A 118,688-nucleotide genomic window follows, 5' to 3' on the forward strand; every position below is an offset into this window, starting at 1 on the left:
ATCTCATAATTCAAATTTCTCAAACATACCAGTATTATACCACCCATTTTAAAGATAAGATTCTTCTTAAGGTATCTCTCTCCTGGTCCTCGTGTCCATCCCATGAAGTTATGTAGGACACAGGTAGCCTTCACACACAACACTGAATTCCCTCAACGAGGCAGTCCCAGGTGGCACTGGTCACACTCGCAACAATGTATCCAACCATGCAGTGCCCTACACGGTAACTGTTAGGCAATCATTTTGAAAGAATCTCCAGTTGCAAGGTACCTGTAGGAAATATGGAAGATAATGTCTTATTAGACTTTTGCATCACCAGGTCATTGTGGATTATTAAAGTATAATATATCTTATAACAAATCATGAGAACATTGGATAGATAGATGCATGTGACAACAGCAGGATCACATCAAGGATAGCATCACAAATGCATACAAATGCCAGTTGAAGCTTGATGAGTTGATAATTTGAATCAGCTGTGCAGTGCTAAGGCAAAAACTAAAATGTGCACCCTTTAAGACCCCAGGACTAAGAACCACTGCACTTCATTGAGACCTTTTCATCTGCAGACAGGCTTTCACAGCTCTTTGTATCTGAGGATAGAAAACATCAAAAAACAGGCTTAATTATACTCATATTAGACAGCACTGAATATTATGTTATATTATCTATGTCCTCACATCTTTCTAGGGACTGGAACTACACAAATGTACATGCCCTATCCAGAATAGCCTGCAATCTCCCTTCTTTGACAGCTGGTGCTGCTATCCTTTCTCTTCCATGGCTGTTAGCTAGCTACATACAAATGCATTTGGAATTTGTTTTCAATTTACAATGATAAATGCATCAAGATAGCTAGCAAATATGAAGTTAGGTGGCTGGGGATATTTAAATCACTTAGCTAGCTATACAGTATGTGAAGTTGGCTAGCTAGCTATGTTAGCAGCTCATTTGAGTTAGCTACAGTGCAGGCTAACTAGCTAATAATACATTGTTTTTTTGTACATTTTCAAAATATATTTACTTACTTGAAAAAGGTTCTCCAATCCAGGGGACAATCCAGAGGTGGTCTGCCAATCACTGGGATGACAACCCAACTTGGGATGTGGGGGGGGGTTGTGGAGAGAGTGAACCAGGATGTGGGTAGGTTTCTGCGGTCCTATTGCCAGGACTGGCCGTGGGAGTGGGCGGAGTTCGTGCCCTGGGCCGAGATGGCACAGAACTCGCTCCGCCACTCCTCCACTAACATCTCTCCCTTACAGTGCATACTGGGGTACCAGCCGGATCTGGCGCCTTGGCATCAGGGTCAGACCGGGTTCCTGCGGTGGACGACTGGTTCAGGCGCGAGGAGGAGACATGGGAAACCGTCCGTGTTCACCTTCAGCAGGCCGTGACGCGTAACCCCTCATTCCATGTGTCTCTCCTCAGGCCGGTGGTGGCTGGCCCGCTCCAGGAGTCTGAGGTGCGGGATGTTCCTCCGCCCCCTCTGGATATCGGGGGGGCCCCGGCGTACTCCGTTCGCTCCATACTGGATTCGAGGCGCCGGGCGAGGGGCCTTCAGTATCTCGGAGTGGAGGGGGGGTACGGTCCGGATGAGAGGTGCTGGGTTCCGGTCGAGGACGTGTTGGACCCATCTATGCTGCAGGAGTTCCAGGAGTTCGTCCGGATCACCCTGCGCCTCGCCCTCCGGGTTGTCCCCGAGGCCGGTGTCGACACGCCGCTGGAGCCGTGAATCGGGGGGGGGTTACTGTCACGACTTCCGCTGAAGTTGGTCCCTCTCCTTGTTCGGGCGGCGTTCGGCGGTCGAAGTCGCTGACCTTCTAGCCATCGCTGATCCTCTTTTCATTTTCCTTTGGTTTTGTCTTGTCTTCCATCACACCTGGTTCCAATCCCATTCATTACATGTTGTGTATTTAACTCACTGTTCCCCCTCATTGTCCTTGTCGGTGATTGTTTGTTTTGTAAGCTATGTGCAAGATATGTTCTGGTGTGCGACGGGTTTTGTACCCACTTGTATTATTTTGTATATTTTGGTTTTCAGAGTTTTTGAGCACTTATTAAACTGCTCCTTTTTATACCAAGTTCGATCTCCTGCGCCTGACTTCCCTGCCACCAGCACGCACCCTTACAGTCCTAATTGACTTGCCAAAACTATAGTTTGTTAACAAGAAGTTTGGAGTGGTTGAAAAACAAGTTTTAATGACTCCAACCTAAGTGTATGTAAACTTCTGACTTCAACTGTATATACTGTATATACAAAAATATATATGGGGGATTGGAAATTATGCAGACAATTACATTGATGAAATCTACAATCTATAGTCACTATTAAGCTGATCTATCCCCTAATTAATAATAATAATAATAATAATAATAAAGGTTATCCCAGCCATGTGGACGATTGGAGACAGGGCAACAAAGTTTGTTTGTCACCAGAGTGGTTTAGAGCGTTTGACTACTTACCTGTGTATAAATTAATTAAACAGAGAATGGATTAAACTATTTACCCATATAATAACCAGACCTTCATACAAACTTGCTATGCTGAATTCTTGATGCACAATGGAACGTGTTGCTATATGCTGTGGAGCCTCTGGATGCATGCAGAGGCCAAATCAGAGGCCAAATTTTGTAACAATGCCGAGCTCCGTAGTTCCGCATTGACATTATTCGTTGATGGTTGGTTGGGGCAGTACGTCCTGTATAAACACAATCTCACTTCCTTGACAACTTCCTTCACAATAACTCGGCTCTGCCCCACTGAGCGCAAGAACTATGAAAGCCCTAACGTCTGCGGAGACTGCATCGCAGTAAATACCGTACGGTCACTTCAGATTGACCATGCATAGCCTTTTACTCAAGGCATAACAACATGTGCATCATTCAGAGTCACACAGTGACAGAGTGGGTGCCATAGGATCTGCGACATTAACCACAACAGACAAGGCGCATTTATATTCCTTTTAAATCACATTCTAATCCTACAGATGTCTTTAACAAAGTGGACAAAAGCAAGGCACAGCCAGAAGAGGACTGGCCACCCCTCATAGCCTGGTTCATCTCTAGGTTTCTTCCTAGGTTTTTGGCCTTTCTAGGGAGTTTTTCCTAGGGAGTTTTTCCTAGCCACCGTGCTTCTTTCACATGCATTGCTTGCTGTTTGGGGTTTTAGGCTGGGTTTCTGTACAGCACTTTGAGATTTCAGCTGATACACGAAGGGCTATATAAATAAATTTGATTTGATTTGATTTGATTTGAATGTACTATTTGACAGGGACAGTATGGTAATACGTCGTTGATTTTGGTGGGGGTAATAACTCGCCGTTTTTTTAATTGCAAAACTGTCTTTTTGTCTTGGATATTCACATGAATATTCTGTTCATTTCCCGTCTGTTGACAGAAGTAGAATCCAGTTACAAAGTATATACTGATAATCAAATGACCGTTGAGTGTTGATACAGTGGCAGGAGTAGATCCACCGCGCGCTGTCTTACCGCTTAGTAATAGGTCAGCAGAAGTCAAACGTCATCCAATGGCAACTTCACTTCAAAGCAGGTGGGATACAATAATCATTTTCTGTGCTACAACATTACAGATTGTCGTTTTATTTGCACTCGATAATAGAATGCAGAATTATTTATTCATTGGGATTTAGTACCATTTGTTCAGTAGCCTATCTGATGTAGGCCTATGTAATGTTTTTGAAGAAGGCAAGTAACTAGTTTTGCCACAAGGAGGGGCCACTGGCTTCAGGGAAAATATTATCGGTAGGCTACTGTTTATACATTCTTCATGACCGTTACTTCAGCTGTTTGGACTTAACTTGGCCATAAAAACAGCTGAGCAATGGCTCTATTACCAGGGGCCAGACAGACATACAGGCATCTAGCCCCAAATGTGATTCTTATTATGTCACACAGTAAGGAGTCACATTAGGGGCAAGCAGACACTTAGGCCACTGCCAAGTGACAAAGCTGTCTGCCCAACTGAATGAAGATCAAACTTCTGTTTAAACTATTGATGTTCTCCGGGTTTCATGGTTTGGGGAATAACATTTCGTAAAAAATATATGAAAATGTGTTGTTTTATCTAGCATCATCTACAATTGCATGCCATGCTCTGGCTGTTGAGGGAGCAAACATAATATATCTGTTTAAGTATAGGGACTGTGGAAAGCTCTTGCTGACAACTGATATGCTTTGAAGGACAGCTAATAGACGTCTAATAGACTAAATACCTTCTAAATGGCAGCCGAAACTTGGCTTGAAGAGACGAGAAATGCTTTTTCATGGCTCAAGGCTCTCTTTTATTTGTTGTCCTTGGATACGTTTTCTGTGCTTGGATTTGCTCTTGTGTGCTATTAAAATAAATGTAATTGAACCTTGGCAAAGGCTCCTGTGTTTCACATCTCACTGAAATATCATACCACGTTTTAATGTTATTTGAGTGAGAGGAAAACTCCTCCGGGCAGCTGCCTTTAAATGAAACTTCCCAGCTCTCACTGGATGACTAGGAATCTAAAACTCTATGTCTTAATGGAGGAGTTGCTCAGTCCAGACTCCAGACAGAAATGAGCTCTGTTAGCTAATTGGTTATATTTTTATACAGGGATATTTTGATTGTGGGTGTGCTGCCTGTGACAAGTTTGAGAACAACTAGGCCGGGATGGATAAATGGATCTCTATGGAGATTCCCAACTGTCACCGGGAACCTGTTGGTTGAAGGTTCCACAATTATTTTCCGCTTAGCACTGTCATGGTGGTCAAAGACTCTTTTCACCCCTGAAAGCGCTGATGGTTTCCTGGAAGACCACCAGCCGTCTCCAGAGCCTGGCTGTAGCCAGTGCCTGAGTGTGTTCTCCTCACAGGGCCAAGGATCTCACCTTTTCCCTTCAGGCTCCTGACAGCAGTGGCTCTCTGGCAGAGGGTGGCAGGTGTGTGGCTAACTGGCTATGTAAAGTTTGAGGGTTTAAGGTGCAGACAGAGTGACGGGAAGACTCAGGGTCGATGTGTTTTACGAACGGTGGACGTGAGCATACACACACACACCACACACACACACACACACACACACACACACACACACACACACACACACACACTCACACACACACACACACACACAAAAAGAAAGTTTACAGTACAGTGTAAAGCTGTGGAATCTGAGTATGTTAACAGCTGCACCAGCCTCATTCATACACACACACACCTTTAGGAGAGGCCCCAGCGCCATCCAATGCAAATATTAGAGAATCTGTAAAAAAAATTGTGCAGTACCTCAGGCCTCCGGTGGAAATCTCTTCTCTCTTCCCCACTGTACCATACCTCTGCACACAGCGCACACAGAGACGCAAGCAACCCATGCAAATCAGTTGAGGGCGAGAAGGTCTCAGAATGTAGATCACGGTAATGCTCAATCTGCTGAAATACATATAGAACTGACCTGTTCTCTTAGTCGTTCCACTCCCTTGTTGTCTTAAGCTGCCATATTTTGGGGGATTTTTCCCATTAGAAGCAAAGTGTCCCACGTCATCTGTTCCAATGGGCTTCTAAAGGGCGAATCTGCAGTTGAAACAATAACAAAGTAGGCACCCACCTCTTTTTTTGGTAAGAAGCTGGGGATGGGAGTGGAGAAACGAAACCACTCGGAAGTTCATAGACAGGGCTAAATATGCAAAAATTGGCCATCCGTTATGTCAAAATTCAAGTTTTAACTATGTTTTGAAGCTATACCGTGTTTGTTTACATTTGCAAGCTTATATTTTGGGTTCTGACTGGGTGTGACCGTTGAACTAACCTCATGAGGCATTTATAAGACATGTTCTTCAAGAACCAATGGGTATATCATTCATTTTCAAAAATGGATGTAGAATTTAAGGGGCGGCAGGTAATCTAGTGGTTAAGAGTGTTGGGCCAGTAACCCAGAAGTTGCTGCTTCGAATCCCTGAGCTGACAATTCTGTCAATGTGCCCTTGAGCCAGGCACTTACTCCTAATTGTTCCTGTAAGTCACTCTGGATAAGAGCGTCTAGTAAATGTAAAACACTGTTGTAATAGTTTGTGAGTAAGCATTGTTGCGGCAGAATTGGGGTGAGCCGTTTTAACTTCTCAAGGGCTATGTTCTGCTCTGTGTTGGACTGTGATATTATGCATTTCATAGACTCCTGTTATCTCTGCAGCCTAACACAAGGACATTGTGTTCTGGAATTGTTGCTTGTATAAAATAACTGCTGTGTAGACAATATGATTGTATTATCACCTCCCACTATATAAGGGACATTGAAGGGGTTAAACCAAGGCCTGATACCTTTTTAAAGGGTTAATAAATTGTGTTATGATAAACTGTAAAGTCTCCTTTTAGGAGACCTCTGTGTGAGTGTAAACACCTGTTTTGAGTGTTGTGCCCTTCAGACACTATCAGAAGGCGGAAACTACCTACGCTCATATTCTTGCTGTCTGGGCCCCACCGTGGCTATCTGAGATTCTGAGAATACCACTGGTTTTCTGAGAACACAAGGCCTGATGAAAACAGCCCCCTGTCAGAAGATGCTTAGACTTGTTCACCTTGTTATGACCCGATACTTGTGATGAAAGTTCAAGTTTCGGTCAAACCCAGTTCTGAGCTTTTAATTGCTGACAAGATGGTTGCTGCTGTCAGGGTTAGATGTATTAAAATGTTGTTGCCAGGGAAACTCACGCAAGTAGGACTGGGGAGGCTATATGAGTTACAGGATCTCAGACACTTTGCAGAACCTGGGGAGAGCTATCATATACTGTACTCTGTTCCAACTTCTGCCTACAATTGTATTACTAAAGGATCATTTTAATACTTAAACAAAGAGTCTGTGTTTCCATTCTACTACTAATATACAGTTGAAGTTGGAAGTTTATATACACCTTAGCCAAATAGTAAAAATTCCCTGTCTTAGGTCAGTTAGGATCACCACTTTATTTTAAGAATGTGAAATGTCAGAATAATAGTACAGAGAATGATTTATTTCAGCTTTTATTTCTTTCATCACATTCCTAATGGGTCAGAAGTTTACATACACTCAATTAGTATTTGGTAGCATTGCCTTTAAATTGTTTAACTTACACTTAGGTTGGAGAATTTAAGTTTATGTAAACTTCCGACTTCAACTGTATATAAGTTTGATAATTATATAGATCTGTTCATCTGTTGAAGAAATTGACTAACAACATGTAACCAGTTACTCTTCGAGCTCCTTCCCTGACTGAGATCAGAGAGGGATCTACCTTCCAGCTGCTTGCATTAAAAGATTCACTATTATACTTTCAATTATTCTCTGCCTTAATCTTTGGATTGAGTATTGGCTCTGAGTTTTTGGTCTGTAAACATGTCTATAAAACAGTACAAAGAGCCCGTTTGGTTCATTCTGACTGGTTTATATTAAAGTCTGGTGACTTAAACTTGAATATTACCCTTCATCTTGTGTCCATGTGTGACAAAAATACAGCAAAGCTCATTATAATCGTATGTTTTGTTGAAGTTTATGCATGTCTCTTTCCCATTGACTTTAATGTGTGATACAGTGTGTCTTTAGTAGTGTGCCGTGTGCTGCAGACCCATCAGTCAGAGGAACCCGCTGGCCCTCCTTGGGGTCAGTTTCCCTCCAGATCTAGCCTGTTCTACCGGTGATTACAGACCACAGGGAGTCGTGACTTTTTCAATGAAAAATCATTTAAAAACATACAGCCCAAGCACTTTTGTACGGAAAGAATGTACGTTTCTCTGTATTTAAAAGGAAGAAAAAAAGATCACTTGAAAATGTGGACAGAATCCATCCCAGTCCCTCCCTCTCTACCCCTTTCTATTTCCCTCTCCCCCTCTCTCCCTTCTTCCCTTCACTCTATCCTGTGGCTTTCAGCCATGTGTTTCTCGTTGTTTGTTCCGATACTTCATACTAACTCTTGCTTCGTGTGCATTTTTTAAATCTCCAAAAACCACACAAAACAAACCGTAATTCCTTCCCTTTTTTTTCTTGTTTTGTCTCTGGCTCGTATTGAGATTTAATCAACTGCAAAATGAGAAAAACATTCACACAGGCTACAGTACATAAATCAGCTGTGAAAGCACAATAAATGGTGCATGATCCACAAATATAGACAGTGAATAGAAAACCCAATGTTTTCTATAGGATAATTTACAGCGTCTCCCTGGTTTATTTCAAATACATGAAAACATATCTTGAGGGATGCAAATCATAAAGCATCTCAAGATGGAGAAGTTGAAACAAAGTAGATTGAATGCTTATATAAGATGTTATTAAGATATTTACACACCTCTAAAATAGGCAAGCTTTTACCTCTAGTAACATACACAGATATCAATTCCATACCATATGGTCAGTTGTTTTGCTCTCCATGGTAACCGATAGGTCTGGCACTCCTTGCTCTAAGTCTAGTGCTGCCAGTGGGGCCCAGACATTAGTAGTCTCTACAGGAAGTGCTGAGGGTCTCGAGGCCTGCAGAAAAAAACTTTTGTCTGCCTGCAAATTAGCTTCACATGTAAAATACCTTACCACCTCACAATACTTTACCATCCCACAATGAGGTCAGACAATGTTTGTACTCGATCTCTGTGAGTGAGTAGGTCTGAGATAGGCAATACTGTACATGTGTTGGTTGTGGGATAGGATGGTCATGTCTCTCCCTCTGTAGTCTCAGTCTATAGGTCTAATCATCATGCGGACTCCCTTCATAGAGTAGAATCCTCCGCCGTAGTCTGCCCAGAACATTCCGTCCTGGAACTTGCCTGACGGTAGACCCCGCCAGTGTACCAAACACCATCAGATTGGCCTGGCCACAGGAGTTGTACCACCAGCCTCCCTTAAGGAAGTGTGCACAGTTACCTGCATAGAGATAAGTAAATAGCCCATTTGTTTGTCTCATATGCTTTCTTTAGGACCTACTGTATATCTTACTGTATTTAGCCAACAGTATATGAATAGATTGATTGATCAACCGGTTGATTGATTGACCCACCTGAGAAGGCATCCTTGTCTCTTGCCAGTGTGGTGAACTGCTTGCCGTTGTGGGCTGCTGAGTGAGTCGCCAGCGTTTCCCTGGTAGGTGCCCCCAACCTCAGGCGGTAGCCCATCGTTCTCATGCTCCAGGTGGAAGCTGCCTGTAATCAGCATACACCTTCTTCCCCACCCAGTCCTCCAGCTCCACTCGAAGTCTGTAGTCTCCCTGCTTCCCTAAATTGTAGATCCCCAGCAGCCCCAGCCAGTACTCCCCCATCTATGTTGCCAAATCCATTCTAAGAAAGATAAATTAAAAGTTTTAGTTGTTGGTTTTGTATATTCGGAGTGGTTTAAAAGAGGAACGTTAAAAAAAGGAATACTATAATCAATTTTTGTCAGGGAAGTACCTTTGGAAGACAAATGCATCTAAATCACTTTTTGGTCTGTCAGTGTGAACAGCTTTAATCTCTTTGGCCATGATAATATATAGACAAACCAATAATTAGAGAGTTCACTTCAGATTGAATTAGTGCACTGTAATTAAAGAAGATGTTACTTAGCAGAGCTGTGGTAGTTTGGAAAGTAAACTTTGGAGATTGAGCGGTGGAATATACCTTCCTGTTGGGTCTTCACTTCTTTCATAATGGAAATCTCAAACTAAATCACTTCAGCAATAATACACTGACACACACACAATCATTTATATTATAAGTGAAAACACAAGGGGTCCAGGCCTTGGAAAGGATTCTGAGACACCAGACCAGACAAGTTCCTTTGGATAGGTCATTTAACCGGCGCCGTTGTTGTCTCTGGCTTATTAGTTTTCGGTTGTCTTTTTGTCTTTTTCATCATCACCTTGTAGGCGTCCCAGTTCCTGAAAGTTGACAGAGCCGTCCCTCCTGCTCTGGATGACGGTCCAGCCTCCGTTGTCCAGGCCCTGCTCACACCCACCTGCATGGGCCCCTCCGCTTCACCAGGTTTCAGCAGGTACATACCGCTGGTGCCATGGCCAGCCTCCTGGGCCTGGAGACAGTCCCTGAAAGGACCTGGGGGAGGATGGAGGGTGGGATGGGGGGAGAGATGGAGGGAGAGATGGGGGGATGAAGGGAGAGATGGGGGGATGAAGGGAGAGATGGGGGGATGGGGAAAGAGATGAAGGGACAAAGGTAGAGATGGAGAGATTTATCAGTTACAAACTGTTAATCAAATCAAATTGTATTGGTCACATACACATATTTAGCAGGATGTTATTGCGGGTTGTAGCGAAATGCTGGATTGTAACGGTCGTCGTATGTAGTAGACCAAGGCGCAGCGGGTTGAGTGCTCATCTTAAACTTTTATTGAACACTTACAAAAACACAAACAAGAAAACGAACGAACGCACAGTATTGCAGGCTACACACACAGATATGCAAAAACAACTTCCCACAAAAGACTGGGCTTCCAGGGAAACAGGGCTAACTAAGTATGACTCCCAATCAGGAACAACGATGTAACAGCTGTTCCTGATTGAGAGCCATACCAGGCCACACAAAAACCATAGAAATACAAAACAGAATACCCAAAAACCCCGGAACACATATAAACAAAACACCCCAAAATAACCCCTTTACTGGTCAGGACGTGACAGTACCCCCCCCCCCCCCCACCCCAAAAGGTGCAGACCCCGGATTGCACCTCACCCAGAAAAACACAAAAATAACCCCCCAAAAAATAATCCCAAACTAAAGGGAGGGAAGGGAGAGAAGGGAGGGTGGCCACGGTCACCGACGGTTCTTGTGCTACACCCCCCCCTCCCCAACCCACCTACTATGGAGGTGGCTCAGGCTCCGGCCTTACTCCCCCACCTAACCTGTCCACCCCCGCTAAATAATTATTGAACGTTACCCTTCCTGAAGTCTCTGGGCTATGGCGCATCGCTGAAGGACCTCGGGCTGACTGTACTTTGCTGGAGACCTCAGGCTGATGCGCGTCGCTGGAGACCTCGGGCTGAAGGGCGACTCTGGCTGCGCCGATTCCGGACTGTAGGGCGACACTCGCTGCGCCGATTCTGGACTGTAGGCCGTCTCTCTCGGCTCCGGACTGTGGGCCGTCTCTCTCGGCTCCGGACTGTGGGCCGTCTCTCTCGGCTCCGGACTGTGGGCCATCTCTCTCGGCTCCGGACTGTGGGCCATCTCTCTACGGGCACTGTTGCCGCAAGCTCTGGACGAGGCACTGTCGTCGGAAGCTCTGGACGAGGCTCTGTCGTCGGAAGCTCTGGACGGGAGCAGACGAACTGGACTGGGCTGACGCACTGGAGGCCTGATGCATGGGGCTGGTAGTGGAGGTACCAGACTGGAGACACGCACCCCAAGGCTAGTGCGAGGAGCGGGAACAGGATGTACTAGACTGGGCTGACGCACTGGAGGCCTGGTGCGTGGTGCTGGCTTTGGACACGCCAGACTGGAGACACGCACCTCAGGGCTAGTGCGAGGAGCGGGAACTGGATACACCGGGCCATGTGTAGGCACTGGAGGTCTGGAGCGTACATGCTGCACAACCCGTCCTGGCTGGATGGTAATAGAAGCCCTGCACGAGCGGAGTGCTGGAACAGGGCGAACTGGGCTGTGCAGAGGCCTGATGGTTGCCGTGCGTAGTGCAGGCGTAGGGTAGCCTGGGCCTAGGAGGCGCCGGTGGCCAGATGCGCTGTGCAGGCATCCTCCTTCCAGGCTGGATGCCCACTCTAGCACGGCACTTGCGAGGGGCTGGGATCGCTCGCACCGGACTGTGCGTGCGCACGGGCGAGATCGTGCGCACCTGCGCATACTCCGGCGCTCTCCACTCCATACACTCCCCATAATAAGCACTGGGAGTTGGCTTAGGGCTCACCCTTGGCCCAGCCAAACTACCCATGTGCCCACCCAAACATTTTATTGGGGGTGCCTCTTGTACTTGCCCCTCAGCGCGTATAATGCCTCATAACGTCGTCGCTCCGCCTTGGCTGCCTCTATTTCCTCCGTTGCGCGATGGTATTCACCAGTCTGGTGCCATGGTCCAGCCCCATCCAGAACTTCCTCCCATGTCCATATTCCTTATAGTCCATATAGTTCATCTGCTGCTCCTTACCCCGCTGCTTGGTCCTTTGGTGGTGGGAAGTTCTGTAACGGTCGTCGTATGTAGTAGACCAAGGCGCAGCGGGTTGAGTGCTCATTTTAAACTTTTATTGAACACTTACAAAAACAAAACAAGAAAACGAACGAACGCACAGTATTGCAGTCTACACAGACAGCTATGCAAAAACAACTTCCCACAAAAGACAGGTGAAAACAGGGCTACCTAAGTATGACTCCCAATCAACAACAACGATGTACAGTGTTCCTGATTGAGAGCCATACCAGGCCAACAAAGAAATACACAACATAGAAAAACCATAGAAATACAAAACAGAATACCCAAAAACCCGGGAACACATAAAACAAACACCCCTCTACATAAATACATATCCCAACAAACCCGAACCACATAAAACAAAACACCCCTGCCACGTCCTGACCAAACTACAATAACCAATAACCCCTTTACTGGTCAGGACGTGACATGGTATTTTTATTTTATTTTTATTTTATTTCTTTTTTGTTTACACACAGCATTTTCTGGGCTAATAATGTAAGAAATAACACACAAAATAACAAAATATCACACACCAGATGTAGGCAGTTAAAGCAGTGATTGTTTAGAACACATTGAGTATTAGGATTTATCTCTATCTACCGTTCATTTGTTATACATTTGTCTTAGAGCAGATGTGAACAGTTAAACTATTGTGTTTGTTTAATGTGAGATGAATCTTTGCCTAGTTTATAGGTGAGGATCGTTATTAGTCTCAGCAAGCGGTGGTGAAGTAAACCAGATGTGCAGATACTTTGTGGTCAGGGGAAACCATGTTATTCCAGCCTAGGTTCTGTCCATGCTTAGCATGAGAGGGAAGCCATCCTGGAGAGGGTTCAATTTTCATACACAGCTGCCTTCAAATCCCACACGTTTTATTTTTCTTGGCTCGGAACAAACTAAATGTGTCAGGAATTTCGGTAGATGAGTAAAATGTTTCTTTCTGTGTTTCTTTTTTCTCTTTTCCTTCTTCTGAACTTAGAAGCTACAACCCCTTTTTCTTTACACTCGAGGGTCTGTGTTCTTTCTGGTGAGCTGCACCAAACCTAGTTCTAGCCGAATATGCAAATGTTACATAATAAAAAATCTGACTAAGAAGAAAATGAAACACATTGGTTTGAGGTTAATTTTTGAAATAAGTCTATGCTTTATCCTTGGTACCAAACAACCAACCAACTAACCACCCATCCACCCCCTCACCAACCACCTCACCCACCAACCTACACTACATGACCAATAGTATGTGGACACCTTTTCGTCGAACATCTCATTCCAAAATAATGGCCATTAATATGGAGTTGGTACCCTTTTGCTGCTATAACAGTCTCCACTCTTCTGGGAAGGCTTTCTAGATGTTGCTGAGGGGACTTGCTTCCATTCAGCCACAAGAGCATTAGTGAGGTTGGGTACTGATGTTGCGCATTTAGGCCTGGCTGGCAGTCGGCATTCCAATTCATCCCAAAGGTGTTCGATGAGGTTGAGGTCAGGGCTCTGTGCAGGCCAATCAAGTTCTTCCACACCGATCTCGACAAACCATTTCTGTATGGACCTCTCTTTGTGCACGGGGGCATTGTCATGCTGACACAGGGAAGGGCCTTCCCCAAACTGTTTTTCACAAAGTTGGAGCACAGAATCGTCTAGAATGTCATTGTATGCTGTTGCGTTAAGATTTCCTTTCAATGGAACTAAGGGGCCTAGCCCAAACATGAAAAACAGCCCCAGTGTCACATGCGTCGTTGTAGGTGGACCAAAACAAACAGGCACCAAGCTCTGGGCCCCATGGCTAGTGGTTCCTCTTCTCTTCTTCTGCCTCCTCTACAACCAGGCTGACTGTGTCACTGGTGCACCTAAAACATAGGCAGGGGAGAGCGAGTCAATACGTGGTTGAATTCTTAGCAGTGGTGTGTGCACTGCAGAACAGACATGCAGAAATATGTTATCACAGCTCCAATTCTGACTTAAGTTCATTCGCTCTGGATATTCCTTCACGCTACTGCCCCTAACCCAGGCTATATCATATCTTTGGGTGTGTTTGGTTAGCCTTGGTTCTCATATTCCTAGATCTCCCCTGCTTACTCAAGCTTCTCCAAAAGCTTCCAGATTGTGTCTTTGGGTTTTAACAAAGGGCTATATAGGACCTATGTATTATTATAATTAAGTGGAGGGATACCCCCCTGCCACGCCCTGACCAAACTACAATAACAAATAACCCCTTTTACTGGTCAGGACGTGACAGTTACCCCCCCCCCCCCCCCCCCCCCCCCCCCCCCCCCCCCCCCACCCCCCCCCCCCCCCCCCCCCCCCCCCCCCCCCCCCCCCCCCCCCCCCCCCCCCCCCCCCCCCCCCCCCCCCCCCCCCCCCCCCCCCCCCCCCCCCCCCCCCCCCCCCCCCCCCCCCCCCCCCCCCCCCCCCCCCCCCCCCCCCCCCCCCCCCCCCCCCCCCCCCCCCCCCAAAGGTGCAGACCCCGAATGCACCTCAAACACAAAAACCACACAAAAATAACCCCAAACTTAAAGGGAGGGAAGGAAGGGTGGCCACCGTCAACGACGGCTCCCGTGCTACACCCCCCCAATCCTCCAACTACGGAGGTGGCTCTGGCTCCGGCCTTAGTCCCCCATTCTAACCTGCCCACCCCCGCTGAAGGCTCAGGGCTGTAGACCACTGCTGAAGGCTCTGGGCTGAGGTGCGTCGCTGGAGACCTCGGGCCGAGGTGCGTCGCTGGAGACCTCGGGCTGAGGTGCGTTGCTGGAGACCTCGGGCTGAGGAGCGTCGCTGGAGACCTCGGACTGTGGGCTGTCTCTGCAGGCTCCGGACTGTGGGCTGTCTCTGCAGGCTCCGGACTTTGGGCCGTCTCTGCAGGCTCCGGACTGTGGGCCTTCTCTGCAGGCTCCGGACTGTGGGCCGTCTCTGCAGGCTCCGGACTGTGGGCCGTGTCTGCAGGCTCCGAACTGTGGGCCGTGTCTGCAGGCTCCGGACTGGGGCCGTCTCTGCCGGTTCCGGACTGTGGGCCGTCTCTGCCGGTTCCGGACTGTAGGCCGTCTCTGTCGGTTCTGGACTGTAGGACGTCGCCGGAAGCACTGGACGGGGAACTGTCGCCGGAAGCTCTGGACGGGGAACTGTCGCCGGAAGCTCTGGACGGGGAACTGTCGCCGGAAGCTCTGGACGGGGACCCTGCGCACTGAAGGCCTGATACGTGGGGCTGGCTTTGGAGGCGCCAGACTATTGACACTGGCGATACCGTGCGTATCTCCGCATAACATGGTGCTTGCCTTAATCCGTCGCTCCCCATAATAAGCACAGGTGCCCCTTCGTGCCCTTTCCGCCAGTACCTCTCTCCGGAATCTCGCGTCAAGCTGCCTCGCCTTGATTCCTTGACTGGCTCTTTTTTTCTCCACGGCTCTCTCCTGTATGCCCGGGAAGTTAGGTCAGGGCTCCCCCCTGACTCAACTAAACTCTCCGTAAACCCCCCCCACAAAAAATTATTTGGGGTTGCCTCCTCTCCTCCTGAAATGGAGGCTATAATGCCTCATACCTCCATCGTTCCCTTATAGCTTCCTCCAGCTCCTCCTTCAGGCGCTTGTACTCCCCAGCATGGTGCCATGGTCCCTTTCCATCCAAATCTCCTCCCATGTCCACGACTCTAAGTAGCTCTCCTGCTGCTCCTTCCTCCGCTGCTTGGTCCTTCTTTGGTGGGTGGTTCTGTCACATGCGTCGTTGTAGGTGGACCAAAACACAGCGGGTATATTTATCATCTTCTTATTTATTGAAGGAAAAATCACATAAACAAAACAAACGACGAAAACAGTCCTGTAAGGTACACAGACTATACAGTAAACAACCACCCACAAACACAAGAGAAAACGAACCACTTAAATATGGCCTCCAATTAGAGGCAACGACAACCAGCTGACTCTAATTGGAGGTCGTGCCAAAACCCCAACATAGAAATAGAAAACTAGATAACCACATAGAATAGATACATAGAACAAACTCCCCCAAAAAACGAAACACACAAAACAAACACCCCCTGCCACGCCCTGACCAAACTACAGTAACAAATAACCCCTTTTACTGGTCAGGACGTGACACCCAGACCATTATTCCTCCTCCACCACACTTTACAGTTGGCACTATGCATTGGGGCAGTTAATGTTCTCCTGGCATCTGACAAACCTAATTTGTTTGTCGGACTGCCAGATGGTGAAGCGTGATTCATCATTCCAGAGAACGTGTTTCCACTACTCCAGAGACCAATGGCAGCGAGCTTTACACCACTCAGCCGACACATGGCATTCCGCATGGTGATCTTAGGCTTGTGTGCAGCTGTTTGGCCATGGAAACCCATTTCATGAAGCTCCCGACAAACAGTTCTTGTGCTGACGTTGCTTCCAGAGGCAGTTTAGAACTCGGCAGTGAGTGTTGCAACTGAAGACAGCTTCAGCACTCAGCGGTCCTGTTCTGTGAGCTTGTATGGCCTACCACTTTACGGCTGATGCGTTGTTGCACCTAGACTTTTCCACTTCACAATAACATAATTAACAGTTGACCGGGGGCAACTCTAGCAGGGTTAGAAATTTGACGAACTGACTTGTTGGAAAGGTGGGATCCTATGACGTTGCCACGTTGAAAGTCACTGAGCTCTTCAGTTAAGCCATTCCACATGACAATGTTTTGTCTATGGTGATTGCATGTCTGTGTGCTCGATTTTATACATCTGTCAGCAATGGGTGTGGCTGAAATAGGCAAATCAGTAATTTGAAGGGGTGTCCACATACTTTTGTATATACAGTGCATTCGGAAAGTTTTCAGACCCCTTTACTTTTTTGTTACGTTTACAGCCTTATTCTAAAATGGATTAAATCGTTTTTCTCCTCATCAATCTACACACATAATGACGAAGCAAAAACTGTTTTTTTAGACATTTTTGCAAGTTTATTACAAATAAAAACCTGAAATATCACATTTACATAAGTATTCAGACCCTTTACTCAGTACTTTGTTGAAGCACCTTTGGCAGGTATTACAGCCTTGAGTCTTGGGTATAATGCTACAAGCTTGACACAGAGACTTGTCCCGAAGTGACTCCTGCGTTGTCTTGGCTGTGTGCTTAGGGTTGTTGCCCTGATGGAAGGTGAACCATCGCTCCATTCTGAGGTCCTGAGCAGGTTTTCATTAAGGATCTCTCTGTACTTTTCTCTGTTCATCTTTCCTTTGATCCTGACTAGTCTCCCAGTCCCTGCCGCTGAAAAACATTCCCACAGCATTATGCTGCCACCCCCATGCTTCACCATAGGGATGGTGCCAGGGAATCTTGTTTCACATGGTCTGAGAATCCTTTAGGTGCCTTTTGGCAAACTCCAAGCGGGCTATCATGTGCCTTTTACTGAGGAGTGGCTTCCATTTGTGGCTTTCCAAATCATGTCCAATCAATTGAATTGACCACAGGTAGACTCCAATCAAGTTGTAGAAACATCTCAAGGATGATCAACGGAAACAGGGATGCCCCTGAGCTCAATTTCAAATCTCATAGCAAAGTGTCTGAATACCTATGTAAATAAGGTATTTCTATTTTTTATTTTGTATACAGTTGCAAAAATGTCTAAAAACCTGTTTTCACTTTGTCATTATGGGGTATTGTGTGCGATTGATGAGGGAAAAAAACGATTCAATCCATTTAGAATAAGGCTGTAACGTAACAAATGTGGATGAAGTCCAGGGGTCTGAATACTGTCCTAATGCACTATATAGTGTATCTAACAATCAGTTGCCTCACCCTCTGCACTGAAGTTGCCCTGCGGAGCCTTCTGGAGCTCCAGGGTGCTTCCTGTGGGTGCTGGCCCTGCTTGGGAGCCCCTGTCTCTGGGAAATGCCCGGCCATGGTCCCTCTGGATCTCGTTGGTAAATCTCGGGATGCTAACCGGTATGTTCTCTGGCACCACCTGCACCAGTGGTGGGCCCTGAGGAGACTGCTCCTGCCGCCGGCCGTACACCTGCAGACAGCGCTCTTCCAGGGCACCAACCAGAACTGACTGGCTGTTGACCATGGCGGAGAGCGCAGCGTATCGGACCTCTAGGTCACGGTAGCGGGCGGCCAGACGTAGGGACTCTGCTGTGGCGTTCAGAATGCGTCCCTCCAGCTGAGCCAGCTCCAGAGAGTTGTCTCTCTTTCTGATGATCTAGTGCAGCAGCTGCATGTAGAGCTGGGTCACCCTGGAGTTCATGTTCCTGCTCTCCTTCCTCAGCAACTTCATCTCGTTCACCATGTTCCATCAATGTTCACCCACCAGCTTCAGGGTATCCATCTCCCGTCTCTGTTTGGAGAGGAGGTCCCTCACCGCCGCTACGTCCATGCGGGTCACGCGGGTCCTTGTCCGTGTGTAGGCCCCGGCTGGTGCAGATTGGCCCTGTGATCTTCTGCTCAGGGCCAGGAAGGTGTACGAGCACTTTTTGGGTGGTTCTCCTTTGTCCTCCAGGTACCTCCGTCTCCGGGTCAGGATGGGGGAACTGAGGCCCTCACTGCTGCCCCAGACGGACAGCCCAAGCAGGACAAACAGGCCCAAGCTCTGGGCCCCATGGCTAGTGGTTCCTCTTCTCTTCTTCTGCTCCTCTACAACCAGGCTGACTGTGTCACTGGTGCACCTAAAACATAGGCAGGGGAGAGCGAGTCAATATGTGGTTGAATTCTTAGCAGTGGTGTGTGAACTGCAGAACAAACATGCAGAAATATGTTATCACAGCTCCAATTCTGACTTAAGTTCATTCACTCTTGGATATTCCTTCACGCTACTGCCCCTAACCAGGCTATATCATATCTCTGGGTGTGTTTGGTTAGCCTTGGTTCTCATATTCCTAGATCTCCCCTGTTTACTCAAGCTTCTCCAAAAGCTTCCAGATTGTGTCTTTGGGTTTTAACAAAGGGCTATATAGGACCTATGTATTATTATAATTAAGTGGAGGGATACTGTTAAAAAATCTGTACTCTTTCATAATAAAAGTCTGAAAACAAGTAGGTTTTTGTTTGGAATTAGATGAAGGTCAACACGAAGCCCCAATTCTAAATAAAATAAGTTATCTAAAAGAAGTACATGCATAAGTGTACCTATAATAAGATTATGCCTGTGCATCTCTTGGGCGCCAGCTGGATGGCCAATGATTGTTTCAGACTGACCCATTTTACTCGCATCCTATTTCTCAAATGAAAGAGCTGGATGTATGAGACTGGCTTACAAATCATGTTTTCTGGAAATCTATTTTTTATCAGAACTCAGGATAAGACCCAGATGCAGACAGCTAGAGTCACAGATGTTTATTGACCCAAACCGGGTGCATGCAAAAGACAGGTCAAAGGCAGGCAGAGGTCTGTAATCCAGGACAGCGTCAATAAGGTACAGAACAGCAGACAGGCTCGGGGTCAGGACAGGCAGAGGTTCGTAAATGGGTCAGAGTCAAGCAGGTGCAGAAAGACAGGCAGGCCCGGAGTCAGGGCAGGCAGGAGACAAAGGGCTGTGAGACATAGGTTTAATCCTAGACACATGAAAAGTTGGATGAATACGGAGGGTACGGGGGCAACAGAAGACAAACAGCAGAGAGGCTAATAATCTTGGAGAAATTTGCGGTCCGCTTGTCGGCGATACCTGGAGGTGGTCTTGAGAAGAGCCGACCGGGCTCTCTTCCAGGTATGGCAACAGAAGCGGACAAACATCTGGGCCGAGGGTATGCCGACCTCTTCCTCTTGCTCCGGGAAGAGCAGGGGCTAACACCCCAGGGAAACACTCGAAAGGTGAGAGCCCAGTGGCAGAGCAGGGGAGGGTGTTGCAGGCATGTTCAACTCACACGAGTTGCTGACAGAGTCATCTCCAGGTCTCCCTCTGACTGTCGTGGTGGACTGCTAGTGGAACCCGGAGGACAGGCATGACCGACGACCCAATGAGCGTGCACAACGTCTTCCAGAATCCGGGACTAGAAACTGAGGGCCCCGGTCGGAGACCATGTGCACTGGGAGTCCATGGATCCGGAAGACATTGCTGCACCATGACCTGGGCCGTCTCTTTGGCAGAGGGTAGGTTGGGGAGAGGAATGAAGTGGGTGGTTTTGGAAAACTAGTCCACAACTGTCAGGATGGCGGTGTTGCCATCAGATGCGGGAAGACGCGTGACAAAGTCCAAGGATATGTGAGACCAGGGATGGTGAGGGACAGGCAGTGGTTGAGAAGACCAGCCAGAGCTTGCCAAGGAGTCTTGTTCTGCGCACAGATCGTGCAGGCCGGCAACGAACGCGGAGACTTCCGGGACCATGGTAGGCCGGCCACCAAAAGCGTTGTCGCACAAAGGTCAGGGTCCGATGGGAGCCCAGGTGGCAGGCAAGCCTGGAGGAGTGGGCCCACTCCAAGACCGAGGAGTGGGCAGCGTCAGGCACACACAAACCCCCTGGGGTTGGCTGGGGAACGATGCGCCTCACGCACCTGCTTCCCTATTCCCCAGCTGAGTTCCGTCGCCAGACACGAGGGTGGGAAGGATGGTCTCGGGGTGGAGAGTGTAGCATGGGGCTATAGCAGTGTGACAGTGCATCCGGCTTGATGTTCATGGATTCCTGGTCGGTAGGAGAGGGAGAAGGTAAACCGGGTGAAAAGCAGGACACACCTAACTCGCTTGGAATGGAGATGTTGGCAGTGCTGAGATATTCCAGGTTATTGGGATCTATCCACACAATGCTCAGAGAAATAGTACATGTGAACTAGTTAGCATTCGCCTTGCGGTTAAATAGCCTAGCTATTAACCACACTGCTAGCCAGGGAGAAAAAGCATGTGCTTCGCTTTGTTTCTCAACAAACAAATCGTGTCTCTCAACCGTCAGGCTGTGAAGCGAGGGTGGTCGGTCTAGTCAACATGATATGGGTGAAAGTGGGTGGGCTAAATGTGAGAGGAGAGCTAGCAAATTCTATCCTTGCAAGTGAAAAAGCTAGTTTGGGGTAGCTAGCTTTGCGGAGACCCTTACAAAAATGTACCATATAAAGGTACTGGTGCAAATACCATGGTATTTTCCTGCCACGGCAGTGACCAAAAACCATGATGATCATACCATGGTATTTATTTTATTTGTACTACCATGGATGGAGGGAATATACCATGGTTTTTACACTAACAGCATGTAAACATGAAAGCATGGTAGTTGTTTATAATGTATTATCATGATGTTCTGCGTAACAACATTTACCGGGCTAAGTGACCAAAAATGCAATAATTTATGGTACTCACATAATGCAACATTCACTACTCGCTCTGCCATTAAAAAGCGTAGGCCTAGTGGACACTCTTAAACCCCTTAGCGCATAGTGAAAAACAACAACACACATTCTTGTGTAGTGTACCCTCTTAAACCTTGGGACCTGGATATGGTGTGGTAAGAAAAATGAAGGGACACTGACACACCGTGAAGATAAGGTTTGTACATAGCCATCATACTAAAAACTATTTGTAAAAGGTATTAATAATAATCTTATCTCAAAGATAAATTTTCATCATTTCATATCCCTAACAACAGCAAGTTACAATGTTCCCCTTTACACTCTCTAAGTTTATAAAAGATAGGTGAAACAGATCAGGGAGTGACCGTGTTAAAATTTGTTGGAGTCCTCTGTTGCCATGATTACAGGTTAGCTTGACTGGAGGTAAAGTTAGACAATTTTAGCTTTTTTGCTAACATACTTTAATAAATCCATTCAATTATCAAAATGTCATAAAAAAGAACAATAATATAATTATTCCCAGCCTAACTTTGTTTTATATCCTATGCTTTATAACTTGCTCACCTTCAAGATAAGGTTTAAAATAATCTGTTTATCTAGTGCTTCTCTCTTCAATGTTCAGTTGGCTCTCTCTCATTCAACTGACTGACTAGGCAGGCTTAGCGTTCGCAACTGTTTTTCAGTGAGATCTGGTATTGGCTCCTTGATTTGTCGCTAGTAGTGGGCTAGATGACTTTCCGGTTGCCTTTCTCCAGTACTGCTGCGGTCCCGGACATAGTTTCTTCACCCCTCTCCCTTTACACTACCCCCTCCCCTTGTGCTTATCTGCCTGTGTGAGTGTCGTTGCACAGACAGCCTTCTTCCACTCTCGTTTGCAGCAGAATTTAGTGGGAAAAGTCGCTAAATTTGATCAAAACCACAGAATGCCTGTGTCAAAATTCCCCAGACAGCCTAAAAGTAGCAAATTTGTCACTGGAGGGGCCTGAAAACTCACTAAATATAATCATGATAATGACAATGCAAATAAATACATTATTCAATCTATAATCTCAATCAGTTTGATCTCAGGATTTATCAATTTAGCAAATAATAATTACGTTTCATATGTCATACTTCCAGGTTTTGTCTTCATATGTACATGTAATTTTGTTACATTTTAACCATATATCAGTGGCATAATTGTCCCATGATGATCTGTAGGGCCTTGATCATTGTCCATTGATATAACACAATAGATTTGAAGCATGCGCTCCAAGCTGCGCTCCGTGGTAATAACTATAAATGATAACTGATGTCCCGCTCTCCCGAGAGTAACAGATAGTTCAGATGAAAGAAAACAGATTCTGTGGATGTATGTAGATTTGTGCGTGCACACAATGTCTGGATTAGATGGAGTTGGGGGAGAGAAAGCAGCGAGGTTTGCCAGTGGAGATTTCCTCCTTTTAATGAGTTGAGATCTGTCAGACATTTCAACCTGACCTAATTAAAGCGCTCTGGTCAAGCTGGGAAGTGGCTATGAATTAAAGGGAGATTTCACCAACTCCATGGGCCTTATCCACAGCCACCCCAGAATTGTGTTAATTCCACACTCCTCAAAATTCTCATCCCTCCACGTCCTCTGTCATCTCAGGGAGAGGAATTATTCGGACAACAGGCTGGATATATGTCTGGTTCTTTACCTGGATCTCCACTGATCTAACACGACCGTTTGTAGTTCAGTATTCCTTTAACCTCTATCAGGACGGTCCGCAAGACGGTTTAAGTGACAGTTTGGTCACCCAGGACGGCTTGTAAGGCCGTCTTCACCAATTTCATCTCTCGCTCCCATGTTCCTCCAAATGAGCTCCTCGAGGGTTGAATTTGAAGGAGATTTGTTGGCTCCATCAGTTGATCCTGGAGGGTTGGTTCCATTGCTTGGAAGGTTTCCTCCAACTTGGCTTCTCCTGCCTTGAAGTTTGTGCCTCTGTCAGCCAGGATCTTGTAGGGTTTCCCCCGTAGGGGGCTAAACCGCCGTAGGCCCATGAGGAAGGCTTCAGCATCCAAACTCTCCAGTAGTTTCAGGTGCATACATCTAGTTTTTAAGCACTTGAACAGAATGCCCCAGTGCTTCTCCACTGGACGATCTAGCTTGATTGTAAAGGGCTCAAAACAATCTACTCCTGTTGACCAGAAGGGGGGTGTCACGCCCTGACCATAGAGAGCCCTCGGGGTTCTCTATAGGGTTTTAGGTCAGGGCGTGACTAGGGGGGTTTCTAGGTATTATATTTCTATGTTGGTGTGTGTGTATGGTTCCCAATTAGAGGCAGATGAATATCATTACCTCTAATTGGGATCATACTTAGTGTGTCCTTTTTCCCACCTGCTATGTGTGATATTGTTTTGTATGAGTGCCTATGTGCGCTACATTTTTCACGATCGTTATATCTTTGTTGTTTTGGAAGTTTCACTATTATTAAAATGTGGAACTCTACTCATGCTGCGCCTTGATCCAATTATTTATACGACGGTCGTGACAGAATATCCCACCAAGTCAGGACCAAGCAGCGTGCCCAGGAGGTGAAGGAGAGTTGGTCATGGGAAGAGATACTAGGTGGATGCGAGACTCTTCCTTGGCGGGAGTCGCCGAGGAGTAAAGGACAGCGACGACGCCGGGGTCCGCGGCCTGAAGAGCTCAATGACTTTCAACATGGCACTGTCATAGGATGCCACCTTTCCAACAGGTCAGTTTGTCAAATTTCGGCCCTGCTAGTGCTGCCCTGGTCAACTATAATTGCTGTTATTGTGAAGTGGAAACCTCTAGGAGCAACAACGGCTCAGCTGCAAAGTGGTAGGCCACACAAGCTCACAGAACGGGACCGCCAAGTGCTGAAGCAAGTAGCACGTAAAAATTGTCTGTCCTCTGTTGCAACACTCACTACCGAGTTCCAAACTGCCTTTGGAAGCAACATCAGCACAAGAACTGTTCCTCAGGAGCTTCATGAAATTGGTTTCCATGGCTGAGCAGCCGCACACAAGTCTAATATCACCAAGTGGAATGCCAAGTGTGGAGTGAGTGTAAACTCATCCCAGAGGCCAGCATCCTGGAGTCGCCTCTTCACTGTTGACGCTGAGACTGGTGTTTTGCTGGTACTATTTAATGAAGCTGGCAATTTAGGACATGTGAGGTGTCTGTTTCTCAAACTAGACACTCAATTGGACTTGTCCTCTTGCTCAGTTGTGCACCGGGGCCTCCCACTCCTCTTTCTATTCTGGTTAGAGACAGTTTGTTCTGTTCTGTGAAGGGAGTAGTACACAGCGTTGTATGAGTTCTTCAGTTTCTTGGCAAATTTCTCACATGGAATAGCCTTCATTTCTCAGAACAAGAATAGACTGACAAGTTTCAGAAGAAATGTATTTGTTTCTGGCCCTTTTGAGCCTGTAATCGAACCCACAATGGCTGATGATCCAGATACTCAACTAGTCTAAAGAAGGCCAGTATTTCAGCTGTGCTAACATAATTGCAAAAGGGTTTTCTAATGATCAATTAGCCTTTTAAAATGATAAACTTGGATTAGCTAACACATGCCATTGGAACACAGGAGTGATGGTTGCTGATAATGGGCCACTGTGTAGATATTCAATAAATAAATCTGCCGTATCCAGCTACAATAGTCATTTACAACATTAACAATGTCTACACTGTATTTCTGATCAATTTGATGTTATTTTAATGGACAAAAAATGTGCTTTTCTTTCAAAAACAAGGACATTTCTAAATGACCCCAAACTTTTGAACGGTAGTGTAACTCTGGGTCTTCCTTTCCTATGGTGGTCCTCATGAAAGCCAGTTTCATCATAATGCTTGATGGTTAGCTAGTTTTACAGCTAGCAAGACGAAAGACGGGAACTAGCAACACTACTGTTGTTGTTGGTAGTAGTGCTGGTGTGGTTAGCTTGCATTACAGCAAGCTAGCCAGGTGGGAAAAGCTAGTCCTTTGCTTTCGTGTTTAGCTAGCCTTGCAGATGGTTAGTCAAGTTAGCTAAAGCCTTGTGGTGATGGTTAACCAAATATTGACAGCCATGTGGAATTAGCTCAAGAGAGACTGATGAGTAGAAAATGAATTCTACTCGAAGCAAAACCTTTCGTTCTGTTCTCAACGCTATCAACAGGAGCTGAGGTTCTACATTCGGCAGTGTTAACCTCACGGTTTACCTGAGGACGTTTCAGTAGGAAAACAGAAATCCAGCCGTGATGAGGAGAGCTTTAGTGAATGCAGTCACTTCGACAAGGAGGTGAGGTGAGAATGACCAGTTTGGCGGGCGAGTGGCTACCTTTATGGAGGAAGGGCACTCTCCTCATTCGCCCATCGAGCTGTCTGTCTCCAACAGATGTTGTTTGATTGGTTACTTCGAGCTTGTGGCCACGCCCAAGCATATCCCATAGTGAGACATTGAAACAAGTATTTGAAATAGAACCCTCATCCATCCAACACTTTTGACAGGTGCAAAATATGACCTACTTCAATCACTAGGCTACCTATAAAAACAAATCCTCTGGATTCAAACATACTGAGGAAGTAAGGATTCAATATGTCTTGGATAGAAAAAGTAGTGGGGGCACGCAATCATTTCTGCCTGCGGTCTTCTCTGAAATATTCTGAGGTGCATTGAAGGGTCCCATTCCAACCATACTTAATGGTAGGGGTCCAGTAGCATTACCTAAACCAAAACCAATGTGGTGGCAAAATTGTTCACTGTCAACAGAGAGAAACATTGTATTACTGCCTGACGTCAAGCAGAAGGCAACATCAGATGTTCTTTATTTATATATGTACTATTGATTAAGTGTTAGTTATCATTACCAGTCCAGCACTGGAAATCCATAAATGTCCTTTGTGTCAGGCTTTCAGGCAAATCAAATCAAAAACATCCAAAAACATCCTTACAGATGGAGAATAGTTTTGAGGAAAATTGGAGAAGGAGAGATTTAGAAAGGGATATATTAGAACTTTAAAGCCATAATAAGTCAATGAGACTTGGGACGTGAACATGAACCATTCGCGCCTCTCTCTCTCTCTCTCTCTCTCACTCTCTCTCTCTCTCTCTTCTCTCTCTCCTCTCTGTCTCTCTCTCTCTCTCTCTCATCAAAACCCTTATTCATCATCACTATCAATAATTAGGCTTCAGCGATTACCCTTCTTAAAAGTTAGTCCAAACACCAATTTAGATAAGTGACAGTGTTTACAGAAAAGGATCAATATAGCAGGACTATTAATCTAATAGTGTGTTATTACTGCTGTATAGTATGTCTCTGTTGCTAACACCCTAGGCCTGCTACTCTTCATTAAGTCAGCCAAATTCAGAGCATTACATGTTTCATTGACTTATAAAAAGCAAAACAAAGTCTCCAAAGTAAATTTTCCCCCTCAGGTAGAGCCAGACCGATAGCTCATTTATATTAATGGGGCGGTTTGCATCCAGACTGGTCAAACTTGCGGTGACTGTCCTACAGTAGGCTGGCAGAGGACAGTCTTTGGGGTGACTGTCCTCCAGTGCCAGTGGGTCACTGGATGTTCTGCTGTGACTGAAGTGTGTCTGTCCAGTCACAGGCAGACCCAGGGGGGATGTTTACTCAGTCTTTTCTCCTTACCCAGCGTTTGCCTAATAATGGCTCACATTTGTAAGTTAATAAACCATTGATAACAGTTAATAAACCTTTAACATCGGCGAATAAAGTGTTAATAAACAGCAGGAGTGTATTAAAATAGATGAACAATTAATTGTGGTTAATGGTTTAAGTTATGGGAGGCTTCCATTCAAATACAAGCCCTTTGTAATGACATTTCTACTAAATAAATGAGTTACATAATGATAATAGAACCCAATACAGAACTATGTTACTCTTGAGGATGACAGATACGATCTACAAACATGTTGTTATCTCTCATCTAAACAATACCGTAACTGGAATTTGCTGTTTAACTTAGTTGAAGAAAAGACAAACAGGACAAGATAAGCTACAGGAAAGAGGAGTGTGTACACACCTGTAGCTGTGTGAAGACAGTCTATGCGTCCCAACGGTGTTTGTTCCTCCTGCTGGTCTTTGTTACAGGCTTGTCGGAGCCGATGTCTCAGTCTCCGTTGTGGCTCCTGTATAACTGCATGCTCTTGACTCTCATGCCTTCTCCTTAGTACTGGTCTCTCTGTCTCTCTCTCTCTCTGGCATTCAAACACACATGCATGCATACACACACTCACAGTAGGATGGAGGCTGGTCCAAAAAGATTGAGCTAGCCTGGGGTGATGGTAATTTTTAACTGTGGAGTGGGAGGTTGTCCTGCCAACTACCTTTGATGTCATAGTGCTTCTAAAGGAAAACAAAACTCCTCCTAATATAAGGTTTCAACTGCTAATGGAAGGAAGGTATTTTGTTATTTTGTTAGGATCCCCATTAGGTGTTGCGAAAGCACCAGCTACGCTTCCTGGGGTCAACACAAAACATGAAACATGACCTAATACAGAATATCAATAGACATGAACAGCTCAAGGACAGAACTACATACATTTAAAAATGGAACACGTAGCCTACATATCAATATATACGCACAAACTAAAAAGGGGAGAGGCGCTGTGCCGTGAGGTGTAAAGGAAGGAAGGAAGGAAGGAAAGAAGGAAGGAAAGAAGGCAGGAAAGAAAAAAGAAAAGTTCGAAACCCACTGTGCCTGGTTGCCTGGAATTGGTGTGTGTGGTGATGACACTTAAACCCGCTCTGGATCACACATACATACTCACATTTGCTCTTGTTGCAGCTTAGTGCTTGGTATTTGTTTCACTCACACACGCTCTCAATCAATCTTAAACTTTCAATCTCGTGGTTAAGCTTTGAAACTTTCCCATATAACCCACTTATCAACAACTCACTCTCAATCACTTTCAACATTTCTCTCATACATACTCTGTTTCTATTTCTAGAAGTCCCCTTAAAAGAACTTATGATCTTGATTATCCAGTGTTTTGGCTCTTATAAAAGAGGTTTCTGTGAGGGATGGGTGTGCGTTTATGTGTGTTTGTCCCACAAGGCAGGGTGTGTATATTGTGGCCATCTCAGAGCTATTGGCAGCTGTGTTTATTTGATTATGGACACAATATGTGGTCTTAGCAAACAAAGAGGGCTTTAGGCAAAATGTTTTGGACATAAAACCCAATGGAAGAAATACTTGTGAGTGTGGGAGAAGGGTACTACTTGGAAAATACTGGGATAGGGAACTTTCTTAAACTTTCTTGTCTGCTGTGTGTGTGTGTGTGTGTGTGTGTGTTGTGTGTGTGTGTGTGTGTGTGTGTGGTGTGTGTGTGTGTGTGTGTGTGCGTGCGTGCGTGCGTGCGTGCGTGCGTGCGTGCGTGCGTGCGTGCTTGGGTGTTTCATTGTCTCTCAAAGGTGGTTGTTTGTATGTAAAAAGAGGTAACTCTTAACTTTGGAGAAAAAGTCCCTTATGAGAGTGAAGAAAACACAAAGCATGTAGCATTCCTTGTCTGGAATTGATTCACATTTAAATGAATACGTTCTCTACCCCTCAACACTCTTTAAGTAACCTGTTACCCATCACACACACACATTTATTTTATTATTAAGAGTCATAGTCTTCAATAAAGACAAAGGTATTATAGCCAATAATAGTTTTTCTTGCCCTATTAATAATTCTGTTGCTTTGTTGGATTTGGACACTGTAGGCCAGTGCTCCTAATGTACATTTTAATTTAATTTAGTTTTTATATAGATTATTTTCCTCCAGTTTATACTAGTATGGATCAGCCACAATAATATTAATGATTGCCAAAGTTGCACATCATTAGAAGTGATTTTAATTCCCATGAAACATCAAACAAAAGCCTTAGTGATTTTCTATGAGTGCAAGAATGGGTATTATCATGTCTCGTTGTCTCGAGATTTTCTTAATGTTTGCGGTGAAAAGATGGTCTCTCCCCAAGGCAACTTGTACATCTATACACTGGATTGAAAAACTGTATATTTGATAGGCATATATTGAATCACAAAATGTCATATTTAACCCAATAACAACCAATCAATAGAGAACGAAGAAATTGTCCCACACTAAAATAAAGTCAGATTTACTGATCCTAGATCTCTGACGAATGACAACTTGTACCTGGGTCCAGACATTTTGCACATCACTGGAGCCAAGCTTCCTGCCATCCAGGACCTATACACTAGGTGGTGTCAGAGGAAGGCCCAAAAAATTGTCAAAGACTCCAGTCACCGAAGTCATAGACTGTTCTCTCTGCTAACGCACTGCAAGCAGTACCGGAGCACCAAGTCTAGGTCCAAAATAGGGTCCTTAACAGCTTCTACCCCCATGCCATAAGACTGCTGAACAATTAACAATTAATCAAATGGCCACCCGGACTATTTACGTTGACCCTCCCCCCTTTGTTTTTACACTGCTGCTACTCGCTGTTTATTATCTATGCATAGTCACTTTACCCCTACCTACATGTACAAATTACCTCAACTAACCTGTACCCTGCACATCCACTCGGTACTTGTACCCCCTGTATATAGCCTCGTTATTGTTATTTTGTTGTGTTATTTTTCTATTTATGTTTTACTTTAGATTATTTGGTAAATATTTTCTTAACTCTATTTCTTGAACTGCATTGTTGGTTAAGGGCTTGTAAGTAAGCATTTCACGGTAAGATCTACAGCTGTTGTATTCGGCGCATGTGACAAATAACATAACAAAAATTTCTATAACCCAGGATGGACCACAGTCTGTCGTTTCCAATGGAAGCAAATTAATCATAGTGGGCAGAACAAGCAAGTGGGCAGAGCCAAGCACGAGCTAGCGAGGTCCTATTGGCGTGTTCTAGCATGTATTTACATATTTCCGTTAGGGAACACCTACTCTGTGAAGTGCGTGGGCAATAACTCAATTCGCCCTTAAACTCCTCCTAAACAAAGCCATTTTTTTTTCTTTGGCAAAGGGTTGAGTCTACAAAACTTAGTCCACTCTGTTCGTAACAAATTATAGTTTTGGGAACAGAAAACTGTATTGAGATCAAATGTTTGATGAGAAAATGTGTAGAATGTCGGCCAAAATCCATATCACCCCATCTTCTCCCACTGCCGGCCACTGGGCTTCCTCTCATCACCGTAGTTGGTGGTGAGTGGAAATGCCAATCGAATGCTTTAGATTTATACATCCGGGGAAACATCTGTTTCACTGTTTTATTTGTGCCTAAATGCTATGTTCATTGGGAGTCATGTAAAGCTAAATCAGGAATAGGCAACTTTGATGGGGGTGGGGGCCCACAAAAAACACAGAACTCATCATGTGGCTTGCGCAAAACATTTTAGCAGCCCCTTTGTATAGAGAAAATGTTTCCATTTTAAATTAAGTTTGCTGCAATTCTACACATTTTGCCAGGTAATATCAGTAATATCTAACAATATCAGTAATATCAGTAATAGTGCAATAATATCTAACAATACACAACAACACACATTCATCTGAAAGAAAAATAATGGAATTAAGAAATGTAGAAATATTAGCAATGTCGGAGTCCACAGTATAAATATATACGGAACAAAAATATAAACACAACATGTAAAGTGTTGGTTCCATGTTTCATTAGCTGAAATAAAAGATCCCAGAAATGTTCCATACACAAAAAAAGCTTATTTCTCTCAAATGTCGTGTGCAAATTTGTTTACGTCCCTGTTAGTGAGCATTTCTCAGTTTCCAAAATAATGCATCCACAGACAGGTGTGGAATATCTAGAAGCTGATTAAAAAGCATGATCATTACACAGGTGCACCTTGTGCTGGGGACAATAAAAGGCCACTCTAAAATATGCAGTTTTGTCACATAACGCAATGCCACAGATGTCTCAAGTTTTGAAGGAGCATGCAATTGGCATGCTGACTGCAGGAATGTCTACCAAAGCTGATGCCAGAAATTTTAATGTTAATTTCTCTACCATAAGCCACCTCCAATGTTGTTTTAGAGAATTTGGCAGTACGTCTAACCGGCCTCACAACTTCAGACAACGTGTAACCACGCCAGCCCAGGACCTCCTCATCCGGCTTCTTCACCTGCGGGATTGTCTGAGATGAGGCACACGGAGAACTGATGAAACTGAGGAGTATTTCTGTCTGTAATAAAGCCCTTTTGTGGGGAAAATTGAGTTCTGATTGTCTGGGCCTAGCTCCCCAGTGGGTGGGCGAGGCTCCCAAGTGGGTGGGCCTATGTCCTCCCATATGTCCTCCCTCCCAGGCGCGCCCCTGCCCAGTTATGTGAAATCCATAGATTAGGGCCTAATGAATTTATTTCAATTGAATGATTTTCTTATATGAACTGTAACTCAATAAAATTGTTGAAATGATGCGTTTATATATTTGTTCTGAATAAATACGGTATATGTGATGGGATGTATAGACATTATGGACACTATGTGGATAGAATATGTAGTATATCTGTAAAAAACATAGGATAGAATTGTATATGTACAGCAATTGTTGATTAGGATGGTCTTGACTAGAATACAGTATTATACATAATGAGTAAAACAGTATGTACAGTGCATTCGGAAAGTATTTAGACCCCTTGACTTTTTTCGCATTTTGTTACCTTACAGCCCTATTCTAAAATGTATTAAATTGTTTTTTTCCCTCAGCAATCTACACACAATACCCCACAATGATGAAGCAAAAACAGGCTTGTACAGTGCCTTGCAAAAGTATTCACCCCCTTGGCGTTTTTCCTATTTTGTTGCATTACAACCTGTAATTTAAATGGATTTTTATTTGGATTTCATGTAATGGACATACACAAAATAGGCCAAATTGGTGAAGTGAAATTAAAAAAATAACTTGTTTCAAAAAATTCTAAAAAATTAAAAACAGAAAAGTGGTGCGTGCATATGTTTTCACCCCCTTTGCTATGAAGCCCTAAATAAGATCTGGTGAAAACAATTACCTTCAGAAGTCACATAATTAATTAAATAAAGTCCACCTGTGTGCAATCTAAGTGTCACATGATCTGTCACATGATCTCAGTATATATACACCTGTTCTGAAAGGCCCCAGAGTCTGCAACATCGCTAAGCAAGGGGCACCACCAAGCAAGCGGCACCATGAAGACCAAGGAGATTTCCAAACAGGTCAGGGACAAAGTTGTGGAGAAGTACAGATCAGGGTTGGGTTACAAAAAAATATTTGAAACTTTGAACATCCCACGGAGCACCATTAAGTCCATTATTAAAAAATGTAAAGAAAATGTCACCACAACAAACCTGCCGAGAGATGGCCGCCCACCAAAACTCACGGACCAGGCAAGGAGGGCATTAATCAGAGGCAACAAAGAGACCAAAGAGAACCCTGAAGGAGCTGCAAACTCCACAGCGGAGATTGGAGTAACTGTCCATAGGACCACTTTAAGCCATACACTCCACAGAGTTGGGCTTTACAGAAGAGTGGCCAGAAAAAAACCATTGCTTAAAGAAAAAAATAAGCAAACATTTTTGGTGTTCGCCAAAAGGCATGTGGGAGAAGGTACTCTGGTCAGATGAGACTAAAATTTATATTTTTGGCCATCAAGGAAAACACTATGTCTGGCACAAACCCAACACCTCTCATCACCCCGAGAACACTATCCCCCACAGTGAAGCATGGTGGTGGCAGCATCATGCTGTGGGGATGTTTTTCATAGGCAGGGACTGGGAAACTGGTCAGAATTTAATGATGATGGATGGTGCTAAATACAGGGAACTTCTTGAGGGAAACCTGTTTCAGTCTTGCAGAGGGGACGGAGGTTCACCTTCCAGCAGGGCAATGACACGATGCATACGGCTAAAGCAACACTCGAGTGGTTTAAGGGGAAACATTTAAATGTCTTGGAATGGCCTAGTCAAAGCCCAGACCTCAATCAAATTGAGAATCTGTAGTATGACTTAAAGATTGCTGTACATCAGCAGAAACCCTTCCAACTTGAAGGAGCTGGAGCAGTTTTGCCTTGAAGAATGGGCTAAAATCCCAGTGGCTAGATGTGCCAAGCTTATAGAGACATATCCCAAGAGACTTGCAGCTGTAATTGCTGCAAAAGGTGGCTCTACAAAGTATTGACTTTGGGGAGGTGAATAGTTATGCACGCTCAAGTTTTCAGTTTTTTTTTATTATTTCTTGTTTGTTTCACAATAAAAAATATTTTGCATCTTCAAAGTGGTAGGCATGTTGTGTTAATCAAATGATATAACCCCCCCCAAAATGTATTTTAATTCCAGGTTGTAAGGCCACAAAATAGGAAAATGCCAAGTGGGGCGAATACTTTCGCAAGGCACAGTAGAAATGTTTGCTCATTTATCAAAAAATTGGAATGAAAAATTACATTTACTTAACTACTGCCTGAACAAGGCAGTTAAACCCACTGTTCCTAAGCCGTTATTGTAAATAAGAATGTGTTCTTAAATGACTTGCCTAGTTAAATAAAGGTTAAATAAAAATTAAAAATAGCTGTGCAGCAACGCTCCCCATCCAACCTGACAAAGCTTGAGAGGATCTGCAGAGAAGAATGGGAGAACCTTCCCAAATACAGGTGTGCCAAGCTTGTCGCGTCATACCCATGAAGAGTTGAGGCTGTAATCACTGCCAAAGCTGCTTCTTAAAATACATTTGAATTTAATACATTTGATTTCTAACACATTTGCTAAAATGTCTAAAAACCTGTTTTTGCTTTGTAGGGTATTGTGTGTAGATTGATGAAGGGAAAAAACTATTTAATGAATTTTAGAATAAGGCTGTAAGGTAACAAAATGTGGAAAAAGTCAAGGGGTCTGAATACTTTCCGAATGCACTGTAATTAATAATACACAGCACTGTCTCTTGAGGCATGTGTGCTCTCTGCTGGCAAGAAATGGTAATTTCAGAAGCGTGTGTGTATTTATGTGTGTGTGTGTGTGTGTGTGTGTGTTTTCTTATATTCCAAGTTCATAGGTGGCGCTATTACACCTTTTGCTGATGCACACACTTCCGATAACAGAAGAAGAAGATGCAGCCCAGGCGCTGAATGATAACGTCGAACACTTGTATAGACGTCGTTATGGCAGCCCATGCTACTGAGCTTGAAATTGCCAAGAAACATTTAACTGAAGCAATTGGTGATAATGTCAAACAGTAAGTAAGCAACCATTGGTTGATTTGATGTTGTCTTTGCACTTTATTTTTAATTTTTTTTACTTTCCTATTTCGAAAGTTGTTAACTAAAACTAGTATCTAGCTAGCTGAAGCCTGTTTCCCAATCTATTGTCCCAGTCGGTATTATGGGTGCGTTCGTAAATTCACTCTGGCTATCTACTCGTTTTCAGAGCGTCTTGCCTGAGTGTGCAGAATAACTGATGCATTTCCGAACGCGCAACACCCGTTTAATATGACCGGTGTCTGTAAATTTCGGCAAAAAAAGTAATTAAAATTGTTGCCATGAAAATCAGCCTAACCAGCTCCGCAAGGGTGAGTGAAATGGTCAGACTGTTCTCTTATTTGTGTCTGGAAGTAGCTAGCAAACTAGCAAACTTTATTTAGGTTGGGTGCTTTTAAATTATTAATTATTTTTGCCGGTTTGAGTTCAGAACGCTCGGATCAACTCTACTCCTCGGCCAGAGCGTCCAGGGTGCCCTCTGAATGCTCCGAGAGAGAACCTCTGAATTTACTAATGGGCAATCTGACAATGCTCTCAATTTACGAACGCCCAGAGCGCAGTTTGGCACTCCAGAGTGAATTTACCAACACACCCATAGGTATAACTTTGCGGCCCGCCCGCCTGTGGGGAAAACAACCTGTGGTTACCTAGGTTACCCCATTGGCTCTTTTTACAAATGCAATTTTCTTGTCTGCTTGTTTTAGCCAATTACTGTAAAAAAAATACATTTTAAAAAGTATATGTGTAATGACTTTGTTATTCTCATTGAAAGCAAGTCTAAAAGTCTGGTTTACAGTCCATCGACATGTCTGTAGACAATAGTCATAGCTACATTATGAACATTCTTTGTCGCCCAACGTCAAACTTGTATTGTCGTTATGAAAAAGTAGTAATCTCAAACGACGGCCCGGTGCTCCAAACAGCATACTTTCTTTATTTTAACACCAATAAAAAATGACGACAAAGTTGGTTCTTTTACACTGGAGGTCAACTGAAAATGTTTGTTTTCACCATTTTGTGGTCGATGGGAATTCCTTTTTATTACGTGAATATCGACTCGGGAGTACACGGTTCGCGCATATAAATTAACAAACAAATAAAAACTGTTGGGCGTTCGGCAGGGATTTTTCGGCTGTTTCGAGCACACACTATTTATTCAAAGTCTACGACCCTCGGCCAGTGATTGGTCAACAGTAGGGATTTTTCAATTAAGTGTTTGTCATTCGACGACATATGACTAGTTTTCATGTACATTTTTCCACTTTGAAATACTGCACCAAACATCTTAGGTAGATGTAAAATTGTGCGATGAAAGGCGTCCGCATCCATCCGGAACAGTTCGTGCATATATTTTGTGGCGTTTTTGTTCTACTGTTTACGAAATCCATTATAAATCACAATCTGGGTCAGGTGGGTATAATTTGAAAGCTTGCTTTATTGCCAACACGACTAGCTAAATTATAAAACACGATTTTACAGTGTTAAGCTTTCACAAGGCAATTCAGAGGAGCAGATCGTACTTTTGGTGCGCATAGAATGGAGTCATGAGTGCATTCTGATACGTGGTCCACAGCAAATGTTCTTTACAATACAACAAACAGGCTCATTCTGTTCAGGACAACCCAGTGTATAATGCCATGTCATCTTGTAATTACATAAAACATAGTGATCATAAACGTTGACGCTGTATATTACATGAGTTTTGTGATATGGAAATGTTAAGTGCACATTTGGCCTCACGGGTGTCCTCGTTATTTATAGCATTTCCCAAACTCAGAAAACAAAACATTTGCAAAAGTCCCAATTAGCAGGAGGGATGGGGTGAACTTCTTGTGGCACTCTGTGCTCAAGTTCAGAACGTCTGTCGGTCAAAACCCATACAGAGCTGTGAGGCGGAGACCCTGAGCTCTGAAGTCAGGTATAGCATGTTTACTGTACAGCCATTGCGTTCCAATTTAGGAGCTTATGAGTGTCCAAATCGGCCATGTTCAACCTGTATACGGGTATGACGTATAAAGGGTACAAGTGGACAGGGTAGAAAAAAATGTTGCTAAGGTGTCTTGAGGGACAAACCGTAATATTGCAATTTTTTTAAGTGAAGGTCTTTAAATTATGGACAGACGTTCCGCCTCACCAATATCCAATGGTAGTGCCTGGCGCGAAAAACCTTAAAAATGCTATAATTTCAATTTCTCAAACATATGACTATTTTACACCATTTGAAAGATAAGACTCTCCTTTATCTAACCACATTGTCCGATTTCATAAAGGCTTTACAGCGAAAGCAAAACATTAGATTATGTCAGGAGAGTACCCAGCCAGAAATAATCACACAGCCATTTTTCAAGCTAGCATATAATGTCACAAAAACCAAAACCACAGCTAAATGCAGCACTAACCTTTGATGATCTTCATCAGATGACACTCCTAGGACATTATGTTATACAATATATGCATGTTTTGTTCATATTTATATAAAAAAACTGCTTTTTACATTAGCATGTTTTGTTCAGAACTAGCATACCCACCGAAAACTTCAGGTGAATTTATTTAATTACTCACGATTAACGTTCACAAAATACATAACAATTATTTTAAGAATTATAGATACAGAACTCCTTTATGCAATCGCGGTGTCAGATTTTAAAATGGCTTTTCGGTGAAAGCACATTTTGCAATATTCTGAGTAGATAGCCCGGCCATCACGGCTAGCTAATTTGACACCCACCAAGTTTGGCACTCACCAAACTCAGATTTACTATAAGAAAAATTGGATTACCTTTGCTGTTCTTCATCAGAATGCACTCCCAGGACTTCTACTTCAACAACAAATGTTGTTTTGGTTCGAAATAATCCATAGTTATATCCAAATAGCTCCGTTTTGTTTGTGCATTCAAGTCACTATCCAAAGGGTGAGTCGCCGGCGCATTTCGTGACAAAAAAATGCAAAATATTCCATTACCGTACTTCGAAGCATGTCAAACGCTGTTTAAAATACATTTTTATGCTATTTTTCTCGTAAAATAGCGATATTATTCCAACCGCGCGACGTTGAATTCGTTCAAACACTGAAAGAAAAAAATGGAGTCGTCTCGTGCACGCGCGCCTCAGTGTCATTGTTCCCAGAAGGACCACTCACAAAAACCCCTGCTGTTTTTCGCCCAGAGACTGGAGAGCTCTCATTCCACTTTCTGGCGCCTTCCTAGAGCCATTGAAAGCCTTAGAAAATGTCACATTACAGCAGAGATGCTGTATTTTTTGATAGAGATGCCCTAGAAGGACAAGAAATGGTCAGACAGGGCACTTCCTGTATAGAATCTTCTCAGGTTTTGGCCTGCCATATGAGTTCTGTTATACTCACAGACACCATTCAAACAGTTTTAGAAACTTTAGAGTGTTTTCTATCCAAATCTACTAATTATATGCATATTCTAGTTTCTGGGCAGGAGTAGTAACCAGATTAATTCGGGTACGTTTTTTATCCGGCCGTGAAAATACTGCCCCCTATCCCAAACAGGTTAAGAGAGTATGTGAAGGCACAGACGTTCACTTCGCCAAGCCAAGTTCTGCCAGGAGCAAACCGAACCTAGTATGCGCCCGCTTTTACGTAACTTTACTCAATGTTTAGCTAACGTTGTCATGAATGTTCATTTCCTCAATTGCATCTCTTATAGTTACTGGGCGAACTTGAAACTGTGGTTCAAACACAAGATAAGCAAGGAAGAGTTTGACATCGAGGCTCGTCGCCTTTTGGCACAAGACAACGGTTAGTGGAGAAATTATTCAACGTTCTCTGACTGTTTCTGTGGGTTGGACAAGAGGTCTTCACACAAAAATGTATGCACTGAGAAAATTTCAGGTCTGCTAAGCGCAAACTTGAACGTTTTGAAAATTCTGTGCAACCTCCAGTGAGTGTTTACTGTGAACCATGAGGCTGTAACCGCTTTAAGTTAGTTTTAAGTGGTCAAGTAGGCTACTGTGGCTATTTGATCATAATGTAGGCCTAACATTTTAACATGGAAATAGCTGTTCTGTAATTCAGCCTACGGTAGCAGCCAATGGGTGTTGTTCAATGTAGGCCTACATTCCATGAGACTTTAGAAAAACATACATTAACTTGTTTATTCACTTGTTCTTCAGATAAGGATGTCAATGAAAATGCTATTGTGTTTGTTGCAACAAACCACTTTATAAAATAAAATGCATCATTATTCCCATACCATTATTACAGGGAAGACAAACTATGCTACCCTCTGCCTGTTGGCTACTTGGCTTATTCAAGCCTGTTACAAAATACAACACCTCGTTTTTCAAAAAAGGCTAGAAATGCTCACGTTTTGTGCTTTTGTGGGGATCAATCACTCCCCCATTGCTGACTACAAATGATCTATAACTGGGCTAATAAGTCACTAACTAGCAAAGGATATGAACAAATGTGCGCATGTGGCTTTATGCAGCTCTCGCTTTGGTCTCATGCTGTAAACACAGTCCAGTTAAAAGGGAATGGCACAGATCCATATATGGAAATGGTTTAATTGCATATAAGCCTATTGCAGCTCTGATTGGTTATGCCTATCAATGCAATATAATCCTACTCTGATGCGTTCTGACTAAAACAAAATCTCTTGCATAGTTGTGTTTCGGTATGTTGCATTGAAAGTGGCTAACATTGCATTGATTCAATCAAAATTCCCATAGTAAAGGGAAATGTTCATAATGTCAGTGAAATTTGAGTGAAGTTCAATGTCGTGCTTCTCTATGCGGGCTGATATTTCTTCTGGGCGGCATTCCCGGGGAGCTGCGAGCCTGCAGGTTAGAGGTAACATTGCCCGAGACCCGATCTGGGACCTGAGCGGGTCTGGATCCAAAATTATAAATAGTGTCTCAGGTCTGGGTCAGATATGATATGATTGTCTCGGGTATGTGTAATTAAGACTTTTCCGGAAGGGGCTACACACACACACAGATGCTTTTCTGGAGTGTGTAGCTTGTTGGTTCCCTCCTCCCTGTGTTACTCACAGTACTGCCCTGCCCCACCTGCTAGACTGGCTCTTCTCACGCTTTATCAGCTCCGGTTAATAAAGTAACTCAGCTCCCTCACTCGGATAGGACCAAGTCTGGATCCGACTAGGTCTATACAGGTTGTCCTCGGGTCTGTTTGGAACGGGTCTGTATACATACACACACACACACACACACACACACACACACATACATACATACATACATACATACATACATACATACATACATACATACATACATACATACATACATACATACATACATACATACATACATACATACATACATACATACATACATACATACATAGAGTTGAAGTCGGAAGTTTACATACACTTAGGTTGGAGTCATTAAGTCTTGTTTTTCAACCACTCCACAAATTTGCCTTTAAATTGTTTAACTTGGGTCAAACGTTTCAGGTAGCCTTCCACAAGATTCCCACAATAAGTTGGTTGAATTTTGGCCCATCCCACCTGACAGAGCTGGTGTAACTGAGTCAGGTTTCTAGGCCTCCTTGCTCGCACACACATTTTCAGTTCTGCCCACAAATTTTCTATAGGATTGAGGTAAGGGCATTGTGATGGCCACTCCAATGCCTTGACTTTGTTGACCTTAAGCCATTTTGCCACAACTTTGGAAGTATGCTTGGGGTCATTGTCCATTTGGAAGACCCATTTGCGACCAAGCTTTAACTTCTTGACTGATGTCTTTAGATGTTGCTTCAATATATCCACATACTTTTCCCTCCTTATGATGCCATCTATTTTGTGAAGTGCACCAGTCCCTCCTGCGGCAAAGCACCCCCACAACATCATGCTGCCACCCCCGTGCTTCACGGTTGGGATGGTGTTCTTCGGCTTGCAAGCCTACCCCTTTTTCCTCCAAACATAACGATGGTCATTATGGCCATGCAGCTCTATTTTTGTTTCATCAGACCAGAGGAAATTTCACCAAAAAGTACGATCTTGTCCCCATGTGCAGTTGCAAACCGTAGTCTGGCTTTTTTATGGTGGTTTTTGAGCAGTGTCTTGCTTGCTGAGCGGCCTTTCAGGTTATGTCGATATAGGACTCGTTTTACTGTGGATATAGATACTTTTGTACCCGTTTCCTCCAGCATCTTCACATGGTCCTTTGCTGTTGTTCTGGGATTTATTTGCACTTTTCGCACCAAAGTACGTTCATCTCTAGGAGACAGAACGCGTCTCCTTCCTGGGCGGTATGATGGCTGCGTGGGTCCATGGTGTTTATACTTGCGTACTATTGTTTGTACAGATGAACGTGGTACCTTCAGGCGTTTGGAAATTGCTCCCAAGGATGAACCAGACTTGTGGAGGTCTGGTTCATCCTTTTTTCTGAGGTCTTGGCTGATTTCTTTTGATTTTCCCATGATGTCAAGCAAAGAGGCACTGAGTTTGAAGGTAGGCCTTGAAATACATCCACAGGTACACCTCCAATTGACTCAAATTATGTCAATTAGCAATCAGAAGCTTCTAAAGCCATGACATCATTTTCTGGAATTTTCCAAGCTGTTTGAAGGTACAGTCAACTTAGTGTATGTAAACGTCTGACCCGCTGGAGTTGTGATACAGTGAAATAATCTGTAAACAATTGTTGGAAAAGTGACTTGTGTCATGCACAAAGTAGATGTCCTAACCGACTTGCCAATACTATAGTTTGTTAACAATACATTTGTGGTGGTTGAAAAAAGAGTTTTAATGACTCCAACCTAAGTGTAAGTAAACTTCCATCTTAAACTGTATGTATTGGGTCAGGTTGGAAAGGCCAAGGTGCATTTCGGAAAGGGCTGTTTTGAAGCCCCCCCCCCCCCGCCTCCATCTAGGCACTCCCCCACTGTTGTAAAAAATCTTTTGGAAGCTATAAAATTGCATTTATTATTGTTTAAATTTATTTTTGCCTTATTTATTCTATTACAGACACACCTTAATGCATACTTTTATATTATGTGAGCTAAAAATTGAAACAATATATAAAAACTTTAAGTATAATTTTTGGAAAGTTCTAATATTACTGTCCCCAAAACCTGTAATGACATGTCATTTTGGCCTCGAAACATTTGAATTGAAATACCTATGGAGGACTGCTTCTTCTGGGGAGTGACAATATGGGTGACCTGGGGCTGAAAATATGAAGTGAGAGCACTTTGTTTACAGCCACTAGCCATGCACATGCATCCGATTTGCACAATGAGCTGCTCACCTGACACAAGCGTATGGACCAGAGCTAGTCTGCTCAGTGCAAAAAAAATAATGAATTTCAATCAAACTCTCCCTATTTTTCTCTCTCTCAGTTCATGTCCACAATGACTTTCTCCTGGCCATTCTCACACGTTGTCAGATAATCGTCTCCACACCAGGTAGGTTTTCCATCTAATATATCAATATCGATGGATACCACACATCTGTATGTTGACCACAAACCTGACTGCAACCCATTCCCTTTTCCAGAGGGTGCTGGATCTTTGCAGTGGGCAGGTAGCGCAGCCTCCAAGCCTGGCAAGCCTGCCAAAGGAAAAAAGAAGTTCTCCTTCAGACAGAAATTTGATGTGAGTTGTTGTCCTTCAATAATGCGTAATGGGGGTGGCAGTAATACATGGTTTATAAACTTCAGACCTCTCCTGTTGGTGAAGTATAATTCTGTGCGTGTGACCCGTTGCGTGTCCAGCATCGTTTCCAGCCCCAGAACCCTCTGAGTGCGGCCCAGGCCTTCAGCCCGCGGGAGGTTGGGAGTGAGGAGGAGGAGCTGAGACTTAGTGCCCACACCCTGTTGCTGCCCACCCGGGGCCAGCTGGAGGCCCGCATGATGGTCACCGCTTTTGAGCTGGGCCTGGACAACGTCACGGAGGACGCCGTCAGCACCATGGTCCACGCAGTGGAGGTATGTGTCGAGTGTTTTTTTAGATTTCATGTTTTTCATGTAGCACAGGTTACTTTATGCTTTGAGACAGGCTTTGTACCCATTCCAACAGCCAGTTGTATCAGTCCACTCAGGACCCCCCCCCCCCCCCATACACACACTTCACTCACCTGTCGTTCCCTCCACTACCACAGAACCACCTGAAGGACATGCTGACTGCTGTGGTGTCCAGGAGGAAGGCCTACCGGCTGCGTGACGGACACTTCCCCTACGCCTTCGGCAGTGATGTCACCCCCCAGCCCTACTTGAAGAACAGCCTGGCAGCCTACCACATTGTCACAGATTGGTAATGAGGTTAATTGTCTGTCTGCCGCGTTCAGCTGCCTTAAATCAAGTAGAAAAATGTTCAACGAAGTATCAAATCAAATGTTATTTATCACGTGCCGAATACAACCAGTGTAGGTAGATCTTACAGTGAAATGCTTACTTACAAGCCCTTACATTTTTTTTATTTAACCTTTATTTATCTAGGCAAGTCAGTTAAGAACAAATTCTTATTTACAATTATGGCCTACCGGGGAACAGTGGGTTAACTGCCTTGTACATGGGCAGAACGACAGATTTTTACCTTGTCAGTTCGGGGATTCGATCCAGCAACCTTTCGGTTACTGGCCCAACGCTCTAACCACTAGGCTACCTGCCGCCCCGCTTAACCAACAATGCTTTAAGAAGTTAAGAAAAAAAAGTTTTAGGTAAAACATTGAAAATTAAAAAGTAACAAATAATTAAACAGCAGCAGTAAAATGACAATAGCGAGGCTATATACAGGGGGTACCGATACAGAGTCAATGTGCAGGGGCACCGGTTAGTTGAGGTAATATTTACATGTAGGTAGAGTTAAAGTGACTATTCACAAATAATAAACAGAGAGTAGCAGCAGTGTAAAAGAGGGGTCGGAGTAGCCCTTGATTATTTGTTCAGGAGTCGTATGGCTTGGGGGTAGAAGCATTTAAGAAGCCTTTTGGACCTAGACTTGGTGCTCCGGTACAGCTTGCCGTGTGGTAGCAGAGAGAACAGTCTATGACTAGGGTGGCTGGAGTCTTTGACAATTTTTAGGGCCTTTCTCTGACACCGCCTGGTATAGAGGTACTGGATGGCAGGAAGCTTGGCCACAGTGATGTACTGGGCCATACGGGGGTAGTGCCTTGTGGTCGGAGGCCGGGCAGTTGCCATACCAGGCAGTGATGCAACCAGTCAGGATGCTGTCGATGGTGCAGCTGTAGAACCTTTTGAGGATCTGAGGACCCATGCCAAATCTTTTCAGTCTCCTGAGGGTTAATAGGCTTTGTCGTGCCATCTTCACGACTGTCTTAATGTGTTTGGACCATGATAGTTTGTTGGTGATGTGGACACCAAGGAACTTGACGCTCTCAACCTGCTCCACTGCAGCCCCGTCGATGAGAATGTGGGCATGCTCGGACATCCTTTAACTGTAGTCCACAATCATCTCCTTTGTCTTGATCATGTTGAGGGAGAGGTTGTTGTCCTGGCACGACATGGCCAGGTCTCTGACCTCCTCCCTATAGGCTGTCTCATAATTGTTGGTGATCAGGCCTACCGTTGTTGTGTCATCTGCAAACTTGATGATGCTGTTGAAGTCGTGCCTGGCCATGCAGTCATGAGTGAACATGGAGTACAGGAGGGGACTGAGCAAGCACCCCTGAGGGGGGCCCCCGTGTTGAGGATCAGTGTGGCGGGTGTGTTGTTACCTACACTTACCACCTGGGGGCGGCCCGTCAGGAATTCCAGGATCCAGTTGCAGAGGGAGGTGTTTAGTCCCAGGGTCCTTAGCTTAGTGATGAGCTTTGAGGGAACTATGGTGTTGAACGCTGAGCTGTAGTCAGTGAACAGCATTCTCACATAGGTGTTTTTGTCCAGGTGGGAAAGGGCAGTGTGGAGAGCAATAGAGGTTGCGTCATCTGTGGATCTGTTGGAGCGGTATGCAAATTGGACTGGGTCTACAGTTTCTGGGATGATGGTGTTGTGAGCCATGACCAGCCTTTCAAAGCACTTCATGGCTACCGATGTGAGTGCTACGGGTCGGTAGTCATTTAAGCAGGTTACCTTAGTGTTCTTGGGCACAGGGACTATGGTTGTCTGCTTGAAACATGTTGGTATTACAGACTCAGTCGGGGACAGGTTGAAGATGTCAGTGAAGACACTTGCCAGTTGGTCAGCGCATGCTCGGATTACACGTTTTGGAAATCCATGTGGCCTTGCGGCCTTGTGAATGTTGACATGTTTAAAGGTCTTACTCACATCGACTACGGAGAGCGTGATCACACAGTCGTACGGAACAGCTGATGCTCTCATGCATGCTTGTGTTACTTGCCTTGACATGAGCATAGAAGTAATTTAGCTCATCTGATTTGTCATAGACACTTGCTAAAAAACATTAATGAGCAAGCCTTCCTTCATGAACTGGCCTCTGTAAAATGGTATAGAATCAGCTTGATCCTCTTTGTCGAAGACGCTTGGACCTTCTTTTTTGATACTTTCAGTGGTATTGTTAACAAACACGCCCCCATAAAGAAAATGAGAATTAAAAACCGGTTCAGCCCCTGGTTCGACCGTGATCTTGCAGAGTTACTCCACCTCAAGAATTGCATTTGGCGACAGGCTCAGCACACGCATACTCAAGTTGACTGGTTATCGTTCAGGCAAATGACAATGAAGTGCACTCAGGCTATCCGGAAGGCCAAAGTTAGTTACTTTAAGGAGCAGTTCTCTCTCTGTGGGTCTAACCCCAAGAAGTTCTAGAGAATAAACCCTCCTCACAGCTGCCCATGTCCCTTAATGTTGATGATGTGGTTGTTACTGACAAGAAGCACATGGCTGAGCTCTTTAATCACCACTTCATTAAGTCAGGATTCCTATTTGTCTCAGCCATGCCTCTTTGCCCGTCCAACATTTCCTCATCTCCCACCCCTTCTAATGTGACTATCCCCGACACTTCTCCCTCTTTTTTTCCCCCTGCCCTGCTACAAAGTTTCTTCCTGCAGGCAGTCACTGAGTCCGAGGTGCTAAAGGAGCTCCTTAAACTTGACCCCAAAAAAACATCAGGGTCAGATGGTTTAGACCCTTTCTTCTTTTAGGTTGCTGCCCCTATCATTGCCAAGCCTATCTCCAACCTTTTTAACCTGTCTCTCCTTTCTGGGGAGGTTCCCATTGCTTGGAAGGCAGCCACAGTTTGTCCTTTATTTGAAGGGGGAGATCAAGCTGATCCTAACTGTTATAGGCCTATTTCTATTTTGCCCTGTTTATCAAAAGTGTTGGAAAACTTATCAAGAAAGCCAGTCAGTTGATTATTGTCTCGGGTATGCAGTCTGGTTTCTGCTCCGGTTATGGATGTGTCACTGCAACCTTAAAGGTCCTCAATGATGTCACTATTGCCCTTGATTCTAAGCAATATTGTGCTGTTTTTATTGACTTGGTCAAAGATTTTGATACGGTAGACCATTCCATTCTTGTGGGCCGGCTAAGGAGTATTGGTGTCTCTGAGGGGTCTATGGCCTGGTTTGCTAACTACCTCTCTGAGTGCAGTGTATAAAGTCAGAACATCTGATGTCTCAGCCACTGCTTGTCACCAAGGGAGTACCCCAAAGCTCAATCCTAGACCCCACGCTCTTCTCAATTTACATCAACAACATAGCTCAGGCAGTAGGAAGCGCTCTCATCCATTTATATGCAGATGATAGTCTTATACTCAGCTGGCCACTCCCCAGATGTTGTGTTAAATGCTCTACAACAAAGCTTTCTTAGTGTCCAACAAGCTTTCTCTGCCCTTAACCTTGTTCTGAACAGCTACAATACAAAGGTCATGTGATTTGGTAAGAAGAATGCTGCTCTTCCCCCAGGTGTTATTACTACCTCTGAGGGTATAGCGCTTGAGGTAATCACCTCATACAAGTACTTGGGAGTATGGCTAGACGGTGCACTGTCTTTGTCTCAGAACATATCAAAGCTGCAGGCTAAAGTTAAATCTAGACTTGGTTTCCTCTATTATAATCACTCCTCTTTCACCCCAGCTGCCAAACTAACTTTGATTCAGATGACCATCCTACCCATGCTAGATTACGGAGACATAATTTATAGATCGGCAGGTAAGGGTGCTCTTGAGCTGCGCGATGTTCTTTACCATTCGGCCATCAGATTTGCCACCAATGCGCCTTATAGGACACATCACTGCACTCTGTACTCCTCTGTAAACTGGTCATCTCTGTATAACTGTCGCAAGACCCACTGTTTGATGCTTATTTATAAAACCCTCTTAGGCCTCACTCCCCCCTGTCTGAGCTATCTACTGCAGCCCTCATCCTCCACATTCAACTCCCGTTCTGCCAGTCACATTCTGTTAAAGGTCCCCAAAGCACACACATCCTTGGGTTGCCCCTCTTTTCAGTTCGCTGCAGCTAGCGAATGGAACGAGCTGCAACAAACACTCAAACTGGACAGTTTTCTCAGTCTCTTCATTCAAAGACTCAATCATGGACACTCTTACTGACAGTTGTGGCTGCTTTGTGTGATGTATTTTTGTCTCCACCTTCTTGACCTTTGTGCTGTTGTCTGTGCCCAATGTTTGTACCATGTTTTGTGCTGCTACCATGTGGTGTTGTTACCATGTTGTTATGGTGTTGCTACCATGCTGTGTTGTCATGTGTTGCTGCCTTGCTATGTTGTTGTGTTAGGTCTCTCTTTATGTAGTGTTGTGTTGTCTATCTTGTTGTGATGTGTGTTTTGTCCTATATTTATATTGTGTTTATTTTAATCCCAGGCCCCCGTCCCCGCAGGAGCCTTTTGGTAGGCCATCATTGTAAATAAGAATTTGTTCTTAACTGACTTGCCTAGTTAAATAAAGGTTAAAGAAATAAAAATAGGCTCACTGGGCAGCTCAGGGCTGTGGTTCCCTTTGTAGTCTGTAATGGTTTACAAGCCCTGCCACATCCGACGAGCATCGGAGCCGGTGTAGTACGATTCAATCTTAGTCCTGTATTGATGCTTTGCCTGTTTGATGGTTCATCGGAGGGCATAGCGGGATTTCTTATATGCTTCCGGGTTAGAGTCCCGCTCCTTGAAAGTGGCAGCGCTTCCCTTTAGCTCAGTGCAGATGTTTCCTGTAATCCATGGCTTCTGGTTGGGGTATGTATATGTACGTGTGCTCCTCAATGCCATCGGAAGAATCCCGGACCATATTCCAGTCTGTGCTAGCAAAACAGTCCTGTAGCTTAGCATCTGCTTCATCTGACAAATTTCTTATTGACCGAGTCACTGGTGCTTCCTACTTTAGTTTCTGCTTGTAAACAGGAATCAGGAGGATATAATTATGGTCAGATTTGCCAAATGGAGGGCGAGGGAGAGGTTTTTTTGTATGCATCTCTGTGTGTGGAGTAAAGGTGGTCTAGTTTTTTTTCTTTCTTTTCTCCCCCCTTCTGGTTGCACAACTACTTTCAATGAATTGGAAAGAAACCAAAATGCAGTTATTAGGGTATTACCATTTTAATGAGTAACTATCTGGTAAGCAGCGGACTGTAGAATAAAGTTTAACTGCTCTGTTCAAATGTAACTTCAAGGGTCAACTTAGAATAATTTTATAGACTTCAGTTTTACCTTAAATGGTTGTTAGTTCAAACAGCATACTATACTTTAGGTACATGAAGCACCAGTAATAGCAGTAAGGTGAGGTAGGAGAGCTGCCTGTACAGCACACTGCAAAAAGGATCACTTGGAGACTGGATAGAGGTCCATCTAAAATACTTATTTTTTTTAATTTACAAAGGCAGGGTCCTTTGCAGTTTTAGGGCCAGACAGAATTTCCCCTTACTAATCAATTACTTTTAGGCTCTTGTCATGCTCGTCTGTCTGTTCTGACTCTCTCCTCATCCGTACTCAAGCCCACCTCACAGTGCATCTCGTCTGGCCGGACCGCCCCCTCAGCTATTACAAGACGATGCTGAGCAGCAGGCTGCTCTCCTATTGGCCTGTTCTGGTGACAGTCTCCTTGCGCCCCTCCCTCCCATCAGCATGTTTGATCTCCTGGAAGCGTTACAGGTGAGAGAATCACAGCCTCAATCTGCCTTACCGTCACATGATATACCTATAACAAAAAACATTCTGACATTTGAATTGTTATGCTTTTTCAACCGCATTCAACAAGCATTTCTCTCTAATCAAAAGGAAAGCTGAAAAGGTATTTGTCATTGTATGTGAAAGAAAAGTCAACTCAAACGACTATTGTTCATGTTTTTCCTTGACGTAGGTCCACCGAGGTGTGATGACCTCTCACACCATGTATGCCCTGAACATGGAACGGATCCTGTCCCGGCTGTGGCATCCCAGTCACGAGGAGCTGGAGCAGGACCATGTGCACCATCAACGCCTCGCAGGGAAGGATGGTCTGCTCGTCAGCTGAGACGCACACAGACAGTCTGGTGGATAGACAGGCAGATTGTGGTGGGGGTATGGCAGAGACAAATGGAGAGTTTAACACGCACAGTGTTGAGGCATCCATATGGCCCCTAAACCCTGCCTTGAAGCAGAGAGAGAGGATGATATCGAAGACTGGATTTACTCTCCACTAGATCTACTCCATTAGAGGCTCTGCAACCGCTTCACCACGCAGCACAACTTTACACTAGTGTCAATAATGTTTTTCGAACGCTTGGTAGAGTGCAAACCCAGCCTAAGATGCACACAGTAGATCTGTGTTTAAGGCTCACAGAGCTGTGCTGTAATGAAAAGGAAGGAATGAAGGCCCAGTGTGGTGTGGTCACCGACAGCTTGTTATGGCACTAACATGTCTACACACACAGTGATATCTCTCCCATAGCCTCTCTGACCCTCCTTTAAATGCACCGTTAATAATGTCAATTCGTTTGAGGATGGGTGTGTTTCTGGTCACCTGGTGGGTTTATTTTGTCGGTTAATTTGTTTGATAGAATAGTGTTACTTTTGTATTTCCCACGCCTCTGTGTACAAATGTTATTATTGTGATATTGATATGATCTTGTAGAATTATGCCGGAGTAGTACACTTGGGTCCTTGTTCACTGTACTTTGTCAGAGCAATGCATGCATTAGTATGCATGCAAATATGTATATATTATTATTTATTTTTTTACACCAGCGATCTTGTTTAATATCAAAGTCCACTTGATCAATTGTAAATAAATAATAATAATAAATAGTAAACAGTACTGTGCCGCTGTATTCATTGCCCCGGCCAAGGCTTTCGACTCTATCAATCACCACATCCTCATCGGCAGACTCAACAGCCTTGGTTTCTCAAATGATTGCCTCGACTGGTTCACCAACTACTTCTCCGACAGAGTTCAGTGTGTCAAATCTGAGGGCCTGTTGTCCGGGCCTCTGGCAGTCTCTATGGGGGTGCCACAGGGTTCAATTCTTGGGCCGACTCTCTTCTCTGTATATATCAATGATGTCGCTCTTGCTGCTGGTGAGTCTCTAATCCACCTCTACGCAGACAACACCATTCTGTATACTTCTGGCCCTTCTTTGGACACTGTGTTAACAACCCTCCAGACGAGCTTCAATGCCATACAACTCTCCTTCCGTGGCCTCCAACTGCTCTTAAATACAAGTAAAACTAAATGCATCCTCTTCAACCGATCGCTGCCTGCACCTGCCCGCCCGTCCAGCATCACTACTCTGGACGGTTCAGACTTAGAATATGTGGACAACTACAAATACCTAGGTGTCTGGTAAGACTGTAAACTCTCCTTCCAGACTCACAAAAAACATCTCGCATCCAAAGTTAAATGTAGAATTGGCTTCCTATTTCGCAACAAAGCATCCTTCACTCATGCTGCCAAACATACCCTCGTAAAACTGACCATCTTACCGATCCTCGACTTTGGCGATGTCATTTACAAAATAGCCTCCAACACCCTACTCAACAAATTGGATGCAGTCTATCACAGTGCCATCCGTTTTGTCACCAAAGCCCCATATACTACACACCACTGCGACCTGTACGCTCTCGTTGGCTGGCACTCGCTTCATACTCGTCGCCAAACCCACTGGCTCCAGGTCATCTACAAGACCCTGCTAGGTAAAGTCCCGCCTTATCTCTGCTCGCTGGTCACCATAGCAGCACCCACCCGTAGCACGCGTTCCAGCAGGTATATCTCACTTGTCACCCCCAAAGCCAATTCCTCCTTTGGCCGCCTCTCCTTCCAGTTCTCTGCTGCCAATGACTGGAACGAACTACAAAAAGCTCTGAAACTTGAAACACATCTCCCTAGTGAGGGCTTTAAGCACCAATTGTCAGAGCAGCTCACAGATCACTGCACCTGTACATAGCTCATCTATAAATAGCCCAAACAACTACCTCTTCCCCTACTGTATTTATTTATTTATTTTTGCTCCTTTGCACCCCAGTATTTCTACTTTACACACTCATCTACTGTCAAATCTACCATTCCTGTGTTTTAATTGCTATATTGTATTTACTTCACCACCATGGCCTATTTATTGCCTTTACCTCCCTTATCTCACCTCATTTGCTCACATTGTATATAGACTAAGTTTTCTGCTGTATTATTGGCTGTAGGTTTTTTTACTCCATGTGTAACTCTGTGTTGTTATGTGTCGAACTGCTTTGCTTTATCTTGGCCAGGTCGCAGTTGTAAATGAGAACTTGTTCTCAACTTGCCCACCTGGTTAAATAAAGGTGAAATAAAATAAATAAATAAAATGACTCTAGTATCTTATGGTGCCACTGTTGCCAATGACATCTATAGTGCCACCAACTGGTCTGGTGCAGCCGTCTAAGGTTGCAGTGACTTTGTTCACACAGCTTGTAAGGACACATAAGTAAGGTTTACTTACCAAGTTTCATGGCCCCATGTCCATCGGTTCAGTTCTTATAGCCCTGGTGTGATATGGTGCCATCTAGTGGTGTAGCGTGGCCGACTTTGAATGCACCAACTAATCATTGTCAAATTCATTAAGCTAATTCATTGACTCCAGATTTGGTATATAGACTCAATCTGACTTAAAGTTCATGAGATGTTTTGAGTATTATTAGCATATGTGCTAACATGCTAGGTTCATCTTAAGGACGTCCATTATAGCGATGATACGTTTCAAGTTGATAGGCCACTTTGGAGTGGCTTTACAGTGGTTTAAATTGACACGTAAAATCCGATTTTTGATTTGTTAACTCTGCCATCTTTTTTACCAATAACTTAGCTTTTCTCAAACTAAAGGGAAGACGTAGCATGGGCCAACATTCCACATTTAGTGTAATGGTTCATGATAAGAGTTTTTGAAGTGTTTTATTTTAATTTATTTTTTCACATTTTAGCATATGTGCTAATATGCATCTACTGGTATAATGTGACCATCTTTGAATGCATTAATGTTATTTTCTCAAACTGTTTAGGGACTGTTTTGATGATTCAAAACACCAAATTCAAAATCAGACTTTCAGTCCATGTGAAGATTATTTTATGATTATTTTAAGGATTAGCCTTACATAGTCAAAGTGAATTGTTAATAGTTTCCTAACTTTTTAAGATATCAAAGCCAAACTTAACATGGTTCATCATGGTAATGTATTTGATGACCCTACACAGTTGATAGGCCATTGTGGATTTAAAGGATTTAAATGGACACGTAAAATCTGAATTCCTGATTTATCAATAACTCAGCCATCTCTTCACCAATCCCTTAGTTTTTCTCAAACTCAGTTAAGAGATGTTATGATTTATGGTTCATGAGAATTTTTTCAAAGATTTTCCAAAATGTCCAAGATGGAGGAAAATCTATCCTGAGGGACCGTATGGGTCGTTGAGGCAAATTTGTTCTGCATGAGGAAAGACCTACAATAACTTTCATGTCTCTAGGCCAAATGGGGCAGCGGATATGAGGGTTTGTGAGACTGGCCTATAGGTGGTGCTGTTATAATCAATCTGTGCCATTCTTTTTGACCAAGCTACTAGTTTCTGTGTGCCAAATAAATTAATTAATAAATGACCAATTTATGCTTGAGTTATTTAACCATGTCAATGGGAGGGGGGGAGAAAGTATCTAAGAAAAACAATAGGTTTCATAGCTTCGCCGTGAATCCCTTATAATAATAGTAAACAGAAAGGCAGCATCATAAGTGGTGGGTGGGTGTGTGTGTGTGTGTGTGTGGCAAGTGTCAGTGTAGGCGTAATAGGCAGATATACATGTAAACAGGACTAAAACATGACTGGTAGCAGGGATATATATATATATATATATATTACACACTAATGGTATTATACAGTGCACTTGGAAAGTATTCAGACCCCTCGACTTTTTCCACATTTTGTTACGTTACAGCCTTATTCTAAAATTTCAATTTTGGGGGGAAAATCCTCATCAGTCTACACACATTACCCCATAATGACAAAGTGAAAACAGGTTTTTAGATTTTTTTTGCAAATGTATTAAAAATAGATACCTTATTTAAAGTATTCAGACCCTTTGCTATGAGACTCGAAATTGAGCTCAGGGGCATCCTGTTTCCATTGATCATCCTTGCGATGTTTCTACAACTTGATTGGAGTCCAACTGTGGTAAATTCAATTGATTGGACATGATTTGGAAAGGCATACGCTTGTCTAGATAAGGTCCCACAGTTGACAGTGCATGTCAGAGCAAAACCAAGCCATGAAGTCGAAGGAATTGTCGGTAGAGCTCAGAGACCATATTGTGTTGAGGCTCAGATCTGGGGAAGAGTACCAAGAAAGATCCACAAGAACACAGTGACCATCATTCTTAAATGGAAGAAATTTGGAACCACCAAGACTCTTCCTAGAGCTGGCCGCCCGGCCAAACTGAGCAATCGGAGAAGGGCCTTGGTCAGGGAGGTGACCAAGAACCCGATGGTCACTCTGACAGAGCTCCAGAGTTTCTCTGTGGAGATGGGGAAAACATTCCAGAAGGACAACCATCTCTGCAGTACAATCAGGTCTTTATGTTAGAGTGGCTAGGAGGAAGCCACTCCACAGTAAAAGACACATGACAGCCCGCTTGGAATTTGCCAAAAGGCACCTAATGGACTCTGACCATGAGAAGGTCTGATGAATCAAAGATTGAACTCTTTGGTGTAAATGCCAAGCGTCACATCTGGAGGAAACCTAGCATCATCCCTACGGTGAAGCATGGTGGTGGCAGCATCATGCTGTGGGGATGTTTTTCAACGGCAGGGACTGGGAGACTAGTCAGGATTGAGGGAAAGATGAACTGAGCAAAGTGCAGAGAGATCCTCGATTAGAAACCTGTTCCAGAGCGCTCAGGACCTCTGGGGCGAAGGTTCACCTTCCAACAGGACAATGACCCTAAGCACACAGCCAAGACAACGCAGGAGTGCCTTTGGGACAAGTCTCTGAATGTCCTTGAGTGGCCCAGCCAGAGCCTGGACTTGAACCTGATCGAACATCTCTGGCTTTGCAGCGACGCTCCCTATCCAACCTGACAGAGCTTGAGAGGATCTGCAGAGAAGAATGGGAGAAACTCCCCAAATACAGGTGTGCCAAGCTTGTAGCGTCATACCCAAGAAGACTCGAGGCTGTAATCGCTGTCAAAGGTGCTTCAACACAGTACTGAGTAAAGGGTCTGAGTACTTACGTAAATGTGACATTGTTTTTATTTTTAATATAAATTTACGAAAAATGTATACAAACCTGTTTGTGCTTTGTCATTATGAGGTGTTGTGTGTAGATTGATTAGGGGGGAAAAAACGAATACATTTTAGAATAAGGTTGTAACATAACAAAATGTGGGGGAAAAGTCCAGGGGTCTTAATATTTTCCAAAGGCACTGTACATGTAAACAGGAGTAATAGTGACCAGTAGCAGTATGAATAGATACTTGGGAATGTCAATCAATAACCAATGGATAGCAGCATAGTGGTAATCATTTAAGCAGCAGCGTAGGTATGAAGGGGGGCAGAAGTTGACACTATTAAACACATATACACATCTATTGAACATATCTATTGAACACATTACACTATCTACACAAGACACTATTGAAGAATGTTTTTTTTCTCAGTCATGTGAACTCGTTATAAAAGATGTTCTAATCTATTATGTAGCACCTCAGCTCCTTAAAACACCAGTCGTAAGACTATTACTACCAACCAGCATTTACAACAGGAGACAGTATTTTAGGCACACCCTGACCCACCGTCATAGAAAACGTAACTGCTCCCAGAGCTCTCTTGCCATATTTGGCTTGCTCGCTGCTCATTTCCGAAACGATGTCCAATCGTTGTCGAGGAGCACGGTCCCCTACCAAGCGATTACACTACACTGGAGTGACTCAATGGTCAGCCTGTCCCCATTTTACTGTTAACAAACATTAAATTCATTCACTGTTCATCCAAGTACGAACTATTCAACTTTTTTTCCTGTGTCAATAAAAGCTATTTAAAACCCAATTCTTTATAATTATAACAAAGACAATATTCTCAATTCATGACTTTTTATTCCACATTGTATTTGTCGTATATTTGTATTTTCTGAAGTGCTCAAAAGACAGGCATAAAAATAGTATTATGATAAAGTATTAATTCAGGTCTAACATTTGTTTTAACCTTTTCACAAAATGGTATTAATGTAAATGTTAAGAAAGTAAGGCAGTGTTGTGTCAGTCCTAGTACACAAACACTTCTGGGTCAATCCTCGCACAAGGTGTGTCAATAAAGCAATGTCTCGTAACGCTATAGTGTTACATTGTACAACTTGTCGCTGGTGAGAGAACTCAGTGCTAGACTTGGTCTATATACATACTAGACAATGTCAAAACTCGTGATCGATCAACAGGCATTGCCACTGTTCGTTGGCCTTAGCCACCGCTAGCCGATTTATTCCACGAATACGTTTATTTTTCTTGTCGCCATTCTGCCAGGGCGCAAAGACGAAGAACCCGCCCCTATAGGAGCTGCGTTTGGTCCCATAATGAAAAGTCTCTCAGTCAAACCGCAATGTCTTATGGCTGTTCAGAACGCCTGGAGCTGCTGCGTCAATATGAGTTGGCACCCGCTGTTAACATGGTCCATGACCTTCTGTTTGAGCAGTGCCAGTTCGTCCCGGAGCACGTTAGCAGAAGAGACCAACTCTGTGTGTTGGGTCTTCAGGTTTTTGACCCTGTCCTCGAGCCTCGAGATCCTCTCCAGCTTCCTTTTCCGGCATTTAGACGCGGCCACCCTGTTCCTCATGCGCTTTCTCTCCGCCTTTATCCTCTCCTGGCTCTCCATGTCGATAGGAGACATCGGAGGGGTATCGCCGCTCATCTCTGGCACCGTCTGGGGCTCCTCCTTGAATGGCTGTAGCCGTGGGTGCTGGGCTGGCAGCTGGGTCTCGATGTGGGTTTGGGACGGGACGGACGTGTAACTGGCGGAGGAGTGTCTGTCGCCGGTAGGTGCCGACGCAGAGCTGACAGCCCGATTGAAAAGGCCCAAGTTTGTGTATTCCGGTGGCTCGGGGCGCACGGTGCAGCTGTAGGGTATAGGACTGTCCGACACAGTAGATGCGGATGCCATGTCGTTGGAAGCATTCGTCTGAGAGTCACAACTGCCATTAGGCATATGCTGTTGATAATGAAGCTCCGCGAGCGCCCTCACGAAACCCTCAGCAAAACCCTCTTGCTCGTCGGTGATGTTCTTGGGACAGAGGAACTGAGTTGGAGTCGGAGTCGTCAAACCATTGCAGGACTGGATGATGAGCCTTTCCAATTCCGGAGAGGCCAGTTTTAATAATCCCACATCAGGGGACGTCAGTATATCGATAGCTTTCGCCCGCAGATGAGGTTTAAACATTTTAGGGTCGTTGAGGTTCAGTGTCATACTCTGCTTCATACTATTCGGGTTAAACCCATGATATCCAGCCACTGCGCCTTGCTGACCATTTACCGATTCGTCATAGAATGTAGCTTCCATCTTGGTGGGCATCAATTGACTGGTCTTTATCGCGAAGATAGTTGTTGGGGAAAAAATAAAAGCATCAAATGTTGAAATTGCAATAAACAATTTGGAGTGATAAACTGCAATCCGATGTCCCCAATCTTTTGACAGTTTTAGGACAAGTAGAGTAATGTTCGAACCTCTAACCTCAAGTCGGAGGACAACTTTTAATGTCCTAAGTGGAAACTTTTCTTGAGGCTTGATAAAAGATGAATAGTATCAAACAAAAATATTCCCTTCCTCAATCGATATGCGTCTTTGTTTCAATTAAGATTTTTTTTATTCGATTTGCCTACTGAAATGAGGCTTTTCTTTTCTAAGCAGACGCTCTATCTCACTCGATACAATGTACTTTCTAGCACTTCCAACGTGGAGACGAACTTTATCCACTTCTATGCTGCTGCTATACTGAAAATAACAATGATGTAATTTCTAAGGCTTCCTATTGGTTTGAGATGATGTGATGGGCGTTACTTTTTGTAATGACATGCACGTTGCGTTGACAACCAGCCATGTTCCCGCCTCCCGCAATGGTTGATGGGATTAGGTAATGCAGTAAAAGGAGCGGTGTCCTCTGGGATTACGTATTGTTTTTGAAAATATTGTTACCCGCTCTATTTCGTAACACAATCTTAATCAGGTTGACTAGATTTCCTTTTGAATAACAGCTTTCACAATATTTGCTTTCCTTCTTTTGCTTTTTGATTTTGTAGGTGGAAGCGTGGCAATTTGGCACCACAGTCACCACACAAATTATTGGCGCCCTTGATGAAGATTAGCAAAAAAAACTATATCAAATAAATAATTCAAATACTGAGCTATATTTCATGCATAAAAATTGGGAAATTATATTTTTTTATACTAACACAATTCCTCAGAGAAAGATATGTTTTTTTTAACAAGTAATACATTTTTTTTCACAAAAAGATACATTTCAAAATTATTGGCAGCCCTGTTTTCAATACTCCAGCACCTTTGCGAGGATAATGGCACATCCTTTTTCTAAAATGTTTGAGATTGGAGAACACATTGTGAGGGATCTTAGACCCAGTGCTGTGGTCAGATGACATGAAAATAGAGCTCTTTGGTCACACACACCAGTGATGGGTTTGGCTTAAAATAATGGAGGCATATGCAGAGAAGTACCTCATACCTACTGTAAAATATGTGGTATATTTATTTATTTATTTATTTTTATTTCACCTTTATTTTAACCAGGTAGGCCAGTTGAGAACAAGTTCTCATTTACAACTGCGACCTGGCCAAGATAAAGCAAAGCAGTGTGACACAAACAACAACACAGAGTTACACCTGGAATAAACAAACGTACAGTCAATAACACAATAGAAAAAGTCTATATACAGTGGGTGCAAATGGCGTAAGGAGTTAAGGCAATAAATAGGCCATAGTAGCAAAGTAATTACAATTTAGCAAATTAACACTGGAGTGATAGATGTTATGGGGCTATTTTGCTTCCACTGATACTGGGAACCTCGTTAAATCAATGGCATCATGTACCAGGACATTTTAGCCAAAAACCTGGTTGCCTCTGCAACCAGTATATCTGACCCTGAAACTTGGCCACAAGTGGATCTTCCAGGAGGGCAATAACCCCAAGCACACATCCAAATCCATAAAGAAATGGTTAATTGACTATAAAATCAACATTTTATCAGACTCCGGACTTGAACCCATTGAAAACCTGTGGTTTGAATTGAAGAGGGCAGTTGAAGATATCAAGGATCTGGAAAAATTCTGTATGGAGGAAAGTTCTATGATTCCTCCCAATGTGTTCTCCAATCTCATAAAACATTTGAGAAAAAGGCTCTGTCGTTATCCTCCCAAGGGGAGGGTGCTGGAGAATTGAAAGCCAGGGTGCAAATAAGTATTAGGTGCTGTTATAAAATAATATAATTTTCTCGATATGTTGAGCATACGATATAGCTCAGTATTTTAATTATTTATTTGATAGTCTATTTTGCTCATCTTTATCAAGGGTGTCAATAATTTTGGAGGTGACTACTTCTGGTGTGTGTGAGAGAAAGAGGGGGCCGAGGGAGGGGGGTGGCTCCCCCTGTTTTTTTGCTTTCCAGGTGATACTTTCTGCGTTGGTTATATAGGGGAAGGAAAATGTTCAAATGAATATCAAATAGAACATTGTACCTCACATTTTAAGGGGTGTTTCAAGTACAAGTATAACAAGTAGGCATCTGCCAAAAATAAAGGAAACACCAAAATAAAGTGATTTAATTGGGCGTTGGGCCACCACGAGACAGAACAGCTTCCATGCACCTTGGCATAGATTCTACAAGTGTCTGGAACTCTATCGGAAGGTTGCAACACTATTCTTCCACAAGAAATACCATCATTTTCTGTTTTGTTGATGGTGGTGGAAAACTCCCATAAGTGTTCAATTGGGTTGAGCTCTGGTGACTGAGATGGCCATGGCATGTGGTTTACATCGTTTTCATGCTCATAAAACCATTCAGTGACCATTTGTGCCCTGTGGATGGGGGCATTCTCATCCTATGCGGACAAAGAAATGGTAGCCAAAATAATGGCCTGCCCAGCAGTTTTATGCATGACCCTAAGCATGATGGGATGTTCATTGTTTAATTAACTCAGGAACCACAGCTGTGTGGAAGAACCTGTTTTCAATATACTTTGCATCCCTCAAGTGCTTCCAATATTTTGGCAGTTACCTGTATGTAGCAACAATGTGTTTCTACACTGTAATTACACAGGTACTACCATGCAAATACATATCCCAGGTATTAGCATTACTGAATGTAAACTCTCTAACTAGGTTTTTCATTATTTCCCTGAATAGATGGAAATATGTCTTATGATCTGTCTGTAATATGCAATGTGTGGAGAAACTCCTTCCAGTTCCAGTAGAGCTCTATGGGCCTCAGCGTTGCTCCTCAGTCTCTAGCAAACTCTTGGACTGATATCACTGGTATTGTCTCTGTGCTCTGTCCTTGCCGTGAGATCAACCCTGAGATGACACTCTTGTCTTCAGGTTGCCTTGACAACAGAACAACAACCACCATTTGGAGGTATTGACACCTGCTGTTGGAATTCCAGATTGGAATATTTTGGAAAGTCTGTTCCTCCTGTCACGATAATGATAATAACAACAAATGGATTAAACAACAATGTTCCAATACCACAGTCATGCACACAGTCACAGGGACAGATCAAACACACATAAGCCAAAAAAGAAAAACACACACCTGCATTCTCTGTATGGAGTTAGTAAGACTCGAGATTGGTCTCTTTGCTGAAGATAAAATAGGTTTACACATATCCCCCAGCACGCTCCTGTGTTTATTACTGTAACTGGGAATTTTCCCATCAGCCTACAGCTGACCTGGCCATACTTCCTGTTCCTCTGTCCCTGCTTCCTGTTCAGTGGCCTGATGGGTAACCTCTAGATAACACCATCTTCTTCCCCCTGGCTCAGCCAGCTGCTTCCACTGCATGGAGGTCTCTATTTTCCGATGTCCACCAGTTGCATATGCGTTTTGTTTTGCTGGATGTCTAGTCCACATTTTCCGTACTTGACGCACATGTGCTTCGCTTTTCAACTACAGTAGCTAAAAGCTATCTTGTTAGAGTCGGTGACTGTACTTCCGTTTGTACCACCGCACGGTAAAGCAACCCACGAGTTGAAAATATTGAATTAATGCGGTACACAGAATGCACCACAGCCTATTGCGGCACCCCCAACGTAGCGTTGCGGACTGCTTCATTGACAATGAATGACTTCCGCCGGAATGCAAAGAGTTTGATGCATCTGGACATGAGGCGTAATCAAGAGTTTAGACCCAGACCCAGCTGACATAAGCTGTCCTTTGTTGGAAAGTGATGGATCCTTAGCCCATGAAAACACACTCTTCCTATCTGTGCTCTATCCAAAATGAGGACAGTGCCCTTTGCATTTGTTGTTCATAAATAGAGGAAAGTTAGATTACCCACTCACTCACTCACTCGTGTGTGTATGTTAAACATGTCTACAGTGTTTGTTAACAACCATCTGTTTCTTCCTGTCCTGCTGCTATGTTTTCCTCCATCCTCTCCCTCCTCTATTCTCTCTCCCCTCTATTCATGTATGGCCCAAACACAGCCTGCTAACTGTACACTGCTTCTCTGTTTCCCCTTGGCTTTAAGTGTTTATACTTTCTAAGAAAATAACACAATAGTAAGATACTGTGTTCGCCCTTGTAGTTTTGGCAGGGTCAATAGGATTGTCTTGCAATTCTGACTGAATGTTTAAAAAAAAATCTGTGTTAGACTCTAATGACCCTGACTTATCTATGTTATTATCACCTATTTCTAAGAAGTGTACGCCTTTTTATCAATTGAGGTCAATACCATTTGAAGGTCTAATCTTGGCAGTGCATTTTTTATACATATAGATTCGTTTCCTGACATCCTCACTTTAAAATAAGGCAACAATAAACATGTCGCCCCCCCACGAAATATGCAATGCCCCCCTTGGGCCAATCCGTGTCCTGTTGTAAATGAGGATTCTCTATGGCAAGATGCGTCATTCACCCATGTTTTGTCAAAATCAGGCAAGTGGTGTCTGAGATAGCGTGTGGGTTAGCTAGACTCGTGTCCCTGAGCATGTATGCCAAATGTCAGCACTCTGAGTCAAACAGATTAAGACATATTGAGTCTTAACAGTGTTTGCAACATGTGTACCAAATTGTTACAATATGAATATCCTTGACGGATTTATATGCATTGTGAGCCAGACCACGCCCACGTGAGTGTTTATTGGTCAACAGCGGGCGGCCATGTTATTTTAGGTACTAGTCTGTAAAATATTGTCGTTGAGAGACTTTTGTGCATAGATGACACGTGAAGTTTTGTCCAGATCAGTCATTTGGTGCCAGAAGAGTAGCGTTTTAACAAAATAAATAAAAAATCCATCATGGCAGACCTTATGGGTCCCTGAGGCAAATTTGTTCCTTGTGAGGAGAGGGAACTATGTATCGAATTTCAAAATAGAGCATTTGACCTAGTCTTTAAATTCAGTACATTTAGTGGGCTAATGTAATTTCAGATTTGTGTGTGTTGGATAATGAGCTGCCAGTGTCGCAAACTCACTGTTTACGAAGCTGACCAAACCAAAGAGAAACCTCTCTGGGCTGGGGTGTAATTAAAACAAGATTTTGTATTGGACAATTCAGTTAAGTCCCTCCCCGTTTTGTTTCTTTTACTTCCGTTTAAGAAACGTTTCGCAACAGAATCGTCTGAATGAATACACACATGCCTTGGTATGCGAGACCACAACAACGTACCCTTTTTGGCCACTAATGCATTCCGTTGGAAATCAGAAAGTTGTCGTGGAAGTTATCAACATAAATTTTGAACTTCGACGTAAAGAAATGTTTCAAAAAGTTGAAGTTTCCCGTCATGTTGTCCCTGTTTAAATCAAATGTTTAGAGAGTCGTGTCCTGCACAATAAATTGTCAAATGCAGCAGACTGAACGGAGACCGAAATGATGGTTGAAATTCCACACAACAAAATGTGATCACTCACCATAGTGCTATAGTTTTGGTATTTTTACACTCTATCAATGAGTCTCTACATATGTTTATATGTTTTAATTAAATGTTTGGGACCACAACCAATAAAAAACAGATCCAGACTTACCCTAGTAACCTTCTTCACCAGTGATCTCTTGTTAATGATCTCGTTAATGATTCCTCTCTATCCGGCAGGTGTTGTTCATGGTTGAGTCAGGCCCAGTAGAGTGGTACTATGTGGGTGTGGACGTGGGGACAGCCAGAGTGAGAGCTGCTCTGGTCACCAGGGAGGGATTGATGAAGACTACTGCAGAGGAGCCTGTCACCATCTGGGAGCCTCACTCAGACCATTATGTAGGTGTTAGGATAGTCTGATTAATCACACTAATACACAATTCATTGGTATACAGCCGGAGACATTTGTGTGCAAAATCGTACAGTACAATATAATTACATTGAACTTTCTCTACACGTTGTCAGTGCGGTTTGTACTTTAGATGTTTCCCTGGTAGGTATGATTAATCAGACTAGTGTTCAGGCTATTTGAGAATGTGTAGGTATGACTTAAGTGCTCTGCAAAGGGATGCATTCTCTAGGAATTTCTGTCATTATTGGCGTAGATTAGTATGACGCTTAACTCCAAGGCCTTTATGAATACTTATTGCCGTTTTGCAAAATGGTGTCCTTATATTCAGCAGCAATACAAAACCAAAGCATAAACAACTGCCCTTCGGCACCTTTTGGACTCTGAACTGGTTTTGACCCTTTTACCTGTCTACGACCATTCTCTTGCCTTCCCCTATTGGATTAATAAATATTGTAAGACTCCAACCATCTGCCTCCTGTGTCTGCATCTGGGTCTCGCCTTGTGTCATGATAACAACATGTTTCGAACACCATATTCATGTGACAGAGGGTGACCCAGGGAGTGCAGAGGAGCCAGGTCTGAGGGGTGGGTTTTGATGCCACATGTTCTATTGTGGTCCTGAACCAGAATTTTCACCCTGTAGCCGTCAACCATGATGGTGAGTGAGAGAGTGGTGAAAAGTAGATGGATACCCGCACTAACACTGTTGAATGCTCAGGCAGTTTTATTGAGTGCAATTTTTTCAACTCGAAAGTCTTGGTCAAAATGTCTCCTCCTTCTCTGTTGCCCTGTGTGTAGGTGAGACTGAGTGGAATGCGGTGATGTGGAAGGATGCATCACCAGCACCGGCCACAGGGTCCTGGGCAGGGTTGGAGGCGTGATGTCATCAGAGATGCAGCCTCCCAAGCTGCTCTGGCTGAGAGCAGTCAGAGGTTAGAGGTCACCCATTATAAGTCAACAGACAGTTTTATTGGTGGACTCTGCTGATTGGCTAGTTTTCCTAAGTGATGTTTGTTTATTGCCCTGACATTTTAATGTAATTTCCTCCCTACCCTTAATTCTTTGGTCAGAACATGAGAGAGACCTGCTGGTGTGACGCCGCCCACTTTCTGGACCTTCTTGACTTCCTGTCCTGGAAGGACACAGGTTCTCTGGCCAGGTGAGCTATAGAACAGGAGGAGAGTGGGGTAGGATGGATTTTGGCAGTGGGTTTGGTTGATTATTGGGGAGGGTGTACTCTGTATGTGTGTCTAAATGATGGTGTGGGTGTGTGCGTGCGAGTGTGTGTGTATTTTAACCAGACAGTGTGTGCAGGGCAATTCCACCATAACAGAATTACACTTTGATTCCGTTTTTTCACTGAATCAAAGTGCCAAAAACAAAAATCGTTGATTTCAAAGTTTAACAGACCATACAACTCTAGGCACAATGACTACTTTTAACAATTTCCACTGAAAAATGTACAAAAACTCATTTTGTGGAAGAACTGTGCAGATGCAAACTTAGGTAACAGAATTACGGTAAAATATCCCTCAGTTTTTCATTTTCTCAAAACTCTGTCAAACATCTACTCCAAATTAAGATTCAAAGATGTCTGCATTAAGAATTGGGTGTCAGCTATGACATCACACCTTGAGTTTTGATTATTATAATTTTTTGGGTTATTGAACTACAGTAAGTGAAGTGGATTTACACCCGGTAATGAAATTATGGTAACAAAATGACATCATGGTCCCTGATCTGTACTACCAAGAAATGCATAATTATGGATATAATTTCACAAGTTTGGACATCACAGTGCAGTACAATAGAGTATAGTAGAATTCAGTACAGTGCAGTAGAGTACACTACTGTAGAGTATAGTTCTGTACGGTACAATATACTCTACTGTACAACACTACTTTTCTTTACAGTATTGTATTGGACTGTACTCAACTGTGCTCTACTCACTGTACTGTGCTATCCAAACTTAAGAAACATACGTCTATGGTAGGTTCAGATTTGGTCCGGTCCATAGGTGGACGTTAACATCAAAGGCCAGGGTGAACGAACCAAATTGTAACTACTTTTCAACGTCCATGGACGTCCAGTGTCGGTCGGTGCTAAGTGGTTGAGGATGTTGGTTACAGTAAATGGAAAGAGAGGGGTATCATGAGTAGGTATCATTAAGAGTTGGGAGAGGTGACATTAACTGGAGAGTGAGAGAATAAAGCGAATTGAATTGAATTGAAGTGAAAAAGGCAGAGAGAGAGAGACAGGAAAATAGGGAGGGAGGGGTTGTCAAGACGTTGTTGGGGTTGTTGATTTGACCTCCAGACAACAGAAAGAGAAAGAAAACAGTTATGAGCTGAACATAACAGTATGCCAGTAGAGGGTAGGACAGTAACAGGTGACCCAACTGTGGTTTGCGACCAAGGGCAGGAACCGGTTCAGGGAACAGAACCGGAAAATAACTACATTATTTGAGTAACAGAACCCGAACTGGAAACGAAATGGATCTATACTGTTATGGAACAGAATTGTTATTTTAAAAGCATGGGAACCGGTTAATTACGTAATTTGGCATTTTGGGCAATTTTTTCCATAGTCAATCGATCAATAATATACTGCTCAAAAAAATAAAGAGAACACTTAAACAACACATCCTAGATCTGAATGAAAGAAATAATCTTATTAAATACTTTTTTCTTTACATAGTTGAATGTGTTGACAACAAAATCACACAAAAATAATCAATGGAAATCCAATTTATCAACCCATAGAGGTCTGGATTTGGAGTCACACTCAAAATTAAAGTGGAAAACCACACTACAGGCTGATCCAACTTTGATGTAATGTCATTAAAACAAGTCAAAATGAGGCACAGTAGTGTGTGTGGCCTCCACGTGCCTGTATGACCTCCCTACAATGCCTGGGCAGGCTCCTGATGAGGTGGCGGCCCTGCTTTAATCTGTGAAGAGCACAGGGCGCCAGTGGCGAATTTGCCAATCTTGGTGTTCTCTGGCAAATGTCAAACGTCCTGCACGGTGTTGGGCTGTAAGCACAACCCCCACCTGTGGACGTCGGGCCCTCATACCACCCTCATGGAGTCTGTTTCTGACCGTTTGAGCAGACACATGCACATTTGTGGCCTGCTGGAGGTCATTTTGCAGGGCTCTGGCAGTGCTTCTCCTGCTCCTCCTTGCACAAAGGCGATGGTAGCGGTCCTGCTGCTGGGTTGTTGCCCTCCCACGGCCTCCTCCACGTCTCCTGATGTACTGGCCTGTCTCCTGGTAGCGCCTCCATGCTCTGGACCCTACGCTGACAGACACAGCAAACCTTCTTGCCACAGCTCGCATTGATGTGCCATCCTAGATGAGCTGCACTACCTGAGCCACTTGTGTGGGTTGTAGACTCCGTCTCATGCTACCACTAGAGTGAAAGCACCGCCAACATTCAAAAGTGACCAAAACATCAGCCAGGAAGCACAGGAACTGAGAAGTGGTCTGTGGTCCCCACCTGCAGAACCACTTCTTTATTGGGGGTGTCTTGCTAATTGCCTATAATTTCCACCTGTTGTCTCTTCCATTTGCACAACAGCATGTGAAATTTATTGTCAATCAGTGTTGCTTCCTAAGTGGACAGTTTGATTTCACAGAAGTGTGATTGACTTGGAGTTACATTGTGTTGTTTAAGTGTTCCCTTTATTTTTTTGAGCAGTGTATAATAATACTCTTAGGATTTTTTTTAAATTTCAGTAACAATCTGTAGAAACTATGAGAATAGAAAGGTTCAGAACTTTTGTGAAACATCACAGCACAGTGGAAAAATATATGTCAAAAGAAATCAAAACTACATGGTGTTCAGAGATACAATGCATTCAGAAAGTATTCAGACCCCTTGACTTTTTCCACATTTTGTTACATTACAGCCTTATTCTAAAATGTATTTAATCATTTTTCCCCCTCATCAATCTGCACACAAAACCTCAAAGCAAAACAGGTTTTTGGACATTTTTGCAAATGTATAAAAAGAAATAACAGGAAATATCATATTTCCATAAGTATTCAGACCCTTTATTCAGTACTTTGTTGAAGCACCTTTGGCAGCGATTACAGCCTTGAGTCTTCTTGGGTATGACGCTACAAGCTTGGCACACCTGTTTTTGGAGAGTTTCGCCCATTATTCTCTGCAGATCCTCTCAAGCTCTGTCAGGTTGGATGGGAAGCGTCACTGCACAGCTATTTTCAGGTCTCTCCAGAGATGTTCAGGTTCAAGGCCGGGCTCTGGCTGGGCCACTCAATGACATTAAGAGACTTGTCCCGAAGCCACTCCTCCGTTGTCTTGCCTGTGTGCTTAGGGTTGTTGTCCTGTTGGAAGGTAAACCTTCGCCTCAGTCTTTCCTCCATTCATCTTTCCCTTGATCCTGACTAGTCTCCCACTCCCTGCCACTGAAAAACATCCCCACAGCATGATGCTGCCACCCATGCTGTGGGGATGGTGCCAGGTTTCCTCCAGACGTGATGCTTGGCATTCAGGACAAAGAGTTCAATCTTGGTTTCATCAGACCAGAGAATCTTGTTTCTCATGGTCTGAGAGTCCTTTAGGTGCCTTTTGGCAAACTCGAAGCAGGCTGTCATGTGCTTTTTACTGAGGAGTGACTTCTGTCTGGCCACTCTACCATAAAGGCCTGATTGGTGGAGTGCTGCAGAGATGGTTGTCCTTCTGGAAGGTTGTCCCATTTCACTGAGGAGCTCTGTCAGAGTGACCATCGGGTTCTTGGTCACCTCCCTGATCAAGGCTCTTCTCCCCCGATTGCTCAGGTTTAGCTGGGCGGCCAGCTCTAGGAAGAGTCTTGGGGGTTCCAAACATAATCCATTCAAGAATGATGGAGGATAGTGTGTTTTTGGGGACCTTCAATGCTGCAGCCATTTTTTGGATAAACAATGGAAACAGGATGTACCTGAGCTCAATTTCGAGTCTCATAGCAATGGGTCTGAATACTTATGTAAATAAGATATGTTTTTTATTTTTAATACATTTTTTAAAAATGTCTTAAAACCTGTTGTAGCTTTGTCATTATTGTGTATTGTGTGTAGATTGATGAGGAAAACATTTTCTTTAATCCATTTTAGAATAAGGCTGTAATATAACAAAATGTGGAAAAAGGGAAGGGGTCTGAATACTTTCCGAATGCACTGTATATCGGAGGGGTTGCGGGTAGGGACTAAAAACACAGAAAAGATAACTAATGTAAAATATACTGTGTCGGTAAAATGTATATAGTATGTATAAGCGGGAAGTAGAAGCCTAAGTGTTGTTGTCCAATTAGGGGAGGGGTGATAGCGTTAGAGGAAAATAATAAAGGAAAATATATACAAATATATATATATATATATATATATTATTCTACAATGTAGAAAATAATAAAAATAAAGAAAAACCCTTGAATGAGTAGGTGCGTCCAAACGTTTCACTGGTACTGTATGTATATATATATATATATATATATATATATATATATATATATATATAGTACCAGTCAAACGTTTGGACGCACCTACTCATTCAAGGGTTTTTCTTTATTTTTATTATTTTCTACATTGTAGAATAATAGTGAAGACATCCAAACTATGAAATAACATAGTTTCATGGAATCATGTAGTAACCAAAAAAGTGTTAAACAAATCAAAATATATTTTATATTTCAGATTCTTCAAAGTAGCCACCCTTTGCCTTGATGACAGCTTTGCACACTCTTGGCATTCTCTCAACTAGCTTCATGAGGTAGTCACCTGGAATGCATTTCAATTAAAAGGTGTGCCTTGTTAAAAGTTAATTTGTGGAATTTCTTTCCTTCTTAATGTGTTTGAGCCAATCAGTTGTGTTGTAGGGGTTGTATACAGAAGATAGCTCTATTTGGTAAAAGACCAAGTCCATATTGTGGCAAGAACAGCTCAAATAAGCAAAGAGAAATGACAGTCCATCATTTAAGACGTGAAGATCAGTCAGTCCGGAAAATTTCAAGAACTTTGAATGTTTCTTCAAGTGCAGTCGCAAAAATCATCAAGCACTATGATGAAACTGGCTCTCATGAGGACCGCCACAGGAATGGAAGACCCAGAGTTACCTCTGCTGAAGAGGGAGGACAAGTTCATTTGAGTTACCAGCTTCAGAAATTGCAGCCCAAGGAAATGCGTCACAGATTTCAAGTAACAGACACATCTCAACATCAACTGTTCAGAGGAGACTGCGTGAATCAAGCCTTCACAGTCGAATTTCTGCAAAGAAACCACTACTAAAGGACACCAATAATAAGAAGAGACTTGCTTGGGCCAAGAAACATGAGCAATGGACATTAGACCAGTGGAAATCTGTCCTTTGGTCTGATGAGTTCAAATTTGAGATTTTTGGTTCCAACTGCCGTGTCTTTGTGAGGTGCAGAGTAGGTGAACGGATAATCTCCGCATGTGTGGTTCCCAGCATGAAGCATGGAGGAGGAGGTGTGATGGTGTGATATATAAAATATATTTTGATTTGTTTAACACTTTTGTAGTTACTACATGATTCCATATGTGTTATTTCATAGTTTTGATGTCTTCACTATTATTCTACAATGTAGAAAATAATAAAAATAAAGAAAAACCCTTGAATGAGTATGTGTGTCCAAACTTATGATCAGTACTCTATTTAAAACAATATATTTAAACAAATTATGGGTGAAAACTTTGGTCCGAACCTGTTCAGATCTTATTTGTTTCTGGTCAGAACAGTGGAATGGAATGAAAAACATAATGGTTCTATTCAGAACAAAACGAGTGGAAAATAATTTTGGTTCCAACCCCTGTTTGTGACTACAACAATTTCCCATTGTAGGCAATTCAGTTGCAGTAATTCCGTTACAGGTAAGCGATTTAATATGTATAAAAAAGTCGTTAAGAGCAAATTGTATTTTGCCGTAACTGTATGGTGTAATCCTAATGAAAGACAAACACACACTTTGTGATGCCAGTCACAGTGTAGGGTGCGAGATGCTACTGAAATTTTGGTAATTCCGTTACGTCATTTTGGTATTTATTAGGATCCCTCTATTAGATGTAGCAAAAGCATCAGCTACTCTTACTGGGGTCCACATGAAACACAGCATAATATATAGTACATAATATTATTAGTCATGGACTGAAATACATACATTTAAAACATCACACACAGCCTGCATATCAGTACATACACACAATATCTAGGTCTAAAACATAGTACAGTCCAAATTAAAATACAAGATATATAAAATGTCTGTTTCTTCACAGTCCACCTTTGTGCAGTAAGGTGTTCTTCTATCTGTTTTTTGAAACTGGTTTTATTGCTAGCTTGAGTTACCTGGAATGGCAGAGCTCCATGTAGTCATGACTCTATTTAATAGTGTGCATTTCCCAGCCTCTTTTCTGGACCTGGGGACTGTGAAGAGACCTCTGTCTTGTGTTGTACTGATGAGTGTCCGAACTGTGTGCCAACTGCTTGAACAGACAAGGTTTAGCGTTGAGCGAGTGTTTGTCTCAAAAATTATGCTTTCATTTTTGAGATCAGTAGCACCAGCCTATTGCTAGTTACCCATTATAAAACTGACTGGAGGTATGTTAATTGTCTCAGTTATTGATTTTACTGTTGCAGCTGACTTGTATACTGTTAAGTCGTCAGCGTACATAGACACACATGCTTTAGTCACATTCAGAGGAAGGTCAATTGTAAAAACAGAAAAACAATGGCCCTAGCCGGCTGCCCTGCAGTACACCACACTGAACGGAATTTGCATGAGAGATGCTTCCATTAACAAAAACCCTCTGTGTTCTATTTGATAGGTAACTATCAATCCATAATAAGGCAGAGGATGCAAATCTATAACGCCTATGTTTTTTCAGCAATAGGTTACGATCAATGACATCAAAAGCTGCACTGAAGTCTAACAAAACAGTCTCAATCTTCTTGCTATCAATTTCTTTCAGCCAATCATCAGTCATTTGTGTCAGTGCTGAGCATGTTGAGTGCTGTTCCCTATAAACATGCTGAAAGTCTGTTAATTTGTTTTCTTTAAAATAACTTTGTATTTGATGAAGCACAATTTTTCCAAAAGTTTGTTAAGCACTTGTAAGAGGCTGATTAGTCGGCTGTTTGAACCATTAAAGGGTGCTCTGCTATTCTTGGGTAGCGGAATGACCTTTGCCTCCATGTCTGAGGGCACACACTGTCTTCCAGGCTTAAATTGAATATGTGGCAAACAGGAGTCACAATGTGTTCCGCTACCAACCTCAGTAATTGACCATCCAGATTGTCTGTACCAGGTGGTTTGTCCGTATTTATAGATAGCAACAATGTGTTTCTCTTCCACACCCACTTTCTGGAACTCAAAACTACAGTACTTGTCTTTCATTATTTGGTCCATTATGCATGAATATTAAGGCTCAGCATTTGTTGTTTACATGTCAAACCTAAGTTTGCTAATCTTGTTAACAAAAAAGTTAATGTGGTTGGCAATATCAAAGGGTTTTGTTATGAACAAGCCATCTGCCTCAATGAAAGATGGAGCTGAGTTTGCTTTCTTGCCTAGAATTTCATTTAAAGTACTCCAGAGCTTTTTACTGTCATTCTTTATATCATTTATCTTTGTTCCATAGTATAGTTTCTTCTTCGTTTTGTTAAGTTTAGTTACATTATTTCTCAATTGCCAGTCTGCTGTGTTGTCAGACTTATTTGCTATACCCTTTGCCTCATCCCTCTCAGCCATACAGTTTTTCAATTCATCATCTATCCATGGGGATTTGGCGGTTCTAACAGTCAGTTCCTTGATGGGCGCATGCCTATCAGTAACCGGAAGAAGCCGTTTCATACTGTAAATGCTTCAAGTGCAGTGTCCGGATGTTCCTCATTACACACATCAGACCAATACACATTTTTCACATCTTCAACATAGGAATCATTACAAAACCTCTTGTATGATTGTTTATACCCAATTTTAGGTCCAGTCTTTGGAACTTTTTTCCTAGATATGGCTATTCTATTATTTTCACTACATCTAATGGGTGTGGATACTGCTTTAGAGTACATTTCTGCAACATTAGTGTAGATGTGATCAATACATGTGGATGATTTAGTTCCTGTTCTGTTTGTAAATACCCGGGTAGGTTGACTGATGACTTGGACCAGATTGCAGGCAGTGGTTACAGCTTGGAGCTTATTTGTGAGTGGGCAGCCTGATGACAACCAGTCAATATTTAGGTCACCCAGAAAATATACCTCTGTTGATATCACATACATTATCCAACATTTCACACATATAGTCCAAATACAGACTTTTAGCACTTGGTGGTCTATAGCAACTTCCTATGAGAATAGGAATAGGTGAGGCAGATGAACCTGTAACCATATTACTTCCACATCATCTGACATGAGGTCCTCTCTCAGCCTAACATAAATATGACTCTGGACCTACATGGCAACACCTCCTCCATTTCCATTTCTACCTTTCCTGTATATATTCTATAACCATGTATAGCTACTACTACATCATCAAATTAATTATCTACGTGCGTTCCAGAGATGACCAGAATATGAATGCTTTCTAATGTTAATAAATTGTCAATTTCATGAACCTTGTTTCTCAGGCTACATATGTTAATATTGGCCATTTTTTGGGTTGTTTGTTTGTTTTTAGTGCTATTCTGAGAGGCTGATCTAAGGCATACATGTCAGTGACATTTACATTTGAGTCAATGGTACTGAGTGGGCTGCCCACAGTGGGCTTCTTCCTAAGGCAGACAGTTTCAGTGCAAACAGTGGAATTAAATTCTATGTGCATATGATAATTTTGGACTCGGAGGTAACATTTAAAGGAACATAGATTAGGTTACTTACCTTTATTGCACTTCTATTTCTCTGGGATTTAATATGATTTCCATGTCCTCTGTTGCTTATTATGACAGGGAGGACCGGAACGCTACCAGACCTAGACCGTCAGTCTCTTAAGCAGTTCACTATGTTGATGGAGATAATCCTGGAATCCCTGCGGTTAGGGTGAATCACATCTCTTTTAAAGAGTGTCGGTTGCTACCACAGCAAGTCAAAATTGTCACAAAAGGAGACATTTGCAGAGTTTCTTTAGGAACATGTTTAGGGCAGTGAGGCGGCTGTAACGTTCCGAACCCCTTCTCTAGCACGGCAGGGGGCCAGAGAGGACTGTTCTCTTCCCTGTGCAAACAAGGGTGTTCATGAGAATGTTGTAGTTCTTCTTCAGTTCCTCAGATTGCCGAAAGCGAATGTCGTTAAATCCAACGTGAGTGACAATGGTGCCAATATTAGAGTAGTTGGCTAGATCTGTGGGCAGGAGGGAGTTGATGACTTGGACACGGGCACAACAGTTGTGGTCATGATGGAATCCGACGGGGAAGGAAGAGGGGTAACAGAACGGGCCTGCTTTAGGCAGGGGGGAGGAGGTGTGCTTAATAATTCATAAACAAAATTTATATCAGTAAAATCACTATAAAATTAGAAAATATCTTAGATATGTGGGTTTTTGGCAATGGAATTACAAGGCACAATGCTATATTTTGTAAAACTTAAAGAAGGTAAACAATTTCTCCCAAACTAAATATGTGTTGTCAGGGGTCGTTACATCAACATTATAATTTTTTAATGTATTTCTGATACCTTTTAATACTTTTCTACTAGATGTTTTTTAAAACCCATTTTCCTTCTGTTTATCCAAAAATCAATGCCTTTAATTATGCTAAATGTTTAAGATCAAAAATGTATCTATGTCTTAATTTTTTCTTCACTTACATTTGATGCCCAATTTGATATGCTCCTGTGAACTTCACATGTTGGTGCTCATGGATCCTTTTAGATGGAAATGCCTTGTATCAGACTGATTAAACCTGGAGGAGACTGTATGTACTCTGGTGTGTAACTGGACATACTGCCCCACATAAAAATGGGACGCCAGCTTCTGGACAACCATTGGTCTGGAGGACTTACTGGAAAACAACCGTTCCAAAATAGGTGAGCAGATTCAACAGGTTTTCAACATCAATGGAGTTTTCCTGGATAAATTAAAGACAAATAAGAAATATCATAATCAGCATTGGTTGGTTTTGGTTTCTCAATGGGAGTACCTACCTGTGGTTGTTGTGACTCCAGCCACTGTGTTTCTCGACATCCATCTAGGCAGTGTGACCTGCTATCGAGGGAGCCCAGTGGGAGAAGGCCTTACCCATGAAGCTGCAACTCATCAATGCATGGGTAGACACTCCTTCCAAAGGTCTCCTGGTTTTTTAGTATACCACTGGTGCTTCATATTGCCGTTAATCTATAGATGAGCTTAGAATAGAATAGAGATCTAGATGTTAACTGCACATGTTTCTGTGAGCTGTTCTGTAGAAGCTACTGCGGGAGTTTATCATCACCTGGACCAGTCACCTAACCAGACCATGGCCATCTGGCTCTGTTTAGGCAGTTAAACTGCTCGCAAACTTCGGCTTCTGTCCCCTGCCATGACCTCTGCTGATCACGCATTGGGTCGAAGGTGAAAGGTTGAAGCACTCGGTGCGGTTCTGACTGTTTTGCATATCAGAGTGACGTGCACTCTGCTCCTCCACCTCTGTGTTTCCTCCTTCCATGGCCGCGGGAAGATGTTTTGGGTTGGGTGTGCTGTCAAACAAATGTGACAGCCTTGTCAAACAAATGTGTTCTTGGTGTTAAAAAAAGAAGCAGAAGCCTTGTGCACAGCTTCAATGGGCAGGAACAACTACGTTTTTTTTTACATCATGTGTTTTCTGTTTTCCTAGTGAACTTTCAAAATGTAGAAGTGGAAATGTCAAGTAGACCGAAGAATGAGAAATGCTTATTTTTTCACAACATACTTGGTGGGATGTAAATGAGGAAGATTTTCAAAAAGTAAGTGAATATTTAATCGTTATATGTGAATATATGAAACCTGTGCCGGTGGAAAAATATTTATGTGGGGCGCCATCCTCAAACAATCACATGGCATGTTTTCGCTGTAATAGCTACTGTAAATCGGACAGTGCAGTTAGATTAACAAGAATTTAAGCTTTCAGCCGATATAAGACACTTATATTTACCTAAATGTTTAAAATCCATAATATTTATGATTATTTATTTGAATTGCTCGCCCTCCAGTTTCACCGGAAGGTGTACCGCTAGCGGAACACCGATCCTTAAGTTAACCGTGTAAATAATGATCCTTAAGTTTACCTTGTAAATAATGATCCTTAAGTTAACCTTGTAAATAATGATCCTTAAGTTAACCTTGTAAATAATGATCCTTAAGTTAACCTTGTAAATAATAATCCTTAAGTTAACCATGTAAATAATGATCCTTAAGTTAACCTTGTAAATAATGATCCTTAAGTTAACCTTGTAAATAATGATCCTTAAGTTAACCGTGTAAATAATGATCCTTAAGTTGATCTTGTAAATAATGATCCTTAAGTTAACCGTGTAAATAATGAGAACAAGGGGTGTTTTGTGGTTCCAAGTGTAATTAGTGCAGACATGAGGGGTTTCTGCCTACCCTGTGAGGACCAGCCAATCACATTGCGCATGGCCATGATCTGTGGAACATCTTCAAGTCACATGGCAGTGAGTTTGTTAGAACAGCTGCTGTTTTACTACAACATAATATGTGGCACTTAGCAAATTTTATACAAAGCAACTTCCAGAAATTTTTTTACAGAAAATTTTTATAGCGCTTTCATGGAATCTCAAAGTGCTTCAAGAGCAAAAAACAAACAAGCAATATATCATGACAGGTCAACCAATACAGGCCAGGGGATGAAAAATCTGGGAAACCAGGCCTGCTATTCATAGCGGACTTTGAAAAGGCTTTTGATAAAGTACGACTGGAGTTTATATATAACATTATATATAACATTTCAATTTTGGAGATTCTCTTATAAAATGGGTTAAAATCATGTATAGTAAACCTAGGATTAAAATAGTAAATAATGGCTTCTTCTCAGAAAGTTTTAAACTGTCAAGAGGAGTAAAACGAGGTTGTCCACTATCAGAATATCTATTTATTTTGGTTATCAAAATGTTAGATATTAAAATCAGACCCAACAATAATATCAAGGGATTAGAAATAGAGGGCATAAAAACAAAGGTGTCATTGTACGCTGATGATTCATGTTTTCTTTTAAATCCACAACTTGGATCCCTCCACAGCCTCAGAGGATCTGGATAATTTTTCTCACCTATCTGGATTACAACCAAATTATGATAAGTGTACTATATTACGTATTGGATCACAAAAAATACAACTTTTACTTTACCATGTAGTTTACCAACAAAATGGTCTGACGGGGATGTGGACATACTCGGTATACATATCCATAAATAAATAAATGATCTCACTCCAATACATTTTAATAGAAAGTTAGCAAAAATGATTAAGATCTTGCTACCATGGAAAGGTAAATACCTTTTATTTATGTTAAAAAATCACCCTGATTTAACTCTTTAGTCATATCCCAGTTCAGCTATTTGTTTATGGTCTTGCCTACAACTAGTGAACAGTTTTTAAAAAATTATATGCTAAGAAAAATATTAAATTTTATTTGGAACAGCAAGCTAGACAATTAAATGGGCCTATTTATTTTGGAATATATGAATTCGGAGGGCAGAAATGATGAAATATTGAAGCATTAGACCTCTCACTAAAGGCTTCTGTCATACAAAAATAATGCTTAAATCCGAACTGATTCACTAGCAAATTAGTAAGTGTCTCACCCTATGTTCAAGAAAGGCCTTTTTTCCTTTATTCAGATTACAACCTCTCACTTTCAGTTATTTGAAAAGGAAATCATCTCCCAAATATCACTATTTTACAACAAGCCATAGAAAGTTGGTTGCAATTTAAATTTAATCCACCAGAAAAGAGAACAAATAATACAACAAATATTGTGGTTAAACTCAAATATAGTAATTGCTAAAAAAATATATATATAAAAAGTATAATCTTTGTAAATTATATCATAAATACGACTGGTGGAGTTATGTCAATGATGTAGCTAACTAAAACATATGAAAATGTGTTCTCTACCCCAAATTACAACCAACTAATTGCAGCATGACCGCAAAAATGGAAGAGGAAAATGGAAAGGGGAAAAAGTAAGGAACTTATCTGTCGGCCCTGCATTAAAGACCATAACTGGTTAAAGAAAATTGTTATAATTGCATTTAATTTTGATACTTAAGTGTAGTGAAGTAAAAGTTTTCAGAAATATACAATACCGTTCAAAAGTTTGGGGTCACTTAGAAATGTCCTGGTTTTTGAAAGAAAAGCACATTATTTTGTACATTAAAATAACATCAATTTGATCAGAAATACAGTGTATACATTGTTAATGTTGTAAATGACTATTGTAGCTGGACATTTTTTTAAATGGAATATCTACATACTGTAGGCGTGCAGAGGCCCATTATCAGCAACCAACACTCCTGTGTTACAATGGCACATTGTGTTAGCTAACAGTACCGGCAAAACACCAGTCTCAACGTCAACAGTGAAGAGGCGACTCTGGGATGCTGGCCTTCTAGGCAGAGTTCCTCTGTCCATTGTCTGTGTTCTTTTGCCCATCTTAATATTTTCTTTTTATTGGCCAGTCTGAGATTTGGCTATTTCTTTGCAACTCTGCCTAGAAGGCCAGCATCCTGGAGTCGCCTCTTCACTGTTGATGTTGAGACTGGTGTTTTGCGGGTACTACTTAATGAAGCTATCAGTTGAGGACTTGTGAGGCGTCTGTTGTGAGGCGTCTGTTGAGGACTTGTGAGGCGTCTGAGGACTTGTGAGGCGTCTGTCAAACTAGACACTAATGTACTTGTCCTCTTGCTCAGTTGTGCACCGGGGCCTCCCACTCCTCTTTCTATTCTGGTTAGAGACAGTTTGCGCTGTTCTGTGAAGGAAGTAGTACACAGCTTTGTACAAGATCTTCAGATTCTTGGCAATTTCTCACACGGAATAGCCTTCATTTCTCAGAACAAGAATAGACTGTCGAGATTCAGAAGAAAGTCTTTGTTTCTGGCCATTTTGAGCCTGTAATCGAACCCACAAATTCTGATGCTCCAGATACTCAACTAGTCTAAAGAAGGCCAGTTTTATTAATTCCTTAATCAGCACAACAGTTTTCAGCTGTCCTAACATAATTGCAAAAGGGTTTTCTAATGATCAATTAGCCATTTAAAATGATAAACTTGGATTAGCTAACACACCGTGCCATTGGAACACAGAAGTGGTGGTTGCTGATAATTGGCCTCTGTACGCCTATGTAGGTATTCTATTAAAAAATCTGCCGTTTCCAGCTATAATGGTCATTTACAACATTAACAAGCACAGTTTGAAAGATATGGCAAATAGAAATCATAAATATATGGGAGAGGTTGAGGGTAGAGGAAGACGAGTTAAAAACAAACAAACTTAAACTATTGTAAAATAGACTGTGTCCATAAAATGTATATTTTATGTATAAGCTGGAAATACAGGCCTAAGCGTTGTTGTTCACTAGTTTGCTCCAATTGGGGAGTGGTGGTAGGGTTGGAGGGTAATAAAGGAAATATAAATATAAAAAAAGATATGTGTACAGTTGAAGTCGGACGTTTACATACACTTAGGTTGGAGTCATTAAAACTCATTTTTCAACCACTCCACAAATTTCTTGTTAACATACTATAGTTTGGCAAGTCGGTTAGGACATCTACTTTGTGTATGACACAAGTAATTTTTCCAACAATTGTTTACAGACAGATTATTTCACTTATAATTCACTGTATCACAATTCCAGTGGGTCAGAAGTTTACATACACTAAGTTAACTGTGCCTTTAAACAGCTTGGACAATTCCAGAAAATTATGTCATGGCTTTAGAAGCTTCTGATAGGCTAATTGACATCATTTGAGTCAATTGGAGGTGTACCTGTGGATGTATTTCAAGGCCTACCTTCAAACTTCAAAAAAGCGTCTTTGCTTTGTATTGTTGTGATCATTGTGTTCACTTGATAGCTACCAACACAAATAGCTAGCTAGGACAAAGTGTTAATAAAATACAAATTCATTAAAAGATTTAAAAGCAATACAAATAATACAAATAGTAGCCAGTCTTCCTCACTATGAGCGCTCTGCCTCAGCACTGCTGTATTGCTCCATCTCCCATTCCTCTCACACTTCAGGCAACTCCTCAAATTATGTCCTCAGAAGATCAGGAATTGGCAGCCAGGTGAAACAAAAAAGGCAGTACTGTGTTCAGATGCATTTTTCAAACAAAAATATTAGCCTGATAGCTAGCTAGTTAGCCAAGCCAAAAACATGTCAGTCAATCTGTAAATCCATGGCTCAAAAACACAAGATATATGCAATAAAAACTCAATATTATGCAAACCAAAAGAGCTTATTTAAAATCAACAAAACACGGTGTTTAGGGAGCCTGTACAAGCTGTGTTGAAGCACATAGCTCAGTGCTCCCCTATGTGTTCTTCTGTCCCCGGGTGTTTCCGATCAGTCAGGGGCCCCTGATTGTCCCGGGGGTGTGGAGACCCTACCTGTCCGCCATGGTGCCTGACCTGTGGCTCAATGAGGGAGGACAGAGTGCTACTGGAAGACTGGTCAGTTCAGCTCTGCTCCGCCTGGGTCCTGCTAGATCAGGCTTATTCAACCTCAGGCCCTTGGCCCTACAGAGCTGCTGTTTTGTTGTTTTATTTTCCTTCTCCATACCTGGTAGGTAATTGATCAATTCATGTCACTGATTGGCCTGAGAAATCACACACCTGGTGTCCCAGTCTCCTTTTTAGAAGGAGAGAAAGAAAACCCTGTAGTTGCGTCCCCAGATCCTCAAAGTTATACAGCTGCACCATCGAGAACATCCTTACCGGTTGCATCACCGCCTGGTATGGAAACTGCTCGGCATCCAACTGCAAGGCCTAACAGAGGGTAGTGCATATGGCCCAGTACATCACTGGGGCCAAGCTTCCTGTCATCCAGGACCTACAGTGCCTTGCAAAAGTATTCCCCCCCTTGGCGTTTTTCCTATTTTGTTGCATTACAACCTGTAATTTAAATGGATTTTTATTTGGATTTCATGTAATGGACATACACAAAATAGTCCAAATTGGTGAAGTGAAATGAAAAAAATAACTTGTTTCAAAAAATGTAAAAAATTAAAAACGGAAAAGTGGTGCGTGCATATGTTTTCACCCCCTTTGCTATGAAGCCCCTAAATAAGATCTGGTGAAAACAATTACCTTCAGAAGTCACATAATTAATTAAATAATGTCCACCTGTGTGCAATCTAAGTGTCACATGATGTGTCACATGAAATCAGTATATATACACCTGTTCTGAAAGGCCCCAGAGTCTGCAACACCACCAAGCAAGCGGCACCATGAAGACCAAGGAGTTCTCCAAACAGGTCAGGGACAAAGTTGTAGAGAAGTACAGATCAGGGTTGGGTTCTAAAAAAATATCCGAAACCATTAAATCCATTATTAAAAAATGGACAGAATATGGCACCACAACAAACCTGCCAAGAGAGGGCCGCCCACCAAAACTTACGGACCAGACAAGGAGGGCATTAATCACAGAGGGAACAAAGAGACTAAAGAGAACCCTGAAGGAGCTGCAAAGCTCCACAGCGGAGATTGGAGTATCTGTCCATAGGACCACTTTAAGCCGTACACTACAGAACTGGGCTTTACGGAAGAGTGGCCATAAAAAAGACATTGCTTAAAGAAAAAAATAAGCAAAAACATTTGGTTTTTGCCAAAAGGCATGTGGGAGCCTCCCTAAACATATGGAAGAAGGTACTCTGGTCAGATGAGACTAAAATTGAGTTTTTTGGCCATCAAGGAAAACGCTATGTCTGGCACAAACCCAACACTCTCATCACCATGAGAACACCCTGAGAACACCATCAGGGCAGGGACTGGGAAGCTGGTCAGAATTTAACGTATGATGGATGGAGCTAAATACAGGAAAATTCTTGAGGGAAACCTGTTTTAGTCTTCCAGAGATTTGTGATTGAGACGGAGGTTCACCTTCCATCAGGACAATGACCCGATGCATACTGCTAAAGCAACACTTGAGTGGTTTAAGGGGGAATATTTAAATGTCTTGGAATGGCCTAGTCAAAGCCCAGACCTCAATTCAATTGAGAATCTGTGGTATGACTTAAAGATTGCTGTACACCAGCAGGAACCCATCCAACTTGAAGGAGCTGGAGAAGTTTTGCCTTGAAGAATGGGCAAAAATCCCAGTGGCTAGATGTGCCAAGGTTATAGAGACATATCCTAAGAGACTTGCAGCTGTAATTGCTGCAAAAGGTGTCTCCACAAAGTATTGACTTTGGGGGGTGAATAAATATGCACGCTCAAGTTTTCTTTTTTTGTATTATTGCTTGTTTGTTTCACAATAAAAAATATGTTGCATCTTCAAAGTGGTAGGCACGTTGTGTAAATCAAATCATACAACCCCCCCCCACCAAAAAAAATCTATTTTAATTCCAGGTTGTAAGGCAGCAAAATAGGAAAAATGCCAAGGGGGTGAATACTTTTGCAAGGCACTGTATATACTAGGCGATGTCTGAGGAAGGCCCAAAAAATTGTTTAAGACTCCAGTCACCCAAGTCATAGACTGTTTTCTCTGCTACCGCACGGCAAGTGGTACTGGAGCTCCAAGTCTAGGTCCAAAAGGCTCCTGGACAGCTTCTACCCTAAGCCATAAGACTGTTGAACAATTAATCAAATATCCACCCGGACTATTTACATCATACCGGCTGTATTTCTGTATTTTTTATGTTACAGTGCCTTCAGAAAATATTCATACCCTTTGTCTTGTTCCATATTTTGTTGTTAGTCTGAATTCAAAATGGATTAAATAGATATTTTTTTCTCATCCATCTACACACAATACCCAAAATTGACAAAGTGAAAACATGTTTTTAGAAATGTTTGCAATTGTATTGAAAATGAAATACAGAAATATCCAATTTTCTTCACACCCCTAAGTCAATGTTAGAATCGCCTTTGGCAGTGATTACTGCTGTGAGTCTCTTAAATTAAGAGCTTTGAACACCTGGATTGTGCAATATTTGCACATTATTCTTTAAAAAAATTCTTCAAGCTCTGTCAAGTTTGTTGTTGATCATTGCTAGACAGCTATTTTCAAGTTTTACCATAGATCTTCAAGTCGATTTAAGTCAAAACTGTGACTAGGTCACTCAGGAACATTCAATATTGTCTAAGCAACTCCAGTGTATATTTGGCCTTGTGTTTTTGATTATTGTCCTGCTGAAAGGTGAATTTGTCTTCCAGTGTCTTTTGGAAAGCAGACTGAACTAGGTTTTCCTCTAGGATTTTGCCTGTGCTTAGCTCTATTCAGTTTCTTTTATATCCCCCAAAAAATTCCCTAGTTATTGCCGATGACAAGCGTACCCATAACATGATGCAGCCACCAACATGCTTGAAAATTTGAAGTTGTACTCAGTGATGCGTTGTGCTGGATTTGCTTCAAGCATAGTACTTTGTATTCAGGGCATAAAGTTAAATTTTTGCAGTTTTACTTTAGTGGCTTATTGCAAACAGGGTGCATGTTTCAGAATATTTTTATTCTGTACAAGCTTCTTTCTTTTTACTCTGTCATTTAAACGTTTTACATTTGAGTAATTTAGCAAACATGCTTATCCAGAGATACTTACAGGAGAAATTAGGGTTAAGCGCCTTGCTCAAGGGCACAACAACATATTTTCACCTACCCGGCTTGAGGATTCAAACCAGCAACCTTTCGGTTACTGGTGCAACGCGTTTAACCGCTAGGCTACCTACCACCCTCCATTTAGGTTTGTATTGTGGAGTAACTACAATGTTGTTGGTCCATCCTCAGTTTTTTTCTATCACAGCCATTAAACTCTGTAACTGTTTTAAAGTCACCATTGGCCTCCTTCCTCTCCGGCAACTGAGTTAGGAAGGACGCTTGTATCTTTGTAGTGACTGGGTGTATTGATAAACCATCCAAAGTGTAATTAATAACTTCACCATGCTCAAAGGGATATCTACCAATAGGTGTCCTTCTTTGCGAGGCATTGGAAAACCTCCCTGGTCTTTGCGGTTGAATCTGTGTTTGAAATTCACTGCTCGACTGAGGGAGATTACAGATAATTGTATGTGTGGGGTACAGAGATGCGGAAGTCATTAAAAATTATGTTAAACGCTATTATTGCACACAGAGTGAGTCCATGCAACTTATTATGTGACTTGTTAAGCACATTTTTCCTCCTGAAGTTATTTAGGCTTGCCATAACAGAGTTTGAAAACGTATTGACTCAAGACATTTCAGCTTTTCATTTGTAATTTCAAATTTTTTCTAAAAACATAATACCTCTTTGACATTATTGGCTATTGTGTGTAGGCCTGTGACACAACATCTCTGTTGAATCCATTTTAAATTCCTTCTGAAGGCACTGCATATACCTTACACTTAAGTCTATATCAACAATAGACTAATGAAACAAATACCAAATGATAGTTTTTGGGTGGAGTTTTCGTATGTACTCTGTGCCCTGGTGCCTGTAGGCGCCTGAATCCACTAATCTAGTAAGAGCATGGGTTAGTTTGTTTTAACGGTCTGGCCTAGTTAGAACAAACCCCTTGGGCAAACCAGTTTTTCTAGCTCGGTAACATTTTTGCTTGAAATAATGTTTGTCCACCTGTGATTTATTAATGATCAGAGGCATTATATACAGTGGCTTGTGAAAGTATTGGGGTATGTCTCTATAAGCACATCTAGCCACTGGGATTTTGGCCCATTCTTCAAGGCAAAACTGCTCCAGCTCCTTCATGTTGGATGGGCTCTGCTGGTGTACAGCAATCTTTATGTCATACCACAGATTCTCAATTGGATTTGAGGTCTGGGCTTTGACTAAGCCATTCCAAGACATTTAATTGTTTCCCCATAGATAGATAGATAGATAGATAGATAGATAGATAGATAGATAGATAGATAGATAGATAGATAGATAGATAGATAGATAGATATACATTCTGAGATCATGTGACAGATCATGTGACACTTACACTGCACACAGGTGGACTTTATTTAATTAATTATGTGACTTCTGAAGGTAATTGGTCGCACAAGATCTTATTTAGGGGCTTCATAGCAAAGGGGGCAAATACATATACACGCACCACTTTTACGTTTTTAATTTTGGGTAATTTTTTTTTACGTTATTTTTTTCATTTCACTTCCCCAATTTGGACTCTACAGGTTGTAATGCAACAAAATATAAAAAACGCCAAAGGGGGTGAATACTTTTGCAAGGCACTGTAGTTCCAATAGCAGGTAAGAAACTGAATTACTTGATACACTTTACAAAATAGATTGCTAATGAAAAAGCACCATGCTACAAAAAGATTTGGCAATCAACAACATACACTCCCGTACATATTTATTTAGGCTGTGATACTAAAATGTTAAATTTGTCTCTATACTCCAGCATTTTGGATTTGAGATCAAATGTTTCATATGAGGTGACAATACAGTGTCACCTTTTATTTTAGTGTATTTTCATGCATATCTGCTTTCCATTTAGAAATGGAAGCACTTTATAGATCTAGTCCACCCATTTGAAGATGTCATAAGTATGTGGACAAATTTCACTTATAGTGTAATAGTAAAAAGTGTAGTATTTAGTCCCATAATCCTAGCACACAATGACAACATCAAGCTTGTGACTCTACAAACTCGTTGGATGCATGTGCAGTTTGTTTTGGGTAATGTTTTCCCAATAGGAACTGAATGGTGAATGAGTCTCAAAGTGAGTATATAAGATGTTTCTGAACGCTTCTAAATCAAACCTGAAAATGCCATGATTAAGAAAAATCATGAATGAATAATGGGGAGTGAGAAAGTTACAAAGGCTACATCAAAGCATGCTAATCTCTCATCACCAATAATAGGGCAGATTAGCATTTTTTGGTGCTGGGTATGACTTTGTCCTTCTGTAACTTTCTTACTCATCATTCACGATTCATTCATGATTATCCATAATCATGGTAGCATCCACATTCATGTAGAAGTGTTCAGAAACATCTATTCTTACTTACAATAAAAGTAACCCCAAAATGACAATGTTATTCACCATTCACTTTCTATTGGACAAAACATAAATCAAATGTATTTATAAAGCCCTTCTTACCTCAGCTGATATCTCAAAGTGCTGTACAGAAACCCAGCCTAAAACCACAAACAGCAAGCAATGCAGGTGTAGAAGCACGGTGGCTAGGAAAAACTCCCTAGAAAGGCCAGAACCTAGGAAGAAACCTAGAGAGGAACTAGGCTATGAGGGGTGGCCAGTCCTCTTCTGGCTGTGCCGGGTGGAGATTATAACAGAACATGGCCAAGATGTTCAATTGTTCATAGATGACCAGCAGGGTCAAATAATAATAATCACAGGGGTTGTCGAGGGTGCAACAGGTCAGCACCTCAGGAGTAAATGTCACTTGGCTTTTCATAGCCGATCATTCAGAGTATCTCTACCACTCCTGCTGTCTCTAGAGAGTTGAAAACAGCAGGTCTGGGACAGGTAGCACGTCCGGTGAACAGGTCAGGGTTCCATAGCCGCAGGCAGAACAGTTGAAACTGGAGCAGCAGCACGGCCAAGTGGACTGGGGACAGCAAGGAGTCATCAGGCCAGGTAGTCCTGAGGCATGGTCCTAGGGCTCTGGTCCTCCTCCTCCGAGAGAGAAAGAGAGAGAGCATACTTAAATTCACACAGGACACCGGATAAGACAGGAGAAATACTCCAGACTGACCCTAGCCCCCGACACATAAACTACTGCAGCATAAATACTGGAGGCTGAGAGAGGAGGGGTCGGGAGACACTGTGGCCCCATCCGACGATACCCCCGGACAGGGCCAAACAGGCACGATATAACCACACCCACTTTGCCAAAGCACAGCCCCCACACCACTAGAGGGATATCTTCAACCACCAACTTACCATCCTGAGACAAGGCCGAGTATAGCCCACAAAGATCTCCAACAAGGTACAACCCGGGGGGGGGGGGGGGCGCCAACCCAGACAAGAAGATCACGTCAGTGACTCAACCCACTCAAGTGACGCAACCCTCCTAGGGACGGCATGGAAGAGCACCTGTAATCCAGTGACTCAGCCCCTGTAATAGGGTTAGAGGCAGAGAATCCCAGTGGAGAGAGCGGAACCGGCCAGGCAGAGACAGCACGGACGGTTCGTTGCTCCAGTGCCTTTCCGTTCACCTTCACACTCCTGGGCCAGACCACACTCAATCATAGGACCTACTGTAGAGATGAGCCTTCAATAAAGACTTAAAGGTTGAGACCGAGTCTGCGTCTCTCACATGAATAGGCAGACCATTCCATAAAAATTGAGCTCTATAGGAGAAAGCCCTGCCTCCAGCTGTTTGCTTAGAAATTCTAGGGACAATAAGGAGGCCTGTGTCTTGTGATCATAGTGTACGCGTAGGTATGTACGGCAGGACCAAATCGGAGAGATGGGTAGGAGCAAGCCCATGTAATGCTTTGTAGGTTAGCAGTAAAACCTTGAAACCAGCCCTTGCCTTAACAGGAAGTCAGTGTCGGGAGGCTAGCACTGGAGTAATATGATCAAATGTTTTGGTTCTAGTCAAGATTCTAGCAGCAGTGTTTAGCACTAACTGAAGTTAATTTAGTGCTTTTGCCGGGAAAGTAGAGCATTGCAGTAATAATCTGAAACACAACCAAAACAATCTGTAAATGCATCCAATAAGTTTGCAGAGTCACAAGCTTGATGTTGTCATTGTGTTCTGTGTGCAAAGAATATGTAACCAAATACCAAACTTGACTACTTTAATACACTATGGGTTCTATATTCATCTGGTATTGAGGCGCAAGTGTCAAACACACGTTAGTTTGCAATTTCGTCATCCCCAAAAAATAAAATGCGCCCTGGCATTTTCCAGCCCTAACGCCAGGTTAAGCAATTTACCTGTCAAACATCAGCTCTTTTGCCCTGAGATGGGAAGGGTGGACATTTTTTTGAGGTGTTCTTGAAGCAGCAATCAGCGGTTGAAACAATAACAAAGCTCACTCCCCACACATTTCGGTAAAAAGATGAGGAATGGGGCTGGAGAAATGTAACCACTCTCAAATACATAGACAGAGCTACGAATTTAAGGACTGACCATCCATGGTATCAAAATGATGGTTTTAACCATGCTTTGATGCTATACGGTGTTTGTTTACATTTACTTTGCTCACAAACAACGTTGCTCACAAACAACGAGTAAAATAATTATATTTTGGGTAGTGATGGGGTATGACAGTTGAACTAAGCTCATGAAGCATTTATGAGTTAAATTCTTCCAGAATGAATGGGCTCATATGATTCATTTATGAATCCAAAAATGGGATGTAGCATCTGCAGATTGACCTTTTTTTTTACATTTGCAAAAGTGACAATTTCATGCAGTGCTAATGGGATGTTTTAAGACCCACAAAAAGCAGGTCTTAACAGTAACGCAGTTGATATAATGGCATGAATTTTGAGAGCAGAAGTGCAGCCTATCCAGACATAACATACAGTGCTCATGGAAAGAGAAGTGCCTTTTGTGCCAATGAATCTTGTATTTAGAAACATAAAGGTTGGTTTCCCCCCATTTAGTTTAATTTGAATAAAAACCAAGCACAGCCTACCCACCTCTTAATCAATGCTGGTTTAGCAGCGTTGTATATGTGCCTATTTTTACCCTGGGCATTAGCCAAGTAGCCTATGAATAAAGGGGTTTTAAATGGTCTACTGAGAGTGCTTTAAAATATTTTGCAGTTTTTTGCCCTCATGCATTTTCATTATTTACAATTCACATAACTGCATATTTCATTTCGCTTGTTCAAATCGGCTGTCCATCCCCATTTTCATAGAGCACTCCTCGTCCGATTACCAAAGACACGCTCCAGTCCAAACTATTCAGTCTTCCTGTAATGCCGTATCAACTGCAGATTGTTTTGAGAATCTGCCTCGCACATAGGCAACGACACAATTAACAGGAGCCTAGTATGTTGTATAGACGTGCAAATGATACACGTAAAGACAATTAGGCCTAGGTGTGCACACAGTGCCAGTGCCACAGGACGAGAGAAGTGATTTATAATATCATGCTTCGTACCTGATCCTATTTAGGAATGAACTTATTAGAAAGATTCACCTTCCATGGGTTTGGGGTGAGGAACGTACATGGCTCAAATTCAATGTAAATTAATCTGCTATTCGTGGAGAAGTGCAAAAATGATCTGTAAGACGGTTCCATGATGTTTATAAACCGTTACATTTGCGAGCGGTACAGCGGTCAGTGGACATTCCCCCTTTCTCTTTATATTGGATCTTTATCCAGCTCCCGTGAAAAGTTTGGATGTGCCTAAAAACCCTCCATAGTCTTAATTTGCCTTGTCTGTGTTTTATGCCCACGGGGAGCAATTATGGTGCCTGTAACTGTATAAACAAACTTCAGTTAGTACTAAATACGGCTGCTAGAATCCTGACTAGAACCAAAAAATGTGATCATATTACTCCAGTGCTAGCCTCCCTACACTGGCTTCCTGTTAAGGCAAGGGCTGATTTCAAGGTTTTACTGCTAACCTACAAAGCATTACATGGGCTTGCTCCTACCTATCTTTCCGATTTGGTCCTGCCGTACATACCTACACGTACGCTACGGTCACAAGACGCAGGCCTCCTAATTGTCCCTAGAATTTCTAAGCAAACGGCTGGAGGTAGGGCTTTCTCCTATAGAGCTCCATTTTTATGGAATGGTCTGCCTACCCATGTGAGAGACGCAGACTCAGTCTCAACCTTTAAGTCTTTACTGAAGACTTATCTCTTCAGTAGGTCCTATGATTAAGTGTAGTCTGGCCCAGGAGTGTGAAGGTGAACGGAAAGGCTGGAGCAACGAACTGCCCTTGCTGTCTCTGCCTTGCCGGTTCCCCTCTTTCCACTGGGATTCTCTGCCTCTAACCCTATTACAGGGGCTGAGTCACTGACTTACTGGTGTTCTTCCATGCCGTCCATGGGAGGGGTGCGTCACTTGAGTGGGTTGAGTCACTGACGTGGTCTTCCTGTCTGGGTTGGCGCCCCCCCTTGGGTTGTGCCATGGCGGAGATTTTTGTGGGCTATACTCGGCCTTGTCTTCGGACGGTAAGTTGGTGGTTGTAGACATCCCTCTAGTAGTGTGGGGGCTGTGCTTTGGCAAAGTGGGTGGGGTTATATCCTGCCTGTTTGGCCCTGTCCGGGGTATCATCGGATGGGGCCACAGTGTCTTCTGATCCCTCCTGTCTCAGCCTCCAGTATTTATGCTGCAGTAGTTTATGTGCCGGGGGGCTAGGGTCAGTCTATTTCATCTGGAGTATTCTCTTGTCTTATCCGGTGTCCTGTGTGAATTTAAATATGCTCTCTCTAATTCTCTCTTTCTCTCTTTCTTTCTTTCTCTCGGAGGACCTGAGCCCTAGGACCATGCCTCGGGACTACCTGGCATGATGACTCCTTGCTGTCCCCAGTCCACCTGGCCATGCTGCTGCTCCAGTTTCAACTGTTCTGTCTGCGGCTACGGAACCCTGACCTGTTCACCGGACGTGCTTGTTGCACCCTTGACAACTACAATGATTATTATTATTTGACCATGCTGATCATTTATGAACATTTTAACATCTTGACCATGTTCTGTTATAATATCCACCCGGCACAGCCAGAAGAGGACTGGCCACCCCTCATAGCCTGGTTCCTCTCTAGGTTTCTTCCTAGGTTTTTGGCCTTTCTAGGGAGTTTTTCCTAGGGAGTTTTTCCTAGCCACCGTGCCTCTTTCACATGCATTGCTTGCTGTTTGGGGTTTTAGGCTGGGTTTCTGTACAGCACTTTGAGATTTCAGCTGATATACGAAGGGCTATATAAATAAATTTGATTTGATTTGATTTTGATTTGATTTGATTTAAAACAAGTTGTTGTTTTGTTTTCAGTCCAATTTGATTACAATCATACACTGTCTTTGAAGACCTTATCAATAGCCTAAATGTGCTTATTGACTACGTTTGGTATGTCCATATCCAGACTCTAATTTACAGTAGGCCTAGCCCCTATATCAGTGTGAATCCTATAGCCTATATTTAAAAATGTACTTCCATATTTAAGTAATGCAAATAGAACAATGTGGACTGCAAACATGTTCAACATATCGGTATTTAGCAAATATGTGGCAGGCTATTCAATGAACTAGGCTGTAATGGACTAACATTTGAATTGGAGTTGATGACAACGCAATACATAAAAGACTGTAAATACACAGCCTCTACACACCCACAGCTTGTTTATTCATCAAAACCCAGCCCTTTCGTGCCACCGCCAGCTACTGCGCCCATAATTCCAGTTGTGAAAATAGCAAAAATATTTCTGACACACCCCTGAACCTATGTTGCTACCGCCAAGCGCTTAGATTTACCATTGCGTTAGGTTTGTTCAACTAGAGCCATATAGCTGAAATTTGTCCAAATAGTTATGATGATCTATTCCCTTCAAATAGGGGGACTAGATCTATAAAGTTCTTTAAGATATCTATGAAAATACCCTCGGAAAGTATTCAGACCTCTTGACTTTTTCCACATTTTGTTACGTTACAGCCTTATTCTAAAATTGATTAAATTGTTTCCCCCTCCTCCTCAATCTACACACAATAATACCCCATAATGACAAAGCAAAAACACTTGTTTTTTTGTTGCTAATTTAGAAAAATATATTACCAACTGAAATATCAAATTTACATAAGTATTCAGACCCTTTACTCAGTACTTTGTTGGACACCTTTGGCAGCGATTACAGCTTACACTGAACCCAAACCGTCTGCGCGAGTGCGCCATCATGCATAGATTTATTTTGTCCCCCCCACACCAAACGCGACCACGACACACAAGTTAAAATATCAAAACAAACTCTGAACCAATTACATTAATTTGGGGACAGGTCGAAAAGCATTAAACATTTATGGCAATTTAGCTAGCTAGCTTGCACTTGCTAGCTAATGTGTCCTATTTAGCTAGCTTGCTGTTGCTAGCTAATTTGTCCTGGGATATAAACATTGAGTTGTTATTTTACCTGAAATGCACAAGGTCCTCTACTCCGAAAATTAATCCACACATAAAATGGTCAACCGAATCGGCCGCCCCCAGGTGGTAAGTAAGACAGCAACAATTCTGCCACGCTGATCCTCAACATTGGGGCCCCTCAGGGATGTGTACTTAGTCACCCCCTGTACTCCCTGTTCACCTACGACTGCGTGGCCAATCACGACTCCAACACCATCAAGTTTGATGACGACACAACAGTGGTTGGCCTGATCACCGACAGCGAGACAGCCTTCAGCCTATGAGACAGCCTATAGGGAGGAGGTCAGAGACCTGGCAGTGTGGTGCCAGGACAACAACCTCTCCCTCAATGTGAGCAAGACAAAGAAGCTGATCGTGGACTACAGGAAAAGGCGTGCCGAACAGGTCTCCATTAACATTGATGGAGCTGTAGTGGAGCAGGTCGAGAGTTTCAAGTTCCTTGGTGTCCACATCACCACCAAACTATCATGGTCCTAACACACCAAGACAGTTGTTAACAGGGCACGACAGCACCTTTTCCCCCTCAGGATACTGAAAAGATTTGACATGCGTCTCCAGATCCTCAAAACGTTCTACAGCTGCACCGTCAAGAATATCCTGACCGGTTACATCACAACCTGGCATGGCAACTGTTCGGCATCTGACCGTAAGGCACTACAGAGGGTAGTGCGTATGGCCCAGCACATCCCTGGGGCCAAGCTTCCTGCCATCCAGGACCTCTATACTAGGCAGTGTCATAGGAAAGCCCCAACAATTGTCAGAGACTCCAGTCACCCACATCATAGACTGTTCTCTCTGCTACCGCACGGCAAGCGGTACCGGAGCGCAAAGTCTAGGACCAAAAGGCTCCTTAACAGCTTATACACCCAAGCCATAAGACTGCTGAACAATTAATAAAATGGCCCCGGACTATTTACATTGACATCAACCCCCCCTCCATTTGTTTTGTACACTGTGCTACTCGCTGTTTATTACATATGCATAGTCATTTCACCCCTACCTACATTTGCAATATACCTCGAATAAACCTGTACCCCCGCACATTGACTCAGTACCAGTACCCCCTGTACATAGCTGCTTTATTGTTATTTTATTGTGTTACTTTTTATAATTTTTTACTTTAGTTTATTTGGTAAATATTTTCTTCACTCTTTCTTGAACTGCACTGTTGTTTAAGGGCTTGTAAGTAAGCATTTCACGATAAGGTTGTTGTATTCGGCGCATGTGACAAATAACATTCTATTTTATTTTATTTAGACCAGTGGAAATCTGTCCTTTGATCTGATGAGTCCAAATGTGAGATTTTTTGTTCCAACCACCATGTCTTTGGGAGACGCAGAGTAGGTGAACGGATGATCTCCGCATGTGTGGCTCCCACCGTGAAGCATGGTGGAGGAGGTGTGGGGGTGCTTTGCTGTTGACACTGTCAGTGATTTATTTAGAATTCAAGGCACACTTAACCAGCATGGCTACCACAGCATTCTGCAACGATACTCCATCCCATCTGGTTTGCGCTTAGTGGGACTATCATTAGTTTTTCAACAGGACAATGACCCAACACACCTCCAGGCTTTGTAAGGGCTATATGATCAAGACAGAGAGTGATGGAGTGCTGCATCAGATGACCTGGCCTCCACAATCACTTGACCTCAACCCAATTGAGATGGTTTGGGATGAGTTGGACCACAGAGTGAAGGAAAAGCAGCCAACAAGTGCTCAGCATACAGAATGTGGGAACTCCATCAAGATTGTTGGAAAAGCATTCCTCATGAATCTTTTAAAGCTGCCATTAAGGCAAAGGGTGACTACTTTGAAGAATCTCAAGTATTGTCACACCCTGGTCTGTTTCACTTGTCTTGTGCTTGTCTCCACACCCCTCCAGGTGTTGCCCATTTTCTCCATTATCCCCTGTGTATTTATACCTGTGTTTCCTGTTTGTCTGTTGCCAGTTCATCTTGTCTCATCAAACCTACCAGCGTGATTTTCCCGTACTTCTGTTTCTCTCTTGCCCCTGTTTTTCTAGTTTTTCTGGTTTGACCACTCTACCTACCCTGACCCTGAGCCTGCCTACTGTTCTGTACCTGTCTGACACTGCCCTGGATTACTGACCTCTACCTGCCCTTGACCTGTCATCTGCCTGCCCCCTGTTTTGTTAATAAACATCTGTGATTCGAACTGTCTGCATCTGGGTCTTATCCTGAGGTCTGATATATATAAAATATATTTTTATTTGTTTCATATTTTTTTGGTTACTACATGATTCCATATGTGTTATTTCATAGTTTTGATGTCTTCACTATTATTCTACCACGTAGAAAATTGTAAAAAAGAAAAACCCTTGATTGAGTAGGTGTGTCCAAACTTCTGACTGGTACTGTACTTTTGCAAACATTTCTAAAAACCTGTTTTCTCTTTGTCATTATCGGGTATTGTGTATAGATTGTTGAGTAAACATATATATTTAATACATTTTAGAATAAGGCTGTAACGTAACAAAATGTGGAAAAAGGGAAGGGGTCTGAATACTTTCCGAATGCACCGTGCGTGGCATGCCAATTGATGTAGTACTGAATGCCAATTGATATCGCTCTGACAGTGGGTTCCAAGTATTTGGAGAGCAATACAAATAGTTGCAGTGATGAATGGTGATATTAACTGATTGTCTATAGGGTCACTCAAACTGCCATTTATATTTGACTAACAATACTTCCTGGAGAAAGCTGCAGATGCTACTCTATATAGTGAGACTTGGCTACTTTCAGGCTATGGAGTTCGAGAGGGACTGGCTGACTGACCTGCCAGTCAGCAGGGGTGGCCACCTGGTTCTGTGCTGTGAGCCGCAGGCCGTCAACCACTCTCAGGATCTCATCAACGTTCCGTGCCATTGTGGGAGGGTAGAGCAGGGACAGCTTCAACCTTTTGTCTGGGCCAATAAAAAAAATCCTTTGACACGCAAACATGTCACACTTTGGTGGGAAGGAATTAGGCAGGTAGGGGATGGGTTTACTCACATGGTAAACAGTTAGAGAGAGAGAAAGTGTGTGTTTTACAGAGATGGGGAGTGTAGCAAATATGAGTGAGCTGAGTGAGCTAGTGAGCTGTGTTCATTAGTAACCATCGTGTGGCGATATCACCCTCACTGATACATATAAGAAGATTACGTCATCGTATCCAGCAAGGGGCTGAGGTAGTGTGTTTTTGCGAGACGGGGTGGTGGGGCCTGGGTGGGAGGGGTAGTTAACTCATATTAACCGGTGAAGATGGGCTGCTTGCATCAGCATGAATAAGTAACGTTTATGGGAAATAGAGCACAAGAAAGAGCAGGATGATCTCATGGTGGGCCAATGAGTCATACCAGAAACTGAGAAACAGTGGAGAGAGAGAAAGGCTGTCTGAGAAAGAGTGTGTGTGTGTGTGTGTGTGTGTGTGTGTGTGTGTGTGTGTGTGTGTGTGTGTGCCTGTAGGTGTGCATGCATGAGTGTGTTTTGACACTCACACAGTGGCAGTAAGGGGAATGCCGTCCTTGTCCTTCTCGTCATGGTCCAGTACGTCCAGGGCCACTGCCAGCTTCCTGTGACTGTCTGCTATGACGGGGAAGAGGAACGCACAGCCAGACTCCTTCCTCATTGTTGTAGGCCAGGGTGTCTTACAGGATCACAGCACAGCCCCTCTATTACTAAACGCACTGGTCATTGGTATAGGCACTCAAAACTATGGCTGTATCCCAAGCAGCACCCTATTCCATGGGCCCTGGTCAAAAGTAGTGCCTTATAAAGGGAATAGGGGGCCATTTGGGAAGCAGCCAAAACCTTGGTCCAGCCACGGTGGTCCTCCAGACAGTCGATGGGCGATCATCTCTGTGTTGCTCCTGCTAAATTCACAGCTGAGTTTGGCGGCTCAGCCCAGCTCTGTGGTGCAGACAGCAGTGTAGTCACGGAGGTGGGAGAACAGGATACCCCAGCTACAGAGAGAAGGGTGGGGGGTGATGGATAGAGGGACAGAAACAGCGAGAGAGAGAGTAGGGGCCCAGCAGAGGAATGACAGCCTCTGTCCCCCTGGCTCCTGTGTTTCATTATTTGACCACTATTGCTTTTAGATCAGGGTAAGAAATAGTTCATTTAGTGTTTAATACACTTTCATAAAACTTATGTTAAGCAGCCCAAAGTTCCATTCAAATGTTTGATTTCATCACGTAGCTAAGAACCAGGAGGAAAGTCAAAGTGGCATGTAGCTGGCCACAGAGATCTTGTACCCATTGATATTTCAGAGTCAGCATTTTCATTGAGTGGGCTCAGAAAACAAATAGTTTAAGCAGTAAGTAAAGCAGTTTTTTCTCTGACGTCTCGACCTCGTTAGCCTGACACAACCAACTGACCTACACTGATTATACAAAACATTAAGAACTCTTTCCATCACATAGACTGACCAGGTGAATCCAGGTGAAAGCGATGATCCCTTATTGATGTCACTTGTTAAATCCACTTCAATCAGTGTAGATGAAGGGGAGGAGACAAGTTAAAGAAGGATTTATAAGCCTTGAAACAATTGAGACATGGATTGTATATGTGTGCCAATCAGAGGGTGAATGGGCAAGACAATAGATTTCAATGCCTTTGAACAGGGTATGGCAGTAAGTGCCAGACGCAGCAGTTTGTGTCAAGAACTGCAACACTGCTGGGTTTTTCATGCAGCTTCCCGTGTGTATCAAGAATGGTCCACCACCCAAAGGACATCCAGCCAATTTCATACAACTGTGGGAAGCATTGGAATCCCTGTAAGGTCTACACCTGTTGTATTCAGTGCAAATACAATTGGATTTGTAATTTGAGTTTATCACAGAGAGCCGTTAGTGGGCGTCTAAGTGCCCATCCTGCCTCAGAGGCTCCAGTTGTTCCTATGTCCCCTCTCCCCTCTTCTGCAGCTGGGGCGCAGACGGAGGATTACTCTGTGTTTCAATCAGTGCATTCTTGTTATCATCCTGAGGTTGTTTTTATCCATTGACCTGTGGCCCTCCAAATGGCTAGGGGTGTGCGTCTGTAAGGACTCCTCCTGGGGCAGCATCCGGACCCTGGTGAAGCTGGTGGAGATCACCGGCCACTTTGTGCCCTGGTTCATCGGCACCTTGTACTGTCACAGAGCAAGTAGCCTCTGCTCAGTCCACAACAACCGGATGACAAAGAGAGCCTGTGATGCGACTTCCGCTATTGGACGTTAACATCTACTGGATTGGTTGAACAGTGCAGAAGAGAACCTCCCCTGACAGTTTTTTTTCTTCCCATCAAGACCAGTAAGTAGAGGATCTATTGTAGTTTCATGGGTTTCTTTTACACCTTCTATGTTAGGTTACAGAGCAAGAGATGATGCTCAACCTGGTTTTAGGTGAGTAGACTCATATTTTATCATCTGGGTTGGATTTATGTCATCTGGATTTTTATAGACTGTCCTACACTGTTGTGATCTAATCTTTAGATAATAATAAAAATGATGCTCTTACAACAATTGTTTTAAACCACAAACTCGTATTGCTTCGGTTACACTCTCCGTTCAGTGAATTGTTCGCCCCATGCATGGCCTCCCTTTTCTTTCAAAGCCCTTCCACCGCTTTTATAGGCCTTTGAGCTTCTGATTGGATGAATTATTGTGTGACATTTTGTTTTGATACTAGCCTAGGCATAATACTTGATTCAACTGAACAGATGGTGTTCAACCCTACATTTACCACTTGTGCTAAATTTGGATATTGTCAGACAGTTGCTAGGAGTGGTGGTAGGAGTCAGGCGCAGAGAGCAGAGGTACAGAACTTCGTGTTTATTTTGAACAAAAGCCAACACGATAAACGCCAACACAAACGGCGTGGGTAAATTGCCAAGTGCCCAAAACAGGTGCACAGCCTGCAATTAATAATAAGTAAATAAACGCCAGCACATCCAACGATAAATTACAACCTGACGCTAAAATAATCCCGCACAACACTGGGCGGGCTAACCAGGCTTAAATAACCAAAATCAATAAACCAAATGAGGGACAGGTGCAAACAATAAGACATACCAAACGAAAAGGAAAAAAGGATCAGCGGCGGCTAGTAGGTCGGTGACGACGACCGCCGAGCGCCGCCCGAGCAGGCAGGGAAGCCACCTTCGATGGGATTCGTGACAGTACCCCCCTCCTGACGCGCGGCTCCCGCAGCGCGCCGCCACCGACCTCGAGGGCGACCCGGAGGACGAGGGGCAGGGCGATCCCCATGAAGGCGGTGGAACTCCCTCAGTAGTGGGGGGTCCAAAATGTCCCTCCTGGGTACCCAGCACCTCTCCTCCGCGCCGTACCCCTCCCAGTCGACGAGGTACTGTAGGCCCCCCCCCCGAAGTCTGGAGTCCAGAATGGCGCGTATCCTATACGCCGGGGACCCCCCAATGTCCAGCGCGGGGGGAGGAACCTCCGGCACCTCACCTTCCTGCATGGGACCAGCCACCACCGGCCTGAGGAGAGACACATGAAACGAGGGGTTAATACGGTAGTAAGATGGAAGTTGTAATCGGTAACACACCTCGTTTATCCTCCTCAGGACTTTAAACGGCCCTACACACTGCGGGCCCAGCTTCCGGCAGGGCAAGCGGAGGGGCAGGTTTCTAGCCGAGAGCCAGACTCGATCCCCTGGTGCAAACACAGGGGTCTCACTGCGGTGCTGGTCAGCGCTCTTCTTTTGCCGTCCACTCGCCTTTGTGAGTGCGTCCTTGACGGCTCTCCAGGTGTCCTTCGAGCGCTGCACCCAATCCTCCACCGCAGGAGCCTCGGTCTGGCTCTGGTGCCATGGAGCCAGGACCGGCTGGTAGCCCAACACGCACTGGAACGGTGACATGTTGGTAGATGAGTGCCGTAGAGAATTTTGGGCTATTTCTGCCCATGGCACGTATCTCGCCCATTCTCTGGGCCGGTCCTGGCAATACGTCCTTAGAAACCTACCCACCTCTTGGTTCACCCTCTCCACCTGCCCATTACTCTCGGGGTGGAAACCCAAGGTCAGGCTGACCAAGACCCCCAAACGTTCCATGAACGCCCTCCAAACTCTGGACGTGAACTGGGGACCCCGATCAGAAACGATGTCCTCGGGCACCCCGTAGTGCCGGAAGACATGGGTAAACAGTGCCTCCGCAGTCTGCAGAGCCGTAGGGAGACCGGGCAACGGGATGAGACGACAGGACTTCGAGAACCGATCCACAACGACCAGGATAGTGGTGTTCCCCTGAGATACGGGAAGGTCAGTGAGGAAGTCCACTGACAAGTGTGACCACGGCCGCTGTGGAATGGGGAGGGGGTGTAATTTCCCTCTAGGCAGGTGTCGAGGAGCCTTGCTCTGAGCGCACACCGAGCAGGAGGAAACATAGAACCGCACGTCCTTACCCAAGGTGGGCCACCAGTACTTCCCCCTCAGGTTCCGCACTGTCCTCTCAATCCCAGGGTGACCCGAAGAGGGGAGATTATGGGCCCATCGAATCAATCGATCACGGAGACCAAGCGGTACGTACTGAACACCTGCCGGACACTGCGATGGTGCAGGTTCCGACCGTAACGCCCGCTCGATCTCTGCGTCCAGCTCCCATACCACCGGAGCTACCAAACACGACGCCGGAAGAATGGGAGCCGGATCGATGGCCCTCTCCTCGGTGTCATATAGGCGGGACAGTGCATCGGCCTTCGTGTTCTGTGAACCTGGCCGATAAGAGATCGTGAACCGGAAACGGGTAAAGAACATGGCCCACCTGGCCTGACGCGGATTCAGTCTCCTAGCTGCCCGGATGTACTCGAGATTACGGTGGTCAGTCCAGATGAGGAAAGGGTGCCTAGCCCCCTCAAGCCAATGTCTCCACACCTTCAGAGCCTTGACCACAGCTAACAACTCCCTGTCCCCCACGTCATAGTTCTGCTCCGCCGGCCCCAGCTTCCTAGAAAAGAAAGCGCACGGGCGGAGTTTGGGTGGCGTGCCCGAGCGCTGTGATAGCACGGCCCCCACCCCAGTCTCGGACGCGTCCACCTCCACTATGAATGCCAAAGAGGGATCCGGATGAGCCAGCACTGGAGCAACGGTAAACAGCTCCTTCAGGCGACTGAACGCTCTGTTCGCCTCTGTTGACCAGCGCAAGCGCGCCGGACCCCCCTTCAGCAGTGAGGTAATGGGAGCCGCAACTTGACCAAAGCCCCGGATAAACCTCCGGTAGTAATTGGCAAACCCTAAAAACCGCTGCACCTCCTTTACCGTGGTCGGAGTCGGCCAATTACGCACGGCTTTAACGCGGTCATCCTCCATCACCACCCCCGAGGTGGAAATGCGATACCCCAGGAAGGAAACGGCTCGTTTGAAAAACTCACATTTCTCAGCCTTGACGTACAGGTCATTCTCCAGCAGTCGTCCAAGCATCTTGCGCACCAGGGAGACATGCGCGGCGCGGGTGGCGGAATAAATCAGGATGTCGTCAATATACACCACCACCCCCTGCCCGTGCAGGTCCCTGAGAATCTCGTCAACAAAGGATTGAAAGACGGCTGGAGCATTCTTTAACCCGTACGGCATGACGAGGTACTCATAGTGGCCCGATGTGGTACTGAATGCGGTTTTCCACTCGTCTCCTCCCCGGATACGCACCAGATTGTAAGCGCTCCTGAGGTCCAGTTTCGTGAAAAAACGCGCGCCGTGAAATGATTCCACCGCCGTAGCGATGAGAGGTAGTGGGTAACTGAACCCTACTGTGATGGAATTTAGACCTCTATAATCAATGCACGGGCGCAAACCTCCATCCTTTTTCTTCACGAAAAAGAAACTCGAGGAGACGGGTGACATGGAGGGCCGTATATACCCCTGTCTCAGAGATTCCGTGACATATGTCTCCATAGCCAACGTCTCCTCTTGTGACAATGGGTACACATGACTCCTGGGAAGTGCAGCGTTTACCTGGAGATTTATCACGCAATCCCCTCGTCGATGAGGTGGTAATCGGGTCGCCCTCTTTTTACAGAAGGCGATAGCCAAATCGGCATATTCTGAGGGAATGCGCACTGTGGAAACCTGGTCTGGACTCTCCACCGTCGTCGCACCGATGGAAACTCCCTTACACCTGCCTGAGCACTCCTCTGACCACCCTCTGAGAACCCCCTGTCTCCACGAAATATTGGGATTGTGATTGGCCAGCCAGGGAATCCCCAGCACCACTGGAAACGCAGGAGAATCAATGAGGAAGAGACTAATCCGTTCCCCATGATCCCCTGCGTTACCATGTCCAGTGGCACCGTGGCCTCCCTGACCAGTCCTGACCCTAATGGTCGGCTATCTAAGGAGTGCATGGGGAAAGGTTGGTCCAACGATACCAGGGGAATCCCTAGCCTTAATGCGAGCCCACGATCCATAAAGTTTCCAGCTGCGCCTGAATCGACTAGCGCCTTATGCTGGAAAGAGGGAGAAAACAAGGGGAAAGTTACTAAAACGAACATGTGACCAACAGGGGGCTCTGGGTGAGGTTGGTGCTTACTCACCTGAGATGGACGAGGAGTGCTCCGCCTGCCATCCCGATTCCCAGAGGAGCTCCCCCAGCACCGGTCGGTAGTGTGTCCTCTGGCACCCAGCCGCCGCTCCATCGTACTCCCTGGGGAGAGCCAGGCGTAGGGCTCCGGGTCCGGACGTCGGTGGAGGGGTAGATGGTGGAGGGGGATTTGGTGCTGGGGATGCGGTAGGGAGGCCACTCCTCTCCCATCGGTCCATCCTTTCCATCATCTGCTCCATCGCTGAGCCGATTCGGTGGAGGATGGTGGTATGGTGAAGGACCCGTTCCTCCATCGATGGGAGAGGAGGGGAGGCTGCTCCTGCTGACTCCATATGTGGTGCGGGATTCTGTCAGACGGTTGCTAGGAGTGGTGGTAGGAGTCAGGCGCAGAGAGCAGAGGTACAGAACTTCGTGTTTATTTTGAACAAAAGCCAACACGATAAACGCCAACACAAACGGCGTGGGTAAATTGCCAAGTGCCCAAAACAGGTGCACAGCCTGCAATTAATAATAAGTAAATAAACGCCAGCACATCCAACGATAAATTACAACCTGACGCTAAAATAATCCCGCACAACACTGGGCGGGCTAACCAGGCTTAAATAACCAAAATCAATAAACCAAATGAGGGACAGGTGCAAACAATAAGACATACCAAACGAAAAGGAAAAAAGGATCAGCGGCGGCTAGTAGGTCGGTGACGACGACCGCCGAGCGCCGCCCGAGCAGGCAGGGGAGCCACCTTCGATGGGATTCGTGACAGATATTATACTCAATTGAATCAAATGGACTCAGAGGTAAACTTCAACATGTCTTTACCCCATGACTGTTGGTCAAGAACCCAGCATTCTTTACTGACGTCATATCAGTACACATCATCCCCCCTTTACTTGGATATCAACTTCAATGTCAACCGGACATACACAACAACACTTATACAGCAACCTTAACAATAAACAACTTTTCTTTATCAGCTTACATTTGTTTTCTACCATAAGCAAAAATAAACAGTATTCCTTTTTTTTTATTCTGCTACAAAACATTCTGCACCTTTTCTTTTTCACAGAATAACTCAAACTTTCAGAGTATTTTTATTAGTCCATTGTACTTGACACTTTTCAGATAACGCTTGTTTTCTTTAACTCTAACAGTGGGGAAATTATTTAACGACAAAGTCTGTTAGCTTCTGAGGCAGTTTGATACCAGGCGGTGTCAAAGGAAGGCCTTAAACATTTTCAAAGACTCCAGCCATCCAAGTCATAGACTGTTTTCTCTGCTACCGCACGGCAGGTGGTACCGGAGCTACAAGACCATGGTGCTTGCCTACGGAGCTGTGAGGGGAACGGCACCTCCGTACCTTCAGGCTCTGATCAGGCCCTACACCCAAACAAGGGCACTGCGTTCATCCACCTCTGGCCTGCTCGCCTCCCTACCTCTGAGGAAGCACAGTTCCCGCTCAGCCCAGTCAAAACTGTTCGCCGCTCTGGCACCCCAATGGTGGAACAAGCTCCCCCACGACGCCAGGACAGCGGAGTCAATCACCACCTTCCGGAGACACCTGAAACCCCACCTCTTTAAGGAATACCTGGGATAGGATAAAGTAATCCTTCTAACCCCCCCCCCCCCCCCCCCTTTAAAAGATTTAGATGCACTATTGTAAAGTGTTTGTTCTACTGGATATTATAGGTGAATGCACCAATTTGTAAGTCGCTCTGGATAAGAGCGTCTGCTAAATGACTTAAATGTAAATGTAAATGGAGCACCACGTCTGGCACCAGAAGGCTCCTGAACAGCTTCTACCCCCAAGCCATAAGACTGCTGAACAGTTAATCAAATGGCTACCCGGACTATTTGTATTGACCCCCTTTTTTACTGACATTGTTGCACTGGCTCTATGCACACTCACTGGAATCTACCCATATGCTCACACACATAGACACACTTTCACACTCTTCAAACATGCTGCTGCTACACTGTTTATTATCTATCCTGATTGCCTGGTCACTTTTACCCCTATCTACAAGTGTTGATTCCAGGTTAACATATTACCTAAATTACCTCAACTACCTTGTACCCCAGCACATTGACTTGGTACCTGTACTTCTTGTATATAGCCTCGTTATTGTTATTTATTTTTTATTTAACCTTGATTTAACTAGGCAAGTCAGTTAAGAACAAATTCCTATTTATAATGATGGCCTACCCCGGCCAAACCCTAAACCGGACAACGCTGGGCCAATTGTGTGCCGCCCTATGGGACTCCCAATCACGGCCGGTTGTGATACAGCCTGGAAACGAACCAGAGTCTGTAGTGACGTCTCTAGCACTGAGATGCAGTGCCTTAGACAGCTGCGCCACTCGGGAGCCCCAGTATTTTATTCTGTTACTATTTCATTTTTTATTCATTTTCTCTTAAAAACAAACATTTTTACTCTGCATTTTTGGGAAAGGGGTCGTAAGTAAGCATTTCACAGTAAAGTCTACGCCGGTTGTATTCGGCACGTGTGACAAATAACATTGTGATGGGATTTGATTTGACTTACCTTTGTCCTACTTTAGGATAGCCTGGTTTATTCCACGACTGTCGGTGCATCAAGAACCCAGCATTCTTACTGACGTGGTGATGTCATATTAGTACACGACAGATGGTTCCTCTCCAGTCCTGCATAATGTCCCTCAGGGGTCCATCTGCACACTTTGCACTATGTAGATGAGTAGCCTATGCGGAATTACGTGCAGCATATGCATTGTGAACTCGTTGGAATTAACCATAACAAAGGTTATTTTAAGCTGCATTAAGTTAATGGACAGTGTTGGGCAGAGCTGTGTTTGCCAAAGTCCCATCAATTCACGAAAGTGTCTGATATTGCATTCGTTTGTGGGAGAAGTGTATTTTTTACTGTCTTAGCAAAAGCACAACTGGCCAAGAGAATGGTTGTATTCTGTTTTAAAATGAGCTCGAATTGAATAGAAAAATTGTTAACACAATTTGGAAAACATTTCTCTGTATATCTTTTTGAGGGGTATGCAATGCACTTACAGTATTTCATTCTATTCTACCAATTGCCAAGTGGCATACAGTAATAGTTGATGAAAAGGCTAATCGTTGTAATATGCACTGTTGCATTTATGCATTGACTCTATGGATGCGTATATTTATATTTCATTATATTTACTTTTCAAAGCTCCCGGAGCTATTATAGTTTGAGGTGGGTTTGATGGGTGGATCAGAATTTATGATATAGTTTTGTGTGTCACATGTTCTACTGGGAAGGAATGACATACACGGTTTTGTATTGACAATTAATAAAGACGTTGCCAACCCATCACCTTCACGCTAAAAAAAAATAATACAATTAAAGGAAGTATCAAACCGCATAGTTTATTTCTTTATCTTATCGTTGGACAGGAAGTGAAATCCTGTGAGTGAGCTTGTGAGAATGAAATAAAATCGTCTGTCCTCGGTTGCAACGTCAGCACAAGAACTGTTCGTCGGGAGCTTCATGAAATGGGTTTCCATAGCCGAGCAGCCACGCACAGCTTAAGATCACCATGCGCAATGCCAAGCGTCGGCTGGAGTTATGTAAAGCTCTCCGCCATTGGACTCTGGAGCAGTGGAAACGCGCTCTCTGGAGGGATGAATCACGCTTCACCATCTGGCAATCCGACGGATGAATCTGGGTTTGGCAGATACCAGGAGAACGCTACCTGCCCGAATGCATAGTGACAACTGCAAAGTTTGGTGGAGGAGGAATAATGGTCTGAGGCTGTTTTTCATGGTTCAGGCTAGGCCCCTTAGTTCCAGTGAAGGGAAATCTTAACGCTACAGCATACAATGACATTCTAGACGATTCGGTGCTTCCAACTTTGTGGCAACAGTTTACGGAAGGCCCTTTCCTCTTTCATCATGACAATGCCCCCATGCACAAAGCGATGTCCATATAGAAATGGTTTGTCGAGATCGGTGTAGAAGAACTTGACTGGCCTGCACAGAGCCCTGACCTCAACCCCATCGAACACCTTTGGGATGAATTGGAACGCCGACTGCGAGCCAGACCTAATCGCCTAACATCAGTGCCTAACCTCACTAATGATGTTGTGGCTGAATGGAAGCAAGACCCCACAACAATGTTCCAACATCTAGTCGAAAGCCTTCCCAGAAGAGTGGAAGCATCAAAGGGTGGACCAACTCCATATTAATGCCCATGATTTTGGAATGAGATGTTTGACGAGCACGTGTCTACATACTTTTGGCCATGTAGTGTAACTGTTAACCTGGAATCAACACTGAATATGTCTCAGTGCAGATTCCAGGTTACATAGCTGTAATGTGGTACAACTCCTTGATCTGATACTAGACATGACAACTAATGGCCAACAGATGGCACCACATGACAGGTTAACAACAAACCTGCAACGTCTCTCTATTGTCTGAAATGCTCTGCACTTCACGTACTGTGGCTTATTCTGTAGTTGAATGTGTATCTCAAGGCTTTGGAATTAATGAAATTGATTCGGCAAACGGACATAAAAAACATGTAACTTTTTCTTTGGATGTTTACAACATGCAGTTAGTTATATCCTCACATTTCTGTATTGTGTGGTCATGAATGATATTCTGAGCAAATTGTCCCACTGTAATTTATTGAACAAAACAAATGCAGACTGATACACTTTTTATGGATCTCTATCATTTACATTTTATTTCGAGATAAAATGACAAAGTAATGGTGAAGAGTGAGGATACAACTTTAGTAGAAAATTAACATGGACAATACAGTACATTTTTTTATTAAAATAAGTAAAAGACATAATATATAATACAGGAAGAGCAATATCTTAGATGGTTTACATGGAGTAGCACAAAGAGTTCCACCGTAGTGACATGCATTTTATTGTAAAATTCATCTTATTTACATTAGTACATTCTACTAGACAGAGTAACGCACACAAACAAAGACCTCACTATGAACTTATTAGAAAGCTGTTAGTAATGACATTGATTGATAATATTTTAGTAACAGCACTCCACACCAATCCATCATCTTTGCCCAGCCTCCTCTTATTGGCTGTTTCCGCTGGGTTTCCCCAACCTGACGTCGTATAGGTGATCATGTGGAAGTTGTCCCAGGCGTAGAGCTTCCTCTGGGCGTGGTTGTAGTCCACCATGCTGTTGTAGCAGTAGTGGTTCTTGTAGGGCACCTCCATGCCTCGGCCCTGGCCGGTGGTTGTGTTGAACACGTGGTTGACGGTGGTGTCTGGGGCCGTGTAGCTGGCCACTGTGTAGACCCGACCGCTGATCACGAAGGCGTTAGCCACTGCGTTCTTCCTGATGTTGGTCTCCCAACTCCTCTTCACCTCCAGGCTCTCAGGGTCCAGCTGGGATGCCACGATGGCTCCCTTGGCCTTGCTGGGGCTGTAGATGGCCCACGGGCTCTGCTCATTCAGCGCCAGGTCAATGTCTGTGTAGCCGCCCCAGGGTCCTGCAGCCACACCCCGTACTTCCCTGTGATGCTGTCAGCCTTCCGGTGCAGGACAGGCTCTCCCACAGACACCAGCTCACCACAGCCTGGAGAAACAGATAGAAGGTATTTACATTCATTTCAAACTTTGTCTCCACAGAGAACTATGCCAAGTACATTGGAAATTGTGCTTTGTGAAATATGCAGTAAATGTCACAAAGCTATCCCTATCTTTATCTCTGAAAGGAATTTGGATTGTGAGAGGTGACCAGCATCTTTAATAGTTTGGTGTGTAGTGACTCTAAGAAGCCACCAGGAGGCTATAGATAGATATCAGTGGGAGTCTGAAAGGTACAGCTGTAGAGTGGTAATAACAGGACATACCTGTGTGGTTCTGCCCAGCTTCTTGAATGAGAAGTGATGCTGGGAGCTCGGTCACCTCGGTCTTCATCTCCTGATAGGGGGCATAGTCAGGGTCTGACAGAGGGGGAGAGAGAGAGAGAGACAGGGAGAGGGAGGGAGATAAAACATATTGTTTTATTTAGTGTTTGATCTGGTTGCTGAAGTCATAAACTCAAAACAACAACATACAGTATTGATAAACCTAAAACACATTCAAAGGTGACACGCTGACAACATGAAAGCTTCTTATTAGGTGCCCCAGTCATCTGACCTGCAGCACGGCACGATCCCCAAAATGATCACAGACAATTAAACTGACATGCAACATGCATGAGTGACAGGGCTGTAAAAGGATCTTCTGTGTCGTTAATACCACTCTGCTAACGCAACGAAGCACACCTAACAGAAACCGGACTTGTACTCCACCCAGTTTACATTACAACACTTTGATTTCATCCGATCAATTAAACAAACACTCGCCTTCCACGGTTCCTAAGTCACACATATAATCATGCAGCATCACACAGTTCAGGGGTTCAGTTGTGATGTTGACAGTAGCGACTCACCGCTGGCTGGTCTCTGGTTGAGCTTGTGTTATGGCAGTCCTGATCCAGTGGCCTGGGACTGGTGGCAGGGGGTCTGTCTCAGTGTCTCAGCCCCCACAATCAGCTCATCCATCCTCCTCTGAAGTTCCCGCACCTGCCTGTTCAGCTGCTCCCTGTCCTCCTGCAGCTGGCTCTTCTCTCCCATGGCCTGGGCGTACGCGTCCTGGATGGCCTTGTCACCCCCAGCCTGTAGCCCCTCTCCCCGGCTCCCTCGCCTCCCAGTATCCTGCTGAACAGGGCCTCCAGTAGAGTGAGACGAGACTTGACCCTCTCCATCCCAGGTCCTCCACTGGCCCCAGGGCAGCTGGCCTCGGCAGGGTTGTCCACAGTGAAGGTGTACTGGCAGCGCCCGGTGTGGTCGTTTGAGCGTCGCAGGGAGACTCTGTCCCGGCCATGGGTAGACAGCACCAGGCAGGACAGACACAAGGCTGCCGGGAGCCACATTCTGGAGGACATGTGGATGGGTAACCTTGGTCTTAGATTGGATCTGGGAAGGAACCGTTCAGCTTAGATCAGGACTTTGTCCTGTTGGATTCTTTGCTCAGTCTCTTTATTTCTCTCTTTGTTTAGTGATGATCGTTCTTTTATTGAAAAATGACATTTACATAAGTATTCAGACCCTTTACTCAGTACTTTGTTGAAGCACCTTTGGCAGCTATTACAGCCTCAAGACTTCTTGGGTATGACACTACAAGCTTGGCACACCTGTATTTGGGGAGTTTCTCCCATTCTTCTCTGAAGATTCTCTCAAGCTCTGTTTGGTTGGATGTGGAGTGTTGCTGCACAGCTATTTTCAGGTCTCTCCAGAGATGTTCGATCGGGTTCAGAGTCCAGGCTCCTGCTGGGCTACTCAAGGACATTCAGACACTTGTCCCGAAGCCACTCCTGCATTGTCTTGGTGGTGTGCTTAGGGTCATTGTCCTGTTGGGAGTTGAACCTTTGCCACAGTCTGAGGTCCTGAGCGCTCTGGAGCAGGTTTTCATCAAGGATCTCTCTGTACTTTGCTCCGTTCGTCTTTCCCTCGATCCTGACTAGTCTCCCAGTCCCTGCCGTTGAAAAACATACCCTCAGCATGATGCTGCCACCACCATGCTTCACCGTAGGGATGGTGCCAGGTTTTCTCCAGACGTGACGCTTGGCATTCAGGCCAAAGAGTTCAATCTTGGTTTCGTCAGACCAGAGAATATTGTTTTCTCATGGTCTGAGAGTCCTTTAGGTGCCTTTTGGCAAACTCCAAGTGGGTACCTTTTACTGAGGAGTGGCTTCCATCTGGCCACTCTACCATAAAGGCCTGATTGGTGGAGTGCTGCAGAGATGGTTGTCCTTCTGGAAGGTTCTCCCATCTCCACAGAGGAACTCTGGAGCTCTGTAAGAGTGACCATCAGGTTCTTGGTCACCTCCCTGACCAAGGCTCTTCTCCCCCGATTGCTCAGTTTGGTCGGACGGCCAGCTCTAGGAAGAGTCTTGGTGGTTCCAAATTTCTTCCATTTACTAATGATGAAGGCCACTGTGTTCTTTGGGATCTTTTTCTTGGTACTCTTCCCCAGATCTGAGCCTCAACACAATGCTGTCTCTGAGCTCTACAGACAATTCCTTCAACATAATGGCTTGGTTTTTGCTCTGACATGCACTGTCAAATGTGGGACCTTCTAAAGACAGGTGTGTGCCTTTCCAAATCATGTCCAATCAATTGAATTTATCAGAGATGGACTCCAATCAAGTTGTAGAAATATCTCAATCAATCAATCAAATTTATTTTTAAAGCCCTTCTTACATCAGCTGATGTCACAAAGTGCTGTACAGAAACCCAGCCTAATACCCCAAACAGCAAGCAATGCAGGTATAGAAGCACGGTGGCTAGGACAAACTCCCTAGGAAGCAACCTAGGAAGCAACCTAGAGAGGAACCACGCTATGAGGGGTGGCTAGTCCTCTTCTGGCTGTGCCGGGTGGAGATTATAACAGAACATGGCCAAGATGTTCAAATGTTCATAGATGACCAGTAGGGTCAAATAATAATAATCACAGTGGTTGTCGAGGGTGCAACAGGTCAGCACCTCAGGAGTAAATGTCACTTGGCTTTTCATAGCCGATCATTCAGAGTATCTCTACTGCTCCTGCTGTCTCTAGAGAGTTGAAAACAGCAGGTCTGGGACAGGTAGCACGTCCAGTGAACAGGTCAGGGTTCCATAGCCACAGGCAGAACAGTTGAAACTGGAGCAGCAGCACGGCCAGGTGGACCGGGGACAGCAAGGAGTCATCAGGCCAAGTAGTCCTGAGGCATGGTCCTAGGGCTCAGGTCCACACAGAGAGAGAGAGAGAGAGAGAGAGAGAGAGAGAGAGAGAGAGAGAGAGAGAGAGAGAGAGAGAGTATACTTGAATTCACACAGGACACCGGATAAGACAGGAGAAATACTCCAGATATAACAGACTGACCCTAGCCCCCTGACATATAAACTACTTCAGCGTAAATCCTGGAGGCTGAGACAGGAGGGCTCAAGGATGATAAATGGAAACAGGATCTATCTGAGCTCAATTTCGTGTCTCATAATAAAGGGTCTGGATACTTATGTAAATAAGGTATTTCAGATTTTTATTTGTAATAAATGTACCCCAAAAAATGTAAAACCTGTTTTCACTTCATCATTATGGGGTATTGTATGTAGATTGATGAGGACAATGTTTTATTTAATCAATTTTAGAATAAGGCTGTAACGTAATAAAATGTGGGAAAAGTCAAGGGGTCTGAATACTTTCCGAATGCACTGTACGAAGTATTTGCAAAATAGCTAAAAAGTAGTAAGTAGTTGCTAATGAGCTAAAATGCTGAAGTTGTACGTAATGAGATTCGAAACACGCAACGTTTGGGTTGCTGGACGTGTGTTCTGACCCAACCGCCCTCCTTTAGTTTTTGCCTTAATTAACCTCTGTCTTATGTAACCACCAAACGTAACATAGGCTATCATACTGATTTGAGTGTTCCATATTTCCGTTTATTATGTTACGTCTCTTCTATGAGACCAGGCTACACACACACACACACACACACACACACACACACACACACACAAAATCTGCGTGGCAGATTTTCTAGGAGAATTATAGACAGCAAGATCAGATGGAGTGAAGAAATAATAGCAAGGAGGATAACCATAGAAACTCAAACTGAAATCTTCTCTTGGACCCCTTTAGACCAGTGCCTTCAGAAAGTATTCACACTCCTTGCCTTTTTCCATATTTTGTTGTGTTACAGCCTGAACTTACAATTGATTAAATTAAGATGTTTTGTTACTGATCTATACACAATAGCCCATAACCTCAACGTGAAATTATGTTTTAGAAATGTTTACATATAAATAAAAAATGTAAAGCTGAAATGTCTTGAGCCAATAAGTATTCAACCCTTTTGTTATGGCAAGCCAAAATAAGTCCAAGAGTAAAAATGTGCTTAACAAGTCATAAGTTGCATGGACTCAACTTGTGTGCAATAATAGTGTTTAACATGATTGTTAAATCATCGAGCAGTGAATTTCAAACACAGATTCAACCACAAAGACCAGGGAGGTTTTCCTATGATTTGCATATAAGGGCACCTATTGGTAGATGGGTAAAAAAAGAAGCAGACATTGAATATCCCTTTGAGTATGGGGAAGTTATTAATTACACTTTGGCTGATGTATCAATACACCCAGTCACTACAAAGATACAGGCGCCCTTCCTAATTCAGTTGCCGTAGAGGAAGGAAACCGCTCAAGGATTTCACCATGAAGCAAATGGTGATTTTAGAATAGTTACAGAGTTTAATGGCTGTGATTGGACATAACAGGATTGTATTGGCAACATTGTAGTTACTCCACAATACTAACATAAATGGCAGAGTGAAAAGAAGGAAGCCTGTACTGAAAATAAATATTCCAAAACATGGGTCCTGTTTCTAATAAGGCACTAAAATAATGTGGCAAAGAACTGAACTTTTTATCCTGAATACAAAGCGTTATGTTTGGGGCAAATCCAACACATCACTGACTACCACTCTTCATATTTTGAAGAATGGTAGTGGCTGCATTGTGTTATGGGTATGCTTGTCATCGGCAAGGACTACAGAGTTTTGTTTTTATAAAAAGAAACGGAATAGAGCTAAGCACAGGCTGTCACGACTTCCACCGAAGTCGGCTCCTTTCCTTGTTCGGGCGGCGTGCCATTTCTCATATATCCATTTGTTTTGTCTTGTTCCATTACACACCTGGTTTTCATTCCATAATCACTGCATGTATTTAGCCCTCTGTTACCCTCCATGTCTTTGTGCGTAAATGTTTATTGTTATGTGGATATTGTCAGGCGCTATACTTTTGCTATGTTCTGTGTTTATGGCACGTTATTGTTTTTATGTGCTGTCATTTTTGGACCGGAATTAAAGTGCGCCTGTTTACTACACTCTGCTCTCCTGCACCTGACTTCGCCTCCCATACACACCCCTAACACAGGCAAAATCCTAGAGGAAAATCTGGTTCAACCTGCTTTTCAACAGACACTGGGAGACAAATGTACCTTTTCAGCAGGACATTACCTAAAATACAGAGCCAAATATACACTGGAGTTGCTTACCAAGACAACATTGAATGTTCCTGAGTGACCTAGTTACAGTTTTGACTTAAATCGGCTTGAAAATCTATGGCAAGACTTAAAAATGGCTGTCTAGCAATGATCAACAACCAACTCGACAGAGCTTGACAATTTTGTTGTTGTTGAATAATGGGCAAATAGACTCACAGCTGTAATTCTGTGTAGATTGTTAACCAAAAAAAAGACAATTAAATCCATTTTAATCATAACACAAAATGTTTTGGAAAAAGTGAAGGGGTGTGAAAAGTTTCTGAAGGCACTGTACATGATTCCCCCCAAAAGAGAGCGAGGAAAACAACGGCAAACGGTCCAGACGATTGATCCAGGAGCTTGAGAAACGTTGAGAAGTATTGGTGAAGTGGGACAAGTAAGTTGACGTTTCATCACGCAGGATAAAAAAAATAAATAAAGAGAGAAACAGTTTCATTGCTGATCAAGTGACGCACCCCTCTCTCCACTGGGATTCTCTGCCTCTAACCCTATTACAGGGGCTGAGTCACTGGCTTACTGGTGTTCTTCCATGCCGTCCCTGAGAGGGGTGCGTCACTTGAGTGGGTTGAGTCACTGACGTGGTCTTCCTGTCTGGGTTGGCGCCCCCCCCCTTGGGTTGTGCCGTGGCGGAGATCTTTGTGGGCTATACTCTTGAGTTGCTAACTTGTTGCACCCTCGACAACTACTATGATTATTATTATTTGACCATGCTGGTCATTTATGAACATTTGAACATCTTGGCCATGTTCTGTTATAATATCCACCCGGCACAGCCAGAAGAGGACTGGCCACCCCTCATAGCCTGGTTCCTCTCTAGGTTTCTTCCTAGGTTTTGGCCTTTCTAGGGAGTTTTTCCTAGCCACCGTGCTTCTACACCAGCATTGCTTGCTGTTTGGGGTTTTAGGCTGGGTTTCTGTACAGCACTTTGAGATATCAGCTGATGTAAGAAGGGCTATATAAATACATTTGATTTGATTTAAAGGGACTGTGGAAAGAACTTCTGGTATCTGGAATATCTGAGTGTTGCCAGCCTGTCAACAGGCAAACAGACAACATTAGTTACTCTCACCAAAGGAGTTAACTTGATACTGCATTAAAAAAAGCCTAACCACCCCAATTACCCACATAATCACCTTATCATTGCAAGAAAGTTCATTCCCGAAGGCATGGAAGACTGCCATCGTGACCTCTGTACATAAATCTGGAGACCAGCAAGAAGTGAGCAACTACAGGCCTATCAGTACACTCCCTGTCATCTCTAAGGCTGCTGAAAAAGCTCACAGCACACCTGAAAACAGGGTCTGTCCCTCTTCACCCCATGTAGTTCGGGTTTAGGGTGAACCACTCAAAAGAGACAGCATGTTGCTATCTCCTAGAGATGATCTAGGACAAGCTGGATAAAGGAGGTATGGTAGGGAGTGCCTCATGGGTCCAGCTTTGGGCCCCTGTTAGTCAGCCTATACTGAACATCAATGACCATGACCTTCCTTCTGTGTGCCAGGGAGTGGAGATCCAGATGTACGCTGACGACACAGTGGAAAGAGTGTTGAGAAAGTGGCTGCCAAGTTAACATCAGTTATGGATGATGTTTCACAATGGCTCAATGACTCCTGTCTCACCCTAAATGTGGGAAAAAACAGTGACCATGTATTTCTCCATCAATCAAAAGCAGGTCTACTCCGACATCATCATACATGGCCAACAAAAGATCAAAACTGTCTCAGAATTCAAATACCTCGGCATAATCCTTGATCCAACCCTCAATTTAATATTTTTTTTTTTAAATACATACAAAAATTACCAACACAATCAAACACAGCCTAGACAATTTCCGGGTTCATCAGAAACTCTCTCTCCATCGAGACTTCCAGAATGTTCTTGCATGCTATGGTTTTCTCCCATCACTCAAACTGTATCACCAGCTGGTGAGACATGCCTGAAACCTCTCAAATCACTCTACAAATCAGCGCTGAAAATCTTGGACAAAAAGTTACGGCACTACCAACACCGCAATATAATCACCAAGTTCAACCTGTTCAGTTTCAACAACTTAATTCGGTTCTCAGATGTCTACCTGGTTTACAAGATAACTCACAATCTAGCACCTCCATCCCTGAGGGTCTTTGTAAACCTCTACTCCAAGCAAAATAGCAAGGAAACAAGACTCTAAACCAGTGGGGACAGTAGCATCCCCAGACGGCTTTCTCATTGAAAGCAGCTAAGAAATGGAATGGCCTCCCCTCTGCACTGAAAACATGTAGCAGCTTCAAAACCTTCTCGACTGAGACAAAAACATCAATTCCAGTCAGTCATGCGCTCATTGATTTTAACCTTAAAAGGCCCTACTGACTTTTAATGCAACAGAAGACACATTAGTACATACACAGGTGTAATTTCAATATGTGCAACAACTGGTCTATGTACAATATACACTCAGTGTACAAAACATTAGGAACACCATCCTAATATGGAGTTGCATCCCCTTTTTCCCTCAGAAAAGCCTAAATTTGTCTGGGCATGGACTCTATAAGGTGTCGAAAGCGTTCCACAGTGTCAATTTGGCTGGATGTCCTTCCGGTGATGAATCATTCTTAATACACACGGGAAACTGTTGAGTGCGAAAACCCAGCAGCATGTTCAACTTAATATAAACATGTTTTCCCATCTCAAGAAGTAAAAAAAAAAAAAAATCTATAGTAAATGCCTAACAAGTGCCAAATAAAGTAACAGGGTTGACCGTAACAGGGTTGACCATAACAGGGTTGACGATTTCATCTTAAATCAGCTATAAATCCCCTTGTGACAGGGGGAATAGAAGCTTGTTGTGTGCAACAGGGAGTGGCAATTGAATACAAGCTTCACAATAAAAATGAAATTGTTAAAACATGTCTAGCCTGTCTATCTATGGGTAACAGGGTTGACGTGTTATGCTCGACATGCTCAGTTTTCCACCACAAAACACCAGAAAGTGTCCAAAAAGAGGAGAACCAGCTCACCTGCTTTTACTCAATGATTAGACTATTAGATGTTCAATGTGTCTTTTGAAAAAAATATTTAAAAGGAATAGTTTCACCATATTAAAACAAGAGTTCAGTTCACATAACAGGGTTGAGCTTAAAAGGAGGGACAGATGTAAATGAATCACATTAAAAAAATTATAATCTTGATGTTGGGACATGCCAAAATGCAGAGTTTTGGCACTTTAGCAAGCCTTTTTTCATATTAAAAATCAGATTTTGATATCTATATGTGGACTATATCAAAGGGCACTTCATTTAATATAACACGTTTTTAAAATTCAATACTGGTGCACAATTTCTACTTAAAATGTCAAACGGACGCAAAAGTCACTCATTTCGTGGAACGACCCATTCACTGGTATGAAACGTAACGTAGCGGGGTAAAGGTTAATTTATATTGCGGCGCTGCTTGATTGGTCTCTGATATACAGGGTGAGACATACATAGACATTCTTCAGTAACCTCAGTGTTTACTTTGCTACGTGTAGCATTACAAGCATGTGAGTACATATGCTATACCATAGTACAAGATTGGTGAAAACATAAATAACTCATTAGTTTTGATTCATGTTTCTGGGAAAGGTATCCTTCAAGGTTGGTACAGTAGTACTGGTACTGCGTACTGGGGTGGATACCGGGGGTGTTTTGTTGAGTCCGAATTGAGCCTTCAGGTGATAGGATTCGATGGTGGGATGGGATGTTTTTAAAGAGCGTCTGCTTTCTGTCTGTTATGACTGTCTGCTAGGTGTGATGATGGTGGATCACACACTATTGCCCTCCTACTGCTACTCTTACTGGAAGTGTTGTTCAGTCACTGACTGTCACTCAGTGCTGACTGCCAGCCCAATGCAGCCAGCCAGGTGTTTCTGAACATGAGCCTTCATTAAGAATGCAGACAGACTAACATGGCACCCCCCCCCCCCCCCCCGCCCCCGCCCCCATCACACACATACACATAAACACTAATTTAAAGGGTAGAGAGACCGAGATGCACACAGTACCAAATGTCTCTCTCTCTTTCTCTCTCTGATCCAATGAAAACAGTTGGATGTTGATTCAGATATGTTATTTTCGTATCTGACATTTGCTACTGTAAAGGACAACACTACCACGCTGTCATATAATATGCAAATATATCCCCATTTGTCATCTCTCTCCCTCACTCTCTTCCCCTGTCCATCTGTATGTCTGTCTGTCCGTCTGTCTGTCTCCGATCACGTAATGTAAATATATAGGGTCAAATCATGGAATTCCAGGTCATAATTCCAGTAATACCCTCTTCACAAAGCAGCCTTCAGGCACATTGTTCCATAAGTATAGGTCCTCGGAATACCCATGACCATAATACTGTATACTTAAAAGCCCCAATAAATACTTTGGCTCTGTAATGCAACCAAGTACATTCCACTAGCCACACAACCACTGTACGTGTGTATGTATGTGTCTGTGTCCTGGTTTTGTGTGTGTATTCATTTTGTGTGTGTGTGTGTGTGTGTCTGTGTGTACGCATGGGGAAGGTGTTATGTGCATGTTATGTAAGGGACAACTGTTTTCCTCATCGATGACAGCTTAACAACAGTGAACTCTGGTGAAGCTAACCTAAGAATTAGAGTCTGCCATCAAAACAGTGAGGGAGGGGAGAGGGGAGGGAGGGTAGGAGGAAGGAGAGATGGGGGAGGGGAGAGGGGAGAGGAGAGAGGAGAGGGGAGGGAGGGGAGAGGGGAGGAAGGGAGGGGAGGGGGGAGGGGAGGGGAGGGGGGAGGGAGGAAGAGGGGAGGGAGGGAGGGAGGGAGGAGAGAGGGGAGGAAGGGGAGAGAGCGGAGGGAGAAGAGAGGGAGGAGAGGATGAAGAAAGAGGTAAGGGAATTATAACTCTTCTTCCTCCAAGTAGTCTGGAGACCTGACCAGATGGAAGGAGACGTAAAGAAGACATTCCACTAGCCACACAACCACTGTACGTGTGTATGTATGTGTCTGTGTCCTGGTTTTGTGTGTGTATTCATTCTGTGTGTGTGTGTGTGTGTGTGTGTGTGTGTGTGTGTGTGTGTGTGTGTGTGTGTGTACAGTGCGCACATGGGGAAGGTGTTATGTGCATGTTATGTAAGGGACAACTGTTTTCATCATCGATGACAGCTTAACAACAGTGAACTCTGGTGAAGCTAATCTAAGAATTAGAGAGTCTGCCATCAAAACAGTGAGGGAGGGGAGAGGGGAGGGAGGGGAGGAGGAAGGAGATATGTGGGGAGGGGAGAGGAGAGAGGGTAGGAGGGAGGGGAGGGAGGGGAGGGAGGGGAGAGGGGAGGGAGAAGGGAGGGGAGAGGGGAGGGAGGGTAAGAGGGAGGGAGGGAAGAGAGAGAGGTTAGGAGGGAGGGGAGAGGGGAGGGATGGAGGGAGGAGAGAGGGGAGGGAGGGGAGAGGGTAGGAGGAAGGAGAGAGCGGAGGGAGGTCAAGAGGGGAGGGAGAAGAGATGGTAGGAGGGAGGGGAGAGGAGAGGGGAGGGAGGGTAGGAGGAAGGAGAGATGGGGAGGGGAGAGGAGAGAGGGTAGGAGGGAGGAGAGAGGGGAGGGAGGGGAGAGTGGAGGGAGGGGAGAGGGGAGAGGGGGGAGGGAGAGGGTAGGAGGGATGGGAGAGGGGAGGAGGGAGGAGAGAGGGGAGAGGGTAGGAGGAAGGAGAGAAGGGAGGGAGAGGGGAGGAGAGATGGTAGGAGGGAGGGGAGAGGGGGGAGGGAGGGGAGAGGGGAGGGGAGAGGGGGGAGGAGAGAGGGTAGGAGGAAGGAGAGAGGGTAGGAGGAAGGAGAGAGGGGATAGGGGAGAGAGGAGAGAGGGAGGAGAGAGGGGAGGGAGGGGAGAGGGGAGGGAGGGGAGGGAGGAGAGAGGGAGGAGAGGATGAAGAAAGAGGTAAGGGAATTATAACTCTTTTTCCTCCAAGTAGTCTGGAGAGACCTGACCAGATGGAAGGAGACGTAATGAACACGAAGACAATCCATAACTGTACATAATATTGATCTGTATATTCGTCCCCGCAGATCTAGTAAACTGCAGAGGTAAGCACCATTTTCATCTGATTTTGAGAAAAAAAAGTAGCAGTAGGGTAGGGTTAAATTCTATTTAAATTCAGGGGATGAATTCAAATAAAGCTACTGAATTTAAAACCTCCCATTGTTTTCTCGTGGACACATGAAGTGATTTTTGACACCAACAACACTGAGCATCAGCAGCAGTAGCACCTATAGCATTTAGAGCAGGGCTACTCAAATGCTATTTGAGAAGGTCCGGTCAGTCACATTTCCTAGGTGGCAAAGGTCTGAATGGTAATTTCACGGCCAAGTAACAAATCCTCACCTTGCAACCCATGCGACCCCAAACTGTTCACACCTCTTGATGGCAGAGAGAATTTTTTTTTCGTTTTAAAGCTAATTTCCTGAAATTCAACACATTTTCCATGTCTTATGTGTGTTCATGTGATACCAGCAGTTGAATACCGACCAAATTCCCGCCAAAATAACTAAAACTGGGATCCGCGGTGCTATTGACCTCGTTCTGGATCATGCGGGGTAGATCAGCATTAATATTGCAGATAGATTGTGGTTTCTATCAATGTAATTGTCTGCATCATTTCCAATCCCCCATATATATTTTTTTTTTGGGGGGGGGGGGGGTATGTACAGTACCAGTCAGAAGTTTGGACACACCTACTCATCCAAAGGTTTTTCTTTAGTTTTACTATTTTATACATTGTAGAATAATAGTGAAGACATCAAAACTATGAAATAACCTATATTAAATCATGTAGTAACCCAAAATATTTTAAACAAAATATATTTTAGATTTTAGATTCTTCAAACTAGCCATCCTTGCATGCTGACCACACCGCTCGTGTCACGTGCGCGATCGTTGCAAAATAAATGTACAAATACATGTTATTCAATCATTGCACCCACACTGCTCATGCGCGCCAATGAGCGTCTGCGTTGTCAAGCTCTAAAATAGAAGTCAGTTATATTTGTGACGCTGAACACAGTGCAAGTCCTGCCTCTCCCATCTCCGTCGTGGTAATACTATGAAAGTTAGATGCCAATCGCCATATAAAGTCCAAAAAAAGAAAAAGCCTGGAAGGAGGAGAGATGACTAGAAACGATTTGGTTGACCGTTTTATGTGTGGATTAATTGTCAGAGTAGAGGACCTTGTGTATTTCAGGTAAAATAACAACTCAACATATATATCCCAGGACAAATTAGCTAGCAACAGCAAGCTAACTAAATAGGAAAATTAGCTAGCAACTGAAAGCTAGCTAGCTAAATTGCCATAAATGTTTAATGCTTTTTGACCTGTCCCCAAATTAATATAATTGGTTCAGAGTTTGTTTTGATATTTCGACCTGCGTGTTGTGATCGCGTTTGGTGTGGGGGGAGAAAATCAATTTGCGCACGATGGCGTATGCGGATGCACGCGCGCACCCGGTTTGGGTATGGTGTTAGCC

At 43.6% G+C, this 118,688-nt stretch overlaps 3 protein-coding genes and 3 pseudogenes across 5 annotated transcripts; 2 read left to right on the top strand and 4 right to left on the bottom strand.

Annotated features, from left to right (window-relative positions):
• Positions 1-7,980: 7,980 nt before the first annotated feature.
• LOC115169531 (angiopoietin-related protein 1-like) lies at positions 7,981-27,717 on the bottom strand (annotated as a pseudogene).
• Positions 27,718-34,420: 6,703 nt separating this feature from the next.
• Positions 34,421-49,702, top strand: LOC115169532 (transcriptional adapter 1-like). 2 transcript variants are annotated; one of them, XM_029725237.1, is made up of 8 exons: positions 34,421-34,538; positions 38,235-38,326; positions 41,894-41,959; positions 42,051-42,148; positions 42,268-42,480; positions 42,654-42,805; positions 48,411-48,567; positions 48,776-49,702. In XM_029725237.1, exons 1-8 carry the CDS (start codon positions 34,432-34,434, stop codon positions 48,926-48,928), a joined length of 1,038 nt encoding a protein of 345 aa, XP_029581097.1. In that variant the 5' UTR covers positions 34,421-34,431; the 3' UTR covers positions 48,929-49,702. The 2 variants fall into 2 exon arrangements, with proteins under 2 accessions (XP_029581097.1, XP_029581098.1); XM_029725238.1 differs by lacking the exon at positions 38,235-38,326 and having other exon boundaries at positions 34,446-34,538.
• A 5,211-nt stretch (positions 49,703-54,913) lies between these two features.
• Positions 54,914-56,905, bottom strand: LOC115169534 (transcription factor AP-1-like). The gene has a single exon (XM_029725239.1). The coding sequence runs from the start codon at positions 56,461-56,463 to the stop codon at positions 55,513-55,515; it is 951 nt and encodes a 316-aa protein (XP_029581099.1). The 5' UTR covers positions 56,464-56,905; the 3' UTR covers positions 54,914-55,512.
• Positions 56,906-60,089: 3,184 nt separating this feature from the next.
• LOC115169535 (FGGY carbohydrate kinase domain-containing protein-like) lies at positions 60,090-79,244 on the top strand. 2 transcript variants are annotated; one of them, XR_003870880.1, is made up of 4 exons: positions 60,090-62,370; positions 63,182-63,315; positions 63,454-63,542; positions 78,927-79,244. XR_003870880.1 is itself a non-coding variant. In XM_029725240.1 (2 exons), exons 1-2 carry the CDS (start codon positions 63,457-63,459, stop codon positions 79,147-79,149), a joined length of 309 nt encoding a protein of 102 aa, XP_029581100.1. In that variant the 5' UTR covers positions 63,299-63,456; the 3' UTR covers positions 79,150-79,244. The 2 variants fall into 2 exon arrangements, 1 of the variants encoding a protein (XP_029581100.1); XM_029725240.1 differs by lacking the exon at positions 60,090-62,370 and having other exon boundaries at positions 63,299-63,542.
• An 11,590-nt stretch (positions 79,245-90,834) lies between these two features.
• On the bottom strand, positions 90,835-95,692 carry LOC115169176 (peroxiredoxin-6-like; annotated as a pseudogene).
• A 9,368-nt stretch (positions 95,693-105,060) lies between these two features.
• Positions 105,061-107,020, bottom strand: LOC115169177 (myocilin-like; annotated as a pseudogene).
• Positions 107,021-118,688: the final 11,668 nt, after the last annotated feature.

The sequence above is a fragment of the Salmo trutta genome, chromosome 31, assembly GCF_901001165.1.
Source record: "Salmo trutta chromosome 31, fSalTru1.1, whole genome shotgun sequence".
Taxonomy (NCBI): domain Eukaryota; kingdom Metazoa; phylum Chordata; class Actinopteri; order Salmoniformes; family Salmonidae; genus Salmo; species Salmo trutta.

Coding starts and splice junctions, on each gene's coding strand:
- LOC115169534 (XM_029725239.1), bottom strand. CDS start 56,463: ATGCCCACCAAGATGGAAGCTACATTCTATGACGAATCGGTAAATGGT.
- LOC115169535 (XM_029725240.1), top strand. CDS start 63,457: ATGAGAGAGACCTGCTGGTGTGACGCCGCCCACTTTCTGGACCTTCTT. Junction 63,543..78,926: donor GACACAGGTTCTCTGGCCAG/GTGAGCTATAGA, acceptor GTTTCCGATCAG/TCAGGGGCCCCTGATTGTCC.
- LOC115169532 (XM_029725237.1), top strand. CDS start 34,432: ATGATAACGTCGAACACTTGTATAGACGTCGTTATGGCAGCCCATGCT. Junction 34,539..38,234: donor ATTGGTGATAATGTCAAACA/GTAAGTAAGCAA, acceptor CATCTCTTATAG/TTACTGGGCGAACTTGAAAC. Junction 38,327..41,893: donor CCTTTTGGCACAAGACAACG/GTTAGTGGAGAA, acceptor TCTCTCTCTCAG/TTCATGTCCACAATGACTTT.